At 40.6% G+C, this 144,179-nt stretch overlaps 2 protein-coding genes across 4 annotated transcripts; both read left to right on the top strand.

Moving 5' to 3' along the window:
* The first annotated feature begins 75,575 nt into the window (after window positions 1-75,575).
* RMDN2 (regulator of microtubule dynamics 2) lies at window positions 75,576-142,933 on the top strand. 3 transcript variants are annotated; one of them, XM_049696467.1, is made up of 11 exons: window positions 75,576-75,709; window positions 81,810-82,277; window positions 103,896-104,070; window positions 105,084-105,186; window positions 109,152-109,212; window positions 114,916-114,991; window positions 115,883-115,960; window positions 124,464-124,562; window positions 130,651-130,704; window positions 130,793-130,873; window positions 142,380-142,933. In XM_049696467.1, the coding sequence occupies exons 2-11, from the start codon at window positions 81,826-81,828 to the stop codon at window positions 142,431-142,433; spliced, it is 1,233 nt and encodes a 410-aa protein (XP_049552424.1). In that variant the 5' UTR covers window positions 75,576-75,709; window positions 81,810-81,825; the 3' UTR covers window positions 142,434-142,933. The 3 variants fall into 3 exon arrangements, with proteins under 3 accessions (XP_049552424.1, XP_049552423.1, XP_049552425.1); XM_049696466.1 differs by lacking the exon at window positions 75,576-75,709 and adding an exon at window positions 75,798-76,248; XM_049696468.1 differs by lacking the exons at window positions 75,576-75,709; window positions 81,810-82,277 and adding an exon at window positions 94,171-94,589.
* LOC117199493 (uncharacterized) lies at window positions 95,076-96,321 on the top strand. The gene is made up of 2 exons (XM_049696186.1): window positions 95,076-95,131; window positions 95,217-96,321. The coding sequence occupies exons 1-2, from the start codon at window positions 95,076-95,078 to the stop codon at window positions 96,280-96,282; spliced, it is 1,122 nt and encodes a 373-aa protein (XP_049552143.1). The 3' UTR covers window positions 96,283-96,321.
* Window positions 142,934-144,179: the final 1,246 nt, after the last annotated feature.

Below are 144,179 nucleotides of genomic sequence, written 5' to 3'. Positions count from 1 at the left end.
TTCCGATCTCTGCCTCCGTCTTCACATGGCCTTTTCCTCTTCTGTGTCTTTGTCGCCTCCTCTGTCTCTTATAAGCCACTTACCACTGGACACAGGACCCACCCTGCTCATTCAGGATGATCTCAGCTCAAGAGATCCATCCGCAATGTATTTACATCTGCAAAGACCCTTTTTCCGAATAAGGCCACATTCATAGGTTCCTGGGGTTAGGAGTTGCTCTTATCTTTTTGGAAGTGGGCCCACCATTTAGCCCACTACAGCTGTGCAGCTGGGATTCAATCAGGCAGTCCAGCTCTAGAACGTGGCCTCATAACCATCATGCTACCCTCTCTCACACGCTGACTTTTCACAGGTGTCAAGAAAATGCCTGCTAAATCAATCTGAGCTTTTCACAAATCATCACAGGGCTGAAGGGCTCATTTTTCTGTGTTGATATCCTGTCCATGTTCTGGAAGGGCAGCATGTAAAATCCACTCTGTCCCACGCACGCCCTGATAGAGGGGGAGGAAAAACAGCATATTGGGTTCCTTTTAAAAGAGGACTGAATTCAACTTTGCAAATGTTAAAAGCTTATGTATTTTAGAAATTTCAGGCACACGTATAAAACCTCATTGCCTCAAAACCACAGTTGACAAAATCACCATTGACAAAGAATTACTCCACACACAGTGAAAATCTGACAAAACATAGCGATCGTCCAAAATATGGTGTTAGATCATTCCCCAGACGCCAGCAGAGTAAAGAGTTCTACCATCGTTCCTTTGTGATGAAGGAAAACAGGTCTTTAAATGAAGGCTGCAGCTTAAGTGTAGAAAACTTAAAGCTGTAGACAATCAATATTGTCATTTAAAGGGTGAACTTTATTTCCTCTGAGGTAAAGCGATGAGCCCAGGCAAAGCACTCACTCTACCAGATATGATTTGAAACAGCTGAAAAAGAAACTTCTGACAATAAGATTTTAGGACAGAAACACTGCCAGAGCTTTAAGTGCCTTTGAGAATAATAAAAAGAAAGTAAACAATGCCAGAGGCCGGACAAACAAAAGGAAAATTCTTACCTCGTTTGTTCTCGTCAAATACGTAGAAAAATTATCTGTGCTTAGGCAGTTCTTCTGGAGTCCAAAGTCCTGCCCTGTGCTCATCATTCTGTTTAAGCTCTGTGCTTTCAGGCTGTCATTAAATGCCTTACCCTGGTGGATGGGGCCAAGATGGTTTTCAATCTAAAGCCATTGAGAGCCTCAAGGCAGATTCTAAAGGCCTTTACCATCTGAGCCTGGCCATCTGGGCTCTTCCTTTCACTGTTGTGAAATCATCTTGGCATCTGACCCCTGTGGGAGAGCTGAGTCCATTAGCAGAATCCTCATGCCTTGAACAGCTTCAATTAGCCAAGAGCATGGCATGAAGCAGAAGTGCTGGTAATAGAAAACAACAGATTATAGGAAAGCCCTCTGGATTAGGCATGCAAGCAAGAGGCTCATTTCGTCAGACACCCAGAGCTGCCTTATGAACAAGCTAACTGGGCAATGAAGGAAGGCACAAGCGACAAACTGGGTTGTTGCTTCTTAATGGCGCCTTGACTCTATTAACGAGCGTGTTGTGATCAACTGACTAGCACCAGAATTTTACTAGCTACCCTGAAGCTTGCTGATGAACACTGTCCCAGGGGCACATGTGAGGATGAGGTCCTTCGGATAACTTATTCCTCTGGATGGAGTCCAAGAGGGCCACGTGCCCTGTGGAATTCCACATTGTAACCGGGCATGCCTCAGAGAGATTCCAGAGCAGTGATGATATCACTTATTTAGGCTGAAGGTTATCTGCTGTCCTCCTCCAGATCCCTTTAAGCCAAGGGAAGGGCACCTTGTTGGTGTCAGATGACAGGGGTCTGGTTCCCTTTACTGGAATCCATGTCATATGTCCTCCGGAAGATCTGCAAAGCCTTTTCTCTTGGTTGCTGGTTAGGAGGGAAGGTGTCATAACCTGGCACGGCAGTGGGGAGCTCTGAGCGTACTACTCATCTTTGTGCTATTCGTTGAGGCTCTTGAGGCAAATGTCCAAGAACCTCTTTACAGCCCTTGCAATTAACCCTGAAGTTCTGATTGCCAGTCTTGGGTAGAAACATATGGATTACAAATGGTTTGATTATTATTATTTCAAGAAAAAGCTAATGCATTATAATGAGGGTTGTAATAGGACGGTGAGAGAGACAGTATGGGTAGGGAGAGAATTTGTAGTAGTTTCATGTTTCTTTTGTTCAGCTAGGAGAAAATGACATTTTAAAGGGAACTGATGAAACTTATTTAAGAAGTCAATATGTAACAACTCTGTTTCCCCCATCCAAATTCTGAATTATTTAAGAGATGGACAAGGAATAAGGTGGACGATGGTTAAAATATCACCTTAGTTAATGAGATCACCTAAGATGGATGGCATGGCTAGCTCTGTGCCCTGAATTAAGACGTATTGCCACACACTGTGGGCAGTCTTAGAAAACTTGTCTTCCCCTGAGGGACCCTGAAGAACCAGGCAGAACAAAGCGGAATGTGCGCTTTCCCGGGGAAGCTGGCTTCCAATGGGAAGGGAGGGAGGAAGGGCCTGGACTAACACTGTGAATTCCCTTCCCTTAGTCACCACCCTCCCTGGGGCATTAGTGGTGAGGCAAGAAAAGGCGGATGTAGGGAAAATCTCTGTTCCTGGAAACCAGAGAGGAGGGAGAAAGTGTTCTCCCATTAATAGGAACTTAAATTTATCTTCTTGAAACAAACATCCATGTAAGCATTTGGGGACAGAATGAATTCCTAGTTGTGTCCTTTGGGTCATTTCTCCAATGAAGGCCTGTGGCACGTGGGGAATTTTCACCAAGATCAGAGTCCTCATGGTTCCAGAGCTTCATCTATCCCTAAAGGATTCTAAGATTTGTATCCACTTCCACAAGCCACTACTCAAACAATCAGCTCAAATCTGCCATGGATACATCCCATGAAGGCAGCCCTGAACCTGAGTTTATTTGGAGTCTGATATTTTTCATTATGAACATCAGTGATTCGCACCCCAACTGCACTTGGAATCACCTGGGGGAGAGCTTTTAAAAACGATTGATGGGGACTTCCCCGGTGGCGCAGTGGTTAAGAATCCACTTGCCAATGCAGGGGGCATGGGTTGGATCCCTTGTCCGGAAAGATCCCACATGCCATGGAGCAACAAAGCCCGTGAGCCACAACCACTGAGCCTGTGCGCCACAACTACTGAAGCCCACGCATCTAGAGCCCGTGCTCCACAACAAGAGAAGCCACTGCATTGAGAGAAGCCGCCACTCACCACAACTGGCGAAAGCCCGCGTGCTGCAACGAAGACCCAAAAAAGCCAAAAACAAAAACAAACAAACGAAACGACTGATGACCAGACCTTTCCTCAAACCAAGGATACTGGAAACTCTGGGGGTGAGCCTGGCATGGGTAGTTTTTACAAAGCTCTTCAGGTAATGCTAGAGAATTACTACTGTTGATCATTACCGTTTGTCAGGATTAGAAATCACTGCTGTTCAGGTTGACAGAATTCTGAAGCAGGCAGTGTAGACTGGTGGTTAAAACTGTTTGCTCTGGAGTCAGGCAGACTGAGTTTCAATCCTGATTCCCCTCCTTACTGAGTGTTGGTTAAGTTACTTAAACATTCTCAGTCTCTTCAAGGTGAGCAAGGACCTCCATGAAAAGAAACTCACTCCAGTGAGCATAGGTGTGCAGCCTTGGTCTTCACCTTTTTTGGTAGTTAACCCCAGAAGGGCTCCTTCTCTTTGAACTATCACTCCTTCACGTTTGTTGCAAATGGCAATGGAACACAGCTCTGCCATGCAGACGCTTGGGATGTGCTCCATGCCAGAGGGTCCCCGTGTGTCTTAGGCTCTGGAGCAATTGAAATAGAAGGCCCCATCCTAAAGTCAGGAGTGGGGTTCCCCTGTTGAAAAATTCCCCTGTCACACACTGTCCCATGGTATAAACTTTTTGTTTGTTTGTTTATTAAATTCTTAATATTTATATTATTAACTCATATTAGTTGAATTTTTAGACACTCACGTACTTAGTTGTTGGCCCATGTCAGCTATCCAGCCTGTAAGGATCAAGTCTTCTTGCTCTTATCTTCAGAAAATCACACACTGATGACTTAACAAATGGTTCTTGATTATGGTCTTGGAAGAATTCTATTTATATAACCAAGAACTCTTAGGTCTTAATTTTATAGCTGAAAGGGACCTTAGAGACCCAGATCTTGGAACTGAAAGGTGACTTGCCTTGGGCCACACAGGCATAGAGACAAGGCCCAAATCTGAGCTCTTGTTCCAAGTCCATTTCTTTTTTTCTTTTTCTTTTTAGACCTTTATTGGAGTATAATTGCTTCACAATACTGTGTTAGTTTCTGTTGCACAACAAAGCGAATCAGCCATATGCACACACATGTCCCCATATCCCCTCCCTCTTGAGCCTCCCTCCCACCCTCCCTATCCCACCCCTCTAGGTCATCGCAAAGCACTGAGCTGATCTCCCTGTGCTATGCGGCTGCTTCCCACCAGCCACCTATTTTACATTCGGTAGTGTATATATGTCAGTGCTACTCTCACTTCTTCCCAGCTTCCCGCTCCCACCCCGTGTCCTCAAGTCCATTCTCTATGTCTACCTCTTTATTCCTGTCCTGCAACTAGGTTCATCAGTACCATTTTTTTTTTTTTTTTTTAGATTCCATATATATGCGTTACCATACGGTATCTGTTTTTCTCTTTCTGATGTACTTCACTCTGTATGACAGACTCTAGGTCCATCCACCTCCCACAAACAGCTCAATTTTGTTTCTTTTTATGGCTGAGTAATATTCTTTTCACTTTGTCACAGTGCCTCTCTGAACAACTCTCTAACCTACTTCTCTCTCTTTTCTAAATCCATCTCCTTCCAGTTTCTCTCTCTGCTGCAAATGTTCCAGATTCACAGAGAAGGAAGATGGAGGAAAGATTTGAATATAAATGTGGGGCTTCCATGTTTGGATTTCTTTGGAGAATTCTTTTCCTTGCTTCGTAGCTTGTTTCTCTGTCAAGGCCCAAAAGTTTCCCCAAGCATCTGAGTCGGCAATGGGTTGGTCCTCTGCCATCCTCTCCCCAGCCAGCCACTGCCAACTGTAGCCCATGGGCAGTGATTCTACTGCCATCCTCCCTGGAGAGGAGCCCAAAGAGACAAACAGAACTGCAGGCGGGGAAGCTCTCAGCCCGGGAAGCCAAGGTAATACCTGTCACTGCTGCAACTGACTTGAGGCCCAGTGTCCCTCACTGCCTGCCTTGAGGGCTTTGGCTGTGAAAACTCTCCTTACAAAGGAGGCTCTCACAGGCTCCAGCCACGGGAGCCCTACAGCCAGGGTTCCAGGAAACTGGGGTGAAATGGACAGAACAAGAGTTTGTCCAAAGACTGACTAAGACAGGAGGTTCCCACTGCTTGGAAATCTATCTGTGTGTTCCAGAGGATTGCAGAACAAAGACCCACACATGGTTATTTTGGCAAGAACTGGAAGGTTTAGATTATCCTTTTCCACCCCATGAAAGTGGCCACCTAAGATGTTCATGCTGAAGGAACATCTGTTTTAGCACTAACAGAGCCTTGGTGTGGGCCTCCCCGTGGTCTTCACAGCAGACACAGCACTAGCAATGGGAGAGCCGCAGCTGTCGAATGCACGCATAGTGAAGGGTTTTGTCTCTGCCTTTTATCTCAGTGTTTCCAAAGTGACGGTGGGCATTGAGTGTGCTCTGATGAGCTCCGCTCCTACCAGCTCCCACCAGCGACTCTGCAATATCCCATAAAGCCACTTCTTGCCTCCCTAAGGTGTTATTTTTGGAGAGGGCATTTGGGAAGTGACAAAAACGATTAGCCAGCATGCGCCTTTGCACATCTTTTGAGCATTGGGTGTCTGAGTGATGGAATTGGATCTGGAGGCTTATGCTGTGTGTAAGACAGCTTCCCCCATCTGGAGCCCAGGTGTGCAGGTTCACCCCTGAGTCCCAGATAGAGATATCAGTGAGTAGTGAGAGCAAGGCACTTCCTGCTCACCTACCTTTGTTCCACAGAAATGATTTTACCCTTTGATGTACAAAGTCAAGATCTAATTTTATTTGTAGATCAAGGTTAGCTGCAATTGAACGGAGGAGCACACTAAGAACAGTGGGATTTTGTACCTCCTTTTTGAGAGTTCAGTGTGACATAATGGTTAAGAGTTTGCCTTCTAGAATCAGAGAGACCTGAGCTCAAATGCTAGCTTTGATTGGTTTTCCATGTGACCTTAGGAAAGTAAAGCAGTTTATCCAAGCTGCAGTTTCTTCATCTATAAAATAAAGATAATTATAGTTCCTACCTGGGAGTATCACAGTGATGATTAAGAAGGAGAACACTTGTGAAAAAAATAAAATAAAATGCCTCAAGGCTAATCACATCACAAAAGCACAATTAATTTACTATTATCCACCTTAGAAGCATGGACTCCCCTCTACCCAACCCCTTTCCAAATACTTGCATCTAGAGCTGTCCATTCTGTCTTCTCCCACTGTTAGAATGTCCTTATCCTAAACCAGAATTTCACTAATCTTGTCTTCTGATCTTTGCATTTTTATCTACCTTTTGGAGCCACATGTTAAAAACCAAATCCCTTTTCATAATGGCAAGCCTACTGCCATTGCATAGCTCTGAAGGATGCCCTTTACATTGCAGTCTGTGTACCTGGCACCCCCTGGTGCCAGCCCTACAGGAGAGGAGAATAGGAAGGATGGAGGGGAAGAAGGGTTGTAGGGAGATGGGCCATATCCTTTTTAACGAAAATTCCCTGGAGAAGTAAGGGTCACGCTAATGCTCCACCTTCTCCAGACAAAGCAGCTACAACTCTGTCAACACTTGTTCACAGAAAATGATTTCACATCAAAGCCCATTGATGTGAAATCAATGTTCATGATCACTGGATCATGATCAATGAAAGGGTCAATCACTGATCCATCACATCAATCAATGACCCTTGGACCATGCTCCTTTGAAAGGGAGACACCCAGAATTAAGTCCACATTCCAGGGGAGACGTGACCAGGGCTAAAGAGAGCAGAACTGGACCTCCTTTGTTTTGCTAGATACTGTTAATTAGGATGCCACTGAGATAGAAGGCAATCTTGGTACTATTATAATTATTTTCTGGACAATGACTTTGGCCTTTAATCACATGTTATCCTGTAACATCTCTTCATTTGTTTTGAATTGTTACTCACCTTTTATTTGTTTCACTTTATATTTATTTGTGTCATTTCATACTGTCTACATTGGGAGCTCCTTGAGATATATCTGTGTTCTGAACATTTTAATGACTCCTGTTAAGTCTAGCACAGTGCCTGGGTCAATAATAAAATTCTAATTTGAATATTTAAGTAGAATCAAAGCAAAGACACAGTATTTGGTAAAATTTAAAATGGCCACTGTGGCAATGGAATACATCTATTCTGTGTGTATCCCAGCGTTCCTAGGATAAAGTACCCTGGAAGAAATGGTGGTGATTTCTTATTTGGTTAATGAATCATAATTCCCCAAAGTGCAAGCATGACACTTATGAGAGTCTTTAGTAATAATTCTTCACGTGTGGTTTTCTCACTCACATTTCTTTCATATGCAGTGGTTTTCAAACTACGCTCTGTAGAGCTGGTGGGGTTCCAAAGGGATGTCCCAGGGATGTTTGGGAGGGACAGAAAAAGGGAGAACAGAGGGTGAGGCTCCTGTCAGTCCTCTATTTCACCCTGAGCTGTTGGCCTTTAGCTGTTGTATGTATTGGACTTCTCTGTAATATTTCCTTTGGGGGAAAAAAAAAAAAGGTTAAAAATCATCAGTTAAGCCACTCCCTGGGCACTTCAGAGTGGTCGGGAATACGATCCCTTCCATGTTTCCTCTTACATAATGGATTTCCAGGTGAAATGGATTTGAAGAAGGGTCAAAATTAGGTTTTTGATTGCTAAATTTAGCCCTACTACGTTTAAAACTCTCAACAGTCCTGGTCTAAAGGGAAAGTATCTATAAAGCATCCCTATCCTTGTCAAGCCTTTCCCCTCCCCCCTACATACGCAGCTGGAAATGGAATCAGATCTGGAGGAACACTGGGGATTTGACAGACACTGTCCAAGCAGTGTTGCCCGTTTGTGATTTGCTTCAGATTTGGGGGGAGTTCCTTGAGAACTCCAATCCTCACCTTCTGTTTTGATGACAGGAAAAATAAGAACCTATTCTACTTTCTGAAAAGGAACTTGTGTGTTTTTCTTACTCAGAGATGACGGTCGGATATCTAAAAATAGGTTATTTACTGCCCCTGGTTGGTGATCTTCTCTGGGGAAATTCTGGAGGAGAGGGGCAGGGTGGGCAAACATATTTCCTTTCTCCACTTCTCAGCCAAATTCCTAGGGGTGAGGCCAGGGTAGGGCACTCTGATGTCTACCTTGGTCTCCCAGATTATATTTTCTAACTGTCAGGCCTCCTCCAAGAATCATATTTTAATAAGGACTTGGGGCTCATACCAAACTCTCATTATTTTATGTGCTATAAATATTTAGAAATATCTTAACTCTGCTGGTCCATTGTTTCTCTTGCAAGATGGAGATAATAATATCTTTCACAGAGGGCCTTTGGCCTGATTAAATGAAGATGGATAACAAAATAACGAGGCGAAGTCTGGAATAATGTTGCAAGGGGTCAGAAACAAAAATTTATTGGCTAAGATGGGTAACCCAAACTCTGGAGCACTAGGAAGGAGAGGCATGAGGAACGTGGTGAAAATGTCATCACACTGGAAACGGGGACTTGCTATGATGTCTTCACTCCCCTCACACTTGTGGAGCAGCAGGAAAAAATCTTCACTAGGTTCAATATAAAAAATACACTAACTGAAACATAAGGAAATATTCTCATTTGTCTTTTCTTTCAGTGTTATAATAAATAAAACCAGCCTGTGACCAATAAAAACATACAAGCATTCTTCCTCATCTGTGTTAGTTGCACTTAATATACCAGGAAGGAGGAGCTTCTTTGAAAGTAACTTTAGTTAAGAAATGTATCTTTTCATTTTGAGGGATTCCACCCAATTTGATATTTTCCATTACATTTCAGGGAACACACATGCATTGAGTGTCTCCTATCTGTGGTGCTATTAAATTCAGAGTAGGGTTAAAATATAATAGTGTACAAGTCAGTTAGACCTCTTTATTCCTCTGCAACTAATCCTCAGAAGTCCCCATCCTACTGGGGACAGGCATAGGGAGCCGGGGATGGGGGGCGGGCAGACAGGAGACAGAAACTTTTCTATTTACAGGAATCTTCGGATTCGAAACAGTCTTTTAAAGTTCTAATAGATTTTTTAGGGTAACCTATGCCTCTTTGGAAAAATGTTTTATCACTTAGGTTTCCCACCTCCCTCAACCAAGACGGCATCCGGCTAAAGAGGGAAGCTGTGTCCTCATGGTGATGGGGAAAAGGGCCCACCAACTGGGTCTTTGACCCATTGTGGTTGGCTAGGTCTGTACCCTGGGCACTTGTCTGATATCTGTGGCTAAAGTCCATGGCTGATGAAACTCATGGCCTGTTCGCTGCTGGCTCTGGTCCCCTTAAATGGTGTGGTTTGGGGTGTTGCTGGCTCTACTGAGCAGCATGTTCACCAGTTTTGAACAACTAATTAGATGTCCAGTACATAGCTTCCTGGCACTCCAGAGCCATGACCTTCTCTCTCCCCGACACCTAGATAGAGTCTACCCCATTGTCATCATATGGGGTTCTTTTTCCCCATGGGACAGCTTCACTTAGGGCCAGTACAATCTTCTCTAGGCCCTGAGAAACCTAGGAATTCACACGTTAACCTCATTTTTGGAGAAAATCTATGCCCTATCCCCAGTCGTTATGCTAACACTTTACCTTTTCCAATCTACCAGTTAAGAGATGTCATGTTTAAGCAGGAATTCTTTAAAGGGACTTGACATTTTCTCAGTCTTCCCAGGGATTCCCTTAAAGTTATTTTACTCCTTAGACTCCTTTGTGGAGTTTCGGTTCCCCTTCCCATCTTAAAGGGGTACTCCTACATAATAGCCTTCTCTCTCCTGAGGCAGCATCCACGCTCTTCCTTCCGCAGGGTCATAATGATGCAAGAAATCTATCAGAGGAAAACACAGCAGGAAGTATTTATTATTACCATTATCCTCTTTACACACGCTTTATTTTATTTAATCCTTGCAACAGCCCTCAGCGGTACTTATTTTCCCCATTTTCAGAAGAGGAAACTGAGGTTCAGAGTGGTTACATCCCTTACCCAAGTGATTGAACCAGGATTGACAGCAAATCCTGTACTGTTCCATCATGCCAATCACCTCCCAAGGACCTATGGGAGGCAGATACTGCTGAGTTGTTTTCCACTGACAAGGACTTACTCTTCTGCTGCGTGTCCCCAGGGCTTCAGTCTGATTTGTCTTTCAGATTCTCTCCCCCACTCCCGTCCTCAGTGCGATGCAGGAGAGGAAAGCTGTACAGCCTTTTAAGGTACTTGGTCAAGAAATCACTTAATACAGAATTAACACATTATCACGGCAGCTACAATTTGTTTCTCTGGGAAAGCAAATGAGATGCTCACTTATTTATCACCACTCCCTTTGGAAAGAGCTAGCGACCATAGTAAAGTAGAGAGTTTACCATAAACAATAAAAGGTGAGTGCAGAGGCTTTTTAAAACAAGACCAAACATTTGGCTGGAGCCCAGAAGCCATTACTCTTTGTCCATTAAGATTCTCTCCTACACAATTTTCCAGAGGAGGATGAAATTCCTTGGGTCATGTTATAAACATTCATCTTCTAAATCACGCCCCTAATAGAAAGAACAGAAGACAAGCATGTGCTGTAAGTCATTCGCCTGCAGAATGTGCTCTGCACACGGTAATATAACATGTGGGGTCAGCCCCTGCGTCAAAGACCAAATACACAAGTGTAAAGAGATGGGAGGAAAAAGACAGACTCCACATGGCCAGCATGGGGGAAGGCGGGGTGTCCCTCTGAGGAGGGGAGTCTTGGAAAAGGTTTGTTGGGGAGGAGCTGAGGGGAACATGGAATCACTGGGCTTTGCAGCCATCTGGGACAGAGATGGGACTAAATGAATGGGTGGAGGGGCCGTGCCAGTGGAGCAGGGAGGAGAGCATGCTGGGGGAGTCCGGAGATTTCTTGGCCAGTGTGTGATTAGATATAGTCTAGAAGGGGTCCAAAGCTAAGGAAGGCACCTTCCCTTTCCCCAGGCCTCAAAACCCTTCTGGATCCCCAAAATCTTCCTCCTTTACCATCTCCTCCTTTCACTCTGGACTGAAAGGGAACAAAGTTTGTACCCTACTGGCAGAACAGGCAGCACAGGGGATAGTTTCTGCCCCTCTTGCTCATTAGTTCTTAACTCTCTAGCCAAATACATACTTTTTTGGTTTTTTATTCCAAGGAGCCAAACAATGTACACCTTCCGTCTGAGCCCTGCATTCCCTGCACGCACGGAGGAACCCTCCCTAGATGACCCGCCCTTTGGAACTGATTAACTGTAATTTGCCCCATCTTTTTACTCCTCTCCCGCAAGTTCACAACCTCTGTCTTACCTGTGCTGTTTAATTCAAGCATCACAACCCAGTGAAGCAAATGTGATAGAGCGCTATGCAAGGAGTGTGAAGACAGGTTCTGCTTCTAATTCGCTGAATGGCCAAGAGTAATTATTATAATAATGAGTAGATATCTATTGATTGATTGAGCATCTAGTAGATCGGGTCCTATGCTAAGCACTTAGAGTTGTTATTTTAGGAAAATGATCACTATTATTTTTAAATTTTCTAGTATCTGGAAGTTTGGGTACCTCATTAATTTATCTTCTTTTTTCCCATGGTTATTAAATTTGAAAATAAAACAAAACTCCACAAAACTGAAGGGGTTTCCTGATTCTCAGGGTCAGGGGGAGGAAAAGATTGTGTACGTGTCAGGATCTTCTGGCATTTTCTTCAGTGGAATCCAAGTGGGAGAACAGAGGGTAGCAGTAGAAAAAGGCAGATGGGCAAATCCCTGAGGGGACAGGAAGGAAGAAAGGAAGATCCTGCCCTGGGAGACATGTGTCTCTTCATTGAGCAGTGACCACTCCCCCTGGCACTGCTGAATTATCAGAGGTCTGTGCTCAAGTCTCTGCCCTTGTACAAATTCCCTAGGCAACCGTGGGAAGTTACTTTACCTTGATGAGCTTCACATCCTGCTTTGTAAGATTAGCGATGGCCAGTTACCAAACTCAGAGGATAGAACTATGGTTCAGGCTCCTTCTCCATGACAGACTAGCTGTGCGTGACCTTGAGTGAGTCATTGAACATCTTCTGAGCTCAAATTCTCATCTAAAATGGAAACACTGACCCCTACCCCACCTTACAGATCAATGTGATAATGCTGGGTACAGTGCTTTTTATGCTTGAGGACATATTTGTGAAGCAAAGGAGTCAGAAGGTGCTGACACAGGTCCCTTTCAACTAAGACAAATTCGGACTTTACAATGCAGTGACCTTATTCACGGAGAATAGCCTTGCAAAGCCTCCAGCAGCACTGCTGCTCCACATGGCTACTCCTCGTTTCCAGCAGCTATAGATGAGGGAAGTCTCCTCTTCCTGGTAGTGAGGGTGCTCACTCACCAGGCATCATTATCTCATCTCTCCACTGATCAGAGTCTGGCCAAAAAATAAAAGATTTCTCTCTCAATCTGGCAGTCATTTTCTACTTCACTCTAAAGACGCTAAGCAAGGTCAAGTTCAAGGAACTGAATTCCTTAGAAAAGGATTCCCTCATAGTCAGGGAGAAATTAGTTCATAGTTAGGATGGGTGTGTCGAGACCCCTGTGGCTTTCTCTCTCATAGTTTTTGTAAATTATAGGTGGATAGTATTGACCCAGGCATTAACCATGACTGTTCTTTATGGGCTGTTTCAGGTGCCCTTTGTGAATTTTATGATACTTTCTTATAGAATGGGTGGAGTGCTTTGTTTTTAAGTTATTGATTTAAATTAATCGTAGCTCATCCTGTCCAAACACTGGACTGTGTACACAGGTGGACAAGCTATTCATCTTTAGGCATTTAAATCCTGCCTACTCTTGCATATTGGTATAGATAGACTATCAAGCTGCAAAAATATAAGGATCTTCTCCCAATGGGACCTCGCGTACTGCTTCTAAAAGGTTATCAAAATTCAAAAGTTTTAAGCTTTGGAAACTATATTCTGATTTTTTTAAAGTGGTAATGTTGGGGAAATGAACTGAATTTTGTCTTTGGAGTAATCGAATTTGACCCTTTTGGGAAGTCCCAACTCCACTACCTATTAGCTGTATATTCATGAATATGTCACTTCACTTTTCTGAACATCAGTTCAGTTTCCTCATCTGAAGATGAGGGTAGGGTACAAAACTATACTACATAGTTTAAAAATATATATTTATTTTCATTCTAATATGCAAGGTCTTCTGTTCCTTATGAAGTATGATATGAGGGTAAGGAGTGCCTTTTTTTTCTCATTGTCATTAGCATAGTGTCTTGGACATGGTAGATGTTTGACATATATTTATTGGATGGAATGGAACAGAGTTAATTGTAAGTGGTGCTAACTCAGAAAATCAGGTTGATTTCCCTGCAGTAGCACTACTGAACCTCTTCATTTGACAGAGGAAGAAAGTGGGAGGGGAGGGAACCTCTCCCCAGAGAAGTCAGCCAACAGGCCCATGGCACATTGCTTTTGTGGTGGACCTCAGCCTAGAAACCAGCTTGCCTAAATCTCAGTCTCCTCTTTTTTCACTGCATGATAGCACAAGATATTTGACCTAAGCAACTAATAGAAAGGAGCCACTATTAAATGTGGTGGGGAGGACAGAAGGAGAAGCAGATTGGGGGTGGGGTGGAAATGAAGAGTTGGTATTTAGAAATATAAATTTTGACATTCATATTGGATATTCAAGTGGAGATGTCAAGTGGGAAACCAGTTCAAGAGAGAGGTCATGCTGGATATACAAATGTGGAAATTATTAATGGAGAGATGGTATTTAAAGTCATGAGACTGTATAAGATAACCTAGGGAGGGCCTGTACTTAGAGGAGAGCTCCAAGGACTGAGTCCTGGGGCATTCCAGCAACTGGAGATCAGGAATATGAGAAGAGCCTTTTAAAGCAAAGGACACTGAGAAGGTATGTTCACTGAGATAGGAAGGAGAATCAAGAGAAGTGGTGAACTGAGGGCTAAGCAGAGAAATTGTTTCAAAAAGGAAGGAGTGATCAACTGTGTCAGATAATGAGATCTGAGATGATTATTGGACTTGGCAGCATGAGGGCTGTCAGTGAATTTGGCAAGAGCTGTTTTAGTAGAGTTGTGGAGATGAAATCCTGATTGGAAGAATTTAAGGAAGCATGGGAGAAGAGGAAGTGACAACTATAAATACAGATAACTCTGTAGAAGATTTAGTACTGGTGGTAATAGTAATAGTAGTAGTAGTTGTAAGTAGTAGTAGTAGCAGTAGTAGTAAAAGAAGTGCAGAGAAACGGGAGATGGAGCTGCACATGGAATCAAGGGAGTACTCGGATGATGCTGGAAATGATCCCGGTACAGAGAGTGCTGGATGGAGAGGAGAATGGCTGGAGTTGATGAGAGGAGAAGAGATCCAGTGACCCTACAGAGGGTTTAGCCCCAATTAGGAGCCCAGCCAGTTAACTCATTGTAACTAGAGGGCAGGCTGAGTATAGTTGTGTAGATACAATTGGTAGAAACTGTCAAAGTTCTCTTCTATGTACTCCTGTTTTCTCAGTGAGATGAGGAGGGAGATCATTAGCTGAGAGAGGGTAGATAAAGTATCGGAAGGTTGGGGAGAGAGAACAGTTGTGAAATAATTGCCAAGGAGAATGATGACCTAGAGAACTGAAGTAGGACTGCTGGACCCCTTGTGCACTGCCTGGCATGGAGTCAGGCTCAATACATCTTCCCTGGATGAAAGATGACCCGAGAACCTAAGGAAGGAGCCAAATTGAGAATTCGAGTCCCAATATAGTGCATGACTCAGCCCATCAGATTTGAATCCATATTCAATAATGCATATTTGGCTATTTTCCTGAAGTTCCATGGAAGGAAACTATAAACATTGTGATTTAAGCATCTTTCCTGGCAGCCCAAAAGAGGGCTCCAACCTATGCCAAATGATAGGATTACAGACTCTTCTCGGAAGCCTCCTTTCTCAAATAGAGGTTTTTATGGCCACATTTCTTCTTCCAGTGTAGTACTGTTCTCTTTGTTGGTACCTTTACTTCCCTTACAGGTTTTTTTTTTTTTTTTAAACATCAGTTTCCCAGCATTCACCATTTTTATAGCCCCTCTTCCCATTTTCCACACAAAAAATTTTCTCTTACATTTTCTTTAGGAATGTCTCATTAATTTCATATGTTTACAAACTTTTACTATCCCAGAGAAGTATCTAGTCAGAGAAATAAAATATGTGAAACCAAAATCTTAGCATTCTTTTCAGCTAATTCATCTACATTAACAAGGTCTCCTGAGTGTTTGGCTGCCTTCTAAATGGATGGTTCACCTGCTTGTGGAGAATTTCAATAATTTTTTGGTAATGGTCTTTGGTTTTCGGCCAGAGGTTGCCTCTGGAAGCATATCTTTGTAAAGTTTTGAGACTCATAAACTGACCAGAGTAATTCTCTAGGGATCTATTCCCAGGTTCTGCTTTTTCTCTTCCTCCTTTCTTTCTTTTCTTTTCTTTTTTTTAAATTCTCAGGCCATTTTGATTAAGACCAATCTTTCTGTGAAGTAAGAAAAAACTTCAGAGTTAACCCAATTCTAGGACTTAATTTTTTTGGAGATCAATGAAGGCAGCAACTAGAAGCTAAACTGCTTTAGATAGATTTATTTAGATACATAAATAGATAAGGAATTTTTATTTTACTTTTGGAACATATCAGAAAAACAGAAATATACAAAAAAATAATAAAATAGACCCCACACCTTCTTTCTGGAGCACATCCTTTAGTAATTGTTTTAGCAACACTCTATAAACAGTAAACTCTTTCAGTTTTTATCCAAAAATGTCCATATTTGACCCTCCCTCTTGAGTGATAATTTAGCTAGCTATAGAATTCTAGTATGGGGCTTCCCTGGTGGCTCAGTGGTTAAGAATCCACCTGCCAATGCAGGGGACACAGGTTCGAGCCCTGGTCCGGGAAGATCCCACATGCTGTGGAGCAACGAAGCCTATGCGCCACAACTACTGAAGCCCGTGCACCACAACTACTGAAACCCGTGCACCTAGAGCCCATGCTCCACAACAAGAGAAGCTACCACAATGAGAAGCCCCCACACCGCAACGAAGAGTAGCCCCTGCTGGCAGCAACTAGAGAAAGCCCACGCACAGCAACAAAGACCTAATGCAGCCAAAAATAAATAAGATGAAATAAATAAATTAAAAAAAAAAAAGAATTCTAGTATGATTTTAATTTTTGCTCAGCACATTGATGTATTGCTCCATTGTCATCTGGAGTAATGACACTTACTCCAGTGATGACATTGTCATTACTCCATTGTCTGTTGTGGCTGTTAAGAAGTCTAAGTCTAAATATTTCTTTTTAGATAAATTGTCTCTTATCTTGGGTTCCTTTCAGAATCTTCTCTTATTAGCCTTCTAGACGCATTTCCACCCTGATGCATCTACGTGTGAATTTGACTGCATTTATACTCTTTGGGACATTGTACTTCCTATCTCTGAGGACTCATGTCATCAATTATGGATATTCCCAGTCATTGGCTTTTTGTTTGTTTGTTTGTTTTTAATATTTACTTTCCTTTCATTCCCTTTCCTTTTCCTCTTCTGAAACTCCTATTAGGCATAAGTTGGACTGTTTTGCCTCCATGCTTTTCACATCAATTTCATAGTTTCAGTTTCTTTATTTCTCTATGTTAATTCTCCTCAGAGAGATCTTCTAATTTTCTGATTCCCTCTTCAACTGTTTCTAATCTGTTGTTTTATTTCTTCACTGATATTTTAGTATTAATGATTTTTTTACTTCTAGAAATTCTATTTTTATTGTGTTGTTCTTTTCTTACGCTTCTGATTTCTTATTATATGCTCTTACTCATTTAAGTTCATTTATTTTAAAGTCTCTAGGCAATTGTTCTATTATCTGAAGTATTTGAGTCTCTAATCCTTTTATTACCTGGATCTTCTTAATCTCATTCATGTTGGATTTTTTTTATCTCATGTGTTTTATAACTTTTACAGTGAGTTCATCCTTAGTGGGAATTGTTTTCCTGTGAGACTTGCCTGCAGTCTTGATTGTGAGAGCATCCCTCCAGTGGGATGTGAAGGGGAGTAGGGGACAATTTGCTTTTTATTTGCTTCTGCAGGTGCCCCATAGGCATCACTGGCTCTGGATTTTGGGTTTCTGCCCCATAAGGCTTGCATATATTTGAACCTCTAATTTTCCAGGAGCTCAAGCCAGGGGTTTCCATTTCCCTGAGTGCTTTTATTCACTCAGAGCCTAGGCAGAACTAGATAAGCTTCCCCATGATCTCCCTGGGCCACTGGGCAGAATGTTTTCCAAACTTTCACTGGTGTCTTTTAAGAGTCTGGGCTTTATGCAGTCACCTTAGCTCCTTATGCTAGCCCATAATCTTGTCTATCTCCCTTCATGGCTATTAAAATCCAACCCCAGGCAGTGCCTGCCCAACTACCATGCCCTCATCATGGTGGCTACAGAACTAACACACAAGCCTGCTCTCCCAGGTTTTAATTTTCTATTTTTGACACCCAGGTAACTCTACACTGAAAATTGAAGCAGTCTTAAGAGAACGTTCACAAACTTCCCCTCCACATTTACATACCTACTAGCAACTACCCTCTACCTTTCCTCCTATTACTGTGGAAGAACCATTTGTGCCAAAAGGCCAATCCCTCCACTTGGGCACTAGCTCCCATTCCCTCTCACCTATTCAAGGACATCACTCCAGTAATTCTCCTCTCTCTCCTGCCCTAATTTTCTCTCTTTCCTGAATTACTCCTATCTGCATACATATACTGTTATTTTTCCTATCTTAAAAAAAATCCCTTTGATTCCTCTTCCCATTTAACTGCTGCCCCACTTCTCTGCTTTCTATAGAGAAAAATTCTCAAAGTTTCTGTCTCCAATTCCTCTTCTCCATTTCTTTCTTATGCCTGTTGCAATCAAGCCTTTGTCCTCACCATTTCACCAAAACCACTCTTTTCTAGATCACCAATGACATCCACATTGCTGATTCAATTCTCAGTCAGCATTTTACTTGATGTAGTAGCAGAATTTGATGTAGCAGATCATTCCCTTCTCCTGCAAATCCTTTTATCTCTTGGTATTCAGGACTCCACATTTGCTTTGTTTTCCTTTTTTCTCATCAGCATTTTTCAGTCTCCTTTGATGATTCTTCATTTTCTCCCCAAACTCTGGAGTACCCCAGAGTTCAGTGTTTGGACCTCTCTTTTCTACCACACTCAGTCCATGGATGACCTCTTCCAGTCTCAAGACTTTAAATGCCATTTATAGGCTGACAACTCCCAAGAATATACCTCTAGCCTGTATCTCTCTCCTAAATGCTAAATTCATATGTCAACTGCCCACTCGCCATCCCTAATAGGTTGCCCAATAGGCATGCCAAACGTATTTGTCCAAAACTGACCTCTTGGTCTTTCCTACCAGCTTTGCTCTACCCTCAACAGGGGCTAGGAATAGAGAGGATGCAGGAAAATGAGACCAAAAATTTAACACCCAAATCTGACTACTAATTGCTGAGTCAAGCTAAATGTATTTAGATGTACTGAGATACCTTTAAAACTCTGTCTTACATTTCCCCTCCTCAGCTAGTGTATGCAAGGTGGGCCCTCGTCCAAATAAAAAACAAAAACAAAATAAAAAAACGGTTTTATCAGTTGCCTGGAAAAATAAAAGCCGTCAATACTTGTATTTTCCTGACGTGCTATTCCTCAACCAAGGCTGTTATACTCCCTGTGCAACCCTTGCCAAGTTGCTTAACCTACAGAATTGCTTTCCTTTGCTGAAGATGGGGTCACCCTGTCACAAAGGGCTTGGGCTTAAGAAGGCTCCTGCGCAAAGCCTTTAAAAATGTTAGCTCCCTGGCACTGAGAAGTAGGTGGGAAATCGGCCTGGCCAAGGGTAAGTTATCTATTCCACCCTTTTCATTAACTTTAACTAAATCGCCAGAGAAAGAGAGCATGACCTTGTTGCTTCTCATCCTACAGTCTCAGCTTAAAGGTCGCTCTTTCAGGAAGGTCTGTCTTCACCACCCTAGCCAAAATAGGCGGTGCCCTGGGTTATTCTTCAGCACATTTCCTGTTATTGCCTTTACAGTCCTAATCAGGATGTGAAATTATTTAATTAACATATTTGCCGAATTGTTCCTTATCTATGTCCTAACCCCCAAGACACTCCCTGAGGTCAGAGCCCCTCTCTGCTTTTCTTCTCTTGTGTATCCTTTGTCCTTAAATTTGTGCTCCTTAAATTTGTTAAATCTTGTTTCTTGAGGTTCTGAGCCATGAGTTTGAAAGCTCTTTCCCCCTATTTAAAATAAATTATCTGAAATAATTTATTATTCTGAAATAAATTATCTTCTTAATTCAGTCCTTCCTGCTGCTATTCACGTGCTTTGGCAGAGGAAGAGTGAAATATATTTAATTTTTTTTAACTTATCAAAGCCATTAATATAAAGCACAGAAATGGTGAATTTTAGTACCTGAAACTCTGAATAATCATTGAGTGGAGCTATCCTCACAAGGCAATTTTCTACTTTCCCCGTGAAATAAAACCCCCAAAATGTGTTACTATTGCAATCTATTTCCTTACTGAGACAAAGGCAGAAGAAACCTATGAATTAACATCAACCACTCCCCTGCATCATGGATCCTCTCTGATCCTCTCCATGTGCTTGAAGATACACCAAATGTTAGATTAGTGTCATGTTTGTCACCTACATATGTGGGAAAAAACATGCACGTACACAAACTATAATTTAGCAGCATCAGAAACAGCCACTGGACTTCCCTGGTGGCACAGTGGTTAAGAATCCGCCTGCCGCTTCAGGGGACACAGGTTCCAGCTCTGGTCCGTGAAGGTCCCACATGCCGCGGAGCAACAAAGTCCGTGCACCACAACTACTGAGCCTGCACTCTAGAGCCCGTGAGCCACAACTACTGAGCCCACGTGCTGCAACTACTGAAGCCTGTGAGCCTAGAGCCCGTGCTCCTCAACAAGAGAAGCGACCACAATGAGAAGCCCGTGCACCACAACGAAGAGTAGTCCCCGCTCGCCGCAGCTAGAGAAAGCCCGTTTGCAGCAATGAAGACCCAACGCAGCCAAAAATACAATATAAATAAATAAATTTATAAAAAGAAAAAAAATAGAGACAGCCACTGTAGTGAAAAAAAAAAAGAAATTGCATTTAAACATAGTAGAAGGCAGTAATATCAACAGCACTGGGAAGGAGCTATACACTAATTTGGGAAAATTTCCTCTTTTTCCTATTGACTGTGGCCCAGCACAATGAATGGATTCCATTGGGATGCTCTGTGATCCCAATCCTACCATCCTGAGGCAAATTCAGTGGTCAGGTCCAGTTCCTGTCATTAGTCAAGGTCCAGAATTAAATACTTTTCCCAGACAGAAAGCCACAGCCAATCCTAACAGTCAGCATAGAGGCAGTGACATCTAGCACCCTCCTAGAAACAACAGAAAGGGCTCAGGAAGTCCCCCACTCACTCCTGGTTGGGGTCCCAAGAGGCCCCATCTGGCCCCAATATTTCCTCAGAAGTACCCACAGCAGCAGGTCATTCATTAAACAATGTCATTTCTCTTGGCATAGGTCCCTTCAGAAGTATTCACTAGCCACACCCATAGTACAAGGCAGATGTTCTGGCCCACTGCAGCGGCCAGGACCAGGGTTATCAAGGACTCTTCTCTATTGCAATACCCTATGGCCTTGGAGATGATGTTATAACTCTTCCATGGAATCCACGTCATTCTTTAGCTATGGATAGACCCATCAGCTTAAGAGCCACATCTTGCACTCAGCCAAAAAAAATTGGCATTTTACTGTTTTTAAGAATTTACAGGGTTCTTACTATGTATGAGGAACTGTACTAAGAACTGTACACGCATTTGCACATTTATTTTCTACAGCAATCCATAAGGTAGGTACTAATATTATCATTCCCATCACCAGTGGAAAACCTGAAGCTTAGCAAGTGTAAGTAAATTCTCCAAATTCCATGTGTGAAGCAAAACCAGGACTCAAGGTTGAGTTGGCTTGACATTCAGACGAATACAGTTAGCCACTATGCTATATTACCAGTGGATGGAATCCCTGCAATATGCCGCAGCTGGACTAAAGTTTCAGCCAGAAGGAGAGTATGTGGTGGGTTTGACTTAGAGAGACCAAAGTAGAAACCTCTTCTGAAGAACAGACCGTAGCTACTCAAAGTGGTCCAGGACCAACAGCATCACATCCTGATGCAAAACCTCAGGTCCACCCAGACGTACTGACTCAGAGTCAGCCTGTTAACAAGATACTGGGAGAGTCTCAAGTATATTAAAAGATAAGAAGCATTTGTTGATTTTGCAAATAAACTTTGTAGAAGAATAAGTCTATAACAGTAACAGAGGGGGAAATGTGAACTCATGAAGGACAGGGATGGTGACATCCATTTTTTAACTACCAGTGTCTGTAGAAACGTAAGCATATGACATATTTATTGAATAAATGAGTGGATAAAGAAGGGATTAAGGCACTTTGTGGTGGACACTGTCCTGGGCCACACAGAGCCCCTTTAATTCATTTGCCCCAACTTCCTTCTTACCACATCACATGATACAGGATATTAGGTCTGGGTTTGAGGCCTGACCCTCTCTTTTCTAATATTGGGCATCTTAACCTCTGCTCTATGCCATAGTTTATCCAATTAGAAGCAAAATAGAACAAAAAGAGGACAAAACAATAGATGGGTGCAGGGCCTTGAAGACCTGGCCATGTTGGCTCAACGTGGGATAATCCGCCACACAGTTCAGGACTGGATTACAGTCTTATCCTTGCTTAAGTCCCCGTGCAAGCCTTATGCCTGGGGTAGGGCAAGTCTCCAGGAATGCAACGGGCTTGCTGTAGATTACAGAACTCTTGTCTGCCCTGTGCCTCCTGCCAGGGAGGTGGGAGCCACGGGTGTTGCCCTCCAGGACCTGAGCCAGCTTTCCTTGGCAGGAGTGATGCCTATTGTTGGAGCAGGGGCAGGGCCCGGTGATGGGGCTCCCAAGGCTGAGTTAGATTTAGATGTCACACACAAGGTAGCAGGGGCTCCTGGGACCCCAAGGCTGTTTCTCCACTTCCACCATTTGCACCTGAACCTTCATTATGCAAATGAGGCATTTTCTGGTCAAGTCTTGCCGGTAAATAGACCTTCTATAAAGGGAAGTGTTGGCTCACAGCCAGGCAGTGGAGCCAAGGGCCAGGAAAGGCGTTGCAACTCTGGCTTGTGGCATCCAGCGCGTGGCTCCTGCGACACAGCCAGGGTACGTCAGGGTAGGATGGCCGGCAGCCTCTCTGAGGGCAGGAGCCTCGGAGGGGAAGACAGTCGCCTTGGGTCCAGGGAGGGCGGATGGCAGAGCCAGGGGAGCAAAAGCGTTTCCTCTTCCAGAGTCTGAAACAGGAAAACAAACCTGTTGGACAAAAAACCTCCATGTTTTATTCACTCTGTTTACAGATGTCTTAAGCCAACAGAGTGATATGGAAGATGGGTCAGGTGCTGCAACAACTGGAAGACGGTCAGGATGGTCAGCAAAACCTTCCTTCCCCTAGGCTGGTACTGACAGTGGCCTCACTGACCACCTTCCTCTCATTTCTCCCATCCTCTCCCCATCAGGAGGCATTAATGTCCCCAAGCCCTTGGACCACCTCTCTATGTAGACTCTCTGGGGATAACTTATAGACAAGTCTCTACTATCTCTGGAAGAGGAAGGGGTCCAGGCTGATCAACCACTTGGCCAAGGTGCCATGGCCAGGGAGTGCCTGAGGAGACCCCAACAGCCACCAGGGCCATCAGGACCAGAGAGCAGCCCTCTCAGACACAGCAAAGGCTGTTCTGCCATCCCCGGCACCAAGAGTCTGCGAAACTTCAAACTCATTTCCTGAGATAAGAGCGACATTTAGGAAGGCAGCCTGGAAATGGAAAACAAGTGACAAGAGCCTCACCCACTAGCCCACAGGGCCATCTGCCAAAGACTGGGGAGCACAGCCCTTGGGGAGACTGCTCTGCTTCTCTCTCCACCCGGCCGTGTTCTCTCGCTTCCCCTCCTCTGCTCCAGGACTCCAGAGGAGGTCACAGAACATTGTACCATGATTTGACCACTGCCTTCAGTGGGAGTGATGGCCTAGCTATAGAGCACCCAGGAGGCCAGCTGGACGCAAGCAAGAGGGAGTCAAAGTGAGTGGCACGAGCAGCTGCTTGGAGCCCAGTTTCTCCCACCGGTGCTCTCCTCCAGAGGCTGCACGCCCCTCCTAGCCAGTATGCCGGCCTCCACTCCCGCCCTCCCCCAACCCAGCCTCCATTCTTCAGCCAGAAGGGGCATTTCCAGGCACAAGTCCAATCACACTGCTCCTGGCTTGAAACCTATGATGATTCCCCAAGACCCTCGGACTCAGCCTGACTTCGAAGTTCTCCTGATCAATCCCTTAGGTCTCTCTTCACATCTGCCACATTGTGCCCCAGGCTCTAGGCTTACCCAGCTCTCGGAATCCATTCTACTTCCTCCTTCCGGCAGGGGGTTGCCGCAAGCTTGCTGATGGCTCAGAACACCCTCACCAGCATCTTCTTGCCCCAAACCTACAGGTTGCCTGACCGACCCCTACTCATCCTTCCATGTCTGTCCTCCCCCATCCTGTCCCCAGGCCAAGTGAGGCTGGGTGCCTCTCTGAAAGCTCTCTGAGCCCCACCTCAGCGCAACGTAGGCCAATCACCTGATGCTTGCTTGTGTTCCCAGCTAGACAGTAAACTCCACCAGGTACTATGCCGTTTTGAGGGGTTTTGTTTGTTTGTTTGTTTACCATTGGGCCTGGTACTTAAATGACAAGCAAATATTTATTAGATGAAAGAAGTTTTGAATCGATTAATTAACAAAAGGCCCAGAAAACAGTTTGGACAAATGCCCCAGATCAGCCCTGCCAGCTTTTTTTTTTTTTTTTTTTTTGTGGTACGCGGGCCTCTCACTGTTGTGGCCTCTCCCGTTGCGGAGCACAGGCTCCGGATGCGCAGGCTCAGCGGCCATGGCTCACGGGCCCAGGCGCTCCGCGGCATGTGGGATCTTCCCGGACTGGGGCACAAACCCATGTCCCTTGCATAGGCAGACGGACTCTCAACCACTGCGCCTCCAGGGAAGCCCCCCTGCTAGCTTTTTACTCCCCCCAAGGCTCCCTCCAGCCATTACTGGGGGGCAGGGGTGATGCTCGGTCTTGCCAACACCCACTGTGCACCTTCAGGCAGGTCGCTGCCCCTCTGCCCCTCAGTGTCTCTATCTGTTCTACTCTTCCTGAAACCAAAGCAACCAAAGGCAGCCAGATTGACTGACTCCTTTCTTTATAATGTTTATTTCACTGTGGTAAGAACACACATGAGATCTACCCTCTTTTTTTTTTTTTTTTGCGGGACGCGGGCCTCTCACTGTTGTGGCCTCTCCCGTTGCGGAGCTCAGGCTCCAGACACACAGGCTCAGTGGCCATGGCACACGGGCCCAGCCGCTCTGCGGCATGTGGGATCTACCTGGACTGGGGCACGAACCCGTGTCCCTTACATCAGCAGGCGGACTCTGAACCACTGCGCCACCAGGGAAGCCCAAGATCTACCCTCTTAACAAGGGTTTCAATGTACAATACAGTATTGTTAACTCGGTACAGTATTGTATGGTTGACTCCCTTTTGGCGTGGGCTGGGCTGCTGGCTGCCCCTGCACTCTGCTTGTCTTCCTGTGTCCTGGTCTGAGCAGCTACATTACATGGGACAGGGGTCCGGTGGCAGGGTGTGCAGCAGTTCAATCAAGGGAGAAAGTGTGTGCTGCAAAATAGCCTGGTGGGGTGGGGCCAGGAGCCAGGGACCTTTCCCCCAGATTCTTCGGAATGTTGTACTTCTTACCTCTGGGGAGCAATCAATCATTTCTCAGGGACCCAAGGATACAGAGAACAGACACTGTGCCCCGCACAAACGCCCTCACAGAGCTTGGGGGCCAAGGCAGGGGGCTCACCCAGGACACAAAGAAGACAGGAAGATGGCAGAAGAAATGAGACGTTTTGCCTGGGGGCCTGTGATCCAGCAAACTGCCCCTTTTCCCATCTGGCCTCGGGACAGATAGCGTCATGCCCTGCTTTCCTGCTCTTCACCCCTCCTAACTTACTAGTCACCATAAAACTTCAACCAAGAGACCAGCACCTGTTTGTCTTTGAGCCTTCATGTGAAAATATATAGGTGCACGTTTTAAGACCAAACAGCCAAAAATGGTTTAATGAATCAAAATTCCATTTTAGGGCTTCCCTGGTGGCACAGTGGTTGAGAGTCCGCCTGCCGATGCAGGGGACATGGGTTCGTGCCCCGGTCCGGGAGGATCCCACATGCCGCAGAGCGGCTGGGCCCGTGAGCCATGGCCGCTGAGCCTGCGCGTCCAGAGCCTGTGCTCCGCAACAGGAGAGGCCACAGCAGTGAGAGGCCCACGTACCGAAAAAAAAAAAAAAAGGGTTTTTTTTTTAAAAAGAAAAGTTCCATTTTAAATTCTACCATAAATGATAATCATTGGCCAGTATTGCCTGAGCCTGGGTCCCTCGCACCAAAGGAAAATCAAACCCATTGTTATTGGCTTATTGGCATTGATGACCTAAAAGTGAATCACCTTCTATCACAGGCTATGAATGGAGTGAGAATTCAGGAAGCTACAAATGTTCTTTACTGATGCTTTCAATAAAGATAAGTGCACACATTGTCAGAAGTTAAACCAAATGAATTTTAGGAAATAAAAGTCCCCTCTGACCTGGAGGAGGGGGTGATCGGAGCTGTGGGCAGAGAGAGGACCTGAGACGCTTCCTTTCCAGGCTGTGGGGCAAGATTAGCTCAGCCCCCTCTTTGGAACATGCCTTTTTCTCCTCCTGCATTCCTGGCTTTCCAGGCTAGTTGAGCTTCCTAATTTGGAAGTCTCCACAGAACAAACCCTGACAGTACGTGGGTGTCCTGCTGTGAACTCCCTGAGAAGCAGTGGTCCTGGTTACGTAACAGGCACCTCGGTTAACCCCTCCAAAGGCCTCCCAAGGCTCCTAAGCTGAGTGGGAGATGAAGTTCTGGGCCCAGCCTGCCCCTGTTCGCTGAAGCCCAGGCTCTATACCCACCCACATTCTGCCAGTGCTGCTCTCTGCCCACCCCTTCTGCCTCCGCCACCCTCTCACAGCGGTGGCTACGCCTGGAATCTCACTTTGGGGCAACCCTGGAAGGCAGGGACTTCATTTCCTTTGCATCTGCCCTGATGCTCACACACTGTTGGGCTTATTAAGGGCAGACAAGCAGCAAATGTGCAAAGACAGAGAGTGAGCTAAAGACAGAGGAACTTGGAGGAGACCAGAAGAAAGAACCTTTGTTGCTTGCCCTTTTTGAGCCCCTTCTGGGGGCTTTTACAGTTGAGTGCAGGCAGGGGTGTCCACAGAGGGGTGACAGATGAGGTCCCCAGCTCTTGCTTGGAGGTCTGACCCCATCAGTCAGACATCTCCTTCAGATGTGGCAGGTGGGTAAATGGGGTTGCTGGTCATAGTGGATATTATCCAAAATTTATTTTTGAATTTATGTATAAATATTGTCTTGCTATTAAAGAAAGTTTTAAATAAGAATATAAACCATCCATGATCCCCAAAACACAACAACTGATTTTACTCCTGCCAAATCCTTCTGATAAGTTTTAAGTATTTTATTTGGGATTGGACTGAGAACAGCAAATTCCTATCCAAATCAACAGGGATTCTTGTAGCTAGTGTGTGCTTGTGTGCTGTAATTTTCTGTCTCTTCCAGCCTGAGGGCTCATTGAGGATGGGGGACATGACTTTCACTTTGCTATCTCAGCATTTAGCCCAGTGCCTAATACTTAGTAGGTGCTCACTACACATTTGTTTAAAGAAAGAAATTGCCCCAATACCAGGACCTAGCCAGAAGTGTACATTTCAATCAAGAGGAGGGTGATGTATTATTCTTTTAACTTTGAATAAATTTAAAATTCTCATAAAAATAGAAAGCATGTCCAGAGTGGGGCATCAGAATGTCAACCAGTGGAACCCAGGTCAACATTGGAAGGGAACATCGTGCATTGAGTCCTGTGGGAGGGAGGACAGAAATGGCAGAAGGAAACTGATGACCTGAACACTCAAAAGCAGGACAGGGGGAGGGAAAATCATGGGTCGAGGCAGGTGGCTGAGAACTAGGTCTGTGAATTGAAGGGGTCTGCCAGGGGGGGGGTTTCATTGTTGTGGGGATAAGTGTGAAGGCTTGTAGGAAACTCACCAGGCTGAATAGTAAGTGCTGCTCATAGATCTTTAGCTGCTTTATATTCTTAAAATAGAAATTCTGCTTTGGAGGGTATAGTCATAATTCCTAGTGGGGAAATTATTCTCTGTGGAAAAATAGCAGTGACCGTGTGATCATAGCATTATTACTTACATATGGCACACAAGAAAGTCTTTCATCAAGGCTTTGCACAGATTAGATCAAACTACGGTTCTCTTTCATTATCATTTATATTGTCTCTCTCCCAATACATCCTTACACTTATAAACACAATATGATCTATTTAATTGACACTTGAAATCTAAATGCCTTGATTGAACCTCAGAGGAAAATTCTAGGAAGGGCTCTATTTACCACCAAATCATGTACAGAATAACCATGCCTTTACTGACAGGATGGCCTTCTTTTCTGGCAGATACGATCCTCCTTTGTAATTCAAGGACAACTTGGATTGCGCTGGAGTGATTCCTGGATAAGGCACCTGGGCTTGGAGCTGTCACATGGCCTGCAGAGCAGTGTAGTCTGTCCTCCAGTTGGGCAAACTAAGTTAATGTTTAGTTCCCAGTTCTGAGCTTCTCTAGTAATTCTTTTTTTTTAAAATTAATTTATTTTATTTATTTATTTTTGGTTGCATTGGGTCTTTGTTGCTGCGCCCGGGCTTTCTCTAGTTGCAGTAAGCGGGGGCTACTCTTCATTGCGGTGTGCGGGCTTCTCATTGCGGTGGCTTCTGTTGTTGCGGGGCACAGGCTCTAGGCACGTGGGTTTCAGTAGTTGTGGCTCGCAGGCTCTAGAGCGCAGGTTCAGTAGTTGCGGTGCACGGGCTTAGTTGCTCCACGGCATGTGGGATCTTCCCGGACCAGGGCTCAAACCCGTGTCCCCTGCATTGGCAGGTGGATTCTTAACCACTGCACCACCAGGGAAGCCCTCTAGTAATTCTTGACTAAGCCTCTATTTGGGAGTTTGGGGATTCTGTAGTCTTGGTTTAAAAAACTAATTACATGTAATCACAATATAGACTTTCTTGACGGGTCAGGCTGATCTATCTGTGAAGACATACAGAGTAGGAGTGAATCTGCATGATGGATAAAGTGGGTGTGAGTCTCCAGACTGTAAGTGAGTTAGGTAATGACACTGGAGAAGTCATAAATATCTGTGAATAAGTAATAAAGTGACATTTTGGAAGTACTTCCAGCAAGTCAACCTTGTTTTGAATCTCATCCATCTCCTAGAACCCTCCTAATCTAATAGAATCCTATCCAATTTAAGCCTAATCCCATGGAACAGTCCTTCCTAATGTCTCTCACGTCCTTTGTTTCCTTGGGCCCCTGCCACTCTTCCAGTTCAGGTCCTCATTACATCACGCCTGGATTATTGCAGCAGCCTCCTCATCCGTCTTCCTGTCTCAGATTTCTCCCTGCCTCTTATCCATTCCCCACACTGCCACCAGGCTCAGGGCTGGGTTTTTTCTAACATACCACTTCCCACATGCTCTGGCTCTGCTCAGAAATTTCTGACTGTTTCCCATTGGCTTCTGAGTGAATTCTCCGTCCACAGGACAGAAGTTGAGGTCCTCCAGGTTCCAGCCCACCTGTCCAAGCTTCTGCCCTGCCATTGCTCAAAGCACCAGCCCGGTGGAGGTGGCCACTGTCTCTCCCCAGCAGACCTGTGCCTCTCTGTTCTTTGGTCCCTATGGCCACCTCCATTTGGCTCATCCCTAGAAGGCCTTTTCGTTTCCTCTGTGCCTCATTAAACCCAAACTTTCTATGAGGGCTCCATCGCCTAAAACTTCCCCCAACCTTTCCAGTCCATCCTGGTCTAATTGAGTGGCTTTCTTGTATTACTCATTCTATTTCAATAAAAACTTCCTGGAGATGCAGAGCAACTTAAAGTTAAAAAACACAATTAAAGAAATTTCAGATACAAAAACCTATGCTTGAAGAGCTACTGTAGGGTCAGAGAGGCCGGTAGATGACCACACACTCACCCCTGGCTCTGTGTCCACACTGCCTCTATCTCAGAAAGGTGGCAGGGAAGCTTGTGCTGGCTCCCCCATAAACCCAAGGCCATGATGACCCTCCTTTTCCCCATTCAGTAAAGATTTATGTCCGTGCTTGCACTCTCCTTTATTATGCTCCATTGGATAATTTAAAAACTATCTATTGTTCCTCACTTGTTTTGAGGCAAAGGGGTAAGAAGGAGATGGGACTAGGTATTCGTTCTTATATAATTCTATTCCAGTGTATCAGTGGAAGTCCACTGAGGAAGACAGAAACCACTCTAGATAGTATTTCAACCAGAGAAGCGGTTCACAGGTTATAGAGGTAGGACTGGAGGAACAGTAGAAGGAAGCAGCTTAACCAGCCGAGAAACCAGGGCCGTCAGGCAGGGGCTGCTTATTGGGAGCTGGAACCATGGAGGGTGGGGCTTCCCTGTAGGACCTGGAACCAAAGAGAAAACACAGCCACTGCCAGCGGTGCCACAGGAAGCAGGGGAAGAGAGTGAGAAATTACCTTAAGTCTCCCTTTCTTCCACCCTGCAGTATTCCACCAGTGCCTCTGCTGATGTGAACTGCCCAAAAGCTGGAGGGCGAGGGAGACTGGGAAGAGTGGGAAGGGACCTGAGAGCACCTGGGGAGCTCATCTGCTCACAGCCTCCTTGACCCCCACCCCTCCTTCCTCCTCAGCCTTCACATCGGCCTCCCCATGCCTGTCAGATCCTCAGCCCTGCCCTGCTGCCAGGCCTCGCTACCTTCAGGTGATCATCAGACATCCCTGTGAGGTCCTCATGACCTTGGCCTCTGCTGCACCAGCCCTGACCTCTCTGCCCTCCTTCCTAAGCTGTTAGCACTGACAGAAGATAGTTGCAGAGCTGAGCTCCGTGGAGCCACCAGACATGGACTGTTGACCCTCCTTGTGGGCCTCACAGATGTGGGATGACCCTTTGAACACCTTTTACTGATTTTCAGTGTCTCTCATCTTGACTCTCCCAAATCTTTCCTCAAACCCCCAACCAAAGCTCACACCACGATACACATAGGCATCCGTGATGTTATATTGTGGGTCCCAGCCTGCGAGCTTGAGGCACCTAGGAGACTACAGTGAAATCACAGGAGCACCACAGGATAGCTTAAATTTTCTAGGGACACCACACAATCTACTACTTTGGAGTTAGTTGGAGCTAACTACTTAATAAACAAAACTGTTAGGTATTTGGTTTTGTCTCAGGACACTGACAAGTCCGCTGAGACACTAAAAGCACTTTGAACTGAGTTTGTGAAACTCTGGTACATAGGGTTTCAGAGAAAAATATAATGACCCCCCGTGTGCCTACAATACAGCACAAGAAATAGAGCATTTCAATACTCTATTGAATGAAGCAAGGGAGGGGTCCACGATGGTGACACAGGAGGCGCCTAAGCTTTCCTCCTCCCACAGGTGCACCAAATGTACAGCTAATAAGGAGCAATTTCCTCTGAGAGAAATCCAAAAGCCAGCTGAATGGCACCTACACGCCAGGTGACTGAGAAAATGCCCACATCGAAATAAGCGTGAAAGGCTGGACACACACTCACCATAAACCCCAACCCCGGTACAGTGCCATACGATCAGGGGTGCGACTGGGGGGGGTGGGAGTTGAGGATTCCCTGCTTCTCCCTGAGGAGCGGAGGCTTTGGACTCCACCTCTAGTGCCACAACTTTTAAGGCTCCCACCTGATATGGGATCCCAGAACACCTAGCTCTGCAAGCCAATTGGACTTGCATCCATGAGCCCCATCGGACTATAGGAAACAAAGGAGAGATTCTCTATGGATTCATGAGCACTGGCTGAGGCTATCCACCCAGGGCTCAGCACGGAGGGAACAGGCAAGAATGCCCATCTCCCAGACTTTCCCTGGAAGGGGATTGACTGCCTACTTTACAACCCGCTACCCGAGGGTCCAGCTTCTAATTTGCGGGCATCGAGGGGCTAGCTACAATCCTCCATGGAACCCAGGAGAGCCAGTGGACACTTCCACCACCTTCTCCTTCTAGCTCATCCCAACTATGAAACCAGGCACCAACATCCCTCTGCAAGGAGCTCATATGCACGCTTGGTACCCCAGCTTTTGTGGCTGCCGTTGTATAATTAAAATTTGCTGAGTAGAACTTGTGTTTTCACCAAAAAAAAAAAAAAAAAAAAAAGGAAATATATGAGGTGATGGATGTGTTAATTAACTTATTGATGGTGGGAATCCTTTCACCATATATACATATATCAAATCATCCGACTGTAGGTTTTTTAATATATTACAATTTTATTTGTCAAGCAAACCTCAGTAAAGTTGAAAAATAAAATAAAATAAAAATAAACACTATTTAAGCCTACTGAGATTTCATCCATAATTACATCCTCCCCCTCTTTCTGTCCATCCCTCCCAGAAGTAACTATCGGCCTGAATTGTTGCACTGGTGATTCTCTGTCTTTTCTTTATAGTTTTTATTACAGATGATTGTTTTTAAAAAACATACGCGTATCGTTTAGATTTGCATGTCAGCCTTCATCACATTTTCCACCAAATGCGAACCGGTCTCCTGGCTGGTTTTCCTACCTCTTGATTTATCCTACTGCCATTCCATTTACTTCTTTAGACTCTCTGATCAGGTCATTTCACTGCTCAACAACCTTCAAGGACTCCCCATTCACCACTGAAACAATTCCCTTCACAACCTTAATATTCTGAGCTTCACAAGTCTTTTTATTTCTCTGAGCCTCAGTTTCATAATCTGTAGAATAGGAATAAAAATACCTTGCAGGATTGTTTTGAGGGTCAAAAGAGACAATTATGCAAAGTGCATACCATGGGGCCTGACACATAGTAGGAATACAGGACACTGGAGCTGATCTTATTTTTATTACCCCTCCTTTTATTACCCCTCCCTGGGCTGTTTATTTTTTTAATTTATTTATTTATTTTTGGCTGCGTTGGGTCTCTGTTGCTGTGCACAGGCTTTCTCTAGATGCGGAGAGCGGGGGCTACTCTTCGTTGCGGTGCATGGGCTTCTAATTGCGGTGGCTTCTCTTGTTGCGGAGCACAGGCTCTAGGCACGCAGCCTTCAGTTGTTGTGGCATGGGGGCTCAGTAGCTGTGGCTCGCGGGCTCCAGAGCGCAGGCTCAGTAGTCGTGGTGCACAGGCGTAGTTGCGCCGTGGCATGTGGGATCTTCCTGGACCAGGGCTCAAACCCATGTCCCCTGCATTGGCAGGCGGATTCTTAACCACTGCACCACTAGGGAAGTTCTTGGGCTGTTCTTTTTTTAATGACGATCGTTCCTCCTGTATGCACTTCCCCCCCAGGCATAACACAGGGCCCCCCCGCACACAGTGAGTGCTCATGTTTGCTGAGTGTGAGATAAACCAGTCTCAGTGGTCAACTCACACAAAAGTTAATAACACCTGGGGTGGGGATTTCTATTAATTGGTCTTTGAAGAACCCCAAAGGGAAGTCGAGATTGCCTGTTCTGAGGGGGAGGAGGGCACTGACATTTTCTCTTGCTAAGGAGAGTAAATAAGATGTTATAAAATCTTTAAGACATTTTCAGTAGCAATGTGTTCGTATAGGCTTGGGCTGGGCTGCTCCTCCAGCTGGCTTTTGTCAAGCATTAGTTGGCTGCCCTCAAAGCAGAGCTGCCTGCTCGAAGACCGCAGGATTAGCTGGGGCCCCAGCTGGTGGGAGGGAACCCATTCCTCTGATGTGCACGGTTGCCTCAGGGCCTGGAACCCATTCCTTGCTGAGTTGTCAAATGACTATTTTAGATCCTGTAGAGTTGGCCGGAGTCCCTAGTACACCCATGTCTTTGTGTGTGGACTGCTTGCCACTTGCCTCTTCCCTCGGGCTTTTTCAAAGAGGACTGAAGACTTTAATGGCTGTAAATGACTGAGATTCTCTAGTTATGGTTGTATTTATGCATAATTTTGACAGGTTGTCTCCTTACTGAGAAATGGCATGTTTCTTATCTTTTGAGAAAGATTCTTCTTATTAATCTGAGAAGTGGTACTATGCATTATGCTGGGGTAGGGCAACGTGTAATCAGTCTTAGCAAAAATAGAGCCCAAGAGGCCTGTGGTCCCTACAGAACCACTTCATCTTTAATTTGGTTTCTTTCCCCAGTAGGTCCTCTTCATCCCACCCTCTCCATTCCCACTGCCTGACCTTCAGACTTCTTAAGTGCAATCATCATTTGTTCTCCAAGGAGTGCCATGTTTTAAAAACTACGTACATACTGAAAACCAGAAAGACTTGCATAAACGTGCAATTATTTGAACTTAACTGCACATGTATATGAATATATTTCTATACATCGTATCAACAAAATAGAATAGTGTTCTATGATAAGAAATGTATATAAACTACTCAAAAAATGATAGAAGTTTATCTTTTTTCTTGAGTAGCACAGAGTGACTTATCAAATGCCAATGGTTATGCTAACATTTACTTCAGTGAAGAGATAATTACAAGGGTTGAAAAGCCTATTGAACCCATCAGATTGTCTACACATCAGCTGGTTTTCATCCAAACCAGTTTATAATCTAAAACAGCAAAGTCTTTACTTTAGATGCAACCAAGGTCATAACCTTTTGGTTCTTTTGTTCTTAAAAATGTTCCCTGGTCTGAGTGACCCCAACCAAGTTTCAAGTTGTCTCTGCACTTCTGAATGTGGTTCTGATGCTAATGTCAGCAGGGTGAGGGTGAGGGTGAGAGCTGACCAATGGTTCTATTTGCAATTTCCACCTATGGAAATGTGTCTATGGAGGCAGACATGGCCTCTTGTGGCTTCCAGGCTCACTGACTTCTAAATTACATTTGTATAGCCAATTCATAGGGTCCCGAAGGAGTAATAGGGTGTCCCCGCTTTTGTATATTTTGTTTGGAAGTCCAGGTAACTCACAAAATAACGCTTTTCTCAAAGATCTTAGTTACCACTTGTGATTTGACATTGAAAATACAGATGCATTAGATGATTTAAAACTTCTTGCTGACTTTTGTGAAAAAACAATCAAATGTCACTCAGATGCACTTCACTCTACACAAAAATGTCAATAGTTGCACACGGAGCCAATGTTCTCTTTCCCACTGGCACTCATCTCTGAGGGGCTTTGCCTTAATTTCGGATAGAACTCCACTTGGCAGTGACATCTGTCACTGAGGCTGTGCCCTGCCCACACTTGGAATTATTAAGCAAATAATTGCTGATAGCAACTGGACAACTTCCTATTTAAATAAAACCTTTTTTGTTTTTTTGTAAGACAATTCTTTGGTGTGCCTAAAAATCCTTTGTAAAATATTGATAATTACTCTTACTTACCCATTATGTAACCTTGAACTTTCTTAAGATAGTTTCCTTAAAGTCTACCTAGAACACCTATGTAGGTTTGCTACATAATCATGTAAAGTTTCAGGTTTGGACTTTCATGCTTTCAGCCAAACTTTATTTCCTAGAAAGGGTAGGTGTCCATTCCATCCTTCTCCTTTTCACCATTACTTCATTCATCCTTTCAGCTGACATTTACTGAGGTGCTTCTTTATGCTGGACACCACAATGGACTTTGTTAATCTCAAAGTGAGAAAGACCGTCAATGGAGGAGGTGACTTTGTAAGCAAATTATTGTAATAAGGTCAGATAATTACCACCAGAGAGGCACCAGTACTGACCACCTTGCTTGAAGGAGTGAGAGAAGTTTCCACAAGGAGGTGACATTTGAGCTTGATCTTGCAATAGTTTGTCAGTCAAAAGAGAAGGAGGGAAGGACTTTGAGGTAAAAAAAAAAATCAGCATGAGAAGGCAGGGATGGTATGAGGAGTGTTTGGTGGTACAAGGTGGGGAGTTGGCAATTCACGAAACATACATGCACACACATACATAATCAGATACCTACTATATTGCAAGCACTGGGCCAAGTATACGTTTTTTCATTATCTCATTTAATTTTCCTAACAATGCTATGAGGTTGGAATTTTTTAATCACCATTTTATAAATGAGGAAGGTGTTATCGTTGCTACTGTACAGATGAAACTCTATATGGTAAAGGGACTTACCCAAGGTCCTAGAGCTCATCTGGTGTCCCTAACGCCAAAGCTTTTACTCTTAATGACTGTGTAAGCAGGTTCAGGCAAGGTGATGAAGGTCTTTCCATGCCATGTAAAGGCTTTGGCATATATTCTGTTGGCAATGGGACACCATCAACGTGTTTTCAGTAGGACAATGACGTTTCAAAAAGATAAAAATATAGCAGTGTGGAGAAAGGGTGGAAGTGGGACGAGACCAGAGACAGGGAAACGAATTAAGAGGGCATGAAAATAGTCTCGGTAAGGAATAGTGAGGACCTGAACTAAGCCAGGAGTGATAGAGCAGCAAAGATGGAGTTGAAAGATAATTCAGAAATAAAATAGAAAGGATATATGTAGAGTGATGGGTGGCCAGGGTTACCAGGTTCTTTGCTGAAAGCCACAGAACCTATGTATTCCATCTGGTTTAAGAAGAAAATGAGTTTGCTAAATGATATAAGGGAGGCTACAGTCTTTTGGTAGGCAGTGGGGGCGGGGCGGGGAGGTGGGGTGTGCAGTGCTTGAATCAGATTTACAAGCGCTGTAGCTAAGAGAAGTGCCTGAATTGCATCAAACTGTTCTACTGAAGACCTTGCTACTGCCGTCACCGGGCTTAAGAACTTAGGTACCAAGTATTAGTTTCCTATTGCTGCTGTAATAATCTACCTCACATTTATAGTCTAAGACAGCACAATTTTCTAACACTTCTGAAAATCAGAAGTCCAAAATGGGTCTTACTGGGCTAAACTCAAGGTGTCATCAGGGCTGCATTCCCTTCTGGAAGCTCTGGGTGGGTGGGGGGTCGGTTTTGGGGGGTGCTTTTCCAGCTTCTGGAGGCCACCTCACTCCTTGGTTCATGGCCCCTTCCTCCATCTCAAAGCCAGTGGAGTGACATATATCGAATCTCTGCTTTTGTCATGACATCTCTCCCTCAGCTTCCATCATCACATCACCTTCTCTGACACGGGCCCTCCTGCCTCCCTCTTATAAGGACTCTCTGGATTACATGAGAGCTACCCAGACAATCCAAGATAACCTCCCACTTAGGATTCTGAGTGTGATCACACCTGCCACGTGAGGTCACATACTCATACCCAGGTTCTGAAGATTCGAACAAGGACGTCTTTGGAAGACCATTATTCTGCCTTCCACAGAAGCTTTCCCTCAAATTCTGGGCTCAGGTCTTTTACCCAAAGGACCTCACCACCCTGTCTGTGAAATGCTGGATGTCACCACATCCACCCTTATCAGAATGCCCTCAGCACAGGCCTTCTTCGTGCCCTAAGCTTTCAGGTCACGGTTGTACATGATCAGGGGAGTCTGGGTCCCATGCCCAAACCTTAGCTGCAAGAGAGGCTTGGAGAGCAGGTTCTGACTCCTTCCTCGGGCACAAGCAGGCTCCTAAGAGGGGGTGTTCAAAAAAAGTTGCTAGGTGGTCGAAAATATGACAGATACCTACTAAACCCAGCCAAACCCCGGACCGTAGCTTGGGTTCTGTTTCAAGTGCCACCCTGAAGAGGAGCATTTGCAAACTGGAGCCAGGACAGCAAGGATGGAGATGGGGCCTGACGCCGTGACTCGGGAGTATTCCGTAGACTTGGGACATAAGGCCAGTTGCAAAAGGCACATGATTGAGGTTTCCTGATGGTAAAGGAAGGGCTTGCACATGGAAGAGGGATTGGGCTTGTGTGTGCGTCTTCAAAGGCAACGCTAGGACAACAGGGTGATGTAGTCACAAGGTGTTCGGCCTCTGGTCAGCATGCTCCAGGACAGACGGGCTGCCCCGACAGGCGATGGGCTTGCTACCACTTAGAGTTGTAAGGCAGAAGCAGGATGACAAGATATTGGGGTGCAAAGAGAGAATTCAAATAGCAGCTGAGAATTGCACTAAATGGCTTCTAAGTATTCATCGTTTTGTTTTTACCCGATAACCCAGTCATTGAGGGGATTAAGGGCCAAATCACAATTTTACGGGGAAGTAGCGTTTTTAAAGAGAAAATGCTTGATTTTTAAAATCCTGCCCTTAACTTTAATTTTCTGATTCCTGATTCCTAACTTTTTTTTTTTTTTAACAGTAAGTAAGTAACATTTTAAAACTGTGTAGCGTGTTCCCTCTCTGACTCCAAAGTCTGGTTTTTATCTCGGGCCTGCTGCCGTGCTGGAGGACTTGACGTGCCTTTTGTGTTCGGTAATGTCTTCATCTGAACAACAGGCCTGGAAAGGTTGATCCCCCGGTGGCAAAGCCAAACATTGACTGGATAGAAGTTGATGAATTTGTATAGGAAATAAGCGATTTCAATCTGTTTTCCTTTTTCTATGTATGCAATTCCCCATCTGCATTCCAGCCTTGGCGGAGAGGCCCTGGTCAGCCGCCCCAGGTTATCGCCACCGTGCAGAGATGATGAAGGCTGAGAGTGGGGGCCATGATGACCTACTTCTTCCCAAACCGCTCCAAGGGTTACACGTTTACACACACCCACAAACTGCGTTTTGGAAGGTTATTTTGCAAAACAGAATCTCATGCGGGGAACTATGTGCATTTCTAAGCTAAACGTCAAGATGTTTCTTCTTGGATTTAACCTGACCTTCTTTCGTTCTGATCCAAGCTCCATGTGGCTTGATATGATGCAGATTTCCGGAGTGACCCAGGCATCATGAGTAACAGGCACTTATGGTTTTGTATTCTTTCTTGTAAAATGGGAGAAAAAACTTCTGTTCATCTGCAAAGCACCACAATGGATAGTGTTTCTGAAACTATCATAGATCCCATGTTCAGAGTGGGGTGTGTGTGTGTGTGTATGTGAGAGAGAGAGAGAGATGCTGGTGAGGGTAAGGAATGGTAGTATAGGAAACTGCAAAAAAAATTTCTGAGTGCTTTGTCAGCCTTCTTCTACCAATTAACCTTCACCCCAAATAACAAAAGGCAATAATGTGATATATTTATAAGCATTTTCCCCCTTTGTTCTTAGAAAACTTTCCTTCTGGGTTGTGTTGTTTTAGTCCTGAGTAGGCAGCTCTGCTGCATGAGAACAGAGGGAATCTTCATAAGCAGGTGTCGCAATAGCACAAATTTACAACAAAAGATACACTGACAGTTACTCAAGATACGGATAATACTTAGAGCCTGCGCAGTGATTAGCTAGAATGCTAAGCAGTCATTCCCACAAATGACTGTAATTAGTAATCTTTTAACCCAGCTAAACCAGCTCTCAGCGTCTCTTCTTAGATGTTCTCTGGAATCTATAAATAGAACACGATAAGCATTCCTCCACATTATATTCAGTCAAATTCCTGGTGACAAGGGTCCTCTCCCTTGTTTCTCTTTCTCCACTCTCCACTCCCTTCCTCTCTCCTTCCTCCACCCAGCCCTCTCCTGCAGGCAATCCAGCCCAGACACCGCTTTTCACTCTCAATTTTTCGCTCTTTAGAAGAGAAACATCTTGCATCTGACCTTCCCCCCACCACCAAGTGGTCAGAGTTCCACGCATCCTCCTTCTTAAAGACTCCCTAAAAGCCACCCAGCTGTCCCTGCCCCCCAGCCCTGCAGGAGTCCAGATCCAGGTGGCCAAGCGCTAGTTCGGGTGGGAGGTACCACGATGCCCATACTCTAGTGGGGGGAGGGAGAGGCAGGAAGGAAGGAGGCTGAGCAAGGGGGTGGAAAACAGAGGGAACCTGATGCCCGGGAGGCCTACGACCCATTGCCCCATGGGACATTAACCCCATGATCCCTACACCTGCTCCAGGACAGTAAGACTGCAGCCAAGGCAGGTGACCCTGTGCTCTTACAACACACCTGCTCCACCCATAGCTCCCCCAGAGCTGCCGCAGGACAAACAAGCCAGCCGTGCCCACCCCCCAATTACATGCAGGTTCAAACTGTTCAAAGGCTTAGAGGGAGGATGCAGTTACTTAGCACTGAAGTACAGCCCACAAAAGGGTAAGCAGACCGCCTTGCTGCCCCTAGACAGTGCAGGAGTCTCATCTCCTCCCCTCCACCCCACCTGACATGCCTCGTACCTTCCCCTCACTCTCCTCCACCAGGCGCACACACACACACACACACACACACACACACACACACACACACACACACACACACACACACACACACACACGTGCGCACACAGACTCAGACCCCTTCAGATCCCCGAGGTCACATGTCAGTGGCGGGCCTGGGCTTGGAAAACAATGGGCCATTTCTGAAACCCACGGAGGTGGAATGGGGACTTTTCCAGCAGGCTTTCTGTTCCTGGCCCTGTACTCACTGTGCCCCCCTCAGGCACACCCCACCCTCCCTCAGGCTCCCCAAGCCTGAAAGCACAGGGTAGCTAAAGGAGCCTTAATTTCTGGGACTTTGCCCTCTTCTCTTCAAGGAAGTTGCTGACAGGATAAGGGCTTTCTCATCATCCTAGAAATCTCACTTGCTTATGCTCTGGCCCTTACCCCTGATTCACCCTGTCCTCCCTCCTTGAAATTCCCTGGGATCCGCTTTTGTCGCAGCTGACTTCCCGTGCCCGGTACAGAGCACCTGGCCTTGAACCATCTGTCCACTTTCTGGCCTCATCAGGCTAGACTGGTTTGCTTTTGCTTTAGCAGCTGTGGGAGAGGGAAAGGCCTGAAGAGGAGCCAGGAACATCGACCACCAAAAGGAAGAATGATAACACCAATTAGACTATTTAATCTTTACATTTGGCAACGCTGTCAATACAGTATCTGATATTCACTGAACACATAGTTATGGGGAGGGGGACATCTCTGTGCAGTCACTATTCTGGGCTCTGGGGAAACAGACGGAAAAAGACAAAGTCCCTGACCTCATGGAGCTTCCATTCTAGAGGAGATAAGCAGTAGACAAATAAACATAGAGTAGGAGCCAGCTAGCGCAATGGACATTTCTCATTCTTTTTAGCTGCCTAGAATCTGAACCTCCATCCTGTGTCTGGAGACTCTCTACCTGATGGAGTCTTGTGGGGATGCAGAGGCCATGGCCTACTACATAGAAATGAAAAATGCCAGAGAGCAGTTGACCAGCCTCCTTTGTAGAACAAGCCAAGACCTGTGGTCAAAGCTTGACCAATCAGACACACTGGCTCATACTTGGCGTCAGGAGTTGGTGATTCAAGGACACGGGGCTTGCAGAAAATTCTCTCTGATGGTGGCAGCATCTGCAGTGAGATGGAGATTCCAGAACACCAGAGGTGGTGGGTGAGGCAGAACTAGTGCCCAGCTCAGCAGCCCTGGTGATATAACCTGTGGCAGCAGAGACAGCAGAGTTCTCACCTGTTGGTGGGGTTCATGCATTGTTCGTGGCTATGAGTCACTGAACTTTCCCAACTATTCCTTGAGCTCTCAAAGTCTATTAAGAGATTCCCTTCGGACTTAAACTAGCCAGGGTTTCTCATGCGTTCACCTAAAGGTAGGTAATACCTGACATAGGTATTTACAAGTACAATGATAAAAACAAATCCATGTGAGGAGTTTTCGATGATGGAGGCTATTTTATTTAAGTGATCAAACACAGCTTCTCTCAAGAGAAGAATTCTAAGTCTCTCCAGAAAGCAAAGCCACATAAGGGCGTGGGGGAAAAGTATCCCAGAGAGAGGACAGTAGGGCAAATGTGAGGCAGTAGCAAGCTTGTGAGTCCAAAGAATTCCAAGAAGCCCTGCGTGGATAGAGCTGGGATAGAAGTTGAAGTCAGAAGGATAAACAGGGGACTTCCGTGGTGGCGCAGTGGTTGAGAATCCGCCTGCCAATGCAGGGGACATGGGTTCGAGCCCTGGTCCGGGAAGATCCCACATGCCGCGGAGCAACTAAGCCTGTGCACCACAACTACTGAGCCTGTACTCTGGAGCCCGTGAGCCACAACTACTGAAGGCTGCGCGCCTAGAACCCATGCTCCACAACAAGAGAAGCCAACGCAATTAGAAGGCCATGCACTGCAACAAAGAGTAGCCCCTGCTCACCACAACTAAAGAAAGTCCACTTGCAGCAACGAAGACCCAATGCAGCCAAAAATTAATTAATTAATTAATTAATTTAAAAAAAAAAAAAGAAGGATAAACAGGGTCCAGAGCCAGTGAAGCTGGCTAGACCATTGTGTGGAGTTTGCATTTCACTGCATGTTTAAGGGAAGCCCCTGGGTGGTTTCAAGCAGGGGGAAGCCTGACCTGATAGTTAAAAAGATCACTCTGACTGCTATATGGAGAAGTGCATGTAGCAGGACAAGAGTGGAAGCAGAAGGATCAGAGGCTATTGTGATGGCCCAGGAGTGAGGGGGTGTGGCTTGGTCTCCACCAAGACTTAGGATGTTTGAGGAGGGGGTGATGAAGAGGTCAGATGAGGAACGCATTTTGAAGGTGGAACTAACAGGCCTCATGGTGGATTAGATATGGGATGTGAAGGAAAGAGAAAAGTCAAGGGTGACTGCACAGTTTGGGGACTGAGCCACTTACCGAGGTGAGGAACATTAAGAGACAGGCCAACAGGTGTGTAGGGAGGACAGAATTAAGAGTTCAATTTTAGAGAATTCCCTGGCAGCCCAGTGGTTAAGACTCTGTGCTTTCACAGCCGAGGACCCGGGTTCAATCCCTGGTTGGGAAACTAGGGTCCTGCAAGCCACTCGGCAAAAAAAAAAAAAAAAGAAGAATTCAACTTTATCTTCTGTAACATCATGCATAATGCTGTATGATCTTATTTTTGATGAACCATAGTTTATTTAATCAGTCCCCTATTGCTCATCATTTGGGTTGTTTTCAGAATTTCCTCTTATCTAAATTTTGCTATAGCAAAACTTTTTATATATCCACGATTATGATTATATTCTTAGAAAGTATTTCTAGAAGTGAAATTTCTGAGTCGAAGGATGGCTTAAGGATTTTGATACATACTGTCAAATTGTCCTTGGGGAAAATCACAACTAGTTACATTCTACCAGCAAAGTATGAGTGTGCCCCTTTCCTCACATCTTATCAATGCTGACAATATTTTAGAAAAAGTTTACAATCTGACTAGCCATACATTTCACCATTTTAATTTGCACTTCCTCGATTACGAATGATGCCAAACATTTTTAACAGACTTGTGGACTATTTTTCTTTTGTGAATTATTTGCTCTTTGTCAGTTTTTAATTGGAATTCCACCTTTTCCTTATTTATTTGTAAGAACTATTTATACATCAGAGATATGAAAATTTGATTTGCTGTATACTTGCAAAGTCTTTTCCTAATTTGTCATTTGCTTTTAAATATAGTCTATGTTTAATTTCTTTAATAAACATGTTATACTTTTAGAGAAGTTGGTTCTACGGTGTCTTACGTATTTTTAGAATTTCTACTGGATATGGGACATTTTTATTATATTTTGAATTTGTTACTTCTTGAACAAAGTATTAATATATATTTATTTTCTGAGTATTATTTGATATCTCTTTTATATTATTTTCTTCTTCCGTAGGTTCTCTTTGGTTTGTGGTGAAGGCAATCATATCAATTGCAAATAATAATTTTCATTCTCCTTCCTTCTACAACCCCTCATTTTGTTTAATTGGCTAGAACCTCCTCCTCATTGTTAAAATAGCATCAAGATGGCCAACTGCTTACAGTCTTCCTGAACTTTAACGGGAAGAACCCTATTTTCCCACTATTACACGTGGTATAGACTACATAGGTCTACGTTACTGTTCTGTCATTCATTAAAGAAGTAGTCTTCTAAAAAAAGAGTTCAGGTTAGCTCCAGTGGAGGTGAAACACCTATTAGACATCCCAGTGGGGAATGTAGAGTTGGCAGTTGGTTATAAGAATCTGGAGTTCAAGGCAAAACCAGAGCTGGAACTAAGCATATGGAATTCCTCAGCACACAGAGAGAATTTATCGCCATGAAACTCAGTGTGCTCACCCTGGAGTGAGTGTGGCTGGAAAAGAGGGCCCTCAGGATGGAGCTCTGGGGAACCTGGGCTGAAAGGATGATGAGATTACAAAGAGGAAGAGGATCCAGGAAGGGGACCGCAAAACTGGAAGAAAACCCAGACTGGTGTGTCCAGGAAGCCAAGAAAAGAAAAAGATTCACGGTGATCCCGGGGGCTTCCAGAGGACGCTTATAGGCAGCGGGTAAGGGGACTGAGACTCAGAGAGGCAGGGCCATGCTGTTGCAGGGCTCAGGCTGGTACCTCTTCCAGAAAAGGAGGCCCCTGAGTCTAGAACATGCTTCGCTCAGCACAGGGCAGACAGCACTGTGGCCACACACGGGCCCGGCCCCCTGCTCTGTGAAAAGAGCCCTTTGTAACTTCTTAAGAAGGAAACACCTCCATCAGGGGAGGAACACTATTCGCTTCCTGTTAGAACAGACTGACTCAGGATCAAGCTCGGTGCCAGCCCATGTCCACAGGGAGCAATGAAGGAAAGAGGGGGAAGGGGCAGGCTGGCTCGTGTTTGGGGGGACTGGCTTAGCAAGAAAGGCTCCGGAGAGCTTAGCTCATGGGCGGCTGCCGGCCACAAACCCAGCCTCTCCCCATCAGAAACTCTCCTCTCCCCTCCATAGGTCTGTCCTCGTGAAGTGCTGAGAAGGGGCATAAAGGCAGCCAGTCTGTGCACTTAGTGGGTGGGTTAGTTTAACTCTTAGATGCCTACCAGCCCTTTGGGGGGAAGGTTAAAGCCAATTATTCTTTCACTCATTCAGCAGCTACTTGCCGAGTACCTGCTTTGTGCTAGGCTTGTGGGACACAGTGGTCAAAAAGACAGACCTGTTTCCCATCTCCCCCTGAACTTAGAGTCTAGTGAGAGAAATTAAACAAACACAAACACCTCTATAATCACAAGTTCAATAGGCCTGTAAGGGAATATTCCCAGGGACATATGATGGCAGCCCTGATGGACGCCAGGCAGACTCCTGCCTCAGGACGTGCTAGAATCTGTAAAAGCAGGAGGGAGGGGGCAGGGGCCAGGAATCTGACCCCTGTGCTCTTAGAAGCTAGCCAGTCAGTTATGCCAGGGCCAGGATGCTTTAGGTCCCCAAAACCCTGATCAAAGAGTGGAGCATGGAAAGGGGACAGTTGCTCCTGTCAGGAATGGAGAAGCTGCCTAGAGCTGCTGCTATGGAGGGTGTTGGCCCCTTGGGGCAGCAGCCTGGGGCCCAGCAACCACTGCCACGAGGTGCCCAGGGTTCCTGAGGCAGAAACCACAATACTCACCATCATCAGCAAAAATGTGTGACTCTTTTGTTAAAAGAAGAGCAGAGGATCATATAATAGTTCTATTTTTAAGTTTTTAAGGCACCTCCATACTGTTCTCCATAGTGGCTGCATCAATTTACATTCCCACCAACAGTGCACAGTGGTTCCCTTTTCTCCACATCCTCACTGACAAACACTTGTTATCTTTTGTCTTTTTGATAATAGCCACCTCCACAGGTGTAGGGTAACATCTCCTTGTGGTTTTTATTTGCATTTCCCTGATGATTAGAGATGCTGAACACCTGTTAGCCATTTGAATTTCTTCTTTTGAGAAGTGCCTATTTTCATATGTACTGAAGATATTTCAATAAGCTGTTAAAAAAAGGAGAGGAGAAAAGGGAATGTCTCTGCCTCTTGTGAAAGTCAAGGGAGACATTCCACATAGGCTTCTTCAGGGTTGTAACCATCTCTGCAGCTTAAGCATACTCAGCTAGTCAGCTTGGTCCGTACCCCACAGACACGCACCCCTGATGCCTCCATACATGGCACACACACTTCTACAGAGAGGACAGTGAAAACAGTTAGGCTACCGCAATTCATTTATATGCTCTGGATTCAAGTGTTCTTTTATTTATTTTCTGGTTACTGCATATTAAGCTAAACTTTCCTTTGATGGTTGAAAATACCTTAGTCTCTTTTCTTACATCTAAACACCGAAAGTTATTATATTGTTTGTGGACAAAAGAGGAAATCTAATCCTCAAGTCTTTTACTCTGAATTTCAGTTTTCACTGTGTTATGATTGTACCTACAGGATGTTGGAGTGAATGTATGGAAAAGATAAATAAAGACTTATTTGGATATAGGACATTATCGTTCCCTAGGTGTTTACACTACGTTACTTCATTTGATCCATGCAACTGTCCTGTGAATTAGGCAAAAAATATTTCACTTTTACAGATGAGGAAATTTACGTCCTGAGATGTTAAGTAACTTACTCAGAGGTCAGATCATTAATTTGTTTGTTTTTTCATCTTGACCACCATATTCCTCTGTACTAGTTTTAGGATTCTGGAATGGAAGTTATACATATTTTAAGCTAAATTCACAGTTGTCTTAATATTCATCTCTTCCTAAAATAATGGGCAGGAAATCTGTCTAACAAAGAACTCTAAATTTATTGTTTGCCTGGCTAATTAAATTTCACTGTGTTTTGTTTTAATCCTGTTAATGAAACTTTGCAAATAGCCGAGGAGATTTCCCCTAGAGTCCCAGATAAAACACAGATGGATCTTATACACATCCAACTCAGTTACATGGCAGTTCCAAACTCTTAATTTCAACCTTTCATTGGAATGAAAATTTTACTTTCTTTTCACCAGGTTTTTTTTTTTGTTTTTTTTTTTCTTTTTAGGGCTAAGGAAAGGAGTAGGGGGTGGGGTGTATGGGAGCATCTTTGTCTCTTTGGACGATCAGCAGCGCCATCTACTGTCAATCAATAAAATAATGAAGCATTGCAACTAGTCAATGAAAATTAAGGCTTAATGAGGGAAAGACAATTTTATAACCCCGGTATTTAACCAGTAAAGATTTGTAAATACATATTTTTTTATTTTAGATTATGACATCCTTAAGAAACTTACACAAAGAACCAGATAAAATGAAAATATAATGATTTATGTAATGCTTAAGAGAACTAACTTTGGAAGAGGATAAAATATGGTTTCAGCTAAACCACTTAGTAGATATGTGACTTCTCTTACCCTCAGTCTTTTCATCTGTAAAATATGAATAATTATAAGGTTATTTTGCTGATTAACTGATATATATAAAATTTACTCCAAAGCTAGTAGAGCAAGGTAGCTTGTGTTATATGATATTTATTGAGCATATGCTTAGTATCAGACTATGCTAGAAACTTTTCTTCACAGCAATACTGTGAGATGGAGAGATTCCAAGATAGTAGGTACCATGACCAAGATTACACAGCTAAGTAAGAGCCAAGTTTAAATCCAATGTTGCTTCTGGTTCCAAAGTTATTCTCATTCCTATTAACTCACAAAACTTGGCTCTGAATCCCCTACCAATATATCTGTGGTTGTTTGCTTTGGGGCCCTCAGTGAGACTCTGCTTTTCATGTATTGATATAGGTCCCATTGTTGTGGTCTGATGCAGTGTATACATGTGCCGAATCTGCCTAACCATGTTGTGTGTGTGTGTGTGTGTATAAATTACTTCCTGAAAGTAAGTTCAGGAAGACTCTTAGAGAGTTTGATATGCAACGGATGAAAAGGATGATGAACCTACAGTTCCACGAGTCCTCAGAGCATCTTGTACAAACCTCTGTTACTATCATCTCACTGTGTTATTAATGGATTTTTAGAGGTGTCTTTCTCTCTGCAATAGAATTCCTCAAGGGCAGAACTCATGCTTGTTAATGAATGAATGGATGAATGAAAAATGATTACATATCATTTCTGCCAGGATGAAGAGGTGGATGGGGACCTTAAATTCTCTCCCACTCCAGCACATAGTAATTACTCATTTGAGATTTATTGACTTGAACTGAATCCGGTTGGCTAAAAATTGTCCTCAAGGTATTTCCTTACAGACAAATCACTTTAGAGTTGCTGTCCTTTCCTCTTTTTAATAACTAAATCCAAAGAGAATTTCTTTTAATTCGAATTTCTTCTGTAGGGAATGTGAGAAAATTTTACTGAGATTCAAAAATATCAATAATTAGAAACTGATAAAATGCAAATACAAATCACAAAATTGCATTGTCAAAGTGGCATTTAAAACTAAAGGTGGGGCTTCCCTGGTGGCGCAGTGGTTGAGAGTCCGCCTGGCGATGCAGGGGACGCAGGTTCATGCCCTGGTCCGGGAAGATCCCATATGCCGCGGAGCGGCTGGGCCCGTGAGCCATGGCCGCTGAGCCTGTGCGTCCGGAGCCTGTGCTCCGCAACGGGAGAGGCCCCAGCAGTGAGAGGCCCACATACTGCAAAAAAAAACAAAACTAAACTAAAGGTGTTTTGCCACTCATCTGAGAATAAGGAGGAGGGGAGAAGAAGCAGCCTACCGCACGAAGTGTTTTAAGTGAAATAACATATATAGAGCAGCTAGCACTTAGTACTCACTTCGTTCTCACTCACTTCATGCTTTCACTTAAAAATATATTTCCTGGGCTTCCCTGGTGGCGCAGTGGTTGAGAGTCCTTCTGGCGATGCAGGGGACGCGGGTTCGTGCCCTGGTCCGGGAAGATCCCACATGCCGCGGAGCAGCTGGGCCCGTGAGCCATGGCCGCTGGGCCTGCGCGTCCGGAGCCTGTGCTCCGCAGTGCGGGAGGCCACAGCAGTGAGAGGCCCGCGTACTGCAAAAAAAAAAAAAATATATATATATATATATATTTCCTGAGCTCCTACTGTGTGTTGGATAGTGTTCTAGGCTGTGTTGGTACAAGAATAAACAAAAAAGACAAAATCCGACACTCATGAAGCTTCCATGGAAGTTGGGAGTGGAATGGCAGGCAAGGAATTTGACAAATAATCAAATGAAGTGCTATGGAGAAAAGCAGAGCAGGAGCACGAGGTCAGGGTGCCAGGAAGTGCTGGTCTAGATACAACAGGCACTGAGCGCATCGCTGAGCAGTGATACTTGAGTAAAGAGCTGAGGAAGTCCTTTGAGGATTTCTGGGGGAAAGCATTCCAGACAAGAGGACAGGAACGATGAGGAGCCCTAAGATAGAAGTATGGTTGGCTCAGTAAACACCACAAGGTGTTCCTTCTCACACCTGAGCCCTTTGATTTTCCCAGTGATGGCGTCCATGATCATATTGATTTAAGGTACATAAGGATTGGCCACATCTGTGTACGTAGATGTAACAACATCATTGACAAACACTAGTCCTTGCAGTATGCCCCAAAGGTTATAAAGAAAACTAGTCAAGGTGAAGTTGTCTGCGGCGAAACTATTCCTGCTTTATAACTATTCAATTTTACCATGCTATAAAGGGTTTCCAGGTGAGACCACAGGACCCTACCTAACATCTAATGTAGATGGAATGTGGGGTATTTGTAATAGAATACAGTGGAAAGCAACTCTGTTACCAGAGTATAGCACGATGCTCTAAATTCCATTTCAGCTCTGACATTCGGTCCAGCTATGTTGTACAAAAGGAGAGAAGGGAAAATTCATTACCTGTACTAGGGGTTGAATGGGGCTTTGTGGGTTGACCTGGAGACCCAACAAACACTTCTAACTTTCTCTCTGCAGAAAAATGAGTTCTGGGTTTCAAATGCTACACTTACAGACGTTCCAAACACAGACCATTCACGAATTAAGGACTTCCTGTGTTGGGTCAGAGCGTCCCTGGTGGCAGCGAATAGGAAGAGATTAAAGAGCAAAGCCCAGAACTACTGTAGATGGAGCATGATGGGGGAATCACTAATCATGACAGAGAAGCCAGACAGATCCTCAGAGAGCTGAAGGCTGCAGCACTGCATGGCTAAAACATCAGGCAGGCAAACCACGGTTTCTAGACTACACTGCGAAGCCTTCTGTAGAAGCCAAATGATGACGCTCTGTAAAGAAAGAGACTGAAAATCGGTAGCATGTTTTCTTTTCACATGTTGCAGGTACATGCCCTTCTCCCTAGGCAGCCTGAGGCATCATCTGGCTCTAAGATTAAGATTGTTACAGCAGTAATGCAAAGTGGAAAAAAATGATATGTGAATAATAGCTTTAGTTATTTAAAATAGGATTTTGCAGCAAAACACTAAGCTTGAAAAGTAGGCCTAATTCATAGTAAGAGAAACGGTTCCAAATCTTTTTTTTTCCTTCTTTCACATATGAAAGTCCACGCAGGACCGTTAAAGTCCATATAGGAAACTAAAAAAGAGGAGAGGAAAGTCTTTCTCTTTAGACCCAGGGAAGGCTAGGACAGAGAACAGAGAAAGAAGCTGGTTGGGTAGGTTAGACAACAAGCACCTTCATACTCCCTTGGGCAAGGAAGCACCAAGAGGTTTGCACCAGTGAATATGAATCAACTCACTGCTCTGTTCATCAAGAAAATTTTATTAAAAATCTTTTAAAAGTTGGCTGAACTAACACATTGTGCTTAATGGTACTGTAAAAATGGAATGACGTCAAGGTCAACATGTTTGATTCAAATCATTGTCTTTATTATGCGCTAATATAGATGCTGATCCGTGACAATAACGATGAGGTGTGATGGTTATTGAGCGGAAAATTTCCATCAAGTCAAGAACGTTCGACCTATGAAATAAACTCATCACTTTTCTGCGAATTAAGAAACCAGTTTAGTTACAGCTTTTGTAGATGTAAATTGGGCAGCCGGACTTGCTTATTTTTTTGATGTCCTCAGTATTTTTAATGATCATAATACTTCCACGCAAGGAAGGCAGCATGTTCTTCAATGGTAGAGAAGATCAAAGGGCAAACACAGAAGTTAGAAGCTTGGAAGCACAGTTTCTACATATTGTGGTGACACAGTTAACCACTGAGATAGGTGATGATCTTAATAGAGCACACTGGAGAAACGTTATCACCAAACACCTTATGCATCTGCACCCTAGAATGTTTTGAATTTTTCCATTGAAAGAAGATTCACACATGGCAAATGCATGGGTATGAAAGCCATTTCCTTCATTAAAAGATCACTTAGATATTCCACTGTAATGAGGAGGAAAATACTAGAATTTTTCCTTTCATTTTAAATTAAATTTTTTTAATGTTTAATATGTAAAATATTAGTAGAAGTTTCCGTAATGCATAAATATACATATACTAGGAATGTAGGCTCCAACAGTTTTTGCTGATTGGGGTACACAATCAATGAAGTTTGAAGTCCACTGGATTAGAAGATAGAAATATCAGGATATTTTAGCTTGATGGAATTAAACATTTGATTTCTTTAATTCTCCCTTGTACTGATTCCTTCTGATTATGTCCTGCCATATATGTATGTCTATATGGAAAGAGAATGTTGATGATACAGACTTTGAATATTTCCAAACCTGTGGCCATGTTTTCTTATGCTGAAGTCATAAAGTGGTTTCTGATTGTGATTTAGTTTGTCACGTAGCTTAACTACAGGGAACATGTGTAAATGGTCCAGCCCATTTTTCTTGTGGAGAACCGAGTAGCTGGCGTTTTGGTGTTTCCTTAAGTCTCTTGCAGTTAGTCTCTCACCTGAGTTCATGTCCCAGGGTCTGAGGAGTCTGAGGCCTTTCTTGTGGGGATCCTGGAATGAGGTGTAGGAGCTATTCAGCAAGATCCTCCAGCCCCCAGGGGCCTTATTTTTTCCAGTGGTTTCCAAACTGTGTTCCGAGAGCCCTGCACTTTCACGGTGTTCTCCGTCCTACCCTACCCCCATTTCACAGTTCTGCATTAGTCCATTTTATATTCAGCTTCTCCTAAGATTTGCTTCTGAGAAAAGTTAAAAAACTACTGCCTTAACCGACTGCCACCATTTGTATCTGCTCTCAGTGCTGAATTCTCTGGTTTCATCCACTTTAACCTGTAAACCCACAGGCCCATCTTTTCTGGGATGAGCATTTCTTTCCAGGCTCCATCTGTTGGCCTCCACACCTGTCCAGGTGCTCCAGGCTGTGCAGGCTCCTCCCCACTCTCAGCTCAGCGTTTCAGAGATTCCTGGGCCCCCGCCAGTGACACCTGTGTCCACTTCTGCCTATGGCCTCCTTAAACTCCAAAGCTCTCTGGTCCTCTGTAGCTCCTGTGGAATCCAGCCCCGTCTACACAGTAACTGCTTAATAAAAGTTTTCTTAATGTGAATTACTGATGAAGGAAAAGTAGAATGTGTTAGGAAATCAAATTCAAGGTGCCAGTGGAAAGACTTTAATAAAGGGTGAAATAAAGGGTTGTCCCAGAGTAATATCTGTTTTATGGTTGCCATAGAAACCAGGCCTCAGGCTTTGAAGCCCAGATGACTGAGGGCAATTGGCCAGAGAAAATGCAAGGAAGAAGCCATTCCGAGTAAAGAGGGACCTTGACCCAGTTACTCAATTTCCTTATCTATGAACCCAGGGGAACAGACTTGAAGGCATCTTAATCCCTGGGCTGGTATTCAGCCTATGTACCCCGTAAGTGCATTCCAGGTATTCATATATCTAAAAACTTTCGTACTATTTCATAGGTTGGTAAATAGCTGCTGGTCCATGTCCCCTAAGGGCTCCCCTCCAGCCCCCTCCTCCCTACCCTCACTGTCCAGACTCTTGCTGTCCCTCTCCATTCCCCAGGGATCTAGCAACTAAACGGCAAATGCCTGACGCAGCAGGGGACTTCCAGACCCAACCCAGCCCTGTGGCCTTTGTAAAATACTTCTGCGCCCACCCTAGTCAGGCCCCTGACAAATCTGGCAATCGAGCCCCCTGGAGTCCACAAAGGGAACATTGGTTAGACCCTCCTTGGAGGGTTTGGTTGGGTCAGAGAGAGGAAGATTTGCTTGGGCCTCCATGACCAACCCAGTCTGGCTGTCCAGACTGCATCTCATTCTATGCACTGGAAGGAAAGAAGAGACACAACCTACAGGGGTCAGCTTGGAGCCTGCAGCCCTGGAAAGGCGAACAGATCACTCCTGGACGATCCATAGCTCGGGGGGACCTCCCTCCATGAGGGCTGAGTTTAAGCTGCTTGCTAGATTTACTCTGTTGACCCAGGCCACAGCCAATGTATCACAAACCCAAGGTTACTGCTGGAGATAAAGGAAAGATTTGTATGAAGAACAGAGCTGGAGGAAGGGATTTGAGGGCCAAGTCCACAGAAATGCACCTGAAGACTCAGAGAATTGCCTGGATCCATGTTTCCTTCCTTTCACATCCTATGTGGTGTATTGATGGCTAAACCCTGGCTTGATATCTCAACATTGTAAAATGCTTTACAGTCTGCAAAGCAATTTAATATGCCCAATTGTATCTGATTCTCACAGCAGCCTTATGCTGGGTAGTAATTATTATTAGTCATTTTATAAACAAGGAAACCAAAGAAACTCAGAGAGGTTCGATAACCCACCTGCAGCCCTTTTGAAGTCAGGCCCTCAGACTTTAATCCCAATGTTTCCTATTACATCATGTTGCTTCTTAAAGTCCTTTGAATCAAGACAGTGCCCTCTTTTGTCTGACTTAGTAGGAAGCAGCCCAGTGAAGCTTAGCGATTTATGTTCATTTCTAAAGCAAGTAGGGGCGGCATGCTAGATTAGGTGAAGGTTGAAAGGAAGTATAAGACAGGGTCCCGGGAACTCGCTGCCTTGTCAGCAAAACAACACACGTATACATGAAACTCTTAAAGAAAAATATAAGAATCCATCTTATTTTTTGTCATTAGAACTTACTGATTTCTCTACACAGGGAATATCAGATGAGTACAGTTCATTGCAACATTGCCTTTTCAATAGCAAGTGAAATAAATACAAAACCTAGCAGTAGAAATTTTCCTTTTTGGATGTGTTCCTATAAGCAAGGAGACAGAATAGCATGACAGATTTAGTTAATGAGAAGAAGGATTTCCCAGGATTGGAAAAGAATGCAGAAGAAGAGTAACCTATTCTGATTGTAGTATTGGGAGAGGCACCTAGTCTGATTGCAGCTCTAGGAAAGGCATAAAATTCAAGTAACGCACATTTGCTGAACCCGCTAAGGGAAAGAGTTAGTTATGAAGAAGCCTTTATACACCCTCACATCTGTCCTCACCTGTCTGTCTGAGTTTCTCTATGTGGATCTGTGGAAAATGAGACTAAATAACTTTTCATGTAGTTTCATGATTTGATGATCATTTTACCTGCCATGTATATAAGGAGATGGAGATATTTTTATTCTTTCAGCAGCTGGCAGGTGAACTCCTCTTCAGAAGAGTCCCATCCTTGTTGGGAAAATACTCAGTAGGGCCTCTCCGAGCAGGTTAGCCTCAGGGAGGGAGTGGGTGGCGGATGGCACCAAGGCCACGTGGGAAGGGCACACAGTGCCAGGGGGTGGGATTGTCTGCTCCCTAGGGAGGGATGGAGGTGGAGTTAGAAGGTAGAAGAGGGGAGAAGGGGAGATGGCAGGATATGGAGTGGTGTCATAGGACCCCTTAGGACCCTCCCGTGATGTCATTAACTTCGAGAGATGATTGAGGAGAGTGACCAGTTCCAGAAAACTCCAAGGGCCTGAGTGTCCAGGTTGAGGGAAGGCAAAACGGTGAAACATTCATGAATGCAGGAGCTTAGCCAAGTTCCATTAGAAGGCTTCCTAAATCCCCAGAGGGCGAGGAGGTCTTAGCTGACATCTGGGCTCCAGAGTTAATAACTTTAAGACATTTTTTATATCTGAATCAATACAAATTGCTTGCTTTATCAGTTTTTAGATTTCCGAGGGGAGGTTGTACCAGGTATCTTTTCGGTCCTCCTCAACTCAAGACACCATGATGCCTCTTATGTTCTAAATTACAGTTTCTGAAAATCTGGTCTTTGAAAGCCCTCTAGGTGGTCTGTGGTTGCCCAAATGCAATGAGTAGGGTTTTTTTAAAGAGTATTTTCTGCTAGAGATTTGAATTCTCCATAAAAGGGTACAGAAATAGATATCTGAAAATTATAACCACAGAGATGGTCATATGCTAGGCAAACACTTCAAATGGTGTGTGTGTGTGTGTGTGTGTGTGTGTGTGTGTGTGTGTGTATGTTCTGTGGTCGCAAGCAGAAGCTTTGAGATAGGTGGTCCAAGGGATTCCTTCCGTGTGGTTTACGGTCGAAAAATCTCATTTGGGATGAAATTAAGCCAAACACTTTCAAGACAGTAAGAAATCAAACCACTTTGTTTGAAAATCTTTAAAACTGATATTTCAACTGAGAAGATATCTTGACCCTAAACATTTGCAATTTCATTTCTGACCATAATGGAGGGTATCTTGGCCACATCACACTCACATTCAATTTTATTTCTAGTAGTGTAAATAACTACTCAGCTTTGAAGTACAGTGCTGAGTCATATTTTTAGGGGATGGTTTGGGAAGAGATTGACTAGGAAATCCATTCTTAGAGAGGGTCTTTTGAAAATCTTCATTAATTTTTTATCATTGTACTTATTTTCTAACTTCAATATTAAAAAATGCTGCTCTGTCCTTTCGTTCAAAACCGTGACTAGAGTGCAGATCATTCAGATAGCAAGAAATTGGTGGCAGCATAATTTTATTTAATTTCCCCAAATCATAAAAGCAGTCTAGGACGATAAAAGAAAAACACTGAGGACATCTTCAACAAAGCTAGGTGAAAAGGAATTCCCACAACTTCAGAGTATGGGTGGGTGTGTCAAACTATGAGACAGCAGCAGAGCCTGAGAGAGAAAGGGAAGTCCAGAAAGATCTTATGATGAGGGGATTCATAAATTACCAGCACAACGCACCCCTGAAAGGAGAGGGTCATACATTATGTGAGAACCTAGGTGAGCAAATTGAAAAACCTCCAGTGAGAAAGACTCGCTGTTTGGTGGGGGAAGGTGGCCAGACTGTGCTGTTGTGGTAGCTGAATCACAACCCCCCAAACATATCAGGTTCCAATCCCTGGAACCTGTGACTATGCTTCCTTACGTGGCAAGGAGTCTTAGCAGATGTGATTAAGGGCCAATGAGGACATTATCCTGGCTTATCCAGGTGGGCCTAAGATAATCACCCCCCTCATAAGAGGGAGGCAGGAGGATCAGAATCAGAAAGGAGATGTGACAACAGAAGCAGAGGTTGGAGCCGTGTGCTTTAAAGAGGGAGGAAGGGGCCATAAGCCAAGAAAGCAGGCCGCCTCGAGACTCTGGAAAAGCCAAGGAACTGTATTCTCCCTGAGAGTCTCCAGAGGGAGTCAAGTACTGCCGATACCTTGCTTTTAGCTAAGTGAAATCCATTTTGGACTTCTGACCTCCAAAATGTCAAGCTAATAAATTTGCATTGTTTTAAGCCCGGGAGTTTGTGGCAATTTGCTAGAGTGGTAATAGGAAACTAGTACAGATAGAAACTACATTTCCCAGAATCCCCTTTACTATAAGTCCTGGTTAGAGTTGACCAAGAGATGAACTTAGACAAGATGTGGGATGCAGGAATGAGTGAAGCAGGAGCCATTCCTCTCTGCGGGTCTTTGTGATGAGATGAGGTGCCCTGTAGGGTCCTCGCTCTCCTCTGTTCCACGTCTGGCTCTTCTTCCACACTGCAGGCCCTGCTGGTCCATAGCGGCTCCAGGCCTCCCATCAGATGCTTGGCTTGTGAGCTCACAGAGGCTATAGCTACACCAAGGCAAGAGCTTACTATAGACCCCTCCTCGAGTTCCCGTCGATAGCCTACCTCAGTGCTGGACACTTGGCTTCTCAGATTCCACTGCCTTCTTCAACCTGTCCTCTAATGCCAGAGCCTCGAGAAGATTACTTACACAATGTTGGAGTGTCTCAAAGTGATTATAACCATTTACTTTGCAATGAGTGGAAGTTTCTATTGTCCCAAAACTTCACAACACTTGTCATTAGCAGGTTCCTAAACGTTGACCGATCTGTAAACTATGTGCGGATATAACCCTGTGGCCTTAATTTGCATTTCCCTGTTAACTAATGAGGTTGGACATTTTTTAATATTTATAGTGTCCTTCTGGATTTGCTTGCTTGTAAAGTGCATGTGACGTTCGCATAGTTTTCTACTAGGTTATCAGCCTTTTTCTTATTGATTCATGGTTCTTTATATACTCTGGACATTTGTCATTCGTCAGTTATATGTATTGCAATAACCTTGTGCCAGTTTGTGGCTTGTCTTTTCACTATCTTTTAAAAAATTCCTAATTTTGATGTGATCAAATTGTAACAGTCTTTTTTTTTTTTTTTTATGGTGAGTGCTTATTGTGTATACGTTAAAACCCAGCAATTCTACTCCTGGATATATGTCCTAGAAAAACCCGTGCAAAATTCTCCAGGTGTAGAAATATTCATAGCAGCATTGTTCTTAAAAGAAAAAAAACCCCAAACCTAGATGCTCCCTAAATGTCCATCAAGAAAGGAGATAAATCCATGTAGGTGTATCCATACAAGGTAATGAACTATAAACACACACATTCACATGTATTTATTTCACAAACATACTGTTAATGGAAAATATAATCATTATTAAAATTCAAAATCAGCCCAAGTTTAAAAAAATACGTTATTTGGGGATAAAAACAGAGATGTTAAGCTTTAAAGAAAAGGAAGGGGGCCATTCTCACAAACCTCAGGATTAAGGTTACCTCTGGGGAGAAGAGGGAACACGAGATGAGAGGGGCACACAGTGCTGGGGCTTCTAAAGTTCTTTTTATTCCAAGAAATATTTGCGTAGCTTTTTGCTTTATTATCTTCTTTGAAATGAGAATATGCTTTATATACTCATTGTTATGTGATCCATTTTTCCAATAAACTATTTTAACAGATATTACTCTCTTAACAATAGTATCTGTCATTTGGTTTAAGGGAGCTGAATAGAAGATTCTGCATATTTTAGGGGAGCAGATCCCAAAAGCCAGCTGTGGAGCTGTTGCATCAGAATCACGTAGGCTGTGTGTTAAAGCTATAGGCTGCCAGCCCCCACCCAGGCTACAGAATCACAACGTCCAGGGTGTGGCTGACGATCAGTGTCATTTTGACCAGGTAATTTTGTACCTAGGTATGTTGGGCCGCCACAGAGCACTTAGTCCTCGGCAATGATCTCAGGGCATTTGTGGCTCCCTACCGCCCTCTCATGGCCAGTTTTTCCACCCAAACTGAGCTGAGTAAGCCAGCCAAAAAGAGCAAGGGAGCAGATTCTGCCCTGGATCAGTGGTCTGTCCCGGGTTGCTGGTGGCTCTGAGGACTTTGCATGGTTGGGCTAGATGACAAGACATGGCATCTAGAACCCACTAGCTTGTCTGGTATTTCTGTTGAAGTCCTAAGTGCTCTCTTCCGGCTTACTTTCCTGAAACTTATCTGTGCTCCTTCTGACAGAGATGATCTCAGAGACCCACAGACCCCCTCCTATCTGCTCCAGACCCTCCTGCCCACAGAGATGCTCTAACTCTGGATCCTGCCTCCCTATCTGGACCCACCATTCTCACACCCCTGCCCTATGTTACCTGGTCTCCTTTTCTGCCTGAACAAGCATCTGTGGTCTAACTAGACCCCAGGTCCTGTGCTCTCCTGCAGGATCCTCTCCTGCCCGTGACTTCCACAAGACCAGGGCTGTAAAGAAGCTAAGCCCCAAAGCCACAGAGGACCGCAGCCCTGAGGCAGATGAAGGCTCTGAGGCTTCATTGAACATGCTGAGTGCCTGCAGCTTCTCCCACCTCCAACTTCCTTCCTCCTCCTTTTTCTGTCTTCCTTCCTCAAATAGTCAGAGTTTCTGATTCCTCACATTGAGCTTGTAATGGGCAGGTTGGTGCAGAAAAGAATCATGGAATTGCTGTACTCAAAGGAGGATCCTGGACCAGACCCCAGGGGCATATTTTAAGTGTGTGGAATTCCCACTTATTTTGCCCCACCTGTATCTCCAGCTCAGACCCTGTAAGAATCCTGAAGTTAGACCCTGTTATTGCGCACGGCCACTGACCTCTCTTGAGTGACTAAGTCCCTGCTTCCTCTTCAGGAGGTCATAACCTGCCCGGCAGAAGGGAGTGAAGTATGATGATTAAAAATGTGCATTTAGAATAAGAGTTGGATTTGGAATCTCTGCTTGCTTATATGCTGGGTGGTCTTGGGACATTCTTTTAATGTCTCTAAACCTCAATTGCCTCATCTGTAAAATGGGGTTAACAATATGTAACTCAAGGTATGTTGTGATTGTGAAATGAGACAGAGCACGAAAAAAAAATCACTTCTGTAACACATTCAACAGAAGTGCTTAATAACTAGTATTTGCTATTATTTATTATGAAGTCTAGACCTTTTAGGGCTCAAAGGGCTGTATCTTTGGGGTGGAGTTACTCAGACCCCTGGGCAGCAACTGTTGCACAAAGGCTCTTTTCTAAGCAGCCGGCTCCCCAGGAACTCTCTAGAGAATGCTCCATTCTGACGTCTCCAAATTCCATCATGACTCTGGCCCAGCAGCTGCAATCCTCAAGCAGGGATCACACCTGTCAGTCAAGTCAGCCAAGACCCCTGCTTAGTCTACTCCCCTTCTGCCCTTCTCCCCCTCCTCCCTGCCCTTCCTCTCACACTTTCATGAGGTACTGTCTTATCCACATCCATCTACTGTCACTCAAAGTCTGGGAGTTGAGGCTCCCTGGTTCAGACACCACTGTTTTCTAATAAGGTGTCACGTAGTCACAAGCTTCAAATGTAATGGTTGAATCCCTGAAAGAAACTCTTCAGAGTGCCCCAGGAAAGCAAAACAAAACAAACAAACAAAAAACAAGAAACATGTGACGGGCTTGATATCATTATGCTGTGAAGCCCTCTATGCACGTGTTGTGCACCCCACCCCCTTCCAAGCCTCTGCTCCTACCCTCAGCGCTGACTTGCCTCTTAGTTCTGCCCTCCCTAGTCAAGTCTCGGTGGTGGGCAGCACGGACCACTCCTTGGGTTACCTCCTGCTTGAAGACATCAGCTCCAGGGCTGTTGCAACGGTTCATTCCTAGGGACTACAGGCGGACAAAGCAACCTTTGCCTGACTCATTGGGGACGTTCCCTTAAGTCATCCCTCTGTTCTCTAGGACATAGAGCCTGGAGAGTTATTGATAGTACTGTGAGCACACTCACCTTGCATTTAACCATAAAACAAACTCTTTATTCACACTTGGACATTGGAGAAAATGAAAACCTCACAGTAACCATAAAACCTGAGTTATGAGCCCAACTCTGCATTCATTGGCTATGTGACCTGGCTAAGAATTATTTTCCCCCTCCTGGGTTCCTCATCTGCCGATGAGAGGGCTGGGCTGGATGGTCTAAGAGGCCTCTTCCAGCTCTGATGGGTCAAAACCAGGTTCACGAGTGTACAGGAAAGTCACGTGAGGTCTTTCTACAGCAGCGCCCTTCTGAGAAGTTCCAGTCATTCAGCGAACATGTCTGTCTGCTTTATTGCTCATTGAACGTCAAGGATAGGTCCTTGACTCACTATGACAAAAATCCTGTAAGGTGACTTACTTGAGGTCACAAAGTAAATCAATTTCAGAGGCCAAAACAGCAGCCCAAGTCTCCCTCCCAGGTTTATTCCATCAAGGCAGACCAAGGCTAAAAACATCCCAGCCACCACCACCCGTAGAAAAATTCCTGATAGATTGATATCCATGAGAAACTTCTTTTTAACTTAAATTTTAACTTGCAAAACGGTGTGTATCGAAACATGTAGATTGTAATCATTCAAAACTCTTCCTTTAAACCGCATGAAACATTTAAAAATTGTGGCGAAACTACCTCAATCATCTTTTTCTTTCCATTTTTTTTTTTAAACGAGAAATTCGGTTTCATTCCACAGCCCCCATGCCACTCAGGGCCCGCAGCACTGATTCAGCGTGGCGGTACTTAGCATCTCACAGCTCTTCATTTCAGAAGCTGAATGCTTTATACGTGAAGCTTATTGGCACAGAAACCCACACAGGTTCAGCTCTGAGTATTGAATCCCTGAAGACTAGTCAGGCTCCCGGGAGGAGAAACACTGAAAGCAAACATTTTTTTCCCAAGGCAACATCTTATCTCTGACTTTGTTCCCTTATCTAAGAAAAGAGGACTGAATTCTTCCTGCTTTCCCAGAGCAGTTCTTGTATGTGTGAAGCAATGCTTATTTCTTATTTTCCTCTATCATAATCGCAACTTTCATGCAAATTTTCAAAAGGAAATTAGAGATTTTATAGAATCTCATGGTCAGGAAGTCTCTTTTTAGATAGTGATCCTTAATTGTGTCACCATTATTTTTTATGAATAGGCCAGTTTGTCTCAGAAAGTTCTGCTACCCCACCCAGGTAGGAAAGCAGGTAAGAGTTCCTGAAACCCCTAGGGATGGAGTAGGAGGAGGGAGCTGAGTGCTGAGAGGGCCAGAGACCGGAAAAATCTCATCATCTCTGATCGGGCCACAAAAGAAACAAAATGCCGGACCTCGAAACTAAAGGCCATGGGAACAACCAGAGACACCAGCAGCTGAAGCCAGAGCATGAACCCAGAGAGAGAAAGTGAATGGGGATGGGAAGAATCCCAGACTTAAAATCTGGAAGTAACTGAGTTACCTTGGGTAGGCAATTTTGATTTCTCCCATCACATTGCTAGCCAGGATTAAGGGATTAAGGATTCTTGACCCTCTATATTATTTAGGTCTCTGTTAATGATGTTTCTGGCAATGTAATATGTTGCTGGAACACATCCTCCTTTTTAATACAGGCATTCATTACTCCTTGAAGTGAAAGTGTATTAGCAGGAGAGCTAGCTCAGGCTCACGATCAGCATTCTATTTTCCGAAGGCAGTTAATGAGCTAGAATTACTCTCAGAAGATAGGAAATACCTGAGACTGAACTATTCTGATTTGAAGGCAGGTTTAGAAATCAGACTCACTTTTATTGACACATCTGAGGGAAGATACCAAATCTGTTAATGAGGTAATTTTGTTTTCTTACCCACAAGGCTCCCTGAACAATAGCCATTCCCCTCCCTGTTCTTGCCATTTGAAAGAGCCTGCTTCCCACAACAGAGGTGCAAATAACAGTTACTAATTTTTCTAAAAAAGCTCCCTTTCAGCTATGGCACAGGGATGATAAGTTAAGGCCATTGAGATATAAGGAACATCTAGGGAAATCTTTTTCACTCACAGAAGTAAAGTGATGCATGAGGAGAGCCTCCATCTTCTCTCCTGCCTTTGGAGGCAGTTGTGAGAGGACATGATTCCTAGAGATGTGGCAGCCGTCTTGCAACCATGAGGATACAAGCCTAGGATGGAAGTCAATATGCTGTGGGTAGCAGCATGGAAATATGGAAAGTGTCTGGGCTCCTAATGATAGTGTTAGGGTGCTGAATCAGTCTAACCTCCAGACTTTTCAAGATGTGAGATAATAAAAATCTTGAGTGTTTAAGGCACTTCATGTTGGTTTTCCGTTACTTGCAGCCAGAGATGTTCAAGCAATACATTAAAAGTCATGGCAGAACTAAGTCCTATAAGCTCTAAAGATGGAATAAAAATGTTTTAGTTTGTGTTCTAATTTTCCTGCTGTGATTCTTTGGATCTAGAAAAATTGGACAGGGAAAATCAGGCAGATGAGAATCCAGACACTATGATTAGATATTCATTACAATTATTTTAAACATTTAAAGATAAAAAATAAATTTTAGATTACATTTAATGATTCCTAATGTTTTAACTTTCTAGTTTTAAAGACTATATTTCCCCTCTTTTGCAAAAACCATACTCCCCGGGCCCAATTTCTTTCCTTACAGCTTAATTGCATCTACCTTCTATAACACCCTCAAGACAATATTCCTGAGAGCTCTCATCTTTAAAGGTGCTCACCACCTGGTTACTATGTTTTCCTGTTCTTTTTCTTCTTGCCCACTTCTTCCATCCTGCTGAAGGCATCTCAAACCATAGACTTTTACATAAACCACAGAATACATAAGAATTCTTATTTCAGAAGGAAATCTTGCCTGAGTTTGCAACAATCATCAGTTCATATGAAGATATTCTTAGAATCCATAGTGTATGAAAATCGAGCATTTAAATTGCACCTAAAAATTAGGATACATGATTGAAGAGACAATGATATTGCTTAAAAACTCTTCAGTGCAAGAGATTTCTCAATAATTGCATTAATATGTTATCGTATGACATGAAACATTAAGATAGTATTGTACCAAGACAAGGGAGAGACTGAGAAAACAGCCAGTACATACAGTAGCAATTTAGATCCCCTTCTGTGTATTGCAGAGTTCCGCTTCTGGATCTGGGTTACACACTCCACCTGCCACTTGGTCAGAGTGGCAGACCCCGTTGGCTGATTAACCCAAAACCATTCACAATCTCCTTCACTCTTCCATTCTTCCACTCTGGAGGTCAGAAAATCCCCTTTCCTGGCTTTTCTTTCAACTAGAAATGTCTATGTGTTCCATTTCCAGCCTCAGTGAGTTACAAGCATACGTTTCATGAGGATTTCTGAGACAGCTTTTCTTTCCTGATAACTGGCACCATGTCTCTCTCTCCTTTCTTCCCACCTTGGGCAAGTCAAGCATTAGGACCAAGAGCCAATGTTGTGGATGATCGCGCAGAAGATAGAGTCTGGCCTTTGATGGCATCATTGACTGGTGAATCAATACCAGCAACCACTTGCTTTTTTTTTTTTCTTCAAAGCTACTGTTAGTTGGATTATTTTATTGTTGTTACCTGTGGTTAAAAGCATTCCTGAGTGATATGTATTTTCCACTTTTCTCCTTCAGGCAAAAATTCTCAGAGCTTATTACATTTATAGCATGTGGCCAAAAAAACCCACAAAATATCAAATACATTCTTTGCTACCACCCTTATTCACCCCCTCCCTTCTAGTATCACCATCCTTTATCTAGAGATTTACAGCTGGTAATGGTGAGCATGTGACTTTCACCAGTGAAATTTCCTACATATGCAGAATTCAAAGGTGGAAGAAAAAAAAAAAGGTGGAAGAACAAGTACTCTACCCACTGAACTTAGAAGCAGTAAGTCCCACAGGTTGGGAAAACACATCATTATCTGAATTTTAGGACTCTGCCAGACCTGGTATGAGTCTTCCCAGCCACGCCCAAATCCCAGCACACTTTCTCTCCATGTCACCTGTTACTTCCCCTGTCCACACCACCATCGCCTCTCCACTGGAGAACTGAAACCCCTCCCAGCTGGACTCTCTGCTTCTACATTTGTCCTCTACTCCATGCTCAGAGTATCCAGGCCAATTCTTTAAAAATGAAAACCAGATCCTTGCACTCTCCTTCTTCCCATTATACTTAGAATGAAAGCCAAACTTCTTATATGGTCTCTAGCATGTGGTCCCTGCCTATACCTCCAGTCCCATCCTGTACCACTGTCTCTCCATCACTGTGGTGCAGCTACACCAGCCTTCTACTTGTTCATCTAACATGCCAAGCTCATCCCCAGCTAAACGCCTTTGCCCAGCTGTTCCCTCTGTTTATATTGTCCTTCACCTGGGTCTCAGCTTGGAGCCTTCCTCCTCATAAGGTTTTCTCTGACCATCCAGTCTAAGCCTGCCCCTCTGTCACATTGCCCTATTTCAGCTTACCATAGCCATTAGCTCTGCCAGCATATTTTAGAGTTGCTGGTTTGTCTGTCGTGTCTCCCCATGAGAATGTCATTGCCCTGAGTCACCCCGTGTGTCTTGCCAGACTCCAGAACCTTGCCAGGTACATAGTAGGTGTATGTAGGTGCACGGTGGACCCTTGGATGTAGCGTAGGTTATAAACAGACAACCTCAGTTCATAGACTTGTAGCAAAATCTTTTAAGTCACATGAACATGCCTTTTTCCTTTCAAGACCCCCAAAGGCATCTATGGAATATGTTTATATAAAGTCTTCAGAAAGAAATCAGGAAATGGTTTCCATGAACAGGATCCAGTAGTAAGTGACTCTAGATGTAAAGACAAATTTAAATAGGTGCCTAAATGATGTGATTTCAGGGGTTATGCCACAGCCTCCTACCCCTAAAATTCACCTCGGGCAGAATTCCCCAACCTCAGCACTGTGACACTCGGAAATGATAATTCTTTGTTACGGAGAGCCGTCCTGAACATTGAAAGAAGTTTGGCAGCTTTCCGTCCGGTGCCTCCTAGATGTTAATAGCTTCTCCCCAGTCATAACAACCAAAGTGTCTCCAGAAATGGCCAAATTTCGCCTGGGGGTCAAAATTGTCACTGGGTTGAGAATCACTAGGGCTTATTGAGGTGAAAAGCCCATGGTCAGGGCTAATTACGTTATTCCTGCACTGGTTCTGTGCTGTTGTATCCATTTTATAGTAAATGTTAATAATTGGTAGAGATGGTCTAATTTCATTATTGTTGTTCAGAGTTTTTTTTTTTTTGATTGTTCATACATTTTGTTCTTCCAGTTGAACATTAAAATAATTTTGTAAAATACTCCAGAATGGCCTGTTTTGAGTTGAAATTTTGTGGATTAAAGTGAGGAAACATAACATCCGTAAAATAGTAAATCTTTATATCCAGGAATATAGAATGGCTTTTCATTTACTCCAGCCTATTTTTATGTCTCTCATTAGGGCTTTAACTTTTTCTTCATGTGGGTGCTGCTCATTTACCGTTACTGCAATAAAGTACCATGACATCGTGGCTATAAGCAGGGGCTCTGGACTCACACTGCTTGTTTCAGATATCAGCTCGAGCACTTCCCAGCCATGTGACCTTGTACAAACTGCATAACCTCTAATCATGGCAGTTTTCTCGTCTGTAAAATGGGGATAATAGAACTTACATCACAGGTTTGGTATGAGGATTAACAAGAGTTTGTTTATAACATGGAAAACACTTAGAAGAGTGTCTGGTTTATTGTAACCAGTGTTATTGTAACAAAGAAAATCTTGCACAACCATAAGAAAAGGCTAACAACTGATAGAAAAACTGCTGGTAAGCATTTAAAGCTGAATATTATTTGGAGGACAATTAGGCAATATTGATCACAATTTTAAACATTTATCCCTTTGACCCAAGAATTCCAGTATGAAAAAGTTTTACCTACCTATTGATATTTAAAGAATTTAATAATTTAACTGTCAATGCTCTCCAGCCAAAAGACCACCAGGAGCACACCTGGGGTTGATGGTGAGGTGTCTTGAAAGAGGTTATTAGAATGAACATATAGGATTTGGGTTTGGGTTGGGTAATTTTCGGGAGGGTATAAGGAATGCTCTAGAGTGTGCATTGTCAGAAAGAGGGAGCAATTCTAGGAAGGGTATCTTAATAAATCTCACATACAAGGAGGGCAAACTAGAGGTAAGATAAAACTGTAACTAGTAAAGAATTAGCAGTTACTCATTTAGCAAGAGAGACGTGTGTTTGGCATTTTGTGTTGCAGTGTCTTATTCTGAGTTAGATGTTCCGTGAGATGTTTATGTCCAACAAGAGAAGGCTCTGTCCTCTCAGTACCATCCTCTTCGTGCCTTGCTTCCAATTCTAGTTCCGCTCCTGATATGGGTTTCTCTGTTTGCAGTGCTTTTACGTGGCTTTTGCATAGTACCATGACAGATCAAATAAAAGACTTACTATCATGGATATTTAGATATTGTAAACATATAATACGTGTGGACAGAGTATGTGGCCTCTGTACTATTGTTTGGTGATCCCATCTCCACCTAGATTTTCATTCTTTACGTTTTGCTTTTCCTACAACAACTCTTAATGAATTTATCCCCTGTGTGATTTTCTTCAATGATCCAATTGATGATTGAGGAAACCCAGTCTAATAAAACCGTAGTGTTCAGGATAATCAAAAAGTACTGAGAGGCACATTCCCTTTGAGTTGGAATCATGAGAATGGTTTCTCAGCGATTCATGTGGTGAATGTGAGCCTGCCTTATCTTTTCTGGTTATCACAAAAGTTCAAAAGCTGCCGAACTTTATCACTCTTTTATTCCTGAGATATACTTCAAAAGGCCCTCCTTTTTGTGAGAACCGTTGTTAGAAATTGAGGCAATGTTTTAAAAAGTAAATTTCCAATTGCTCCAGTGTTTTGAACCTGCAAACTTACATCATCCTTGTCAGTTATCCCAAGCTTTCATTTGAAAGTGTAAGTGCTTGCTCTATCTGGGTAAAGTGCAACAGATTTTCCCCCAAGCTGTGCTAATAATGGTCACAAGCATACCCACCCCCAACAAGGCCTCTGACTTTATATGTAGAACCCTAGAAATACTCCTTTAGATGTCACCTACGTGACCTCCCTAAATCCCTTCTAATTTTAAGTCTATGAATTTACAAACACACTACAGAACCTTATAACAAAGATCTAACAAGTTGTGATTGCCACAAAAGCACTGGACTGGAAATAATCTTAAGGAAACTGGAAATCGGTGCTAGATGAAGATAATGAACATGATTTGTCATCTTTAAGGTCAAGACTTGGAAGACATTTCATAAAAGAAAACTATGAAACAGCATCCAGTATTTTGCTAGTCAGTAATAAAGGGTAACATTTCTTTTTTAACATCTTTATTGGAGTATAATTACTTTACAATGGTGTGTTAGTTTCTGCTGTATAACAAAGTGAATCAGCTATACGTATACATATATCCTCATATCCCCTCCCTCTTGGGTCTCCCTCCCACCCTCCCCATCCCACTCCTCTAGGTGGTCACAAAGCACCGAGCTGATCTCCTGTGCTATGCGGCTGCTTCCCACTAGCTATCTATTTTACATTTGGTAGTGTATATATGTCCATGCCACTCTCACACTTCGTCCCAGCTTAAGGGGTAGCATTTTTATTCTTTAATATTTTAGTTTTCTTTCCCTATAAGTAAAATAAGTAATGCACAAGGGGGAAACTTCAGTGAACTTATTATTATTTTGTGTATTAAACATAAACTAACACTGCCTTACACCTTCTGCACACTCATTGTCTGAGCCTACACTAGCTCTCACTGCCCAGCCAACACACAGCAGAAATGCACACTAGCAACTAGGCTTCAGCAGGACAGGCAAGAAAGAGCCCTCCATCATAAGTGAGGAGCACTGAGCTTTTTTTAAAAAAAATTTAATTAATTAATTAATTAATTTATTGGCTGTGTTGGGTGCTTGTTGCTGCGCGCAGGCTTTCTCTAGTTGTGGCGAGTGGGGGCTACTCTTCCTTACGGTGCGCGGGCTTCTCATTGCAGTGGCTTCTCTTGTGGAGCACGGGCTCTAGGCGCATGGCCTGCAGTAGTTGTGGCACGTGGGCTCAGTACTTGTGGCTCACGGGCTCTAGAGCGCAGGCTCAGTAGTTGTGGCGCACGGGCTTAGTTGCTCCGTGGCATGTGGGATCTTCCCAGACCAGGGCTCGAACCTGTGTCCCCTGCATTGGCAGGCAGATTCCTAACCACTGCGCCACTAGGAAAGTCCAGAGCTCTGAGTTTCTATTTACTGTGTGACTTAGTCGCTGAGAGCCTGTTTCCTCATCTGCGAGGTAAAAATGAAAATCCATGCTCTGTCCATCTCAGAGGTTGGGGTGACAATAACACAAACACGTGGAAGCACTTTGAATGCTCCCAAGTGCCCCATGATTGCAAAGTGTTATGTGTCTGATAAAAGGAGGCAGAAAGCATTCTCATACCTCTTGCATGAAATCTTTGATTGTGTTCACTGGTTATCCATATCCTGAGAATTAGGTGGTGGGAGCAAAGGAATTTGGCGAGCAGAGAACGACTGTGATACAAATGATTAACCTGGATGACAGCACTAAACCCGTTGGCCAAGAACGAAAGAGCAGGTGCTGCTCATGTGATCATTGCCTCATCTCATCTCTTGAAGGCTTGCTAGGACACGTGAGCTGAGAGCTGCCAAACAAGCCCCAGGGCCAGGGGTGCACCTGTCAGAAGACACTGGAAAAGCGGGCCCATTTCCTCTCGTGTTGAAAGAAAGGGAACTATTTTCTTCTCTCTCTCTCTCTCTCTCTCTCTCTCTCTCTCTCAGGAGTAATAGCAAGGAAAACCCCCAATGAAGTACTCAGTTTCCAAAACCAGAATTTCATTTGGTTCCTTTCCACATGGCCTTTGAACCCCTTTTTGCATAAAAGACCAAAAGTGAATAAAAACCAGATTCAGCAGTTGTGCCTTTAGAATAAGGCTGTTTGATGTCATTGTTACTTTAGAAATTTGGCTACGTGCGATGTTTCTCAAAGGGTGGTTCATGCAACATCAACTCAGTATGATACTTTGAAATGCAAATTCCTGGACCCCATCTCAGAACTAAGAATCTGAAGGTTTGGTGGTCAGAGAATCTACTTTAATCAGCAAGCAACCCAGTTGCTTTATATGCACATAAATATCCCAATCTTTCAGTTTGTCTTTTTTTTTTCATTACCCAGCTTGGTTTTTATTAAAGCACCATAGCTTTAATTAAGTGTATAGTCTGGAATCACAGAACATGGAATCAGATTTTTAATGTACCATTTCTAGATATGTGATTTTAACTTATAAGAGCCTCTGTTTATTCCTTGCTAAAATGAATATAGAATTAATACCTACTAATGTCTTTTTAATTATAAATGCTATCTAGAAGATTTAGTGGGCCTTGCAAAGCAGAAACCAGTGACACTAAAACATTTTAAAGTGTACATATATTTTGAAAGAATTCCAAAACCTGGATAGTACAATTCTGATGAGAAAAGCCATTTGATAAACAGAGCTGGCTTCAGGCAAGATTTAGGTATCTGAGGTGAAGCAAAAGTTTCTTTTTAATTTCAGAAATTTCATTTCTCCTTTTTCAGCTTCTCTACAATTCCATGTTCCATGGCCAATGGGACTTTCTCTCTTTAAGCTACCTTACTTGGAATTAGACAATTAAAATAATTTTTTTAAGCAATCACATAGGCTGGTCACATATGTGCAAACTTGCCAAAGCTTCTGGTTGAAAAGTGAAAAATTCAGATGCCTAGATATTTTCACTTATCCATCAATCTATTTATTCATACAAGATCTATATTACTGAACATCAAGTACTGAGGGTAGAAAAATGAATAAGACATGGCCCATGCTTTTAAGAAAAGTTATCCAAAACTTATAAATTAAGAATTTATAGCACCTTCTTTCAATGCTGGGGCATTGCTCAGCTGTGTTTAATTCTCTAGGAACATGTGCTTACTATACTAACTTACTTGGGGGTCGAGGCCAAGGATGCTGCTAAAACATCCCACAACAGAGAATTCTCCCTACATCAAATAATTCTCCAGTCCAAAAAAATCAATAGTACTGAAGTTGAGAAACTCTCTAAAGAGATGAAAAGCCACTATCTGTGGAAATCAGGAGACCTTGTCCTTCTTGGCGAGAGCAGTGTCAGGGCAGTTTTAGTGGTTTCTGCAGCGAGCTGATAAGTTGGTAAGAAGCCAGGAAGTGAAGGCTGTGAGTGGAAAATTTTCTCTTATAGTTTTTGATAGTGATGGATGTGAGATACGATAGTAACACGAGTGGAGAGGCAGGGTTTTAGAAAAGACAACGGGTAGTACCAAAATGTTTTAAAGTACTTGAATCAACTAAAATTTTCATTTTTTACTTAGGTGTTTGATGCCTTTTAAGCCATAACTTAAGCCACAGTAGCAATAAATTATTTTGATGAAAGATCTTTACAGATTCTACTTCTTAAAAAGAGGAGAAAAATCATGATACCTAATTATGGTCATGTCTCCATAATAGCAAATATTTAGCAGAGGAAAATACTGGAAGTGCCTTTATGTCTAAAGTTGGATTCTCAAAATTAAATGCTTTATGAAAAATTTTGAAGCTATTTTCACTCTGTAAAATGTCCATATGTAAATAACTAAATTATTCATATTAGTTTGTTAACAGTCTTTCATTTATGAAATACAGACACCTCCTGAATTGTGTTTCCTGTACAATGTCATTATGTCCAGAAGAAAAGTTCCTCTCAGTACCCTTCTGTTTGAGAAATGGGAGGTTTCTGTTACCAAGAGAGAAAGTAAATGTCATTACTGTCAGAATTGTCTTTTTTTGTTTTAAGGAGGGTTGGAAGGGTTGTTTTGCTTCATGTGAAGAAGTCAAAGAGCCCCATGGCTGAATGGGTAGTTCCTTTATTGCTTGAAACCTGGCAGAGGCTGTGGCTGGTGGTAGGAGTTTTTTGCATTAGCTGGTAAGCAGAAGTTGCAGCTGGAGGATGGGTCTCTCTTCTCATTGGACAGTTATCAGCTGCTGCAGCTGGCAAGGTCAAGGTTACTTTTTTTTTTTTTTTAAGTGGAAGCAGCCAAGGTCATAGCACAGATAGATGATTTCCTGACATCAGCAGTTCTGAGTTAGAATTCAAGTGAAAACCATAGAGCATGGTATCCTATGGATTATGAAGGATTTTATGGGGTTACTTAGGAAACAAACCACGATTTATAGAGCATGACTTTATGATAAGATATGTTCTCAGTTCTGAACAAACCACAATTATTTTCTATTACAATACAAATGGCTTGGTCACTTGCTTTATGAGACAAGCTTTCTTCTAAAATCATCATAGTGGTGAATTTCATCTCTTTCTAGATTCACTTCTCTCAATGAGAGTCCAAATATATGTCTTAATTATAAAGATAGGAATACAACTTTTATGAAATAGAAAAAGTTTTAACAACGGTTGATTAATTAATGTGTCTTTATTGCATCAGAAGAGTGACCATCTTTATAGACTGATTTGCATACCAAGAGGCTGCCTGAACAATTTCTAGAAAGATATTGTTCCTAGGGGAAAATAACTTTTCTTTGGATAGTCTGAGAACAGTGGGTCTGGAAAACTGCTAACCCCATTTTTTTTCCCAGGAGAACCTTACACAAAATTGACTTGCCATCCAAGTCCTAAATGAAATCTTTTTTTCTAATTTATATATATAATTAAAACTATTCAGTTATTTTAACTAATTTATACATGCATATATTGTAACAATATTTTGTCTAACTGACCAACACTTGACTTTTTTTTCAATCTGCCACAAACAATGAAACTGACCTTGACTTATAAAGTTGACATACATACTGTCAAAGATATCCCTGAACATTTTCTCTCAAGATGAAGAAAGAATGCAGAAGGGAGGGGTAAAGTGACTTTTTGCTATGACTTTGTTGAGTTCCATTTTAGAGACTATCCAAAGCTGTTAACAGGGTGACTTCAGAAACTCAGTGTAATAATGTGACTTACAAAATCTCCTGGAATATCTGAAGAATCTTCATTCCTATCTTTATGTGTCATGGAAAAACTGCTGATAATCATTGACCAAAGTTAGTATCAATCAGGCAATGTATATGCCTTTCTGAACATGACATTGAATAGAAACTTAATTTTTCTAACAAAACAAAATTTTCTTATAAGAATTCTATACTTTAATGAGGTAGTTATATTTTTAACAAATTGATTCAACATTGAATTGCTAAATTATATTACATAAATATTGTTTCTAACCTCTTTTATACATGTCTTTTTAAAATACCATTTAAGATTCGTTCAGTACAGGAATATTGGGTCAATTATTTTATTGTATTTATGTGATTAATAATTTATTACACTAATTGCTTAGTCTTGTGGAAAGAGTTAGTAAACTTATCCTCATACCTTTCTCAAAGAAGGCATTTTTCCCTTGGAAGGTCCAATTTAGTCATAGGTATCTTTTCAGAAATTTTGGGAATAATCTTCTTGTGTTCTAAGGATACCCTAAAATTAAAATAAGCCCAAAACTGTTAATATTAGACACAGGACTATTTTTCCCCAAACTCTATTCCTAGCCTACAGTGAACGTGATAGACCCATCATCATAATTTTATACCCTGTGGTTTAGAGATAATGGCAGACCCCTACAAGGAAGCCCTCCAAGGGGTAAGTGCTCTGTCTGGAGGTTCAGTTCCCATAGAGGGAGCAGAGAAGGCTGAACCCCAAGTAACTGAAGTAGGAGATGCAGACAGAACACTATCCCTTGAGAAGTGCTATGATGTACTTACAAAAGGTGGTATGAAGAGTCCCCTTCCAATGTTCCATCATAGGCAGCAAACTCTCACCTGTAATGTAATTTACCTCAGTAGACTGTTAGGAAGATGGAATAAGATAATTCATATAAAGAATGAAGCAGGAACTGAGTATAAGAGTTAATCAGTCTTTTTGCTGTGGCTGTTGGTTCTCCCTCCAATTTACAGACATAACTTGGGCAATTTGGAGCCTCAATTATGCTTGGATGGCTCCTTCCTCCACCAGCTTTGTCATTCAATTTCTTCCTAGATATAAACCACTTAGATAAAAGCCAAGAAATAAAAATAAAACAAACCCCCCTCTCCAACATACACTTGACATACACTTCTCATGTTCCTACCATATAAAGGACGGCAGATTTCTTAATGCTTTCCTCTTGAGTGTACATATACTTTCAAAGAATTTTTTTCAACTATTTATTATATAGAGTATGTGCACTGTGCCAGGCACTGGGGGTACAAAGATAAATACATCCTTGCCTTCAAGATGTTCAGCTCAAGGGCACGACAGTCACTGACCAAGCGGTAATAATAGTGTACGTGAGAGCGGGGTGCAGAAAACCAGCAGGGAGGGGGTTTCAACTCATGGAAACTCCTTATCCTGCAGAGTTTTGGCGGGGCCTGGAGGAATTCTTCTTTGGGAGAGAAGGAGAATGTGTAGAGTAGCTGCTCAAGGGATGCAGATTAAACTGGATGAATTGTTTTTTGACACGTGGCAAAGAGTAGGGTATTCCAGACACAGAGAGCAGTCTAAACACAGAGACTGGGGAAACGTGTGATTTATGGAAAGAAAATAAGGTAGTTTGCCTATAGGTGAAGTGAAGGATTGATGTCTGGTGAAAATGGTAGAGAAAAGCTGGAAAAGTAGGTGGGGACAAATTGTGAAGTGCCTGTACACCAGCGGTGTCAGCTGACTGTAATGCTGTGCTAGTTGTGATGAATACAAGTGTCTTCGTTAGGGCTGCTATAAAAAATTACCATAGAATGGCTGGCTTAAATAGCAAACATTTATTTCTCATGGTTCTGGAGGCAGGAAATCAGAGATCATAGTGCCAGAAGGGTTGGATTCTGGTGAGGGTCCTCTTCTGGGTTGCAGACAGATGGCTTCTCATTGTATCCTCACATGGTAGAAAAAGAAAGAGCTCTGGTCTCTTCTTATAAGGGCATTCGTCCCATTCTAGAGGGCTCCAGCCTCATAACCTAATTATTTCCCAAAGGTCTCACCTCCAAATACCATTACGTTGGGGATTAGGGCTTAAATAGAATGAATTTTGGAGGAACACAAACATTCAGTCCATGAAAAACAGCATCTCTGAGATTCCTAGTGATTTTTTTTCCCCTTCAGACATTCCTTTGAGACCACATTCCTAGTAGAGATAGGTAGAATAATTCCTTCTTTTTTATGTCATCCCTACACCAGCGCCTGGCGAATATAGCTCGTCTCTTTACTTTTTAGTTTTAACTTTACCAAAGATCAATGGCCACCGCTCTGTGAGTTTCTACCTCACAGATAATTTTACTGATCAAGAAACAGAATCAAGGGGAACAGGTGTTAGTTACATAGGCATACTGAAAGAGTCCAGCTATTTTACCCCACTCCCTGAACTTGAAGAACACGTCTGTACCAGCTGACATCTTTCTTTTGGAGCAGAGGGTTGGTAAAGCCCTGTTCTCAGCCCACACTCCACATTTTTATTGCAGACCTCTTCCGTGCTGTGTGCTGAGGATGCAGCCGTGAACAACTCAGTGGACTCCTTCTGGACAAGCTTAAATCTCAAGGTGCTTCAAGCTTCTTTTAAGTGTTATTGAAGAGACAGTAAAGTTTCTTTTGGAAAGAAATCTCATTAAAAGGGATCACCCTGCTAGACAGGTTTATATTATGTTGTATTTTTTAAATAAAGCAAACATTAGCATTATATTGTAATATCTTTGTAAACCATAACAAAGTGTGAAAGAAAGTGGTTCTTAGGAGTGCTTTATAGTTTCAAATCTTAGAGGCTAAGTATTAGTCTGCTGCCTTCCAAAATATAACTTAGTTTTAATAAAATGATGTGGCTAGACTTACTTACTCTTCAATGCAGCTTGCTTAAAGCTCAGAAAACGTTTTATGGTCTTCAAGATCCTGTAGAATCTCCTTTAGTGAATAGTTTTGTATGGATTGTGAAATTAGCTTCTGATTCTTTAGAGGAGTTCTTTTGCTTGTTTTGTTTTTTGATAAATAGGAATGCATCCGTTTTTAATTCCATTCAGCACATTGGTAGGGAATTTAGTACTCAAGACTGTTTACTGCAAGCCTAAATTTAAAGCTCAAAGTGAGGACAATACAGAAGGGAGTGAATGTGCAGTTTTTAAGAGTTCATTTGGCAGAATTTTATTTTCATTATACAAACCACAGAAAGCGAAGCTGGATAAAATCTCGAATGTCGGGCATCTGAGAAGATAGTGGTTTTTGCCTAAAGGCAACTCTGAATGGTGGTGGGGTTGAGGGGAGGATGGAGAGGCTGGGGATTTAGCTCACTAAAAGAGAAAGTGAGTTAAAGTGAACTTAGGATAACTTGATTAGTAAGTGATGCAAGACGTACACGTTTGACTCTGTCGTACGGAGGATTCAAGGTTGTGTATAGAAAGGGGCACAGAAGAAGGGTGAAACTAGGGCAGGGGGGTGGGTTTGGGGCGGGAAAGAACCGAAGGGAGGGTGGGTTTCGGGAGCGGCAGTGATGGGAGAAAGCGCGCTGGAGGCAGGAAGCGCGCGCCGAGCCTCCCGCCGGGCCGGGCGCGCTGGCCCTGAGCCAGGGCGCGGTGGTCGAGGCGGGGAGACGAGCTCTGAGGGAGTCGGCACCCGGGCAGCAAAGTCCGGTACGGGCCGAGGCGCCCGGCGGAGCGCACTTGTCTCCGTTTGTAAAAGGTGCTCGGGGAGCCCGCCCCGGTGAGTTGACCGCCCGGCGAGAAGAGGCGGGAACCGCGGGGCGAGCGGCGCGGGCTCCTCCCCCGGCGCCTCGGCTATTTGGGTCAGGACGAGGCGGCCGCGGCGCCGGACCTCTGGACCCGCTGGCTCCGGGACTACTGTCCGCCCGCCGCTTCGCTCCCAGCCACCCCGTCGGCAGGTCCCCGGTGTCCGACAGCAGAGAGGCCGGCGCGGCGAGAACTCGCGCTGCGCAGGTGGGCAGTGTGCATCTCGGCTGTCCGGGGTGGGATGCGGCCGAGGATCGAGGAGGCACTTCCGGCGGCGGCCACCGCACTTCCGGGTCGTGCGGGCGTCCTCTAGGAGTCCGCAAGCCTGGGGGGCATCCTCCTCAGGGCGGTAGAGAGGGCTTGCAGCAGTTTACCCTGGCGCAGCCCTCGCCCAGCCGGTGCCTGGGAAGTTTCAACCCCGGAGGTCGCCAGTATTTACGCGCGGGCGCCTGGCGTGGGGTGCGTGAGGAGCGGGCAGCGTACTGCCTCGGCCTGTCGGGTCCCTGCAAACGCCGATGAGTTTCTGCCGGAGACACTTGCTCGCTTCTCACCTGGGCTCCCTGGGTCTTTCTTACCTTTGAAACTTCAGCAAACGTTTTTGTTTTGATCAGATTCTCCACCTATTTTACACAAAATGAAGGCTAGATTTTCAGTGGGACAAACATTTGCAAATAAGCCAAACATCAGGGAGCCCTAAATGAAAAAGAAATTATAAAATAGGAAAAAAAATGAAAACCGAAAGAAATGTGAGTATTAGAATTCACTTAGAAAGTATCAAGTTATCCAGGTCGCTGTGGAGAATCTAATCGCTAATTCAAGGTCTCAGAGCAATTCCCTTGGGAAACTTAAAACTTAGGGTCGTTTATAGTCCATATTGTGCCTTTACCCTTGCAAAAATTTTCATCCATCTTCCGAGTTTATCAGAGTTCTATATTTTATGTATTTCCTCCTACGAATCTGCTGATGAATTAAGTGAATATATATGCTAAATATTGCTGAAAGCATTGTAAGTAACTTGGTAAAGCATAATTTCCATTTCTAAACATTAATTTTAATTAAAACTAGAACATGAAAATTAAATGTTTTCTGAAGTTAATGTTTTATGACGGGTTCTACAAAGGAATTTTAATGCAGAAATTTCAGTAGAGTCAACATTTTGATGATTTACTATTTCAGCAAAATTCTTAATTCTCATCTCTGCAAACAACCTTTAATTATGTATTACCCATTAATTTTAGATGCCAATAATTTATAATAAAATGTCTATTATTTTACATTATTATTAGCACCTTACAAATTGAAATGTGACAGGAATAATACTTAGTATCTGATTATCTAGTCTCTCTCTCTATATATATTTTAAACCAAGAATCAATCTTTCTTTCTTCCTTCCTTCCTTCTCTCTCTCCCTCCCTCTCTCTCTCCTTCTTTCTTTCTTTCTTTATGCCATGGGATCTTACTTCCCTGACCAGGGATTGACCAGGGCTCCAACAGTGAAAGCACTGAGTCCTAACTACTGGACCACTAGGGAATTCCCTAGTCAATATATTTTTAAATTACTGTGTTTTTATACTAAAGTGCAAGTGTCTACTACTAATGTGATAATTAAATGTATTAAAGTTATGTAAATGATGTAATATAACCTTTGAAATTATACTGCAGGCAAGCAGATGTTCTGATTTTTAATGAGTGGCATTTTGCAAATTATTGGCTTAGAAGCACATTCATTTTATACTGATATAAAACTCAAACATAGCTTGAGCTATTATTCTCTAATTGTGATTATTTAAAACAAATACCTGCTCCATTGATTTTAGTTTTTTTCCCAGTTGATTTTCTCAGTTCTGAAGTCATATTTCAATATGGTAGTTCTATTTTTAGCTATTTAAGGAACCTCCATACTGTTCTCCATAGTGGCTGTATCAATTTACATTCCCACCAACAGTGTAGGAGGGTTCCCTTTTCTACATACCCTCTCCAGCATTTATTGTTTGTAGATTTTTTGATGATGACCATTCTGACCGGTGTGAGGTGATACCTCATTGTGGTTTCGATTTGCATTGCTCTAATGATTAATGATGTTGAGCAGCTTTTCATGTGCCTGTTGGCCATCTGTATGTCTTCTTTGGAGAAATGTCTGCTTAGGTCTTCTGCCCATTTTTGGATTGGGTTGTTTGTTTTTTTAATATTGAGCTGTATGAGCTGTTTGTATATTTTGGAGCTTAATCCTTTGTCAGTGGCTTCGTTTGCAAATATTTTCTCCCATTCTGGAGGTTGTCTTTTCGTCTTTTTTATGGTTTCCTTTGCTGTGACAACTGTGGCTCTTTATTATAACACTGCTTTATAAACTTAGGACCCTTACAACAGTATGTTCTCTTTTTCCCTTCCCAGCCTTTGGGCTATTGTTGTCCTACTTTCTTACTTCTACATATGATAAAAACCTCATGATATGTTATTGTCATTTTTGCTGTAGTAAGCAAATATTTTATGAATAAATCTTAAAATGAGAAAAATGACTTATATTTTGCCACATGTTTGCCACTACTGGTGCTCTTCATCCTTTGTATAGATCCAAGTTTCTATGTGTTATTATTTTCCTTCTGCCTGAAGAACCTCTGTTAGCATTTCTTGTAGTGAAGGGCTGCTGGTAATGGATTCTCTCAACTTTTCTTTGTTTAAAAAATTCATTATTTTACCCTCATTTTTGAAAAGTATTTTACTGGGTGTGTAGAAATGCAAGTTGACAGTTTCTTTCGGCACTTTAAAGAGGTCACTCTGTTGTTTTCTTGCTTGAATAGTTTCTGATGTGATGCCTTGGAGACAGTGTCTGCTGTAATCTTATCTTTTTTTCTCTGTACATAATATGTCTTTTTTTCCCATCACTGGCTGCTTTTCACATTTCTTTATCACTGGTTTTTGGCATTTTAATAATGTTTTGCCATGGTTTGGTTTTCTTAATTTATTCTTCTTGGATTATGTTGACCTTCTTGGATCTCTGGGTTTATAGATTTTGTCCACCTTGGAATTTTTTTGGCCATTTTTCCTTCAAATTTTTTTGTTACCCCTCTTTTTCTTCCCTTTAATTATATATGTTTTAGACTGCTTGATATTACCCTATAGGCTCTACTTGGTTTTCTGTTTGTTTGTTCTTTAGTCTTTTTTTAAAATCTGTGTGCTTCATTTTGGATGCTGTCTTAGTCCATTTGGACTGCTATAACAAATCCTGTAGACTGGGTGGCTTATATAAAACAGAAATTTATTTCTCCTCATTCTGGAGGCTAAGAAATCCAAGATCAAGGCACTGGCAGATTCACTGTTTTGTGGGGGCCTGCTTCCTGGTTCACAGCTGGTACCTTCTTGCTGTAACTTTATGTCATGGAAGAAATAAGGGATCTCTCTGGGGTCTCTTTATAAGGGCCCTAATCCTATTTATGAGGGCTCTGCCTCCTAAAGGGACTCCATCCAATACTATCACCTTGGGGATTAGGATTTCAACATATGAATTTGGGGGGACACAAATATTTAGTCTATAGCAGATGGTTTCTATTGTTATGTCTTTGGGTTTGCTGATATATTTTTTTTCCTGTAGTGTTTCTCTGCTGTTAATCTCATTTAGTAAAATTTTATTTCAGTTATTTTATTTTTTATCTTTAGAGGTTCTATATGGTTCTGCTTAATGCCTTCTATAACTTTCCTCGTCATGTTTATATTTTCCTTTAGCATATTTTAATATTTATATTAAATAATGAACGTAATATCTGTAATAGTTGTTTTAAAACCCTTATCTGCTAATTATATCACCTCTGTCATTTTCCTGCATTTTTACATGTCTAGTAATTTTTGATTAGATGGTCAACATTGTGATTTTATGTTGTTGAGTTCTGGATTTTTTCTATTCCTATAAAGAGTGTTGGACTTTCTACTGAAGGCAGTTAAATTACTTGTGAATCAGTTTGATCCTTTGAAGGCTCTTTTTTTTTGCGGTACGCAGGCCTCTCACTGTTGTGGCCTCTCCTGTTGCGGAGCACAGGCTCCGGACGCGCAGGCTCCGCGGCCATGGCTCACGAGCCCAGCCGCTCCTCGGCATGTGGGATCTTCCCGGACCGGGGCACGAACCTGTGTCCCCTGCATCGGCAGGTGGACTCTCAACCACTGCGCCACCAGGGAAGCCCTGAAGGCTCATTTTTAATCTATTTTAGAGCAGGTCTAAATAGCCTTAACTCTAGTGTTAATTTAGCTGCATTAGCAAGCCATTACCCTTCTGAAGCCTCTACTGGAAGTCTCAAGTAACTCATACACACTCTACACTCTGGATGGTAAACACTTGAACACTTACCAGTTCTGTGTAATCTTTAGGAATAGTTCAGCGTACAGCTTCCTGGTAATTGTTCTTTCCCTTGAAATTGTTTTTTGCCTGGCTCAGTGGGGTTTCACTCTATGCATGTGCAGATTGGTATTCAATTAAAGGTGCAAGGAGAGGGACTTCCCCGGTGGTCCAGTGGCTAAGACTCCGCATTCCCAATGCAGGGGGCCCAGGTTCAATCCCTGGTCAGGGAACTAGATCCCGCATGCATGCCACAACTAAGAGTTTGCATGTCACAACTAAAGATTCCATAGGCTGCAACTAAAAGGACACCACATGCCGCAACCAATGATCCTACATGCCACAACTAAAGATCCTGCATGCCACAACCAAGATCCCACGTGCTGCAACTAAGACCTGGCGCAGCCGAAATAAATAAATAAACATTTTTAAAAATTAAAAAAAAAAGACTCAAGAATAGCCTTATGCGTATTTCTGGAATTCTTTCTCTGCATAACTCCCTCATCTTCAGTACAAAGTGGGCACAAATTCTGGGTGCTTCAGTTTCTCTGAACTCTGATCTCTTTTCAACTCAGTGAGATTACCAGGCTCTGTTTGGTTTTCCCTTCCCTGTGCCATAGTCCAGAAATTGCCTTCAACTGGAAACCTGGGGAGATCATAGTACTTTCCTCTTTGTTTCCCTTTTATCAGGGATTAAGGGTGTCAGTGCTATAATAATTTGCTCCTTGAGAAAGTGTCAGGAAAAACAAACCGAAATATTTGCAAATTTAATTTCGTAACAGACAGTTTACCATTATTTGTATCATTTCTCCCAAGTTGCAAACAAAATTTAATACAGGTGTTTACCTGTTTATAAAATAGGGGAAATTGATGGGAAAACAATTTTGGAAACTTCAAAGTGTATAAAAGCCTTATTATATTTTACTCTCATTACAAAAGTTTATCCTTGTATTTATATACTCATTGCCATTTTAAAGTCTCAGAAGGAAAGGGGGATTTATATTATTGTTTTCCTTTAGTGGCCTTCTTTAAGAACAGTGATAAGCAATAAAACTAGTGAAGAGTGGATGAAGTAAAGAAAGATTATGGTGCATTTTGTCAAAGTAGCTAAGTTTATATGCAACAAGTTTATGTTTATATGGAAGTTTATAAGTTTATATGGAAGCTTAGGCCCGTGTAGCCCAAAGCTTGGGTCTTTGATGCAAAATTGTGAAAGTTCAGAAGGAGAAAGGAGTCAAAGAAATTACTTTTTTGTTACTTTAAAAATAAGTGAACATTTGAAAGAAAATAAAAACATTAAGACCTCAGACAGAAATAGAAATGTAAGAAGCAGAAGAATTCCAGGTCAGAAGAAGGGAGGTAAAGCCTGCACATATATTAGCATCTCTGCTTTCCATGTTGAATAAAAGAGATGAGGTGGTTACAAACTTGCCACAACTCTTTGTATATTTTATATCTCAAAGCCCATTTTAAAATGTTTATCACTCTAAATTGGAGTACAAAATGTTAACTAGATGCCAAGGAAGAGCTTTTTCTTGGACTTTCCTTAAAGATTAGATAAAACCCAGATATTAGCACACTAGTTAATTTTATACAAATAAAAGGTTCAGACACAGTTAAGCATAATTTGAATTCTTAAATAGTTTTTTCAGAAATTTATAATGATGCTTTTACCTCTATCATACCCTTTAAAAATATATAGTAAAGAGTAAATTTCAGATCAGAAGTAGAATACAAATTCTGAATTACAGTTGATACTTTACACTGGTTGTCAGTAATATCCATACAGGTAGTATTTCTATTCAGCCACATACATTATAGAGGCAATTACTCATAGTTTATTTTAGTTTGTGATTTATCAAGTGTTATTAAATTTTTTTGTGATGAGGTAGACTTGGTTTTTGTTGATTGAAAAAGCCCTAATATTTTTGTCTTGGGAAAGACAGAAACAATGTTCATTTACATTTATACTTTTAATTTTAGAAACAAAAACCAGGAAATGCCTCGTTCCACAAACAAAGAAATGATACTTGGCATCATGGTGGGAACTACTGGAATCAGCTTGCTGCTTCTGTGGTACCACAAGGTTCGTAAACCAAGGACAGCAATGGATTTACCTAAATTTCTTTCTCTGGGTAATTCGCTTGATTTGATGCCTTTGCAAGATGAAATGCCTAATGGCCAAGGAACAGCAGCGATCTTTCAAGGAAGGCAACTTCAGATATTGGAGAAGTTAAATGAATTACTGACAAATATGGAAGAACTCAAAGAGGAAATCAGAGTTCTTAAAGAAGCCATTCCAAAGCTGGAGGAATATATCCAAGGCGAACTTGGAGGGAAGATAACTGTTCACAAGATAAGTCCTCAGCACAGAGCTAGAAAAAGAAGGCTTGTCACAGTTCAAAGTTCAGCAACAAGTAATAGTTCAGAGGAAGCGGAAAGTGAAGGAGGGTAAGATTCTTTAAGATGTTTCCCATGTTGAATTGATTATTTATTGCATTATTGCTATTACTTAGGTACTTTCATTATACATTCCCAGTCATATATTCTGTTACTAAGAAGGCATAAAAAGGAGTGATTCTTTTGTCTTATGTTACAATTAAAACCCTATTCCATAGAGGTCAGTATTTTAGTTTAGACCTCAATGACAAAAAGAATGTAACTTACTCTAGTGCTAGGTGGCATCACATGAGTATTGAGGAAGACAGTGATTGTTTGCCAAAATGTGTAACCTGTTTTTATATGTGGCCACTGTGTGACCCCTTGCATAAGGACTGTCCAAAAAGTACTGTCTAATAAAACTTTCTGTGATGATGGAAATGGTTTAAATCTGTGCTGCCCAATATGGTAGCCAGTAGCCACATGTGGCTATTAAGCACTTGAAATGTAGCTAGTGAAACTGAGGAACTGAATTTTTAATCTCATTTCATTGTAACTAATTTAAAATTAGCCGCATGGGACTAATGGCTGCTGAATTGGGCAGTGCAGACCTAAAAAGATTTGAGAATGTACAAGTGACTCAGTTTCATCCTTGCATGGGTAATTCATTGAATTCTACAATCAAGAACATAAATAATGTTCTTTTAGGGGAAAAACAAATGATTTATGAAAAAAGGAATTGTGCCTGACTAGTGTTTCTAAGGAGTAAAATAGGCAAGTAAATAAAGGTGCACCAGTGAATGTAGCATAGCCTGAAATTCTTTAAGACAGGGACCCTGTGTTTTCGTCATCGTATTCCTAACACCTATTATTGTGCCTCCCACTGAGTAGATGCCAGTAACTATTTCTTGAATTAATGAGTGATCTGCTAAATAACTATAGAATCAGAAGAAGGAGAGGGGATCTGGAAAGAGGAAACAAAGTGTAGGGATTTAAGGGTGATTTCATAGATAAAGAAGTGTAAATGGTTGATGAGGTCTTTGAGATCAATGCTAGGACTGGAATTACTTAGCATCTTTATATAGAACTGGAGAAATAACTTATGAAAAATCTTTCAGAGAGAGAAGAGCCACAAATGCTAGATCTAGATAACAAGAAGGTCTTAAAAATTTGTGTTCCTGAACAACAGGAAAAGTTGTAGACTGGTTTTGAAATAGGCAATGAAATGGTTTTTGTTTGTTTTAATTTTTATTTATTTATTTTTGGCTGCGTTTGGTCTTCGTTGCCTGACACAGGCTTTCTCTAGTTGTGGTGAGCGGGGGCTGCTCTTCGTTGCGGTGCGTGGGCTTCTTATTGCGGTGGCTTCTCTTGTTGTGGAGCACGGGCTCTAGGTGCATGGGCTTCAGTAGTTGTGGCATGCGGGCTCAATAGTTGTGGCTCACAGGCTCTAGAGCATAGGCTCAGTAGTCGTGGCGCATGGGCTTAGTTGCTCCATGGCATGGAATCTTCCTGGACCAGGGCTCGAACCCATGTCCCCTGCATTGGCAGGCAGATTCTTAACCACTGCACCACCAGGGAAGTCCAGGCAATGAAATGTTTAAAAGGAATCTAAAATAGTTCTAAATAATTTAGAACTGTAACTCAGAAAAGACACTTGTTAATTATTATGGGTATAGAGAAGAGCAGCTTAGGACTCTGATAATGATAAAAATCCAACCATAACATTGCGCATCATTGAGAGTTACTGAAGACAAACCGATGGTTATCTTACCTTATGTAGATCTGTGGTGTTTCCTCACCAGGAGTCCTATGTGCAGTTTTGGCAATCACACCTTAGAAGGGACATAGTGGAACTAAAGACTAGCCAGAAAAGATCTGCTAGACTGAGGGAAGAGATGGCAGCCCTGATGCAGGAGTTTAGGCCAAAAGGATCAATGGCCCTTAATCTTAAAAGACCCTGGTTAAGCTGAGCACAGGCTTGCTCAAGAAATTCTAGTATTCTAGAAAGACAGGCAACCTTTGATAAGATTAGGATAAGTTTAGGACAAACGAAAAGAAGATAATTATGGGACTTAATTAATTTCAAGTAATGGTGTAGACATAAATTTTTTTATGTGGGTTCAAGAGGGATTTGTGAAATCCATGAATAGTAGTCACATACCGCTAAAAACAACTAGACATATCAAAACTTTAAGGTTGATATCAAGTAAGACATCCCCTTCTCTTGCTTGATCGTGGGTGCCTTTGTTAGCAAGAGTACGAGAGTAGATGTACTAGAGCCCTAATAATGGACTAGACAATAATGGACAATGAATGGCATTGAAAGCAGAGGGAGAGTTGAATGGAAAAAGAAGATGTGGTACATATATACAATGGAATATTGCTCAGCCATTAAAAAGAATGATACCATTTGCAGTAACATGGATGGACCTGGAGATTATCATACTAAGCAAAGTAAGTCAGAAAGAGAAAGTCAAATATCATATGATATCGGTTACATGTGGAATCTCAAAAATAATGATATGAATGAACTTATTTACAAAACAGAAACAGACTCACAGACTTAGAGAACAAATTTATGGTCACCAGGGGGGAAGGGTGGGGGGAGGGATGGATTGGGAGTTTGGGACTGACATGTACACACTGCTATATTTAAAATAGGTAACCAACAAGGGCCTACTGTATAGCACAGGGAACTCTGCTCAATACTCTGTAATAACCTAAATGGGAAAAGAATTTGAAAAAGAATAGATACATGTATATGTATAACTGAATCACTCTGCTGTACACCTGAAACTAACACAACATTGTTAATCAACTATAATCCAGAATAAGATAAAAATTTAAAAATAAATAGAGGGAGAGAAACTGTTTCCCCCTTAGCTCTACTTTAGAAAAATAAACAAAAGCAAAGAAATGAAAACAATTTGTTTCTTTTTCTGTTTTGAAAGGAATAAGATACAGAAAGATCTAACACATCTTTCTAAATAAACACCTAGAAACAAACTTTTTAAATAAGTAAACATTTTTTTGAAAGTAAGGTTTTATAAAATATATTTGTTTCAATTTTAGATTGCATGTCCTCTTATAACCTGCTTGGGACAGAAACAACTGGTCATGGTGAGATACAGTCATAATCCCATTACCACATTTAAGATGGGTTGTAGCCTTGATACATAGTGTCCTTGATAGCAAAATTAAAACAGCAAATGACAATTACATGTTCCATATGTAAATTTTATGCTTTGCAAGAGGCACCTAGAGATTTTGACTTCTTTTAGTAAAATAGATGTCAGTCACAATTGGCTGATATTATTAGTTTTACACACGAAAAGAAAAACATCTAATTATATTCTTCGTTGTTGATTAAAACTTGAGTGGGTAGATCAGTAGAATGCATTTTCTGTAAACATTATTAGAATCTTCTGCATGCCTCTCTTTGTATCATCGTGGACTTACGGATTTATGCCTTATTTCGTCTCAGCTAATTTCATTTAATTAGTTGTGGAGGTGATGATGACTAAAGGCTCAAAATCTCATGACCCTGGCAGGCTCATCAGTGGGCCTGCCAGGGTTCTTTTCCCTTCTTAGAACTAGCGTGAACATCTTGGAAGGCATCTTTGCTTCTTGGTAATATTGTTTCGACTGATTTTGGTTTGGGCCCCTGCTCCAAGACTTGGAATCAGCTACCGTCCTGGCAGCATTGGTTCACTTCTGTGAGAAATAGTACTAGATACCAAAATCGGGAGTGTAGGGTAGTACTGTTTTTAGGCAGGATGATACCAGTGGCTGTTTTGGCCCCTTTAGGGACAGGGTAAAGAAAAATCATTAAAAAAAAAAAAATTATATATATATATATTTTTTTTTTTTTTTTTTTTTGCGGTACGCGGGCCTCTCACTGTTGTGGCCTCTCCCGTTGCGTAGCACAGGCTCCAGACGCGCAGGCTCAGCGGCCATGGCTCACGGGCCCAGCCGCTCCGCGGCATGTGGGATCTTCCCGGACTGGGGCACGAACCCGTGTGCCCTGCATCGGCAGGCGGACTCTCAACCACTGCGCCACCAGGGAAGCCCTAAAATATTTTTTAAGTCATTAGTTCACATTGATGTTTTCAGTTTACATTTAAGTCTTTCCCTATTTCTGAAAACTTTTTAGTTCATTTTCTTTTTTAAGCTGCCCAATTTTCTTTCTTCTGTCAACCTTTTAGCTATATTGCTCTATCAAACCATGGGTTTAAAAGTGTTATTTATATCACAATGGTATATAAAGCTTCAGAAACCTCCCTTTCAGAAGTTAAATCTTATTCCAGTTTTGGTTAAAATATTACCCCATAATAAAATTCATTGTTCTTCCATTTCATGTGGGCTTTAAGAGAATACATGAGTTTGAAAATTAGATAATTCTGTTAGGTGAGCAAGGTTGTATAGCACCTTATGGGCCTTCTTGATTTTTTTCTTGACTTGGTATTTTCATTTTAGTATTAAGTTCACATGATAACCTTCAGATAGTATCAACAGACACATTGCTGATTATTTGAAAAGAAAATAAAAAGAAACCCCAGAAATCTACCCACAAAGAGCACCAGCACAATAAAAGCCATAATACCTAGTACCTTAGATGATATTACTTTATAAATAATAGAAGATGGTCATGAAAGCAAGACCACAGACAGATACAGGTTTTTGAGGTTTTATTTAAAACTTCTTAGACTTTAATTTTCATGAGCCAAAATATAGACTTTGCTTTTTGTTCATTTACATTTTTATTTTTACCACTATCTACTTCCTCCAAGTCAGGTTTAGCGTTGAACTTCAATTTTTCAAGGCCTTGAGAGAAAGACAAATTCAGATATTCAGGATATGGTGATTCTGTATCCCTTCATGTTGTAAAAGTAAAAATTTGCAAAAAAATTTTTTTTGTTTCAGATTTTTTTTTTTAATGAAATGCTACACATACAATTGAGATCCTCTTGTACTCATTTCAGAGGTAGCCATTATCTTGAAGTTGGTGTGCAATCTTCCTTTGAAAGTTTTAATGCACTCCTACATACACTTGTTTACATAAACAATGAATAAATGGCCTTTGGTTTTAAAATTTTACATAAATGGCATTGTAGGGTACATAACACTTTGTAATTTGCTTATGCATCAACTTTTTAAGGAAAATTTTCCATATTGTTATACGTAAACTTATTTCACTCTTTTCAGTTGCTATGTTGCATTGCATTGTATGAATAATATGCCTTAATTTAGTTCCCTCTTGGGGGGGTGGGTGGTGGTGATGGGATGAATTGGGAGATTAGGATTGACGTATATACACTAGTATGTATAAAATAGATAACTAATAAGAACCTGCTGTATAAAAAAACAAAATAAAATTCAAAAAAAAATTTAGTTCCCTATTGATGGATGTTTAGGTCACCATTTTTTTGCTTTTATAAACAATGCTTTATTGAACACCTTTCTTCATAATTCCTTATGTACATGTGGAATAATTTGAAAGTATATACTTAGAAGTGGAATTGCTGAGTTATAGACTAAATACACTGTTATTTTCTATTACTTAATTATCCTTCAGAGTATACCAATTTACAATCCTATAAACAGTGTATGAGAATTCTTATTTTTCCATACAAATTGTTATATTATCAGACTTTTTAGTTTTAGCCAACCTGATGGCGATGATGTGGTAAGTAATCATTATTTCAGTTTACATTTCCCTGAGCATTAGTGAGATTGGGCAGCTTTTCATAGTTTATTTGCCATTTAGCTCTTTTCTTCTATGAATTTCTTTAAAAAAATAATAGTAAAGGAAGGGAAGCACTAACAGTTGCAGTCCCTTTTATTCATTTGATGAGAGTGTCTTCTCTGTGGTAGGTACTGTATAGACTCTCGAAATACAGCAGGGCATAAGATAAAGGCTCACAAGTAAAACAGAGTTTTAACAAAATGTGACACAACGTTAAAGAGGGATACTCTCAGTCTATTTCAACCAGAGCCCCAAAGGCCAAGAACAAACAATAAGTGCGGGGTACTCTTGCATCCTAGAGCCAGATGCTAAACCCTCCTGTTTCAAGCTGGGGTGAGGGCTGGTGGGGGGGGCTTGAGCATAGTTTTAGGCTACAGAGAGGAAGCCAATATAGAGAGTGAGTAAAAATACCAGAGAGGAATTAAGTCAGAAATGAAGACAAAGGGGAAATGAAGGAAATAACCCATGAAACAAGGTGTGGCCTGACCCTGTTAGCAGCAGTACAGCTTAGGTATTAAGCTAACATGTTGGAGAAAGAGAACAGTATCACTTGTAGACTCCAGGGAAATTTTATTAACCTCAAGATAGTATTTTGGTAAAAATGGGAACTGACGATATAAAATCTCTAAAACTCCCACTCCAAGTAAGATAGTTCTAGATTAGGAAAAAATGTTACATAGCTTAAGCCATATTCTACATTACATTATTACATTACATTACACTATTCCTGGTCAGTGCTTCTATTACTATAACATTTATATATATATATAATAGCCAGTGGGTTATTAAGAAAGACAGGTAGAACAAGCTTGCAAAATCATTCATTTCTAAAATAAATATTTATTGATCACTGACTATGAGCTACACTCTTGTAGGTGGTGCAGTGGCAACAAACAAGTCCTTGCACCTGTCGAACTTACATTCTCTTGGCTTTTGCCTCCAATTTGGAGACATTTGTCTATAGAAGCCTCACCTAGTGATCTTGCTTCTTGCGCTTTGTTCACAACTTGAAGCGCACTATGTTCATTCCTCCTACTAGTGAGTCCACAGGTGAATCTGGGTGCCCCTGATTCTTGGGACCAACGATAAAACTTAGATCTTTAAGTATCCTCTCCAATGCCCAGGACCAATAGATACAATGCATTAAATATTACAATAATTCTATGTGTCATATAAGGGAAAGAAAAAGATCCCAGTTCTGTGCACAGATATTACAGAAGAAAATGAAAGTCAACTCCATCAAAAATTTGTTCCAGATCCTGTTCTAAATGTTTTATATTCATTATCTCCTTTAATCTATACAATAACTCTCTAAGGAAGATGATACTGTTATCCTCATTCTAGAGATAAGTCTGGGAAAGATTAGATAATTCCTTGGTAAAGGGCAGAGTCTATACACCGTGCTACACTGCCTCTTTTCTTCCTCATCCCCAGTTAAGAAAGTGCAAGGTGTCAGAGTGTTCTAAAAACATTATCCTGGGAGATAAAGGGAGGGGGGATAAGGCCAATATGTGTGTGAAGTGCCGGCAGAACTCAGACTTTACCTCCCAAGGTGCCTGGCTACCGAAGTACCATAACAGTCACCTCAGTTCCATTTGAGTGCCCTTGAAGGCCTAACCTAACCTAAGGAGGAGTGTGTGGGGTCAGACATACTGTATGTCACTGATTATAAGATGAACCTTCTTTCACATTTTAACATCTCCTAAGTCAAGATGTATCTTACCACCAATTAATAGATCATATCACTGTGTCATAGTTTAATTGGCAACATTTTTTCCTTTCTTGCAGTTGATGGTGGTTTTGATTCTGTGAAATACGGGGTAGATACCTTTGTGGGTGTAAGGACCAGAAGCTGAAAGAGTTCCTGCCTTATCACCCTAGTTTTCTCAGGGAACGACCATAGGTCATCTTCTAGAATGGAAGAGAAAGTACACTGAGGCATGTGAGGAAGGAGATTGAGATATTTTTTTTTGCGATATGCGGGCATCTCACTGCTGTGGCCTCTCCCGCCATGGAGCGCAGGCTCAGCGGCCACGGCCCACGGGACCAGCCGCTCCGCGGCATGTGGGATCTTCCCGGACCGGGGCACGAACCCGCATCCCCTGCATCGGCAGGCGGACCCCCAACCACTGCACCACCAGGGAAGCCCGGAGATTGAGATTCTTGACTCCCCTCTTCCCCATACCACCATCCTCTCCCATCCTCTGTCAATTTCCAAGTCTTAGGGCTTTGGCCTTCTTAAGAGCCTGCACTGGTGTGTTCACTGTGATGTCTGCAGTGCTTAGCACAGTGCCTGACACATCATAGATGATCGTTACCTATTTATATTAATAAATGAATGAACACATGACCAAAGAAAGTACTGAAGAGACATTGTGGGGAGTGGAAGAGGACATTAACTAGGAACATGGGTAAGGATTACCCTGCAGACTGTTGCTCCAACTGAGGTTCAAGACTGTGTACCAGTTTGCACTGTAGTGTGCATCTTTTCACTAGTTCTTGGCCTTTCATATATAGAAGTGTAGGAGTCAGAGGGCTTAATCGATTCAAATTAGGAGATTTGCAGGGTGAGTGTGATAGAGAGGCAAAAGGCTAAGGATGTCTAGAGTATAGATAAGGAAATAAGTCTTCTAATGTTGCTGGAACACATCTGTGTTTATTTCTTGACCTAAAATGTGTATTTTTTTTTGCTTCTATTGTTTTAAAAACTACTTCCTGTTTGTTATTAGATCAGTTCAAACCCTTGACTATGTACTGTTTCTTTACTAGACTGTATTTAGTAACTACTGTCTAGTGAGTTAATTTTATTAACCTTTCTTTCAAAAGAAACTAATAGTGGATAAGGAAATTATAGAAATAACCTATGAAATTATTTGGTGATCTTCAAGCCATATTTTTTTCTACCTTTCAAATCACATAGATAATCATGCTATCTGAGTAACTACAAACAGTGAACCTATGTGGTTAGAGTTTAATATTGTAATGAAAGAAAATAATTAACCTGGTGGTAATTTAGTGATGAACATTATTGTTATTTTGCATAATTAGGTATATTTGGTAAATATACAAATAACTATCATTCATATCATGTAATAGATTGAATAATCTACATTCACTACACTCAAATCAGCTAAACATGTAACTGTACTTTATAACTGAATTCAGAGTAGCTCACTATCGCTGATGTGGGAAAATCTGGCTGATGTGGGAAAATCTGAATGTGCCAATTCAAGTTAACTCTGTCAATTCTAGTTTAGAGCTAGTTATTTTGTGTTAAAGATTAAGTCACATTCAGGGTTTCCCCTTCTTCCTCCCTCTTACTTCTCCTCAAGTGTAAGCTAGGTCCCTAAAGGGTCTTAGCATCTAGGCACCAAGAAAGGAGGGACATTCAGTCCTGATAGCATTCACTGTCCTTGTCCTTATTGGACTCCAGCTCAGGTAGGAAGCTGCTGGGAGGTTCCTTTTAACTGTCACTTTAGGGTTTGTTTATTACCAAGATGGTCTAGATCAGAGCTACTCAAAGTGTGGTCTGTGGGCCAGCGGCATCCATATCCCACCTAGTCTGGGAGCTTGATGGAAATTTGCATTCTCAAGACCAGCCCCGGACCTAGTGAATCCGAATCTCTGGGATTCTGCATTGTGCCCAAGAATCTGTATTTTTAAATGCTCTCCTGGTGACTCTGATGTACCCTAAAGTTTGAGAAGCTTTGTTCTAGAAGATTTTCTAACTTTCAGCTGAGATATCATGACAGGATTATAATTTTAATTACTAGCAATTATAGTTATAGATAAATAAGATGTCCCTGAGGCATAGTGAGGAATATAATGATGAGGTATTAGTCTTGATGGGAATAGGGCAGCTGAGGTAAAAAAGGAAGAGATTTAGGTAACCATAGGGCATGATGAATGCAGAAGGTACCTGGGAACATGGAATTGATAGAAAAAAGAGAATTGGGAAGGGATTGAAGGAGAAGCGTGTTTTAAATGCTTACTGTTATGACAGTTTACTAACTTCTTTTGGGCTGTGTCTAATTAAGGTTCTCTTAAAAATAAGCAATGAGGGGGTGATTTTAGGATTAGAGATTTAGATAAGTACTCTATCCAGAAAAATATTACAAAACCTTTAAATATTACTCATGCTAGTATGCAATTTCTTTTCCTTTCAAACGTCTGTGCAGATTTGGACCTTCTTCCCCACCCCTCAGACATGCACACCTAAACACTTTTTTTTAATTGATAATTGTAAATTTATTCAGTGGGGTGAGGAGGGGAGTGATCTGACCTCGTTCATTACCTCCTTTGGGCAGAAGTATTTGTCAGCATTGAGATATTGTCATAATTTCATCATTTCCTTTGGGGTAGCTCAGTGGGCAAGTGCTTCTTTGAGAGGCCTTTAGTGGGAATATTAAACAACAAACTGGTCTACTTTTGGAAAGAGAAGTTTTTAATAGAAACTTTATAAGCATTATATAATCCATTGTTTCAGTTGCAAAAGATGTCCTTTTGGAAAAGGTACTCACAGATCTTAATGTGACTTAGGAACAATAGACAATAATCTCACAAGAAAGGGAAGCAAATAATAGATTGCTATAATGAGAGACAGTCCTCCTTGGGCTTCCTATTCACTTACACATCTTGCTAGGTATGCCAAGAATCATGAATGTAAGGCCCTGACCACCCTTTTTTTCCCCTAATTTTTAAAAAAACCGAGGCTTTACTTTTTTAGAGCAGTTTTAAGTTCACAGCAAAATTTAGGGGTTGGTACAGAGATTTCCCATACAATCCCTACCCTCACACATGTATAGCCTCCCCCATTATCAACAGCTCCAGCCAGAGTGGTACATGTGTTACAGCTGATGAACATACATTGATACATACATCATAATCACTCAAAGTCCATTGTTTACATTATGGTTCACTCTCGGTGTTATACATTCTGTGGGTTTGGACAAATGTATAATGACATGTATCCACTATTACAGTATAATACAGAGTATTTTCACTGCCCTAAAAATCCTCTATGCTCTGCCTATTCATCCCTCTCTCCCCCCAAACCCCTGGCAACCTCTGATCTTTATACTGTCTCCACTGTTTTGCCTTTTCTAGAATGTCATACAGTTGGAATCATATAGTATGTAGCCTGTATTGGCTTCTTTTACTTAGTAATGTGCATTTAAGTTTCCTCCGTATCTCTTCATGGCTTAACAGCGCATTTCATTTTAGTGCTGAATAATATTCCATTGTCTGGATATACCACAATTTATTTATCCATTCACCTACTAAAGGACACCTTGGTTGCTTCCAAGTTATGGCAATGATGAGGACAGCTGCTGTAACCATCCATGTACAGGTTTTTGAGTGGACATGAGTTTTCATCTCATTTAGGGAAATACCAGAGCACTTGATTGCTGGATTGTATGGTTAAGAGTATGTTTAGTTACGTAAAAAGCCTCCAAACTGTCTTCCAAAGTGGCTGTACCATTTTGCATTCCCACAAGCAATGAACGAGAGCTCCTGTTGCTCTACATCCTCCCCAGTGTTTGGTGTTGTCGGTATTCTGGATTTTGACCATTCTAATAGGTGTGTAGTGGTATCTCGTTTTAGTTTACATTCCTCTAATGACATATGATGTGAAGGATCTTTTCATATGCTTATTTTCCATCTGCATATCTTCTTTGGTGAGGTATCTGTTAAGGTCTTTGGCTCATTTTTAAATGAGATTGTTCATTTTCTTATGGTTGAGTTTTAAGAGTTCTTTGTATATTTTGGATAACCGTCCTTTTTCAGATGTGTATTTTGCAAATACTTTCAGTCTGTAGCTTCTCATTTTCTTGACATTATCTTTCACAGAGCAGAAGCTTATCAATTATTTCTTTCATGGATCATGCCTTTGGTATTGTATTTAAAAAGTCATTGCCATACCCAAATTTATCTAGATTTTCTCCTATGTTATCTTCTAGGAGCTTCATAGTTTTACATTTTATATTTAGGTCTGTGACCCAATTTGAGTTAATTTTTGTGAAGGGGGTAAGGTCTGTGTAGCCACTCTTTATCCAGGCCATTTCTCTGGTTTGTGGTGAGAAGCCTTGAGGAATGAGGTAATGTTCCCCTTCTGGACCAACAGCAGATTTGGTTACTGCTTGCTATAAAAGCGGGGGATTCCCTCCTTACATCCTAAGGAGGATGTAAAACCCTGGGATAAAAAGTGTTCAGGTGAAAGAAGAATGAGTTAGTAGGCTAGGGGTGTGGAGGGCAGCTAGTTAGAGAGTTCCAAGTAAAGGATTGTAGAGAGATCATATATGTTCCTGCTTCCATCCTGCTGTTTCCTTGTCCCTTGATTTGTTGGCTGTCTCCTTGAACATAATGAAGTTAGAATACACATTCCACAGTCACATGAATTGCAGCTTTTCAGAGAGATGAGCCACAGAACAATTTTATTCTAAACTGATGTCATTAGATTCTAGAATCTGCTCTCATCATATTCTGTGTTATTGCCATGTTAGTTCTACATGCAGCTTAAGCATTCAGCTTCTAACCTGTTCCACCTACACAGGGCATTTTACGGCTTAAAGATGATGGCTTAGAAAGGAAGGGAGAGATTTACTTTGGATTAAATTCAGTATGGGACAATGCTTAAGGTAAGCCTTTAAAAATAAAAAAACACTTCTCCATATGTTTCATGTGCTAAAGAACATTGAAATACTCATAAACCAAGCTTTAATGTTTCCTTTAGTTTCCCACAATAACTGAATATCTGGAATATCTGGATATTTATCTGGAATATTCTCTCCAGCGAGGTTCTGCTTTATCCATGGTTAATATTTTAAAACGTGTTAGTCAGCAGGGTATAAATTTATTGTACTTATTAACCCCTTTCAATATAGTAGTTTAATAGTCTCAAACAGATATTATAACTTAATTATTTTCAAAACAGGGAAGTTCTACCTTTCCCTTCAGGGAATCCTTTTGTTCTGGTGCCCTCTCAGATGTTTTCCCTTACTTTTCTTTGTGCCTGCTTCCCTGAGTCTTTCAATTTATCTTCCCAAGGTTTACTATAGTGGGCAGGTACTGTGTAGGTAGTTAGAAATAATCTTTTAGACTTAGGCATTCTTTTGGATACATCTATGTGGCTACCAACTTCAGCTGTCTTAATTTCTTACGTTGTTTCCATATTGAGAAGGTGGCCATTATTCTTCAGGAGGCTTGGCAGGTTTCCACCTGTACTCCCTATTTTTTTTCCTCATTTGACACTTTTCTCACTCTAGCTGCTGCAAAGAGGACCAGAGCTTCCAACCAAAATGTCCTGCAGATCAAGTTTCTTCAGACCCCCTGCACCCTGGAGCCTCTTCTATTATTCAACCACCAGAATCTCTTGATTTTAAAACAGCTCATCCTCCTTTCATGCATAGAGGCAGTTCACCTAGAGGAAGGAAAATTGCCTCTTCTTCATCAAATACATCTTCTTACTCATCTTTCTTTGGAAGAAGACATTCTTTATTTGCTAAATTTCAGAAAAGCAGTGCTTCCCTTCATTCTGGACAAAGTAGAGCTAACTTTGATTCTGAAGAAAAAAGAAGCTTCGGTGATTTAAAATCGCCCTCAGAACATTTTCGCTTTAGATCCAGAAGTCTTTTCTCTGCCCCAAAACTAAATATAATTTCCTGTTATGAGAGTGCTAGTAATTTTTTTGATCCTCAATCAAGAAGTCAATGCATATTTAATCCAAATGAAATTGAAATCATTTCTAAAAACTTGAGTATTACTGATGCTGGAAAATATATAAGCTCTTATTCTCCTGAATATAACACTAAATATTTTATGAATTCTGAAACAAATGCTAATTCCTCAGCCTGTCGGAACACTGTCGCTAACATCTATCAAAGCACAGCGACCATGCTTACTCTTCCAACTATTACTTCCTATTCCTCTCAACAACATGGAGTTGCCAGTGATATTCAAGAAAGAGAGCAGTTAAGGAACAATTCCTTTCATCCTGTTTTTCAAAGTCGCAGTAGAAATAATTCTCCAGCTATGTTGCAACATCATCCCTCTCAAAGTGTAACTTTCCCTGTTCTCCATAATGTTGGATTTACTTCGTTTTATAAAAATGCTAGAAGCTTTACCCCACCTCAAAATGGAGTTACCTCAGATCCCTTTGAAGATGAAAACAATGCTATCTCGTCTAAAGATGAAGACAAATCTTCACCTAATGAAATTCCTAAAATAAGGTCACCTCAGACTTTACCCTCTCTTAGAAGGGCAGCTCAGATCAGAAGCTTTCCCACCAGGCATACTATATGGTCTGTAGAAATCACTGCTCAATTTTCATAGAGGTCTCCTCCCTTCCTAAACTTCACTGCATATTCTGAAAAAGAGCTCTACATTGCAGTCTAAATTTAACTTTAATTTCCGTAGTTTTTGAAAGATAGTTTATTAACATAATTGGAGTATGGAAATCAAAGATTATTCATCTGTTTCAGGCTTTTAACAGATTTACTGCTTATAGATTGACTAGTCCCAAATTTCTGAGTGACTATTGTAATCCTTTTGTGGTCTGAAAATAACATCAAGCTTTAGATCTTTTAAATGTATTACAGTCTTTGAGAGTTTAACATCTTCTTTTATTCTACTCTAATCATTAAAATAGTATTCCTCTATAATCTATAGAGCTATATTCATCAGTTCACAAATTCCCATTTATATCAGCCTTGCTAACTATAGCTCATGCCAGACATCCCACTGATAGACAATGTTTTTACTAGTACAAGGATCAAATCATAAGTAAAAACATATTGTAGTGGAAATAGGCAGAATATGTTGAAACCAGATATTTTAATTAGTTTTAATACACGTTAGTTTATATATATGTCTGAGAATTCAGAAAACTCTGAAATCAGAGTTTGTCTTTTTATTTTTAAAAGTGAAAATTTTCAGATTTTTTCCCGAAATTTTTATAAAATTTTTATTTTAAAAAGTGTCTCCAAAATTTTATTTTTGATGTGAAAATTTAAATTTTTTCCATTATATTAAGCAAAGTTTATAAATATATTTATCACAATAACAAATAGAAAATGCATATAAGCAATTAAAAATACTTAGAATATAATTGGTTTTTGTAGAGGAAAGAAATTTGTATTATTTTCAATTATTTGTCATAATAAAATGCCCGCTAAATTTATATCATTGTACTAAGATATTTTTACTTTTGTGTTTTCCTCCTCCTTTTCGCATGTATCATAATTTTTTTTCTATTTTAATTTTTTAGTTGTGGCGAAATATGCATAACAAAATTTATCATCTTAACCATTTTAAGTTCACTGGCATTAAGTATATTCATATTGTTGTACAACCATCATGATCATCTATCTTTAGAACTCTTTTCATGTTGTAAAGGTGAAATTCTACACCCGTTAAGCAATAACTCCCCAATCTTCTCTTCCCTTAGCCTCTGACAACTGCTATTCTACTTTCTGTCTCTGTAAATTTGATTCCTCTAGGTACCCTATATAAGTGGAATTATATAGTATTTGTCTTTTTGTGACTGGCTTATTTATTTCACTTAGCATAGTGTTCTCAAGGTTCATCCATATTGTAGCATGTGTTAGAATTTCCTTCTTTTTTAAGGACGAATAGTATTCTATTGTATGTATATACCACATTTTTCTTAGTCATTCATCTGTTGATGGACACTTTGGTTGCTTCTACCTTTTGGCTATTGTGAATAATGCTGCTATGAACGTGAGTGTATAAATATCTCTTCCAGACCCTGCTTTCAATTCTTTTGGTTATATACCCAGAATTATATGTTAATTCTATATTTAAATTTTTGAGGAACTGCCATGCTTTTTTCCATAGTAACTGCACCATTTTATATTCCTCTAAGAATGCATAAGTATTCCAATTTCTTCACATCCTTGCCAACACTTGTTTTTTGGTTTTTTGATAATAACCATCTTAATGACTGTGAGGTGGTATCTCATTGTGGTTTTGATATGCATTTTCTCCCATTGTGTGGGTTGCCTTTCATTGTTGATTGTGTCCTTCGATGCACAGAAGTTTTTAATTTTGATGTTCAGTTTATTTTTTATTTTGTTGCCTGTGCTTTTGGTGTCATATCCAAGAAATCATTGCCAAATACAATGCCATGAAGCTTTTCCTCTATGTCTTCTCCTAAGAGTTTTATAGTTTTAGATTTTACACTTAGGTCTTTGATCCATTTTGAGTTAATTTTTGTATATAGTATAAGGTAGGGATCCAACATCATTCTTTTACATGTGAATATCCAGTTTTCCCAGCACCATTTCTTTAAGAGACTGTTCTTTCCCATTGATTGCTCTTGGCACCCATGTCAAAAGTCATTTGACTGGGTATGTGAGGGTTTACTTCTGCACTCTCTGTTCTGTTTCTTTCATGTATATGTCTGACTTTATGCCATTACACACCATTTTGATTACTGTAACTTTGTAATAAGTTTTAAGATCAGGAAGTGTAAGACCTCTAACTTTGTTTTTTCAAGATGTTTGGTGGAATTCACCAGTGAAGCCAGGTGACCCTAGGCTTTTCCTTGCTGGGAGGTTTTTGATAACTGACTCAGTCTCTTTGCTGGTTATAGATCTGTTCAGATTTTCTATTTCTCCCTGATGCAGTATTGGTATGTTGTATGTTTCTAGGATTTTGTCCATTTCAACTAGATTATCCAGTTGTTGGCATACTATCCTTCACTGTAGTCTCTTATAATCCTTTTTATTTTTGTAAAATTGGTAGTGATATACCCTGTTTCATTTCTGATTTTAATTATTTGATTCTCCTCTCCTCTTTTCTTAGTCAAGCTAGCTTAAGGTTTGTCAATTTTGTTAATCTTTGAAGAACCAGCTCTTGGTTTCATTGATTTTATATTTTTTTACCCTCTATTATGTTTATTTCTGATCTAATCTTTATTATTTCTTTCCTGCTAGCTTTGGGTTTAGTGTGCTCTTTTTCTAGTTCCTTAAGGTGTAAATTTAGGTTGTTGATCTGAGACCTTTCTTTTTAATGTAAGCATTTTACAGCTACAAGTTTCCCCCTTAGCACTGCTTTCACTACACCTTATACACTTTGATATGTTGTGTTTTCATTTTCTTTTGCCACAAGATATTTGCTAATTTCCCTTGTGATTTCTTCTTTGACCCATTGGTTGTTTAATAGTGTGTTGTTTAATTTCCACACATTTGTGGATTTTCCAGTTTTCCTTCTACTGTTGATTTTCAGTTTCATCTCATTACAGTCAGAAAAGATACTTAGTATGATTTTCATCTTTTAAAATTTATTAAGACTTGTTTTTCTTTTAATATTGTGCTAACAGGACCTACAGTACCGTGCTAAGTAGAAGCAGCAATATTGGACATCCTTTTCTATTTCTGATTTTAAGGAGAATGCTTATAATGTTTCATCATTACATATGAACTGTATCGTAGTTTTTGGTTTATATTCTATTATAAGAAGTTCTATTCCTTGTTTATGCATTTGGTATTTCTTTTGTGCTGAAATGGTGTTGAATTTACTGAAAAAAATTTTTTTGGTAACCACTAAAATGATCATACAGTTTTTCTCTTTTTATCTGTTATGCTAGAGAAATTTTCTAATGTTAACTGTGCTTGTAATTAGTGAGATAAACTCAATTTGGTTGCAATGTATTCTCTCATGTGTGTTGAAGTTTTTTGGTTGATATTTTGGAGGATTTTTGCATCTATGTTTATATGTGAAATTGGCCTATAATTTTCATTTCCTATTATACTATACTTGTTTGGTTTTGGTATTAGTTTTACTAGCTTCATAAAATGAGGTGAGAAATGTTTCCTCTTTTTCAATTCCTTAGAAGAATTTGAGTAATTCTTTGCATATATTGATAGAACTCACTATATAGCTATCTGTGTCCCCCGCCCTTCTGTCTATCTGTCTCTCTCTCTGTCTCTTTCTGATTTAATTTATTTAATGGCTATAGGAATATTCCATTTTTTTCTTATAAAAATAACATCTTTTTTGAGATATTAATCATATACCATAAAATCACCCTTCTAAATTGTACAATGTAGTGGGTCTTAGTTTAAATAATATTGTCTGATATTAAACCAGTTACTTTCTTTTAGTTATTATTTTCTTACTATATCTCAGGTGCATAGAATTGAACTAAAAATTGTCTTTAGCTCATGCAAACACTGATTACTGGTGCATGCATGTGCCACTTTTACTCATTTATTTAGTTTGTTATTATAAATAATGTAATAAGCATCTATGAAACCATTTGGCTCCCTGCCTCCCCTCACCTGAGGGTAACTATCATCCTGAGTCTATACTCTATATTGTTCATTCCTTGCTGTCCTTTTTATATAATTTTATTGCATATGTGTATATTCCTTAAAAATAACATTGAATTTTGATTGTTTTATGAGAAGGGGATCATGTTGGATATAATTTTAAGAGCTTATTTTTCCACTTAATATAAGTTTGTTAAGAGTCTTCCCTATTTTGCACATCACTGTATTTCTTTCATTTTGACTGTTGGGTAATATTCATCCACTCTCTTGACTGGGCATTTCAGTTGTTTCCTGGGGTTTGCTATTGTGAAAGTACTGTTGTCTATATTCTTACACCTACCTCCTTTTGTACATGTGCCAGAGACTTGGTTACTGAGTCCTCAGATATGTGAAAGTTCAATATTAATAGATGATGCCAAAGCGCTTTCCCAGCTGGTTTCACCAGTTTACATTCACATCAGATCCGTGGATTGACTTCCTCTCCAACATATAGTATTGTCAGATTTTTAAATTTTGTAAATGAAACAGGTCTCAATAATACCTCTCTGTGGTCCTGATTTGTATTTCTCTGATCGCTAGTGAATGTTGAACATCTTTTCTTAGGTTTATTGGCTATATGTATTTTTTCATTTGGGAAAACCTCTTTTGAGCTTATTTCTGTTGCATTTATTGTGTTTTTTTAATTGAATTTTAGAAAATATTTATGTATTCTTGATATTAATGTTCTCCAGTTGTACGTGTTACAAAATATCTATTCCTGGTTTTTAATTTGTGTTTTTGCATTTTTGAAAATATCTTTTGATTAGCAACAGTTTTTCATTTTAATATAGTCAAATTGGTTAATCATTCATAATTAATAATCATTTATAGCTAATGCTTTTGTATTTTGGTTAAGAAAATTTCTTGCCCCAAAGACTAAAAGTTATTCACCTATATTTTCCATTTAGAGTTTAAAAAATTATTTTTAACACTTAATTCCTTATACCATCCTTATACCTTAGAGTTACTTTTAATATTATAAGACAGAGATTCAATTTCAACTTTTTCCATAGAGATAACCATTTTTTTCCAGCTCAGTCTGTTAACTTCTCACTAATCTGACATGTCACATCTGTCATATACCACACTTTCATTTGTGTATGAGGCTGTTTCTTGGCTCTCTTCTGTTCTGTCAGTCACTCATCTATCCTTATACCAATAGCACACTGTCTTTAATTATTATAGCTGCGTGATAGGTCCTAATATTTGGTGAGGTAAGTCTTCTCTCCCTGCTCTCTTTCTTAACAGTGCTTTGACTATTCTCGGCTCTTTACCTTTCCATGTAACTTTTAGAATCATCTTATTAAATTCTATGAAATTTCTGGTGAGGTTTATAAAATTGGAATTACATTGAATTAATCTGGAGAGAATTTACTTATTTATAATATCAGTTGTTTCTAGTCATGAACATGATATATTTTTCCATGAATTTAGGTTCTTTTATAAACAGCTTTTAATATATCTTTTATGATATTCTCCATAGAATTTTTACATATGTTTTATTAGATTTATTCCTGGGTGTCTGATATTCTCTGAGATCATTGTAAGTAAAGTATTTTATATAATTTTGTTTTTTAGGCTTTTTGCTGCTAATATATTAAAAATGAAACTCACTTTCATATTTTAATCTTATATGCAGCCGACCTGCTAAACTCTATTAGTCTCATAATTTGTAGGGTTTTTTTAGTATGTTCTATGTAATCGTATCATCTGCAATAATATGAAGGTTATGTTTGAACAAGGGTGTGAAACAGGTGAGGAAGTAAATTATGTGGATATCCAGTGGAGAACATAGCAGGCAGAAGGACAGCAAATACAGATGTTAAAGCAGGAACATGGCTGATGTGTTCAAGGAATGTCAAGGAAGCCAGAGTTCCTGGAGTGCTGAGCAAGCAGGAGAGTGGTAGGAGATGAGGTCAGAGGTATTGGACTAGATTATGTAGGGTCTTGTAGACAACTCTAAGGACTTAGGTTTTTACTCTGATTTGGTCATCCACTGGAAGGTTTTGAGCAAAGGGTGACATGATCTGAGTCAGCTTTTTAAAGGACCATTCTGGCTCCTATGTTGAGAATAAACTACAGTGGTCAAGGACTAAAGCAGGGAGACATGATAGGAGGCCATTGCAATAATCCAGGTAACGTGATGGTGGTCTAGACCAGGGGAGTAGTGGGTAAAGGTGGTGAGAGGTGGCTGGGTTCTGGATATATTTTGAAGATAGAACTAACAGGAATTTCTGAAGGTTGCTTAGGAGAGACAAAGAAGTCAAGGATGATTCTAAGTTTTTTGGTTTGAGCAATTAGAAGAATGAAGTTGCCACTGATAATGTTGTTGAAGAAGTTGAGCATCATTTCACATAGTGTCTTCTTTGTAAGGACTTTGAGGGAAATTTGAGTCTTATTATTGGAAAAAAGTGCATTTCTCTCAAGAACTTGCTTCATTTCTATCTTTGTTAGTATCTGTTGGGAACTGTGACTGCTTTAGCTGCTGGAGGATGTAGAACCACATTTGTGTTGTGCCTTTGTAGCAAGGGTATAGATATCTGAAGTATATGTACTTTTTTATTGACCTCATTCACATTTGGCCTTGTTTTTATCTTTTCCTGCCACTTCTGATTTGTTCTCTTGTATGTTATATATCCTTATATACCTCCTTAAAATCTTTTTAGAACAGAACAGTGTGTAAATAAATGAAAACAAATTGTTTGCATTGTATGCTACCAAAAAGGAAATGTGGGATGTAGCATGAATTTTTAAAGACTAATCTAAGAGTTAGAACATCGTCTTGAACTACAAATTAACATATGTGTGTGTGTGCATACGTATATATAAAAATACATACATATGTGTGTATAGATGTATATTATATATATATTTAATATATATACCTGAGTGCCTGCTGAGTTCCTACAACTCTGTATCATTCATTCAGCAATATTCAGTGCGTGTCCACTATGTGTCAGGTGCTGTTCTAGGCACTTGATGACATCAATTAATAAAACAAAGAATCCTATTGTCAGGGAGCATGCATTCTAGTGGGGGAGATACTGACAAAAATAGCACGTGTAGTAGGTTAGTAAAGTATATTAGAAGATGGTATGTACTACAGAAGAATACATCAAGCATGATAAGGGAGACTGGATGTGAAGGAAATATACAGGGAGGTTGGAGTGTGGTGGTCGCAGCATTAAATTGAGTGGTCTGGATGGGTCACATTGAGAAGATGACATTGACAGAGACTTGAAGGAGGTGAGGGTGTGAGTTATGTCCCCTTCTGAAGGAAGAGCCATTCCGTCAGCAGGAACAGCAAGAGAAGGTCTTGAGGTAAGAGTGTCCCTGGCTTGTTTAAGGAACAGCTGGGCAGCCAGCATACAATTGACTGAGTGAGAAACGTGGTGGGAAACAAGGTCAGAGAGGTGACTGAGCTGGGAGAGACAAATCTCATCTAGCCTCTTAGACTGTTATTAGGACTTGAGCTTTTTCTGAGTGAAAAGGGGCACCATTACAGGGTTTCAAGCCTAAGAGTGAAATGATTTGACTTACATTTTAAAAGGATCACTCTATCCATTATAGTATAACTTTACAGAGAGTTGATGATTATTTCTGCAATTTTAGGTATATTACAGCTAATACTGATACCGAAGAACAGAGTTTTCCACTCCCTAAGGCGTTTAACACTCATGTAGAGGAATTAAATTTAGATGCCCTTATTCAGACGGCTGATAATTTACGTATGAATGAGTCCAGGAAAATGGAGAGTTTTGAACTACTTTGTGACCACAAAGAAAAGGTAAGAAATATGTGATAATAACATGCTTGTATAGTTTTAATTTTTTATTTAATCTACTGTCCCATTCATGTTATGACCATAACAATTGTGTCACAGTTTACACAAGCTAAATGATTGATGTAAATTTTTTTATAATATCACTACAATTTTTTAAAAGTAAATATAAGAGTTTATTAGGCTCTAAGTTCATAAAAATGAAAACCAGAGATATGATTATACAGACTGACATTGATTTTATCAATCTGATATATTTCGCAAATATTTGGTAACAGATAAAGAATAAGACATACTGCTTCTCTGGAGGGAGGAAAAGCTACATTTTAAGCTCGTTATCTTACAGTTAGTAATATAACAGCCATTAGTATTTCACTGTGTCCTACCAGTAATCGTTTTCCAGTGTTTAATGCTGGGCTGAATTGGGAAAGCTCATCCTTCCCACCACCACCAAAGGAAAAAAAGAACGGTGGGTTTTGCAATATCACAAAGATCAATAAATCTTTTTCTTTCCCATGAGAGATTTAAGTCTAACCTTTGAGGATTTAGCAACTCTAAATGCATTACCTAAAAGTTTTTAAATCTCCAGGATTGTTTAGGTAATTTAGGTAAAAAATGTGACTCCTCTTTTGAATGTATGTAATCTCTGATAACTTACAGATGTTATCTGAAATGCCCATTGAAGCATCATATTAATAATAGATAACTTAGAAAGGAAAACAAGGAGAGGATACTGCAACCCAGAGAGAATTTATAAATTCTGACACCTATCAAGTTTCTCGTCTTTGTAGGTGTGGAGCTGGTGTCTGCATAATATTCATTGGTTTTAAGATCCAAATGTAACACTACATTACATCACATTTTGTAGCCGTGAATATTTGAACTTAAAGTGTGATATGCACATGAATAGATACAGTCATTTCTAAGTACCAGTTTACCTAATTTTTTAAAAGTTGCAGTGGAAAACACAGTCTGGTCACGTTTCTGAGTTTATCTAATGTGCAGTTCTGTCTGTTCAGTTTAGGGATGAAATAGAGTTTATTTGGCGGTTTGCTCGTGCTTATGGAGACATGTATGAGCTATCTACAAATGCACAAGAAAAGAAGCATTATGCTAATATTGGTAAGTATTTTGTAAATATTAATTATCCTCAAGTAGTAATCATTATCTATAGTAAACCACTAATGAATTTTAATTAAAGCTAAATTATCTTAGCTAAAACAAGTATGTTTAATCTATTTCAACATATCCTAGTACTTATATAGTCTAAGAACAGAAAGGTTTGTCTTTTGGGTTTTTTTTTTGTGGTACACGGGCCTCTCACTGTTGTGGCCTCTCCCGTTGCAGAGCACAGGCTCCAGATGCGCAGGCTCAGCGGCCATGGCTCATGGGCCTGGCCGCTCCGCGGCATGTGGGATCTTCCCTGACCGGGGCACGAACCCGTGTCGCCTGCATAGGCAGGCGGACTCTCAACCAGTGTGCCACCAGGGAAGCCCCCAGAAAGGTTTTTTTTAGAATAAAAGTACATGTTCTTAAAAAATATTTGAGCATACTAGAACAGGCAACTGAAAAACTCAAATTCCAGCTTTTAAAGTTTATAAAATCACAGAAAGATGAGACATTAAGTGGTAATAATATGAGAAGCGATAATAGCAGTAGTCTTTCACCACAATTAAAATAACCCTCCTTACTCCCTGTAACGTAGAACTCCAGGTACCACAAAGAAATAACTACTCATACTTTAATGTGTTTTTCAAAATTTATCTTGATAAAACAAGATTAGCCTTATTTTAAGGCTAATCTTGTTTAAGCCTTGTTTTAGCTAATTGTTTAAGCTGAGCAATGAGTCCATAGTTGTTCATTATACTGTCCTCTATTTTCCAAAGTAACAACAACAAAAGAAAAACAGCTAGAATGTGAAATTTTATATATATATAAACCTTGACTCTCACTGAGTATCAAACTCTTTCTTGCAAAAAGCCCCCTAAGTTTCAGGATAGTAATTTGACATAAAAACTTCTTTAGTTTTTTGTTTTTGTTTTTTATTCCAAAGTCTTCTCTTTGCCAAGCTTTCCTTCTCTGAGATAGCATGAGGAAGAAACAGCAAGAAGATAATGATACTGCCAATCTCCTTCCACTCTAGTTCCCTGTCATTTTTATTTCTAAGAAGGAAATATTTCCAAGTTCCTTGAAATTACATTTCTTCCGCTTGTAGGTTTCTTTGCCAAGTGGCCTCTGTTCTTTAATTCTTAGTGGGAAGAGGATGGAAGGAATTCCCCTTCTTGTTCTTTACATATTCATCATCAGCCTTGTGGGGCAGTTTTTCTGTAGCAATCCTTCTTGCAGACCATAAACAAAATGGAATTCTAGGGAAGAGATTTATTAACTTGAAGGTAAATAAAAATTTAGCCAAAGAGAACAAACTAACTTATTTTTATATCTACTGAGAAAGAGTATATCTATGTAAACTGTTCCAACATCCATCAATATTAAATATATATTAAATAATGTTAAAATATATATTAAATGTATTTTTTTTCTTGAGCACCTCCCTGCCCTGGGCATTAAAGCTCCTCCTATATTAGGAGGTAGAAATATGATAGCAAAATAGACATGTTCTCAGACTGCAAGGAGCTTATGGCTTTGTGGGGAAGATAGTATTACTAAAATAATCCTACATATAAAGAAACACACTGAAGTAAGTTGTTAGTAAAGAAGAATGCGGCATATTAAGAGAGGGTATAACAGAAAGGAGGATATGATGGCGGGGGTGAACGTTGATGCAGGGAACTCTTTCTTCTGGAAGTAAGTCTCACGTAGTAAAATTACTTGGGATCTGTATTTTTAAATGGAGTGAGAGTTTAACTGAGTTAATGTATGAGATGGTGAAAATGGAGAAAGAAGTAGGCTGGAGGAAATCCAAATTCTCATACCCAAGTACAAGAAAGGAGCATGGATTGAGACAGGATATATTCAAAAAAGAGAAAAGTTTATAGTGTCAAAGAAAAAACAGTGACCCCTCAGATGTGTTCATGCAGTTATAGAAATAAATTTAACAGAATTCCTATTTTTTTATCCAAGAAATATTTATGAGAAATTTTATTTATTCAAAATATTTATTCGAAATCACCGTGTCTAGGAACAAAGTTAAAATGAGGGGTGAGGGAAGGAGAAAAGGAGGGACATGAATATGATCAAGACAGTGTTACACTAAGGAACTTACTGACAAGATCGATATGGAGACAGGCAATTGTAATTCAATGCACAGGTAGTAAGTGCCAGGCAAAGGTGATGGCAAAGAACACTGGAGCTGAGATATTGGAGACTGGAGTTGACGGGCATCGGCACCTAGTACAAGGGAGGAAGAGTGCTGTTATTGCTCATAACAGTAGATTTGAACTTGTATGCCGAGGGAAGACTGTATCACTGAAGAGTACAGAATTCTTTCCTAAACCTCCACCTGGGGTATACCATTATGCAGTACATCTGTGGACATGCTGTGCTTGATCATACTTGTCTTCCAAATAAAATATGAATCTTATATCTAAAAGAACATCATTGTAATTTTCAGAATTAAATGACTGATACAAATGCCACAAATAGATCACAGAATACAATTTTGTAAGGGAGATAGCTTTCCTTTCAGGCTGAAGCTGCATAAATGAGGCTGCAAAACCAATCTGTGTAGTACCCAGCTCCATTATATTCTCAGAGCGATGGAATCACCTCTGTGTTAAGCTTGTGGCAGTGCCCTAAAAGCTATTTTTGTTCATTTGGCAATGTAGGGAAAATGTTGATTTAGTTTTTAAAGTCTGTACATTTAAAAGTATTTATGTTTTTCGATCATTCATTACCAAATTACTAACTCTTTTAATATATGTCCACAATGTACTATCAGTTATTATTTTAAAATACTTCCTTTTAGTTTTTTTCCAGTTTATATAGATTTCTATACAGGGTAGTTCTCTTAATGGACAGAGCTATAAAGTACCACCTTAGCAAATTAACAAATAGGAGAATGATTTTAGAATAAAATATCTTTATTTATAAAAATTACCTAAACTAGTTATTTAGAAGAGCATTTTGTATTGGATAGTCTCTTCAAGCAAAAAAAAAAAAAAAAAAAATTAAAGCAGGGAAAAGGAGATGGTATAAAATAAAACAGCCACTTTTTGAGAAAGATTTTCAGAATGTGGTTTAGACCAGCGGTCCCCACCCTTTTTGGCACCAGGGACCGGTTTCGTGGAAGACAATTTTTCCCCCGGGGAGGGGGGGTGGTGGGGAGCGACGGGGAGCAGCAGATGAAGCATTGCCCACTTGCCCGCGGCTCACCTCCTGCTGTGTGGTCTGGTTCCTAACAGGCTGTGGACCAGTACCGGTCCACTGCCTGGGGGTTGGGTACCTCTGGGTTAGACAAACCTCTATCCAAAAATTAATGGGTTATTAAAAGTTATTCTAAAACTAAGTAAAATTATTTAGGGGAATTATTTATTTACTGAGCCTGCTCATTATTGTGAAAGATTAGACAAGAGCTCTGGGACATCTTCCCTTACCCCTTTAGATAGATTAGATGGAGTTGCTCTCTCCATTCTCTGTTATACTCTCTTTTTTACCTTGTATTTATTTTTTGCACATAATTCGTTTGTTTATATACCTACTGCCTACTGAAATGTGAATCCTTGGAAGTCAAGAACTATGTCTTATTTGACTTTTTATTCCCAGAGGCTCACATAATATGATACTTAGAAAGCACTCAGTAAATGTTGGTTGAGTTAATTACAATTTCTATTAACACTTCTAAATAATGATTGAATGACTTCTCTTGCACTTGGTTAAATCACTTAACCCAGTGAGTCTCAAACTTGAGCATACATCAGAATCACTAGAGGCTACTTAACACAGATTGCTGACTCTCAGAGTTTATGATCAAGTCCCTCATGTGGTCCAAAATTTGCTTTTCTAACAAGATTCCAGGTGATGGCTTCTGGTCTTGGGACCATACTTTGAGAACTACTGGCTTAAATTCAATAATTTACCTCCCACCAACTCAGATGAAGGTAATAAGTGTAAGTGCATTTATCTTTCAGGAAAGACATTAGGTGAAAAAGCTATTACTAGAGCACCCATGAATGGACATTGTCATCTATGGTAAGTACATAGAATTTATGCAGCCTTTAAAAAATTCTAATATGCCTCTTTATAAATTGCAATGGATTTTTAAAATTGACCCACTTAACATGTCACATTCACTAAAAAGAATATTTAGTATATAGCACAGTAACTGTTCTTGTTCTGTTTATTCTCATGTATTTTTCAGTATATATATTTTAAATATATTTAAGATAAACTTTCATTGAAGAATTCATAACTGAATCCACCAAGTCCAATAACTGTGCACATGATAAATTTAATTAAATCTAATTTCATATAACATTTTGTTTGAAAACAAATACTAAAGTGATGCCACATTTCTAAATGAAACGCAGAGAGAAGAATAAAACCACATCAGCCATTATACCTTGATGAGTAAAGGTATACAAATTCCACAAGTCAAAGGAAAGCCATTTCTAATATAAGAAAGCTCAAACAAAGGAAATCTAATTAGTTGGATGGGTATAGGTGGATATCCTTGGGACAAAAAAATTTATTCTTGAGTATGTTTTGTTTTGGATCCTTTGTATATTTACAATTATAAAACAGAAATAAGAAGAAAAATACTGTTTTTAATTAACACTTCATTTTACTCATAGTTGTATTTCTATAGCATTTCTTAGTTTCTTAGTTATTTTTTCTCCCCAGTAATATTGGTACTTTAGGTGCTAGGAAGACATAGTCATAAATTTATTTTTGACCCTTCTCTCAGACCTAGATTGTCAGAAATCCACCCCTCTTTGGGATTATTTTATTCTTCTGGGATAGTCTTAGGCAAATCTCTCTCAAAATGACTTCTTTTCTGCACGTCCACATTTGTCCTCCAGGAAATTCATTTTTGCCCCACCAACTCAAAAGTGCAAACGATTTTTCCAAAGCAGACCTGTTCCTTTGCACTGCCACCAGCAGGGGGAGCATCACTCACACACTCTCATCCTAAAACTTCCCTGGGCAGGAATCAGATAACATTTTTTATGTCCCCCAAACTCTAAAGGACATGCCAAAATAAGAATAGGTCTTTTGAAGCTGCCATCACTTAAAATGAGAAACAAGGCTACCCCCTTCCGTCTCGCATGAGAAGGTGAGAGGTGGAACCCAAGTACCGTAGTAGTTCTATTCGCAGAAATCCCCCTTCCAGGTCTCTCTCTGCTTCAGCGAACTCTTTGCCTTCTCTTATATAGCCTGGAGATGGGTGAAGGGCTAAGCCTGGCAGAACCTGTGAATCATTTCACTAATGTGTCATGCATGGGTAGTAGAGTGTCTTGCTTTAGGAGCCGGAGTATACCTAATAAAGTATTGTTCTGGGCCCTAGTGCCTCTGCCACAACTCTAGGAGAAAGCTAATTTTGCAAGTAACATCCTGGTAGGTATCTTTAAGGTCAGTTCTCCAGTATGTAAGGGTCTTGGCTATTATTTCTATAGCCAGCTTTACCTTCCTCACCTAATTTGCATAATACTGATAATAATAAATTAATGTGTTAAAGTACTTCTGTTCTTCCATTTTTAGTATAACTGTAATGAATTTATACTGATCAAGCTACACTTGCTTCATCTCTTTCGATAATGGAGATGTTTGGGTGTTGGTTAGCCAGATTTGGACGCAGAAAGAACACCGAAGCCCTACTCTTAACTCTGAGCCTCACCCTCCTCTTCCTCTGCTGTCCTCTTCCTTCTCCCATACAAACTTCTGCATCCATGGAGAATCACATGAAAAATGTACATTTGATGTTAACCCTCAATTTGAGGACACTTATCAGTGTGAACTTCCAAATTTCCATAAAGGAACAATGTTGAATCTTCTCTGAAGACTTCATAAGCACCTTAAACTTACCTTGTGAGGACAGATTATGCTTAACTCTTACTCAGTGGGCTTCCCAGCCTGTCTTCCACTAATCTGACCACTTCTCTTTTGTTCATCTTTTTTCACTTTTTGTTGTGTACTAATTGCCTTGTTTATAACTGTGGGATTTAACCGCGAGGGTGAATCTTATTCACAGACACACACAGAGTACTGATCCAATTGTGTTTCACATGATTTTTTATTCAGTATCAGTTTTTAATTAAAAAACAATTAAAGTCTGATCAGTTGCTAAAATTTAATAAATTCAAATGTCAATTTTTTAAATTTATTTCATTGAAGTATAGTTGATTTACAACGTTGTATTAATTTCTGTTGTACAGCAATGTGATTTTATCTTAATTCATAAAATATATTATGTACCTACTGAATACAAGAATTCTCATTCAATTAAATACAGTAGTAGAGGTTTAGGGTGATGAAAAAAGAGAAATTAAGATTTTGACTTGAGAAGCAATGTGTGAAATTTAGGTTAACTGATTCTATAATTAATTGTAATAAAATGTCATGAAAATGTCTTATCCTGCTGGAATTTTTTTCAGTATGTTACGACTTTTTTCTCATTCATTCAGCATAAATGACAAGACATGGCCTCTAGGCCAAATGCAGCTGCCTGCTTTTGTAAATAAAGTTTTATTGGAGCACAGCCACACCTGTGCATTTGTACATAGCAATGAAGTTGAGCAGTTGTAACAGAGACTCTCTGATCCCACAACCTTAAATGTTTCCTACCTGGCCCTGCAGCGAAAGTTTGCTGACCCATAGTTTACAGGGTTCTGTGATGGTTTATAAGCCTTCAGTTTGAAATAAAAGATGCAATCATTAGAAATAATTATCATAAAGCGTTGATATGGAGGGAATAATTGAAAAACAAATATTATTTTAAAGACTTGTTTTTCATCATCATCTTTTCCAAAATGAAATTGCTCTGTAACTTTCAGGCTACATAAGCTTTCTATATAATTCTGTTGTTTTTGTTGTACCAGCCTAAAATACTTCTAGAATCAAGAGAGCAGAATCACCAATGGATTTGCAGTTTGTTAGCCAAATAGGCCTGACCTTAATTATAAATAATGTCTTACATACTTGTTGTGCTCTACTGTTCACAAATTATATCCCCATGCCTTCTAGCATGTGATTCACAGAACAACCTGTTTCCATTTTACAGAAAGCAAGGCCGTCTGTGTGTGTGGTGCAGTATATGTGTGTCTGGTGTGGTGTTGTGATTAGTAACCAAGGGTCATACAATAAGTGGAAAAACAAAAACCAGATCTTATATTTGTATGTACTCAGTATTTCATCTATTATTTACTCTTCCTCTGCTTTTTCACAGTATAAATAGCATTGGTGCTAAATCAAAAATGCTACTAGGAAACTAATGGAGTTGTTTTAGTAGTTGTTTACTAGTTGTTGAGACAGGGATGTTTGTCAGTTATTAAAATATTCACTATAGATGCAAAGAAAATACAGAATTTTTATCAACACATAGTTAGAACAACCTCTAGATGGAGATAATAGACCATATTGTGTGTTAATTTTCTTCATAGTTCCCATCAATCTGAGAGTTTACAAAATAAAATTTTAAATTACATTTTCCAAGATAAACAGTGTGAAAAACAACATGTACATGCAGATATAGGTGGGATTGATTGCCAGAAAAGAAATGATGATCCTTTGAGGAAAAGTGGTTCAGGTAAACTTTGAATTTATGACATGTAGGAAGATAAATAATACTTTAGACTTGAAAGAAGCAGACTTCAAAATGATTATGAAAAACATAAGACTCTGGTGACAGATTATTTATAAGGGAAAATGTACATATTTCATATAATGGTTTTCTTAAGTCATGTTTTTTTCTTTTTCTTCACTCAGAGTAACTGGGAAAGAACATGCTGAGAGAGCTCTGTAAAAGCTAGAGATGTGCATAAGTTGTTCTGATTTTCAAAAAATAGAAGATTGATTCCACCACTATAGATCAGTGAACATAGAATCTTTTCTTTTGATTACAGCACAAATAGTTGGGTTTTCTGTGAGTGATGAAGTTCAAACAGACTCAACAGATTTTTCTAAAAATGTGAGATCTGTTTTTTCTTTGCTAGTAGATAGAGTAGGGAAATTGAGCTAATATATCTGGATTTAAGGAAGGCTTTAAGGCAAGTTCACTCATAATATTCTTGGGGACAAGATGTTAAAATATGGGCAAGGTTCTTTGTTACCCGTGCTGGCAGAAGGGTTTGAGCCTCCATCATTCAAAAGAATAACTGTTGACAATATCATGATTCTAGAGTTCCGGGTCTAGATCTTAGACACTAGTGTGTTCAGTGATTTTTTTCAGCGGGTGAAGATGTGGAAGGTATGATTATAAATGTTGCAAGTGATGCAAAATTAGGAAGAACAGGGTGTATGATGGATGACTATAGTAATTAAAAGATTTTCACATGTTGAAAGAGATACTGAACAAGGTGAATTAAGAGAGATAAATATGGAAGGAGGGATGGAGAGGAAAATGTCAAAATTTGAGGACGTGAGGGAAAAACAGATGGAAATTAGAATGAAGCATGGAGTTTAGTTAACAATAATATATTAATATTGGTTCATTTTGAAATTTTTCAATATTGTATATCAATATTAGTACAGTTGTGATAAATGTATTATAATAATTTAAGATAGTAATTTAAGTAGTATCTCCTAATCTAGGTAAGTTCTCAGATCATAATAAGTTGCTTTTGTCATAACTCTTGCTTCTACTGTTAGGAGATTATTGATTTTCTAATGAAAATTAAGAGGTCAAAGAAACTTATAACTGAAAAGTGGCCATTTTGTTGGTTGTGCATAAGTTGTGTGAATTATGTGATCTTTTGTGTTCAGGAATGGTCTAACTATTCCAAATTAAGAAAATTGTTCACTTCAGTTTTTTATTTGAAAGTTATGTGTATCTACAGAAACAATCAAGATAAATAACACCCAAAATTACATTTTTCATTTCAGTTATGACAGTGCAAGTGAAAATTAAGACCTACTTTTGAATTATTTAGGTAAATGAATATTTTACCTCAGACAGAAACACTCTGAATACTTCTGCACAGACAGAAACAGTCTGAATGTAAAAAGTAATATGTGCCCAATTTTTAGAGGAAGCAAGTTGCTGAACAAATACTGTGCCCAACTTTTAGAGGAAACAAGTTGCTGAACAAATATTATACATAATTTATAGTCAAATATTTATTTATGTAAATTTTATATTCCCAAGGGAAAAAAAGTAAAGAATCCATGGGATGCACTCTTCTAGTAATGACTGCAGTGTTTCCAAGGAAGGATTGAAGGACATGGGGAATTTTTGAAAAAACATATTCTAAAATTACCTTTGATTTTAGTATTTGTTTTTAGTCATGATATTTATTTTAATTTTCAAATGACATTAAGGGAGCCTTGAACTTTTTATTTTTATGAAAGAGAAGCAGGAATCTGTTGACACAATGTATTTTTCAGTTTAATACTTATGTGAATAGACTTTTCTGAGGGTCTCTTTGTGACTCTGATGTTGATGAAGGTGACGGCAGCAGCTAATCTTTCTTGGAACTCACTCCAGGCCAGACACTATTGTAAGCGATTACGTTTTAGATATTTTACCCTCATAGCACACATATGAGATAGATGGTGTTAGTATCCCCAGGTATAGCTGAGGAAACTGGCCTCATGTTAATGTCAAACATTTGTTATTTATTCATCCATGTGAATACTTTTGTTAAATATTAATGAATGGTTTAGAGTTTTTTTTAATGTTAAATTTCATGGTATTTGATTAAAAGTTTACACAATGTCCACTGTTTTTATCCTTTTCAGGTATGCGGTTTTGTGTGGCTATGTATCTGAGTTTGAGGGCTTACAAAACAAAATTAACTACGGATATCGCTTCAAGGTATTTCTTGATATTAAAAATGTTTTACTCTAGCTGTATGTTCCATTCACAAGTATAAATCAAATTATTCAATAGACTTATCTCTAGGAATTTATCTTTTTTACTTAAATAAAATGACAGTCTTTAAATAGTACTGTGCCAAAAAAGAAACAAACTCTTTGGGTGATTAAGGATTATTATTATTATTATAGATCCTGAAGGAGGTCACATAGTAGATGAGTATTATTTTTTTAAAGGTAGAGGCTTAACCTTTTAGTCATGAGCACACTAACATCATAAACATGGCTGGCACTAATTAGTTAACATTTAATACATATTGATTTGCTGGTAGGAGTAGAATTCAATCTAGGGCTTAAATTTGCCATGATAGAGGAATAAAATAAGTAATGCACATACTCATTATTTATCATGTGCCTGTAGTTGTAATCATTCAGTAAATAACCCCTCAGGGTCAATAATTTTAGGAATGGGCAGAGAGTTCTTTGTTTTCCAGCTCCCTATAACCATTTGACAATGTCAGGGGAGTAGATTCTTCTATCACCTAGTTCTGCTATTCTTTTCTCCATTATACCCACATCAGATGACATTTGTAAGTTTGCCTCTCAATCAGTAAGTATTAGGTAGGCAAGTCATGGGCAGACAAAAATGTGACTTGGATGTTTTCTATTTTTAAGGTGACGTTTTCTGTAGCCTTATTTAATCATAATCACAGTTCTGGTTCTAGTTGTGAGCATTTTGATGATTGAGTTATTGAGAAGCTTAATTGTATCAATAATAAAGATTGAGGAGGGAGACAAAACAACATTATAAAGTCCCTTTGAATTTACTAGGCAGAGTTCTACTCAACACCACCTGAAACTTGGGAGATATTTCTTTTGGATTTTCTTTCAGGAGCATCTAGATAAAGCAATCGAATTTTTACCTGAAGAACCCTTTTTGTATTACCTCAAGGGAAGATACTGTTACACTGTAAGTTGAAAGCTTTTATCTGTAAAGCTTATTTGAATATATTCTGATTATATGATCTATTTTCAGTGACTTATTCTTTTATTGTTTTACCTAGTGCCTACTATAGAGAAAATGAGGAAATCAGTACATATTTTGAGTTTATAAATTTATATATTTTATAATTATATACTGAATTACACACAATATATGATTTTATAAATGCATGTATTTTTTTCTTTACTGCCTTTCCATTTCCCCTTGCGGCAGTCACACTGTCTCCCTTTAAATGTGCTTTCTCTCAGATGGTGACCAGCCACCAGTATCCATGCCCCCTGTATTGGTGCACTGCTCTGTTTTGTGGGAGAACTTTTTTCCTTTATCAGAGTTTATTACGCATAAATTATGTGCTTGCTGTCCTTTTCTTCAAGAAACTTTATTTAGAAGGGGACATAAGACATATAGAAATAAATAAAGGCAGCTGGTGAGTCTAAGACCCAATGTGTTAAATGACACCTGTTTATGGAAAGTTAACAGAATGTGAAAATATATCATAACAGCTACATTAAAAAATTATCCTGAAGAGAACTGCTCTTTCTGAATGAGAAAATTGGGATAGGCAAAATAGGAAGCTTTTTAATTGTGGCTTGTAGAGGATTAGGGATGAAGCAGGAGGTTTGCTTTTACTGAACACCTGCTATATATGTCAGATGTGCATTTTATATTTTATATTTCTTATCACATTTCATCCTTTTAACAACCCTGTAAGCAGTTTTTATTATGCCAGTTTTAAATCTGAGTCTTCATGAAGGTAGGGGACTTCCCTAAGATTTAAAAACCATTGACCCAACCTCATGAGTCTGGAACTTGAATGTACACTATACAGTTAGGCTTAAAAAGCCCAAGAAGGAAATTTAAATTCCAAATGGAACCTGATCTTCATGCCATAGACAAATGGTAGAAGGTAATACTAATCTTTCCTGGAGGATTGTACTATCACACACAAGCCGTAGAACATTCTTGCAGAGTTGAGCTCACAGTGAAAAATAATAGAATATATACAAAGAAACAAGCCATAATAGATGATAGTCAAAAGAAACAAAAAGAGAACAGAAGTAGATCTGAAAGGACTTCAGATTTTGGAAACATGGAATACAGAATATTAAACAGCTACCTACATAATGTGTTTTTAAAACTAAAATGAATTAGGGGAAAAATGGGTGAGGAGCATGAGACTACAAAAATGACCAGGTAGATTTCAAACAATGGAACAATTTTTGATATAAAAAGTATATTATTTGTCATTAAAAGAAAACTCAATGGAAAGATTTGGTAGTAGATAGGCCCCACTAAAGAGAAAATTAACAAACTTTAAGACAAATCAGAAAATGTTGCCTGGAAGCAGCACAGAGGAACAAAGAGATAGAAAATATGAAGGAGAGATAAAAAGACATGGAAGGGAAGTAAGGATACCACGTAGTGGTGAATTTTTATCTCCTTCTTTTGGTAATTAATAGAACAAAAGACAAAAAAAGCATGTAAAAAATATGTAAAACATTGATTGGAGCCTTACATTTAATAACCTTGATCTAATAAAATAGATGAAAATATGTATCTAGCCATTAGAGGATACACATTTTCAAGCATATGTTGAATGTTTACAAAACTGACCATATATGAGGTCATGAAGCAAGTCTTAATAAATTTCAAAGAATTGATATCCTGTAGGTTTTCTGATCATAATGCAATTGTAATAGAAATTCAGAAACAAAACAGCTTAAAAACCATAAATCTTGAATTAGAAATAATAGGACATGACAATAAAATAAGATGCCATTTTATACCTACTCATTTGATAAAATTTTAAATTATCAGCATGAGATGTAAAAATATGGAGCAACAGGAATTCTTACATTGTTGTGGGAACACAAATCAGCACAACCATCTCGGAAATAATTGGGTATTATCTCTGAAATTTGATTGTCTACCATATGACAATGGTGCCTACCCTAGAGAAACTCTTGCAAATGTGCTTTAGAAGGCATGTACAAGAATGCCTTTAGCAGTCTTGTTTCTAAGAGCAAAAAATGGAAAAGTCCCAAATATCCACTGAAAAAAGAGTGGATGGCTGAACCAAGATGGCGGAGTAGAAGGACGTGCTCTCACTCCCTCTTGTGAGAACACCAGAATCACAACTAGCTGCTGGACAATGATCAACAGGAAGACACTGGAACTCACCAGAAAAGATACCCCACATCCAAAGACAAAGGAGAAGCCACAATGAGAATGTATGAGGGGCGCAATCACAGTAAAATCAAATCCCATAACTGCTGGGTGGGTGACTCAGAGACTGGAGAACACTTATACCACAGAAGTCCACCCACTGGAGTTAAGGTTCTGAGCCCCACGTCAGGCTTCCCAACCTGGGGGTCCAGCAATGAGAGGAGGAATTCCTAGAGAATCAGACTTTGAAGGCTAGTGGGATTTGATTGCAGGACTTCAACAGGACTGGGGGAAACAGAGACTCCACTCTTGAAGGACACACACAAAGTACTGTGCGCATCAGGACCCAGGGGAAGGAGCAGTGACCCCAGGGGAGACTGAACCAGACCTACCTGCTAGTGTTGGAGGGTCTCCTGCAGAGGCGGGGGGGTGGTGGTGGCTGTGGCTCACCGTGGGGACAAGGACACTGGCAGCAGAAGTTCTGAGAAGTACTCCTTGGCATGAGCCCTCCCAGAGTCTGCCATTAGCCCCACCAAACAGCCCAGGTAGGCTCCAATGTTGGGTTGCCTCAGGCCAAACAACCAAGTGGGAGGGAACCCAGCCCCACCCAGCAGCAGTCAAGCTTATTAAAGTTTTACTGAGCTCTGCCCACCAGAGAAACAGTCAGCTCTACCCACCAGCAGTCCCTCCCATCAGGAAACTTGCACAAGCCTCTTAGATAGCCTCATCCACCAGAGGACAGACAGCAGAAGCAAGAAGAACTACAATCCTGCAGCCTGTGAGAAAAAACTACACTCACAGAAAGATAGACAAGATAAAAAGGCAGAGGGCTAGGTACCAGATGAAGGAACAAGATAAAACCCCAGAAAACAAACTAAATGAAGTGGAGATAGGCAACCTTCCAGAAAAATAATTCAGAATAATGATAGTGAAGGTGATCCAGGACCCCGGAAAAAGAATGGAGGCAAAGGTTGAGAAGATGCAAGAAATGTTTAACACAGACCTAGAAGAATTAAAGAACAAACAAACAGAGATGAACAATGCAATAACTGAAATGAAAACTACACTAGAAGGAATCAATAACAGAATAACTGAGGCAGAAGAACGGATAAGTGACCTGGAAGACAGGATGGTGGAATTCACTGCTGCGGAACAGAATAAAGAAAAAAGAATGAAAAGAAATGAAGGCAGCCTAAGAAATCTCTGGAACAACATTAAACGCAACAACATTCGCACTATAGGGGTCCCAGAAGGAGAGGAGAGAGAGAAAGGACCAGAGAAAATATTTGAAGAGATTATAGTCGAAAACTTCCCTAATATGGGAAAGGAAATAGCCACCCAAGGCCAGGAAGCATAGAGTCCCATACAGGATAAACCCAAGGAGAAACATGACGAGACACATAGTAATCAAATTGGCAAAAATTAAAGACAAAAATTATTGAAAGCAGCAAGGGAAAAACAACAAATAACATACAAGGGAACTCCCATAATGTTAACAGCTGATTTCTCAGCAGAAACTCTACAAGCCAGAAGGGAGTGGCATGATATACTTAAAGTGATGAAAGGGAAGAACCTACAATCAAAATTACTCTACCTGGCAAGGATCTCATTCAGATTCAAGGGAGAAATCAAAAGCTTTACAGACAAGCAAAAGCTAAGAGAATTCAGCACCACCAAACCAGCTCTACAACAAATGCTACAGGAACTTCTCTAAGTGGGAAACACAGTCTAAAATAGACTTTAAAATAAAGAATGTTACAAGAGACAAGGAAGGACACTACATAATGATCAAGGGATCAATCCAAGAAGAAGATATAATAATTATAAATATATATGCACCCAACATAGGAGCACCTCAATACATAAGGCAACTGCTAACAGCTATAAAGAGGAAATCGACAGTAACACAATAATAGTGGGGGACTTTAACACCTCACTTCATTTGGACAGATCATCCAAAATGAAAATAAATAAGGAAACAGAAGCTTTAAATGACACAATAGACCAGATAGGTTTAATTGATATTTATAGGACATTCCATACAAAAACAGCAGATTACACTCTTCTCAAGTGTACATGGAACATTCTCCAGGATAGATCACATCTTGGGTCACAAATCAAGCCTCAGTAAATTTAAGAAAATTGAAATCATGTCAACCATCTTTTCTGACCACAATGCTATGAGATTAGAAATCAATTACAGGGAAAAACACGTAAAAAACACAAACACATGGAGGCTAAACAATACGTTACTAAATAACCAAGCGATCACTGAAGAAATCAAAGAGGAAATCAAAAAATACCTACAGACAAATGACTGAAAACACGACGATCCAAAACCTATGGGATGCTGCAAAAGCAGGTCTAAGAGGGAAGTTTAGAGCTATACAAGCCTACCTCAAGAAACAAGAAAAATCTCAAATAAACAATCTAACCTTACACCTAAAGGAACTAGAGAAAGAAGAACAAACAAAATCCAAAGTTTGCAGAACGAAAGAAATCATAAAGATCAGAGCAGAAATAAATGAAATAGAAACAAAGAAAACAATAGCAAAGATCAATAAAACTAAAAGCTGGTTCTTTGAGAAGATAAACAAAATTGATAAACCATTAGCCAGACTCATCAAGAAAAAGAGGGAGAGGACCCAAATCAATAAAATTAGAAATGAAAAAGAAGTTACAACAGACACCGCAGAAATACAAAGCATCCTGAGAGACTACTACAAGCAACTCTATACCAATAAAATGGACAACCTGGAAGAAATGGACAAATTCTCAGAAAGGTATAACCTTCCAAGACTGAACAAGGAAGAAATAGAAAATATGAACAGACCAATCACAAGTAATGAAATTGAAACTGTGATTAAAAATCTTCCAACAAACAAAAGTCCAGGACCAGATGGCCTCACAGGTGAATTCTGTCAAACATTTAGAGAAGAGCTAACACCCATCCTTCTCAAACTCTTCCAAAAACTTGCGGAGGAAGGAACACTCCCAAACTCATTCTATGAGGCCACCATCACCCTGATACCAAAACCAGACAAAGGTACTACAAAAAAAGAAAATTACAGACCAATATCACTGATGAATATAGATGCAAAAATCCTCAACGAAATACTAGCAAACAGAATCCAACAACACATTAAAAGGATCATACACCATGATCAAGTGGGATTTATCCCAGAGATGCAAGGATTCTTCAATATATGCAAATCAATCAATGTGATACACCATATTAGCAAATTGAAGAATAAAAAACATATGATCATCTCAATAGATGCAGAAAAAGCTTTTGACAAAATTCAACACCCATTTCTGATAAAAACTCTCCAGAAAGTGGGCATAGAGGGAACCTACCTCAACATAATAAAGGCCATATACTACAAACCCACAGCAAACATCATTCTCAATGGTGAAAAACTGAAAGCATTTACTCTAAGATCAGGAAGAAGACAAGGATGTCCACTCTCACCACTCTTATTCAACATAGTTTTGGAAGTCCTAGCCACGACAATCAGAGAAGAAAAAGAAATAAAAGGAATACAAATTGGAAAATTTTTTTTCCAATTTTTGCACTTTTGCAGATGTCACTTTTGCAGATGACATGATACTATACATAGAGAATCGTAAAGATGCCACCAGAAAACTACTAGAGTTAATCAATGAATTTGGTAAAGTTGCAGGATGCAAAATTAATGCACAGAAATCTCTTGCTTCCTATACACTAATGATGAAAAATCTGAAAGAGAAATTAAGGAAACAATCCCATTTACCACTGCAACAAAAAGAATAAAATACCTAGGAATAAACCTACCTAGGGAGACAAAAGACCTATATGCAGAAGCTAAGACACTGATGAAAGAAATTAAAGATGATACCAACAGATGAAGAGATATACCATGTTCTTGGATTGGAAGAATCAATATTGTGAAAATGACTATACTACCCAAAGCAATCTACAGATTCAATGCAATCCCTATCAAATTACCAATGGCATTTTTTATGGAACTAGAACAAAAAATCTTAAAATTTGTATGGAGACACAAAAGACCCTGAAGAGCCAAAGCAGTCTTGAGGGAAAAAAACAGAGCTGGAGGAATCAGACTCCCTGACTTCAGACTATACTACAAAGCTACAGTAATCAAGACAATATGGTACTGGCACAAAAACAGAAACATAGATCAATGGAACAAGATAGAAAGCCCAGAGATAAACCCACGTACCTACAGTCAACTAATATATGACAAAGGAGGCAAGGATATACAATGGAGAAAATACAGTCTCTTCAATAAGTGGTGCTGAGAAAACCGGACAGCTACATGTAAAAGAATGGAATTAGAACACTCCCTAACACCATACACAAAAATAAACTCAAAATAGATTAGAGACCTAAATGTAAGACCGGACACTATAAAACTCTTAGAGGAAAACATAGGAAGAACACTCTTTGACATAAATCACAGCAAGATCTTTTTTGATCCACCTCCTAGAGTAATGGAAATAAAAACAAAAGTAAACAAATGGGACCTAAAGGAACTTCAAAGCTTTTGCACAGCAAAGGAAACCATAAACAAGACGAAAATACAACCCTCAGAACGGGAGAAAATATTTGCAAACGAATCAACAGACAAAGGATTAATCTCCAAAATATATAAACAGCTCATGCAGCTCAATATTAAAAAAACAAACAACCCAATCCAAAAAATGGGCAGAAGACCTAAATAGACAACTCTGGAATATCTCAGAGTTGTTTAAGTGACTGAACTTCAGTTACTCTCATCAATCTGGATGATATCTTAAAACTATAATGCTAAGTGAAAACAATAAGTCAAAGAAGGAAATAAACAACATATCTTTTTTTTCAAGTTCAAAAAAAGAAAAATAAGCATAGCAATAAATTAACATTATACAGAAAAGCGAGGGAATAATTTGGGGGGATCGTATTTTCTTTGAAGTATAGTTGACTTACAATATTATCTTAGTTTCAGGTGTAGAACGTAGTGAACATAGTTTTTATAGATTATACCCCATTGAAAGTTATAAAATATTGGCTATGTTCCCTGTGCTGTACAGTGTATCCGTGTAGCTTATTTATGTTATATATAGTAGTTTGTACCTCTTTTCTTTTTTTATTGAGCTAAAGTTGATGTACAATATTATGTCAGTTTCAGGTGTACAAGATAGTAATTCACAATTTTTAAAGGTTACACTCCATGTATAGTTATTATAAAATATTGATGGAATAATTTTTTTTAAATAGAGGTTAATGGCTACCTAGAACCCTAGAAGATGGGATTAGGAAGGAAGACACTTGATGGCATTGGGAGAGCATAGTACCCTTTTAAGAATTCATTTCTGAATCTTTTTAAAAAATATTTAATTAATTAATTAATTTGGTTGCACTGGGTCTTAGTTGTGGCCAGCAGGCTCCTTAGTTGCAACTCTCAGGCTCCTCAGTTGTGGCTCACCAGCTTCTTAGTTGTAGCACGTGTGCTCCTTAGTTGCGGCTCGCTGGCTCCTTAGGTGCAGCACCTGGACTCCTTAGTTGTGGCAGGTGGGCTCCTCAGTTGTGGTTCACCAGGTCCTTAGTTGTGGCATGAGAACTCTTAGTTGCGGCATGCATGTGGGATCTAGTTCCCTGACCAGGAATCAAAGCTGGACCCCCTGCATTGGAAGTGTGGAGTCTTAACCACTGTACCACCAGGGAAGTCCCCTGAATCCTTTTAATCTTTTATGTTATATATCTATTATTCATATTTGGGAAAAGTGAAAAAATTTAAAAAGAAAGCAAAAAACAAATGGTAATATGAGGTTTAATTTTGGTGTTCATCGGGTTTAAAAAAAATTATCCTGAGTTATAAATATTTATACCGGGCCCTCACTGTACACTCCTCGTGGGTTAAGAATCCTCGTTCTGTTTACATTTCTGAGATGCTGCATTCTGGGTCAGGTTGGCAGCATGGAAAAGGTGGCAAGAGAGCAAAGGTAGGGTCTTGTAGCTACTACACCCTGTGCAAAGAAATACTATGCGTCATCTCAGGATCAAGAAGCACATGAACAAAGAGGATCAGCGTTAATCCCCACCCCCACCCCATTTTTCCCTCATTGGACACAAACCTTATGAGTATTTCAAATTGGTTTGGTAACCAATGCTTTTAGAGCTCACAGTTTGTTAGAATTATGAAAAAAGGAAGGCAAAATATTAATACCATAAAGGTGATATCTCACACTCATCTAACTGGGGAGAGATTATTCATTCAAAAGGTGAACAACTTTCTAAGAGTGATTTGCTCTATATTTGCAGGTCTCAAAACTGAGCTGGATTGAGAAAAAAATGGCTGCTACTCTGTTTGGGAAAATACCATCTGCAACTGTACAAGAAGCTTTGCAAAATTTCCTTAAGGTACATTTTGTCTATCCATTATTTCAGTGTCAAACTGGCTCCTATCTGCACCAGGCTCTCCTACTCTTGCTGTCAAGGAAATCTTTCTCTTCTCCATTTGTTGATTTCTAACTGTAAGCCCAGATTGAGTCCTCATTTTGGCATGTCCAAACTACTTCTTAGATCATAGTTATTCCCTAGGTCCTGGGTGTGGCAGCCCTTACTGCCAAATCCAGTGTAGCTTTCCAGGTCGTGTGAATATGTGCAAAAGCATTCATGCCCTGATTATTAGACTTGGTCCTAAATACTCCTCATTATCCTAATGTAGAACCAGTTTCATCTTAAAGAACTAAGAGTTTCCAAGAAGGGGAGTTATTTAAAAAGTCACTCTATGAATCGCAGACAGTTCTATGGAACATTTGTGGGGCATCAGACCAAACCAGTATTTTCATTCCTGTCTTAAAATGTACAATTGCTATGCTGATAAAACTCTAAATAGTAATGTGTGTGTATGCGCACATGAAAATGTGTGATACATCCACCCATTTAACCAACTTCCTATTGGGCTAATCTCATCTTTCTCTGGAACCAATTATGGAATCTTATAGATACTAAGATTTTTTTTCTTTCACCACCTGCCTACTTCAGGTTTGTAACAATGTAGACAAAACCAGGCTCTGATTTTGGTAACTGTCCAACATATTGTACAGGCTAATATTTTTTGTTATATTTTAGGGATTGATTTTGTAGAACTGAGAGAGAGTTTAGAGATCATATAATCTAAGATGGCAAATATGTTGCATTGCACTTCTCTGAACAGTGAAAAAATAAGTATTCTAAAATCAAGCATGAGCCCAATGGAAAAAAGTATGGGAATACAAGTACAAGGGCTGCAGGTTTCTTATTTTTTATTTAGTGTGATCTTTTTTGTTTTATAACAAAACAAGACCTCAGGAATGTAATTTCTTCCAGTGTCACACAATGGCAGGTCAAAAATAGGAGTGCATTATCATCACTTCACCTTTTTTCTACCATTGAGAATTAGTTCTCCCATGTTAAATTTTACAAGAATAGAGATCATGGTGCATTTAAGATAAATGATTTATAAAAGGTGCTATGTTCATTAGCAAAAAATTTATTTGAATTTGAAACCCATTTTTTCATAGTATCAAAGTTATAACTGGAGGGTCAGGTTTTCAGGACACTGCACGAAAGTTCTTAAGGTGCTTATGCACCTGAAGTATTACACAGATAAAAGTAGTAAGAGGCACAATAATGTAGGGTAAGATTGCAAACTCTAGAACCAGAGCACCTGGTTAAATCCCAGTTCTACTTCTTACTGGCTGATTAACACTGAGCAAGTACTTAATCTCTCTCTCTCTCTCAATTTAATCGATAACATGGAGGTTATAGTTGTTGTTGTGAAGTTGTTGTGAACAACCCTTCATAGTGTTGTTGTGAAGGTTAAATGAGTTAATACAAGCAAATTGCTTAGAGAATGCCCAGCAACTCATAAGTGCTCAATAAAAGCTCACAGAGTTTTAACTTCATTAAAATGTAAATACCTTGGCAGACCATCTTTGCGACCTCACCATTTAGTTATGACTTGGATTGTCTGAAATGCATTCCATGGTGTTTGACAAGAGGGCGAGAAGGCATCAGGAATGCTTCTCCCCGTATTTACTGCAACACCTGAGGGTATGAGGAGACTAAGGCGTGGAGGAACTAAGAAATCTAGGACGGAGAGGAGTGGAAAAGGAAGCAGCACATACCTGGGATCCCACACCCCAGGAGAGTCTGCAACCCCCTGGTCCCAATAGGGAGTCACGTCATTGGAACCCAGACTGTAGAACTTCTGCACCCACTCCATGCCTCCAAAGAGGGTTCACAGGAATGAGTCCCCAGAGCCATCCAGTTCAGTCCTGTAGCGATCAAGAGCACTGGCTTTGGAATCAGACAGTTTGAGACCCGAACCTTTTCCTATATGTATGACATGGGCATGTTTATTTCTCCCAGTCATAAATTTTTCATCTGTAAAGTAGGCATGCATAATAATACCTACTTTATCTGGTTTTTGTGAAAATTACATAAAATAATGCATGTAATTTTCTTGGCCCAGGGTCTAGCACATTAAATGCACTAACTGAAAATAAATGTTGTTATTAGTTTGCTCATATAACAGGTGAAATCTGGTCCTCCACAGTCTCAAAGCATCTAGGGAGGTGGTTTTAGACCAGGAGTCATCTGTGAATCCCCTGCTGGAATTTTTTCAAGCTATAGCATGCTTCCCACCTCATCCAAAATTATGGCATGATTCCCTCGGTCAGTGGTTTTTAACCTTGTCTATACCTTAGAATCATCTGGAGAGCTTTAAAAAACGCCAGCCCAGGCCACAACCCAGACTAATTATTTCAGAATCTCTGAATATATTAAGGTATAGTTTATATACAATCAAATTTACCCATTTTCTGTGGAGTTCAGTGAAATTTGACAGATTGATATACTCGCATATCCATCTCCATTTCAAGATATAGAACATTTCCGTCGCCCTCAAGAGCTGTCCTTGCCCCTTTGCTGTCAGTTACCCCTGCCTCGTGCCCCAGGCAACCACTGATCTGTTTTCTGTCACTATAGCTTAGTTTTGCCTATTCGAAAATTTCGTATTAATGGAATCTTCGAGTTTGTACTTTGTGTGTGTCTGGCTTCTTTTGCTCAGCATAATGTTTTGAGCTGCAGTCATTCTACTGAGGGTATCTGTAGTTCCTTTTGTTTGCCTAGTAATGTTCTATCATATGGATATACCACAATTTGCTCATGCATTTACCTACTGGTGGATGTTTTCATTGTTCCCGGCTTGGGGCTGTTATGAATAAAGCTTCTGTGAACATTCATTTGCAAGCTTTTGTGTAGACATGTTTTAAATTTTCTTGGATAAATACCTAGGAGTGGAATTGTGGGGTCATATGGTAAGGGTTTTTAAAGCTTGATCAGCATTTTTAAAGTTCTCAAGGTCCTTCATGTGCAGCCCATGGCATGGTTAAGAACCACTGGATCGGTGTGTGTAGTAAATGACAGGTGGGGCAATGTTGGCTACCCTGATGTCACTCACTGTTTGCAGTCACATGATCCCTGAGTCTTCCTTAGTGGTTCCACCAGCTGCAGAGCTGTCTTCTGTGCCTTGATATGACAGAGGGCTGCTGCACGAGGTTATGAGGTGTTTTAAAAACAAAGCTAATTTATTCAGCAATGTTTATTAAGCACATACCTAGTCCAAATGAAGGGAACACAGAAATGACCAACACAGCTCCTGCCTCCAGGGAACTTGGACAACCAACACGAAGTAAACAGGTACAGTATTCTCTGCCAGGTGTTGTGATAGTGTTATAAGAGCATAGCTAGAAACTGCCCCTTAATCAGAACATTCTGTTGAGTAACACTACCTTCCTTGTTACTCAGCTAAGGCCTTTGGCAAAGGTCAGGATCTGCTCCGTTTTAGGACTTAGGTGTTGTTAGTAGCCTGCCTATGTTCCTTTGGACTTTTTTTTTTTTTAACCATGAGTACAAAAAGAGATGTTCTGATTTATGATCATTCTGGTTAATTTGACATAAGTGTTAAGGTGTATATGCAGAATTAAAACTCCAACATTAAAGAAATAAGAAGCTGCTGTGTGCATATGTTGGGGCAAGTTATCTAGATAGGATTTGTTCAGAACTGGGGCAACTACTGGACATAGAAGGTACAATCGAATAAAGTTTACTCTAGGTCCTTTTTTTTTCTTCCACTTATATTTAAGTATAATTGGCATGCAGCACTGTATAAGTTTAAGGTGTACAGCATAATGATGTGACTTACATACATCACGAAATGATTATCACAGTAAGTTTAGTGAACATCAGTCATCTCATGTAGACACAAAATTAAAGAAATAGAAAAAAAATATTTTCCTTGTTAATTATATTGATCCTGTTGCACATTACATCCCTAGTACTATGTATCTTATAACTGGAAGTTATAACTTTTGGCTGCCTTCATCCAATTCCTCTCCCCTCCCAACACCCTCACCCCCACCTCTGGTAACCACAAATCTGATCTCTTTTTCTATGAGTTTGTTTGTTTGTTTTTGAAGCATAATTGACTTGCTACACTATGTTAGTTCCCGGTGCACAACATAGTGATTCGATATTTCTATACGTTTCAAAATGATCACCACGTTAAGTCTAGTTACCATCTGTCACCATACAAAGATATTACATAATTATTAACTATATTCCCCACACCATACATTTCATACCTGTGACTTATTTATTTTGTAAATATACAAAAATTGTATTAGTGTGGCTCGAGAAATGCACTTAGTAAACTCAGAGAGTTACAATGGAAATAACCGGACAAGTAGAGAGGAAGTGGGAGGACCAGAACCCATCAGCACCATGGATGGCTCTATAGGACTTTCAAGACTCTGGCCAGGACTGGACTTCCTTCAGTCTGTCCGCAGCCTTGCTGTTTCACTAGCAGGTTCTAGGCCAGATCCACACACTGTTCATCTGCTCGGTCTGAAAGAGGTACACCCAGTCTGGCTTCCCAACCCAAGAGATTTTGTCCTCCTCTTCCTCCCAGGACCCTTCTCTTTGGGGTTCTGTAGAGAGTAAATGGCCTTTACAAGGGATGTGCTCCTGTAAGGTGCTGGAACCCTCCTCAGCACCCTGGGTCTTGCTTTCCCCTCCATTCGTATCCATCCTTAAAATGTACGTATCCTTTGACTCAGCAGCAATTCAACTTCTGGGAATCTCTCCTACACATGTAATCACATGCACACAAGCATATAGGAACAAGTATGTTCGCTGATCATCATTAGTAATAGTGAGAAATAAGTCTAAACGTCTAAGGGAGAACGCTTAATTTAATTATGGTATATGTGTAGTATGAAATGCAGCTCTTAGAAACAATGAGGGAGATCTTGTATGTGAACACAAAAATGTATCTGTGGTATGTTGTGGGGGAAAAGTTTTGGACCAATATGTAGGAAATGGTCCCATTAAAAAGTTTTTTTTCAAAAATCAGTTCCCTTTGGAGGGGGCGGGTTACTCTGCTTGGTAAAATGTCTGTAGGATGCATTTGTCAAACTGTTGGTAGTGGTTACCCCTGGGGGCTGAGATCGTAATTGAGAATAAGATTCTAACCGAGAAACTTTCACTTTTTAATTTTGGAAATGTCTGGATTGTTAGTGTGTTGTAAAACAAGCATATTTTTATAAATTTTTTAAAGTAGCCTTCTTTTGGGTTCTGTGTCCCTCTGTGTTGGGGGCCGGGTCGGGTTGGGAGCTTCCTTGCATAGACCTTTACAACAGCAAAACCTGGCTCCGATGCAAAGATTGACTTAGGTTCTAAGAAGAGCTCTCTAGTAGCAAAACCATATACCTGGTGGAATTCTTATTTACGAGAGAGAGAGAAAAGGAACTGGTACGTAAGACATTAGTAGATGAGGGGTAAAGTACCTTTATAATACCCACTTATTAAAATCTGCAAGGAGGTCTGCTACTTGGACTAGTTATTTTAAGCATCTGCATTTTCTTTGAAAGAACTTGATGTGATGGACCTCAGTTATTATTCAGCTCATATGGAGTGTGTTGAGATCATAAGAAATCAAATATTAATGTAGTGGAAGATGCTTGCCATGTGATGTCAGTCACGTTCTACTCGTGCTTCCCAAAGAGATTGTAGGGACTTGTCCTGGGGAGAGTGTATCACCAGTTGTTTTGTCCCTGAAAGAAAAAAACACAAAAGATAGAGAAGGGGAAGTGAGGAAGATGGTTATATAAAGGATGGTTATACCTTTGTTTTGTATAACAAAGGTTATACAAAATCTTAAAGTATCTCATTGCTTTGTAAACTTTATGACCACAATAATAATTCTATTTTAATGGATAAGCTCAAAAGCTATATTTCTACCCAAAGGATACTTGAGCTAATAAAATGATTCACATGTGACACAACCATCCTAAATTCTTAGGGCAATTTGGTTAATGTCTGATTTATTGAAATGTATCTACTTTACTTATTGTTTTAGTATTTCCCTGTTATTCTCTTTTCTGTTTTCTCTGAAAATCAGGTCGAAGAACTACACCCTGGGTTTTCTAAGTCCAATTACATGTTCTTGGCCAAGGTAATGAAGACCACAGTTTTAAGATCACTTTGACTTCATTACACAAAAATGTGATTAAGCTTCATATTGATTATTTTTTCATTTCTAGTGTTATATTGATCTTGAACAAACAGATACTGCTGTGAAGTTCTGTAATATGGCAGTGTTGCTTCCTTGTGTTACCAAAGAGGTAAGTCCATACGGTGACAAGGAGCACTGTTATTTTATTAGTACGATTCCAGCCTCAAATATGAACAACCGGCTTAGATACATCTGGAGGTTTTTGCTATCCTAAAACATATTGACTTGGATTTAACATGTACTATGACGTTTTAAAAATTGCTATAGGGGGCTTCCCTGGTGGCGCAGTGGTTGAGAGTCCACCTGCCGATGCAGGGGACGCAGGTTCGTGCCCTGGTCCAGGAAGATCCCACATGCCGCGGAGCGGCTGGGCCCGTGAGCCATGGCCGCTGAGCCTGTGCGTCCGGAGCCTGTGCTCCACAACGGGAGAGGCCACAACAGTGAGGGGCCGCGTACTGCAACAAACAAACAAACAAACAAAAAAATTGATATAGGTAACCCTTCCCCAGGAGACCCCTTGTATCTTTAAGGAGCACACAAATCGTGGGCTAGCAGGTAAAACATTGTGATGCATGTTAGGTGTTACACAGCAGGGAGTGGGAAGGGCCCCACGAGGAAGGATGGAGGACAGCATGGTTCTGGGGAGCTGGTGATTAAACTGGGGTAGGCAGCAAACAAACTAGACAGGCTGCCGCCTTACAGCAGGAGGAGGCTCTGTGCAGTTGCCACTGTCAGTCCCCAGCGCACAGCACGTTGTGGCTGTCGAAGGCCGTGAAGAGGACTAAAAATATGCACTAACATTTTCTTGTTCTTTGAACACCATTAATGTAAAAGAAGGTGTCGCATTGCTTCTTGCCTTTTTCCCGCTAATTCAGAATTCTGGACGTGCTGTAAGTTTTAGGAGTTTCACAACATTAACAATTCAGTCTGTGTTCCTGTGTACTGGAATTGCGGGAACAAAAGGAAATGAATAAATGTTTTCCTGCTCCCTTCTCATAGCACATAAACATTATCAGCCTGTGAATCGCAACTGAATAGAAATACCTCAGAAATAAGTACTCCTCCTCTGCTGTTGGAGCAATACAGGCTTCAGCGTTTGTTGTGATCTGGAACATAAACACGTAAGACATGCCCACTGCCCTCTAGGAGCCTGTAGCCTAGAAGGGAACATAAGGTATATATCCAAATAAAGGGAGCTCAGGGTAGAAAGCATGAAGTGCTCAGAGAGGTACAAATCGTTGGTTATGGACATATTGAAAAGGGGGAAATTATTTTCACCTGGAAGAGATCAGCTAGCATCAGAGGTGGACCTGGAAAGACGTATGTAACGTGGAGGTGTGGGCGAAGCACGTCACGGGCGGTGAACAGAAACACAGAGGTGGAGAAGCAAAGGTTTGTTTGCCTGGAGTGGAAGGACTATTCAGGGCAGTCATGGGAAATAAGTCTGGAAAGGGGAAGTGAAACAAGACCTGCGCAGGACCTTCCAGGTTCAGGGATGCCTGTGTCTGTATACAGGGCTCAGCAGCAGCCACCTGCGCAAGGGCTTGGCCTGCCTCTATGTTTGGGATTTCCTACGGGGTTCATTATCCTTCTAACTCTAATCCCTAGTTGGCTCCATTGGTGAATAGGAAATACAAAACAGCACTCTTTATCTAAAAGACAGTTTGTGTAACTTTTTCAGCAGGAAACAGATTTTGTCCCTTTCGTTGCTTGCTCCGTGTTAGTGGTTGGGACCCTACTGTCTTTTACAGCTCTCCTGAATGATGCCAGTTTGGGTTACATGCAGTCCTTTTAAACTGAGTGTCTATGCATTCTTACTAGAATAGGAGATTAAAATACAATATGATAGTGAGGTACCTGGTTTGATATGCAGATGTTTATGCATGACATTCAGCGCTCTCACAGGCGGTCTAATATTGACCAGCTTCAGGGTTTGATCCTTGGTCCCTAAGTCTTCTCTCTCCTTTCCTTCTCCCTACCTGCCAAACCTATCCTCCATGGCTTCAAATACTACGTACCTGCCAGGGGTCCTCAAATTTGCGTCTCTAGACCTCTCCTCTGAGTCTGGACCTGATTATCCAACAGCCTGCTTGACATCTCTGCTTGGATGACTCATAGACATCTCACATTCAACTAGTCATCAGACCTTTGCATCTGCTCTTCCTTCATCTGCCCCTCTTAGTAAATAGCACCTCCACCCACCCAATTAGAAAAGCTGGGAATGATCCTTGACACATCCTTATCCCTCAGCCCCCAAACCCAGATGTCTACCCAGACACCAAGTTCTCGTAGTTCTTCTTTCTTTTTTTCTTTTTTTTTTAAATTTACTTATTTTTGGCTGTGTTGGGTCTTCGTTGCTGCGTGCGGGTTTTGTCTAGTTGCAGCGAGCGGGGGGCTACTCTTCGTTGTGGTGCATGGGCTTCTCATCGCAGTGGCTTCTCTTTTTGCGGAGCACCGGCTCTAGGCGTGCAGGCTTCAGTAGTTGCAGCATGCGGGCTCAGTAATTGTGGCTCAGGGGCTCTAGAGCACAGGCTCAGTAGTTGTGGCGCACGGGCTTAGTTGCTCCGTGGCATGAGGGATCTTTGCGGACCAGGGCTCGAACCTGTGTCCCCTACATTGGCAGGAAGATTCTTAACCACTGCACCACCAGGGAAGCTCTCTCGTAGTTCTTCTAATACATGCCTTGAGACATCCAACTGCTCGCGCTCTCTCTCTCTCTCTCTCTCTCTCTCTCTCTCTCTCTCTCTCTCTCTCTCTCCACCCACCACTCCAAGCAGGGCACCACCCTCTTTCACCTGAGCTACGATCATGAGAGCCTCCCAAGTGGTCTCACAGTTCCTTGCCCCCTGCCCAGTCATTCTTGGCTCCCAATATCAGCCAAAGCCACAGATTAAACATAACCTTCGCATGTTACTTCCCTGCTTGAAAACCTTTTGCTTTTAGGATGAAGTTCAAAATTTTTAGCATGCCCGTCAGGGCTCTGATCTAGCTCCTCCCAATCTCTTAAGCTTCATATGTTCCCCTCTCTCCCCTCCTCTACACTGTGTTCTTTCCCGCCTTGCACCCTTGGGACACAGTGTTCCCCCTTTTGGAAACATTCCCCTACAAACACTCCATTCCCTTCACCAGCTTTATTCCTACTCATCCTTCAAGCCTCACCATCAATGTCATTTCTTCAGGAAAGATTTCCTTGACACTCCCAGGCAAGAAAGTACCTCATACTTTTCCTTCATGCCATTTAGCACAGTTGTGATTATATAGTTATTTGTGTGGTTGGTTCATGAAAGTAGCAACCAGGTGTGTTTCATTCATCACTCTCTTCCTAGTGCCAAATGTACTGCCTGGCATATAACAAGGACTCAGTAAGTACTGGTAGGAAGACTCAATAAAAGTGCTAATAGTAATAATAAATAGAACCGCTAATAAATGTAACTAAGAAAGCTGAGCAGTGTGGAACTATTTATGTAATAAGCACAACAGCCTTAGCAAATATTTCCCGCATTACTTATTTTTTCCAGTGATTTGTATTCCTAGCAGTTTTTTTTCAAGTGGTTAATGTACTGTCAGGAATATCTCAATTTCTTTTTCAGTTAGAAAATCGAATGAGGCAAGTTATCTATAGTACCCACTCTCTCTGTAAAGGTTTTCCAGGTTGAAGTATATCCCATTAGTGATTTTGCTGACCCACTTGTTTATTTCCAAAATATCTAGCATTGGCACTCATGACAGCGAAGGCAGCCCAGCCATCGGTTTTCTCTCCCTCCTGTGAACTTGCATAACATTTGTGCTTCTTTCTGTGGCACTCGTACCCTCTTCCTGGCATCGCAGTCATTTGTGAACGTGACTTCTGTCCTTATCAAGGAGCTTGGAGCTCATCATACTGCACTTAATATCGGGAATGTCAGCCCTTGGGCCTCTAGAGCCCAGATTCATGCACATAAGCCACTTTACAGTTTCAGAATCTGAAATTACAGTATTTTATTATTCATGTGGACTTTTCTTGACCCTAGATAGGTAATGTCAGCTCCTGAGAAACATTTCTTCTTTTAAAATTAAAGGGAGTCCTGTGTCTAAGGCAGTGTGAGAATGATCACTGAGTGAAATAACAACAATGCTGGCAGCCTGAAAATTGTTTGCCTGGAGGAAGAGTCCAAGTTATTGACTCAGAGCACACTGAGAAAGCACAAATATAAAAAGCAGTGTGTGATATGTTGTGCTACAATGAGGGATATGCTAATCCGGTAAAGAAAAATACTTTTAAAATTGTTATAATATTTTGAAGTGATATTAATCACTCTTCTAAGGCAAACAAACTCTTATTGGACAGTAAATACAATGTATCAGAAACAACCACAGGGAGAAGATGCCTCTGGGAGGGCAGGAAGTAAAGAACTTCTTTATATTTAGCAAGTGGTGTAGTTGTCTTTGAAATTACCTGTAGTTTAAGTCCTGGGCTGCATTTCCAACCTGTTCTATAGATTGAGAATCATCACTCTCCTTAGTAACCACTCTTAATAATAAAATCCTAATTTTTTTTTTTTTTTTTTTTTTTTTTGGCTGCACCACACAGCTTGTGGGTTCTTAGTTCCCCAACCAGGGATCGAACCCAGGGCCCTGGCAGTGAGAATGCCAAGTCCTGACCACTAGACCACCAAGGAATTTCCTAAAATCCTAATTCTACTTTAAATGTTCTATCTTAATTAAGACCTCACATTTGATTATCTTAATTAAGACATCGTGTTTTCAGGTAAGTTTAGAAATTATAGTTAGTCCACAACTCTTCACCTGTCTTCCTGTTCTAGGGATGCTACAACTCAGAGGGGTGGCTGGATCACTTACCAAAATCCAGCAGTGTTGTCCAGGGTCTCATTTGTTAGAAATTCATATTTGCCTATTTCTTTCTGGTTTAAATGTATATCTTATGCATTAACTCATCTGTGTTCTCCATGCCTGGAGAATTAATTCTTCCTATACATTAAAAAACAATTAATAAAGCCATTTCAGAGTGGACTTTCCCACTGTCTGAACAGACATTTCGTGAATTATAGGCAGGCAATGTTACTCTGTTTACACCCTCCTGTTTCTACTCTTTTGTCTCCTACCTTCTATTCATCTGCATTCGAAATATATTATTTCTTAAGCTTTCTCAGTATGTAATGGCCTTAGCTGTATACTTTAAGTTGATCTTAAAAATACCTTAAAGAAATTTCTTAGCCTTCCTTGTAATTAATTTTCTTAAAATAACTGATGATGTAGAATCAGTTTGGGATCAGTTATTTTTAATCAGTATGCAGTCTAGTAAAGTTGATGTTTGATAAATCATTACCCAAATGCTTAGAGCATAATGATTTAATATAAATGAGTCTCTCTCTTATTTATCTCTGTAGCATAGAGCATTGATGTATTTAATCAAAACATAATATTTTCTGACTCTTTCAGATCAAATAAATCTATGTTTTTGAATGTGTTTGAGTGAGTGAAAAAAATTACCTTTATTCATTTATCTTGCAAATATGGTGATGCTCTGCCAGAGGCTTGGGATACAGTGAGAAAAAAAACAAATCCTGTCCTTGCCACCAGGAATTCTGTAGTCTAGTGGAGAAGGCAGGCACTGAACAAGTAAAGTGATAAAGTGGGATGAGTGTAATGGAAATAAAATCACAGAGATTTATGAGAAAATAAAACTGGGACTGCAACCTGGACCGGGGGCTAAGAAAGGCCTTCCTGAGGTTTTGATAGGTAACCTGAGATTCTAAGGAAATTAGAATTTAAACCCAATGGTTTAAATCTTTAAGACTTTCTTGGGTGTGGGGGGCTTGTTAAAAATATGGATTCCTGTCCTTTTTCTAGAGAGAGAGAAGCTCTGCGCTGCAGAGCGTGATGACAGCAACCTCACTATCAATGTGACTCACTCAGGTTTCTGTCCGTTGAGTTCTGCTCTGCCGGCTTAGTGCTCAGGCTGTCCCTGAGTAAGAAAACAGAGGAAGGCAGGTGGTAACTGGGTTCTTGGCATTGCAGCCACAGGAAATGATGACCTTTGAGGACATGGCTGTGGACTTGACTCAGAAAGAATGGGCCTGCTGGACCCATCTCAGGGGAAGCCGTGCAGAGACATGATGCTAGAAAACACCAGTCATTGGCGCTCCCTTGGGTGTGAGCTCTGAAATCAGATGTGACTTCCCAGTTGGTTCAAGGGGAAGAGCTGAGGTGGGGGAGGGAGAAGATTTCCCCAAGGCCAGCGTCTAGGCTGGAAAGTCTTAAAAACTAGGACATAACTTCCCTGCAGAATATCTGCAGGAAGGAGCCATCTAATGTCACGGTAAGTTCGTGAGGGTGAGGTCTGTTTCTCTACATTAGAACTGATCCGCAAGTGGGGTAACTGAGGAATGCAGAACGATCTCATGACTTCAGTTTGAGGTGAAAGTGTGCTGTCTCAGCAGAAAGGTTTGGGTAGTTTGAATCTGGGGAAGAAAGGAGTAACCTGAGCTCACAACCATAGTCTGGGTTCTTACAAGAGGACATTTGCATAAATATGGTCAAACATCAAGTGCTTGAAACATAATGAAGGCCTCAAAATTACTCAGATAACTGTACAGTGGACATGCTGCAAAGGAGAAAACTTCTGTACCTGCAGGAGAGTCACACACCCTGTGAAAGTAACCAGGGGGGCAAAGACTTTAACTAGAGGTTATCAATGAATGAATGAGCATAAAATTCATATGTAGCGGAATGAATAGATGAATGGATGTGGACAGACCTTTAACAGCCTCTCATCTCCTCAGTAGCAGAGATTTCACACTGGAGAGGAGTTCTCTGAATATAGTGAGAATGGGGAAATATTCACTCACAGCTCCACATTGACTGAACAAGTGTTAACTCACACTGGAGAGAAGCCCCGTAAATGTAACGAATGTGGGAAACACTTTAGCCAGAGAGCTACCTTTTGTTCACACCAGAGACAAACCCTTTGCAGTCATTATGGAAATGCCTCCAGTAATAATTCATTCTTCAAATGACACAAGTGAATCACACTGCAGAGAAGCCGTAAGAATATCATCTATGTGGTAAAGCCTTTAGTTGATGCTCTAACCTTAGCCATGAAACAGCATACACTGGAGAGGAACCCTAGAGACGTAATGAATTTGGAGGAACCTTCAGTCCCAGCTCTAACCTTTATAGACACCAGAGAGTTCACGCAGGGGAGAAATGCTGCAGCCTTCAGCCATCTCTCAGGCCTTGGTCTGCACAGAAAACTCAAACAGGAAGGGACACAGCAAGTCTTTACCAGGAGGAGGAAGCCATTTGGGAAATACCAGACAATTCATGCTGGAGAAGCAATTCAATGAAATAAACATGGGAAACCCATTACTCATAGAGCACGTGAGGACTTTTACTGTATCAGACACTCTCAGTGTCATGAATGAAATGATCTCACCTTAGTCAGCCTTAAAGTTCTCACACTTGGGAGTTCCTTAAGCCTCAAGTCAATGTAGAAATGCCTTCATCTGGATTTTATATAAGAAAATTCATACTCAGGGAAAAAAAATACTCTATCAAGAAGAACCCTTTAGTACACAATTCAACATATAATTAGACTTCTGCCAAATGACATATTACTGAAAATAATACCATGTAAAGATGTAGAACTGTGATGCATTCTTAGAAAAGTTGAATGCAGATTTTGGTGAGATGTAATAAACAATGTGATAACCCTTCTTCAGTAGATTAATAAGAGTTGTTGATGAAAAATCTAATACATGGGTATTTGTCTTTAAAAAAATCATGAGGGCTTCCCTGGTTGCGCAGTGGTTGAGAGTCCGCCTGCCGATGCAGCGGACATGCGTTCGTGTCCCGGTCCGGGAAGATCCCACAGGCCGCGGAGCGGCTGGGCCCGTGAGCCATGGCCGCTGAGCCTGCGCGTCCAGAGCCTGTGCTCCGCAATGGGAGAGGCCACAACAGTAAGAGGCCCGCGTATCGCAAAAAAAAAAAAAAAAAAAAAAAAAAAAAAATCATTAAACATTATGGTGAGTAATTGAGGCATTTTCCTTTACTGCATCGCTATTGATCAGCTGATCAGTTTCAGTTTTGTACGCAGCTCTAAACGTATTTACAAGGACTTTGTTTAATCAGAAAATACCTTTTAATGTAACGGAAAAAGCGTAGAATACAAAACATGTATTCTAATTATTCTATTTGTGTTTAAATATCTACCCACATGGCAAGGGTGAATGGAAACATGGACAAACAAGCACAGTTTATAAGTGATTCAGATATCCCAGGTGATACTGATGCGGGTGGTATACACACCATATTTTATTAAATAGAAATAGAAAGATAAATAGAAAGGTTTGGAGTTGAGAAATATGTGAAAAAGCACTGTATCAAGTGTACAATATTGCTGAAATGTTGAGTTCTTGAGAGAGAGAAGAGATGAGAGCCTTGTATACCTTTTTCTTAAAAGCAAGAGAAAACCATTAGAGGGTCTTAAGCAGCAAGTAAAACAATGAGATTTTTAGAAGGACACAATAGCTACCATGTGGAGATTGACTTGGATGGGAGGAGAGCAAAATTGGAAGTTGGAATACAATTTAGATAACTTCTGCAATGACACAAACATGAGGTGATGACCTGGACCAAGATGATGGCAGCGAGGAGTGAAGAGATGAGGACTGATTCAACAGATTTGTAGGTAGTATTGTCTACAGGACTTGGATATCGAAGATGGAGGACTCAAGAATGACATCTTGGTTTCTGGCATGGGAACCTGACCAGGGCAGGTGGCAGTACCCTTTATGGACACAGGGAATATTGGAGAACCAGATTTGGTAGACAAGGAGAGTTCAGTTTTGGACATTTGGAGTTTGTGTTTGTGAGATTTTCAGATCCATTAAGTGATTGACTATTTGGCATATAAATGTCTGAAACCACAAGTATGGCAGAGATCATCCAGAGAGGTTATATAGTGTGTGAAAAGCAGAGGGCAAAGGATCAACCGTGAGAAACTCCAATGTAATGGGAGGGAAAGAAACCTACAAATGAGATTGAAAGAAGTGGCCAAAGATGACAGGACTGCAGAATCCAAGGGATGGCGGAACGGCGGAAGTGGTCAACTCTGTCAGACACTCTAGGGGAGTCAAGACTGTAATGAGCAGATGAAGTTAATGATGCCTATGTCATTGGTGATCTTAACCCAGACTGTTTCAGTGGAACAGTATAGGAGGCAACAGAGCGCAGAGCACTAGAGGTGAGAAAATCCAGTCAGTACGTGCAGACACTGCTCCAATAATTTGATGGGAAAGAGAGGAGAGATGTAAGGTAGAAGTTAAAGCAGTGCTTGAATTGAGAAATAGTTTTGTTTTGGATGGAAAATCTAGGAGCATATTTAAATAGTAATGAGAAAGAGCCAGCAAAGAAGGAAGGGTTCAAGAAAGACTAGAGAGGGGGGAGATAACTGATAAAATTAGGTCACCAGGAAGCCAGAAACGGTGGGATCCAAAGCACATTAAGGTCCTGTCCTTTTGTCACAGGCTAGATAGAGGAATCGATGGGTTTGTAGTGAACCAGGGTAAGTGCCCCAGGGGGGAAAGGGTTTTAGTCTTTGAGTGAGAGTAGGAGGGTGTGGAATCTAAGGTGGGTAGAAAATAAGTCAAGGCAGGAAAAAGCTGATAGAGAACAAGAAGGATAAAATCGCTCCATGAACCTATTGAAGGTTGAAAATTTGATGTATTAAGCGTAATTGGATAAATGACCCCAAAGGATAGGCAGTGTTCAGAGAACAGGATGCCTATTTCAGAGGTGGAGCAGTTTTAGGTCTGACACAGCCCAGGGTGCACTCACAGGGGTGGTGGAGAAGATGAGGAGACACCCTTCTAAAAGGCTGGGATACACGGGCCGTGGGAACAGTGAAGTCTCCAACAGTGGTGGCGGAACTCGGTGTGGAGACCAAGACACCAAAGTCATAAAAAATAAAAGTTAAAGGAGAGTGACCAGGAGTTTGTTAACAGCTATAAGAAATGGTCGAGAGCAATTATCCTGTACCACTGGCTCTAACCACTCCCTCATCCTCTTCCCGAGCCCCTCAGAAATATTCTTTTAGCAAATACATTGCTGGTTATGCAGAAATGACTTCAAAACAAGCCTTCTAACAGGGGTTCCAGGGAGCGCTGTCTGGGAAAAAGGGGAGGAGTGTGAGGTTGAGTCAGGGAGGAGAGACTAGAGAAGAGCAGTTTTGGGGTGAGCACCGAAGAGGATTCATGATCTGACGGGGGTACATTTGGGGCAGTGACAGAGGAAAGCATGACTGGAGGTGCTGCTTTTAGTTGGTGGGGGGTTTCTTAAGCTAAAAGGCACTGCCAGTGTCCTCTATCCATTAAAAATAAATTAATTAAAGACTTAAGTGGAAACCCTGGGAAGGAGGTAAAGTGGGAGGGGTGTGTGTGTGTGTGTGTGTGTGTGTGTGTGTGTGTGTGTGTGTGTGTTGGCAGTTGGATTGGGTGGGAGTTGAAGGAATTCTTTGTGGTGGCTGAGGGCAAATATTGCTAAGCCATGATCTTAATTTTAAATCTTTTACTGTAGTTTAAGCATATTCATTTCTTTAGGCATCTAGTTGAAATAAGTCTCTCATCTACATAAGAAATTGGTTCCTAGATTTGGGAAATTGTTACTGAGCTCCGGTGTCTAACCACTTGTTTAACAGGCATTTATTTAGGGTCTTCTAGGTACCAGGCACTGAGCTGGCCCTAGGATTACAAAGATAAACATGAATTATGGCTTTTTATAAGTTCTTTTAAATAATGCATCACTATCATAGATTCATTAACCATATTTTCTTACAACCTTCAAAAATATTGATTTGATAGAAGGTATACTCCTAGTTGATCAGACACTACAGTAGAATCAGTGGGTTAATGTTTATGATTAAAACTATTAAAGAACTTCCAGTTTTTAAAAAAATCTGGCTAACAGCTACTTCCAAAATCTACCTTGTCCAGTTTTCCTCATCTGTTTATTTTAAATGTGTTAACATTCCTTAAATCCTTTCTGATCGATGCTCAGTGTCTGTTAAACACAAAAGCGCATAGGAGTACCTTACCATCTGAATTTGTTTCTACTCTTCCTAACTTCCACACTTGTTTTAAGGAAATAACACATGTGGAGTCCTATAAAACATATTACATGATTTTTAATCTTAAATATAAACTACCTGATAAAGTACGTAGTTTGGATCTTGTAGTGGAATCTTGTCTGGATCTTACAGAGGAATCTCAGATTTCTTCAAATTCTGCTGCTAGGGCCTCTTCCACATGTTACAGCTGAAGAAGAAAACAATGTTATCATTAACACGCTGGTGGATCCAGTGTGTCAGCTTCTATAGAAGGGGCTCACCTTCCTGTATCCACCACTCCAGACCAGCTGGAGGAAGAGCCTGGAAATCACTCTCCACATCACTTATATTTTCAGAGATCTGACTCATGCCTGGTCCTAAGAAATGCACAGTTTCTTTGTAATGGTCTTTAAAAGAGTATTCCCTCATTCAACAAAAGTCTACTTCAAAGTACCTAGAGTATGAGGTTGAATGTGTGAAATCTTTTTGTGTATTTGTATTTTCTTTATAGGATAAAGATGCACAGAAAGAGGTGAAAAAAATAAACACTTCCTTGAAGAGGTAAATAAAAGAACTTGCTCTTCAACAAATCAGATGTGGTCTACTAAAATTTAAACTAATCAAAGTTGTGCTTTTTATTATCCTTTTTTCTTTTTTGATGTAAGGGTAATGTGCTCAGATATCAAGGCAAAACCACGTTTCTGCAGAAGGCATTCCACTAGTAGCACTACAAAACTAATCATGTTATTTGGAGGAATCTATTTCCTATAATGTCACTACAAAATGATCTTTAAACATGTATGCTTTAAATTTTTCCTATTAAACTATAGTCTTCAGAATAAAATATTTAAGTCAATTCAATAAAATGAACTCAAGTGAGTGTTTTATTGCTGCTTCAGTGGTAACTTTACAAAACAAAACAATTTCATTAACGTGAATGAAAAATGGAAAAAAAGGCAAAGGACATGAACGAGTTGTTGATAGGAGAGGAAAAACAAAAGGGGAAATATAACTAGTAATTTTAAAAATGTGAAGAAAATTACAATAAGATACTGTTTTACCATCAAATTAGCAAGGATTTCTTTTTTTCTTTAAAGAAACGTTCAGTGCTGGCAATGATGCCATGAGATGGACCATTCTCATACACTGCTGCTGGGAGGGCATTTTGACACAAACATTTGGTAAAGTGTATCTAGAACCTTAAAAATATAAAAACTCTTTAATCTGTAATTTCATTTTATGGAAATAATCTTAAAGAGAGAAAGTACACTTACGCACAAATGTTCATAACAACATTATTTTTTACAGCAAAACACTATGTCCAGCAGTAAGAAAGCAGTTAATCATATTTGAATAAAACTGTAATAGAATATTATTTTGACATTAAAAATAATTTCAAAAATGACATAGGGAAATGCACAGACAATCTTAAGTTCAAGTAGAAGACAAATTAGTATACACACATGATCTCAACTATATGAAAATGTGCGTAGAAAATCATCTATTAGAAATACACTAACCTGGTAGTTGTTCATATTTCTGTGGAGTTGTGTTTGATTTCTAATATTTCCCAATTTTTAATAATTAAACTAAAAGGACTTTTTTAACATTTTTATTGGAGTATAATTGCTTTACAATGGTGTGTTAGTTTCTTCTTTACAACAAAATGAATCAGTTATATATATACATATGTTCCCATATATCTTCCCTCTTCTGTCTCCCTCCCTCCCACCCTCCCTGTCCCACCCCTCCAGGCGGTCACAAAGCTGATCTCCCTGTGCTATGCGGCTGCTTCCCACTAGCTATCTACCTTACGTTTGGTAGTGTATATATGTCCATGCCTCTCTCTCACTTTGTCACAGCTTACCCTTCCCCCTCCCCATATCCTCAAGTCCATTCTCTAGTAGGTCTGTGTCTTTATTCCTGTCTTACCCCTAGGTTCTTCATGACATTTTTTTCCCTTAAATTCCATATATATGTGTTAGCATACGGTATTTGTCTCTCTCTTTCTGACTTACTTCATTCTGTATGACAGACTCTAGGTCTATCCACCTCATTACAAATAGCTCAATTTCGTTTCTTTTTATGGCTGAGTAATATTCCATTGTATATATGTGCCACATCTTCTTTATCCATTCATCCGATGATGGACACTTAGGTTGTTTCCATCTCCGGGCTATTGTAAATAGAGCTGCAATGAACATTTTGGTACATGACTCTAAAAGGATTTTTAAATTGAACTTACCTAGCAGTGATTTCTAGATTCCCCACTACCCTTTAACCAGCCTTATCCTGGAAATCGGGTCAAAGC

The sequence above is a fragment of the Orcinus orca genome, chromosome 13, assembly GCF_937001465.1.
Source record: "Orcinus orca chromosome 13, mOrcOrc1.1, whole genome shotgun sequence".
Taxonomy (NCBI): Eukaryota; Metazoa; Chordata; class Mammalia; order Artiodactyla; family Delphinidae; genus Orcinus; species Orcinus orca.
Note: the sequence above shows the minus strand (reverse complement) of the source record. Positions and strands in the feature narration are given on the sequence as shown.

What these genes read in the sequence shown, in the direction of transcription:
- RMDN2 (XM_049696467.1), top strand. Translation starts at nt 81,826, where the DNA reads ATGCCTCGTTCCACAAACAAAGAAATGATACTTGGCATCATGGTGGGA. An exon ending in GAAGCATTATGCTAATATTG is followed by an intron (nt 105,187 to 109,151) that starts GTAAGTATTTTG and finishes TTTATCTTTCAG; the next exon opens with GAAAGACATTAGGTGAAAAA. An exon ending in AGGGAAGATACTGTTACACT is followed by an intron (nt 115,961 to 124,463) that starts GTAAGTTGAAAG and finishes CTATATTTGCAG; the next exon opens with GTCTCAAAACTGAGCTGGAT.
- LOC117199493 (XM_049696186.1), top strand. Translation starts at nt 95,076, where the DNA reads ATGTGGCTACCAACTTCAGCTGTCTTAATTTCTTACGTTGTTTCCATA. An exon ending in GTTGTTTCCATATTGAGAAG is followed by an intron (nt 95,132 to 95,216) that starts GTGGCCATTATT and finishes TTCTCACTCTAG; the next exon opens with CTGCTGCAAAGAGGACCAGA.